The 144,179-nt window shown below is 38.9% G+C and overlaps 5 protein-coding genes across 8 annotated transcripts; 4 read left to right on the forward strand and 1 right to left on the reverse strand.

Annotated features, from left to right (window-relative positions):
- Positions 1-23,553: 23,553 nt before the first annotated feature.
- On the forward strand, positions 23,554-25,750 carry LOC104586628 (zinc transporter 4, chloroplastic-like). The gene is made up of 4 exons (XM_010243916.3): positions 23,554-23,866; positions 23,982-24,039; positions 24,180-24,880; positions 25,053-25,750. Exons 1-4 carry the CDS (start codon positions 23,852-23,854, stop codon positions 25,506-25,508), a joined length of 1,230 nt encoding a protein of 409 aa, XP_010242218.1. The 5' UTR covers positions 23,554-23,851; the 3' UTR covers positions 25,509-25,750.
- A 2,964-nt stretch (positions 25,751-28,714) lies between these two features.
- Positions 28,715-48,848, reverse strand: LOC104586627 (protein ROOT HAIR DEFECTIVE 3). Of its 3 annotated transcripts, none has more exons than XM_088889389.1 (24): positions 48,640-48,712; positions 47,984-48,052; positions 47,560-47,709; positions 46,886-46,952; positions 46,683-46,785; positions 45,601-45,671; positions 45,409-45,472; positions 45,240-45,305; positions 45,089-45,136; positions 44,950-45,012; positions 44,792-44,848; positions 44,287-44,445; positions 44,108-44,176; positions 43,921-44,012; positions 37,960-38,038; positions 37,473-37,638; positions 36,447-36,571; positions 35,820-36,082; positions 35,650-35,746; positions 35,393-35,554; positions 30,429-30,537; positions 29,811-29,901; positions 29,576-29,672; positions 28,715-29,455 (listed from the first exon to the last, which is right to left on the reverse strand). In XM_088889389.1, the coding sequence occupies exons 2-24, from the start codon at positions 48,012-48,014 to the stop codon at positions 29,207-29,209; spliced, it is 2,478 nt and encodes an 825-aa protein (XP_088745515.1). In that variant the 5' UTR covers positions 48,015-48,052; positions 48,640-48,712; the 3' UTR covers positions 28,715-29,206. The 3 variants fall into 3 exon arrangements, with proteins under 3 accessions (XP_088745515.1, XP_088745514.1, XP_010242217.1); XM_088889388.1 differs by having other exon boundaries at positions 29,811-29,905; positions 30,433-30,537; positions 48,640-48,697; XM_010243915.2 differs by lacking the exon at positions 47,984-48,052 and having other exon boundaries at positions 29,811-29,905; positions 30,433-30,537; positions 48,640-48,848.
- Positions 48,849-66,771: 17,923 nt separating this feature from the next.
- On the forward strand, positions 66,772-87,559 carry LOC104586625 (WD-40 repeat-containing protein MSI4-like). The gene is made up of 15 exons (XM_010243914.3): positions 66,772-67,063; positions 67,613-67,676; positions 68,344-68,430; positions 68,621-68,683; positions 69,041-69,106; positions 69,256-69,330; positions 69,475-69,550; positions 70,261-70,477; positions 74,548-74,629; positions 76,675-76,748; positions 76,981-77,092; positions 77,225-77,299; positions 78,213-78,289; positions 86,461-86,560; positions 87,176-87,559. Exons 1-15 carry the CDS (start codon positions 66,936-66,938, stop codon positions 87,275-87,277), a joined length of 1,398 nt encoding a protein of 465 aa, XP_010242216.1. The 5' UTR covers positions 66,772-66,935; the 3' UTR covers positions 87,278-87,559.
- Positions 87,560-88,906: 1,347 nt separating this feature from the next.
- On the forward strand, positions 88,907-98,281 carry LOC104586624 (transmembrane 9 superfamily member 7). Its single transcript, XM_010243913.3, has 7 exons — positions 88,907-89,399; positions 90,507-90,671; positions 90,846-90,955; positions 91,173-91,281; positions 91,362-91,474; positions 96,492-96,642; positions 96,722-98,281. The coding sequence occupies exons 1-7, from the start codon at positions 89,295-89,297 to the stop codon at positions 97,877-97,879; spliced, it is 1,911 nt and encodes a 636-aa protein (XP_010242215.1). The 5' UTR covers positions 88,907-89,294; the 3' UTR covers positions 97,880-98,281.
- A 39,945-nt stretch (positions 98,282-138,226) lies between these two features.
- Positions 138,227-140,170, forward strand: LOC104586622 (putative polyamine oxidase 5). 2 transcript variants are annotated; one of them, XM_088890881.1, is made up of 2 exons: positions 138,227-139,299; positions 139,564-140,170. In XM_088890881.1, the coding sequence occupies exons 1-2, from the start codon at positions 138,324-138,326 to the stop codon at positions 140,031-140,033; spliced, it is 1,446 nt and encodes a 481-aa protein (XP_088747007.1). In that variant the 5' UTR covers positions 138,227-138,323; the 3' UTR covers positions 140,034-140,170. The 2 variants fall into 2 exon arrangements, with proteins under 2 accessions (XP_088747007.1, XP_010242213.1); XM_010243911.3 differs by having other exon boundaries at positions 138,228-140,170.
- The last annotated feature ends 4,009 nt before the right edge of the window (positions 140,171-144,179 follow it).

Here is a 144,179-nt window from a genome sequence, read left to right on the forward strand (position 1 = left end):
GGCTCTCTATGTGCACGGTCCTCATGGTGTTGTTGCTTGTGCTGGCTAACCGGGATAGGGCATCGGCCTCAGTGTTCTCAGACCTTGGAATCTGCCTGATGAATGATGACTGGAAGCTTTGTAGAACTTCCCTGACCTTGCCCAAATAAGCGGCCATGGTGGGGTCGCGGGCTTTGTAATCTCCGGTGACCTGGTTGACCATGAGTTGGGAATCACTGCAGATGACGATGTGTTTTGCTTGTACCTCTTTCGCCAATGTGAGCCTGGCTAGTAGTGCTTCATACTCTGCTTTGTTATTGGATGCCGCGAACTTGAACCGAAGAGCGTACTCCAGTTTCACCCCGCTTGGTCCGTGTAGAACAGCGCCTGCTCCACTTCCTTGTTGATTGGACGAGCCGTCTACATGGAGGATCCAGGGCTCCTAGTCTCAAGTTGGCCTTGCTTTAACCGGGACCGGTGCCGTACTGATTGAAGCCGCTTCTTTGTGTTTGAGCTCCATCAATTCAGGGGCTGCGGTGGTGAAGGTACATTCTGCTACAAAGTCGGCTAAGGCTTGGGCCTTAATCGCCGTTCGAGGCTCATACTGGAGGTCGTATTTGCTGAGCTCGATGGCCCACTTCGTTAGTCTGCCAGATACCTCGGGCTTGAGTAAGACTTGCCTCAAAGGTTTGTTTGTGAGGACTACGACAGTGTGGGCTTGGAAATACGGGCGAAGCTTCCGGGCCGTTGTGACCAGTGTGTACGCCAACTTCTCAATCTCTGGGTACCTAGTTTCTGCATCCAACAAAACTTTACTCACATAGTAGATAGGTCGCTGGACCCGATCTACTTCTTTTATCAGTACCGAGCTGACCACCTCATCACTCGCGGAGAGGTATAGCTTTAAAACATCGCCCTCCTCGGGTCGGGTCAGAACCGGGATACTAACTAGGTACTTCTTTTGCTCGTCAAAGGCGACCTGACACTCTTTAGTCCATTCGAAGTCTTTAATTTTCTTGATTGCCTTAAAAAAGGGCAAGCAGCGATCTGCCGATTTGGACATGAAGCGGCTTAAGGCAGCCAAGCGGCCATTCAGCCTTTGAACCTCTTTCAACTTGCGATGTGGCTTCATTTCTAGGATAGCCTTGATTTTTTCAAGGTTTGCCTCGATTCCACGCCGGTTAACTATGTAACCCAGGATTTACCTGAGATGACACCAAAGACACACTTACTAGGGTTCAACTTCATACTATACTTGCACAGAATTTCAAAAACACATTGCAAGTCACTTATTAAACAGTCTGAAAATTGGGTTTTGACGACCATGTCGTCTACATAGCATTCAACCTTATCGTCGATCAACGGCTCAAAAAGTTTGTTGACAAGTATTTGAAAGGTTGCCCCAGCATTTTTTAGTCCGAAGGGCATAACCTTATAACAGTACAGTCCTAGCTCGGTTATGAATGTTGTTTTTTCTTCATCGGCGGGGTCCATCTTGATCTGGTTATAGCCCGAGTACGCGTCCAGAAAACTTAGCAACTCGTGCCCTGAGGTCGCGTCCACTAGACGGTCGATCTTAGGGAGAGGGAAACAATCCTTCGAGCAAGCTCGATTCAGGTCGGTGTAATCGACGCACATGCGCCATTTACCGTTGGCCTTTTTTACAAAAACGGGGTTAGCCACCCAGCTCGGGTAGTGGACCTCCCTGATGAAATCGGCTGCGAAGAGTTTCCCGACCTCCTCATCGACTATCTTCCAGCGCTCAGGGGCTAGGTTGCGTTTTTTCTGTCTAACTGCCCTGACTAAAGGATCGGTGTTCAACCTGCGAGTTATAACCTTAACATCTATACTGGGCATTTCTGTCGCGGACCAGGCAAACACATCTAAATTCTTGTGTAGAAAGTTTACCAACCGAGAGCGGAGAGGCTCTTCGGTCGCAACTCCGATATGGAGAGTTCTGGTTGGATCTTCCGCTAAGGTCGGGATGTGGATCGTCCCTTCGGTTGGCGTGGCTCGCTCCTCGAAGTACTCCACAGGTCGCCCTAACTCGAGGTCATCTGTCAGCTTGGCCTTCCCTTTGAGAGCGGCAACGTAACACTTCTGGGACTCGAGCTGGTCGCCCCGAGCTACCCCTACCCCGAAGTCCGTGGGGAACTTCATGGCTAGGTAGTTAGTAGATACCACCGCGCGAAGCGCGTGAGTGACAAGCCGTCCCACAATGGCATTGTACGGGGAAGGCGTTTCGACTACTAGGAATGCATGCTCAAACCTTACGATGTTGGGCCACGTACCGACCTCCACGGGTAAAGAGATTCGCCCGAGAGGCCTGACTTCTTCTCCGCTGAAGCCCACTAAGGGAGTACTTACGGGCTGGAGGTCACTTTCCCAAAGTTGTAGCTTGTCGAAGGTGCCTTTAAACAGGATACCGGCCAAACTTCCTGAATCTACCAGGATGCGCCTGACTTCGAAGTCGTTGATCTTCATTCTTATGACCAGCGCATCATCGTGGGGGTATTGAATCCCACGCGTGTCGTCCTTGGTGAAGAATATAGGGTCCTCAGGCCGTTGCCTTTTTGTAGGGTTCTGCTCTTCGCGTTCTAACTCGCGGACTAAAGTCTTTCCTGTTGCTGTGGAACAACCCGCGACAACCGACCCGCCAGTGATCGTATTGATTATCCCACAAACTGGTCTTTCTTCAGGCAGTTGTCTCTGTTCACTCGGCCTGTTGCTGGACTCGGGAGCCTCTTTCTTTTGCTCCCCTCGCTGACCTGTCTGGCCTTTATTATTTTTCTGTACAAAGTTCCCCACAGACGGCGCCATTTGATGTAACTGTTTCCGGTCACGTATCATTTTTTTCGTGATGTGTCAATTTTTTGGCTAAGTACCTCGTCATCTTGTCTACTCCCAAGTGTCCTGTGACTCAGGGGCTGAAGTGGAGCTCCCTGGCGTAGCGCAACCCGGTTGCTCCCTACAGGAGGTGATCTGGCTACCAGCAGCGACGGGAACTGAACCGGCTACTTCCTACTGGTGATGATCTGGTCGTCTTTGTAGGCAGCGGGAGCTGAGGAACCTACGAGAGCTGAGTCAGAGAACCCAGGGGTGTTTACCCGACGAGGTCACTCCGATGGCTAAGTCAGCACTTAGTGGAGAGCTGAGAATGATATTAGAGAATGAAAGAGCTAGAGAGCAGAGGTTACCCATCCTTTTTTTTCTCTGCATTCGCCCCTGGGGAGTGAGGTCTTTATATACTAGAATCCTCGTGGGTCAGGTGGAGCAGTTCCTGGATCCCAGCTATGACGGGACTGGCTTGCGTGTTAGGTGGACGAAATGCCATCAAACGGTAAAACTGTCCCTTCTCGTTAGAACCGGGGAGTGGGTGAGCTAATATAGCCATTACAAGTCACAATCCCGTAAAATGCGGGGTACGGTGGTGAGCTCCTCAAGGTTGTCAGGTTGGTGCCTGTGTCAGGCCGCCAGGTCGGTGCCTAGGCCCGGCCGCCAACTCGTGCCAGGGTCAGGTTGCCAGCTCGTGCCAAGGCCAGGCTGCCAGCTCGTGTCAAGGCCAGGCTGCAACTTGTGCCTGTGCCGTACCCCGCCTGTGCCAGGTCGTGCCTATGGGACACCATCACCTTAGCAAAGGCAAGTTGTTGTCAAAGTGGTCTCGGGTGTCACCTAGTTGTTCTGAGTTGCCAGGCTACATGATGGCGAGCTGCCTGTGAAGTGTCGCATGGTGGCGAGCTGCCTGTGAAGTGTCGCATGGTGGCGAGCTGCCTGTGAAGTGTTGCATGATGGCGAGCTGCCTGTGAGTGTTGCATGATGGCGAGCTGCCTAGTGGCGAGATGCCTGTGAGGGCTGCATGATGGCGAGCTGCCTTCGAGGGATGCACTTAGTTGGCATGAGGTGCTAGGTGTCACAATGTCATTGGAGGGCCAAATCCGCCCTCATCATTTGCCCCCCCCCCCCCACTCTCGAGCCGAAAGTAACTCGGCGAAGGGAGTAGATTTCTCCTTTTGGGCCGTAATTCGATGAGCTCGTAGGCGCTTATTCAGTTTCTTAGGTTCTGAGAGCTGCTTGGAAGCGAGCTGCCCGTGAGGCACCGAGGTTTCTGCCAGTTCGGTACTTTAGCCCTTAGATTCTGGGAGCGACTTGTAGTCCACTTTTCTTGACTTTGCCCATGCCGACGAGGCGGCTGGGTCTTGTGTAGTAGTGTTGCCCATGCCGTAGAGGCGACTGAGTCTTGTGGCCCTTAGGCTTTGGGAGGGACCCGTAGTCCACTCCTGAACTTTGCCCATGCCATAGAGGCGACTTGGTCTTGTGGCCCTTAGGCTTTGGGAGGGACCTGTAGTCCGCTCCTAAATTTTGCCCACGCCGAAGTGGCAACTGGGTCTTCTTGTGGCCCTTAGGCATTGGGAGGGACCCGTAGCCCGCTTCTGAATTCCGCCCACGCCGAAGTTAGAGCACAGTGATAGTAGAGAGCTTAAAGATGATAACATTGAGAGAGCTAGAGAGTGAAGATTACACACACAACAATAATAATAGAACGTACCTCGCCCCTGGGGAGCGGAGTCTTTATATATTGGGGTCCATGCGGGTTGGTGGAACAGTTACCGGATCCCAGCTGTGACCGGACTTGCTTGCGTGTTAGGTGGGCGAAACGTCGTCAAACGATAATACTGCCACACACCGTCAAACGGTAATATTGTCCCTTCCCGTCAGAACCGGGGAGTTGGTGAACTAATGTGACCGTTACGAGGTACGACCCTGTAAGATACAGAGTACTGTGGTGTGCTCCTCGAGGTTGCCATTCGGAGGTCTGAACAGTAGGCAAGTTGCCTGTAGGATATCGAGCGGTTCGATGGCGAGCTCCTTGAGCTTGTGCTCCTTAGGTCTGCCTTGATATGAATGCCGAAGTGCCCTTGGATCGAGGTGATCCATCGGTCCTGGTACGATCTGTAACGAACTTGGTTTCGCTTTGTCGTGATCTGGTGCCGAGACGATCTTAGCTCGAAGTGACTTTAGTTCTTGGTACCAGCTTACCTGAGCTCGCTTCGTAGCGAGCTGATTCATGCTGAGCTGTCACTCGTGTTGAGTCACGTCCACATGTCTCCCTGTCATGAAGTCGGGCCAAATTCTCCTTCATCACTTTGGATTGAAGGCAGCTTGGACGCCTTCCATGCCGGAATTTGGGCCTTGGTAGGCCGTGTTTGGGCAGCCCAATTCCCTTCCCAGTCAGGCCCAGCATGGCCCGTGGCCTAGTTCTCAGCCGTGCTGGGCCATGGCAAGGCCAGGCCTATTTTTTTCTTTTCCAATTTACCTAAATTAAGAAAAAAATAACATATAATAAGCAGAAAATTAATAATAGATAATAAATTGAAAAAAAAATTGTGAAAATTTTAATTCATTTCAAGTTTAATGTGTATAAAAAATAGAAAATACAATAAATTGGATTATTGGAAAATATTACAAAAAATTCTCATATCTAGGCCATTTGACTGGGCCATGCTTTGGGGCCTGGTCCCCTCCGCAGCCTAGTCCCAGCACGGCCCAGATTCTCGTGCCAAGCATGCCCTGCCCCCTGTTGTGCTAGCACACTGCTAGGCCATGCCAGCCTGCCACCGGCCTGACCCACATTACAGTTCTATTTTAAAATCAATGTTGGATAACTTTGTTAGGGCAACAAGTGGATTTATGGCAGTGTTTGTGAATCATTGTTGACCCGAACGACTGGACCCTGCTGAATTGATCAGCTACCCCCGCTGAGTCAAGTAGTTGAACCATTGATCCATTCAACGGGTTTTGATTGTTTTATAATTTAATTATTTTTAATTTTTTAAAATTGGAACAGACGATCCGTTTGAGCAGGTGGCCAAAACGGTTTGAATTTCAGATGGGTTTTTAAAACCTTGACGGGTGTCGGTGGTCATAAAGAATACGTGGAACCAGTTAGTTTAATTAGCAGAGACATACATATCTAGACATTTGTTTCCCAAATGCGGTAAAAAGCCTAACCCAAACGTATTCCGCATAAAATATGTATATGATCATCCCATTTGAGAGGGCTTGTGCTTAGTTAATAATCTCTGTAAATCCATTTCGACTTTCCAGGCTTTTATCAAATACACACAGCTTCATGATGTTTTGGGTCTCTCAGTTCATGTAATTATGTAAACTTAGAAGCCATTTTGTGAAATCCCTCCCCAATTATTAAGCCATTGAATTTTAGATTGATCAATGTAAATTCGTGTGCATGCATTCTTCATTCTTCTTCTTCTGATTGAAATAACATTTATATGTGACGAGGCAGCACATACTTGTCATAAACTTGTATCGATAATACAATTCAAGGCCGTAAGTGATTATGCCAACGATACGAGCACAGCCTTGTCCGGACGAAATCCAAATTCTCGTAATTAAGTAGTAGTGTATACAAATTTTCCTACCTGGTTGGAACACATTGAAACGTGTCACATGACTTTTCACCCCAGCACCTAGGTTGTTAATCATAGTTGTTCACGTGGCTATCATGATGCGTTGATGTCACCGAGGTAAGCCTCGTAAATGAGCCACGTAGCAGGTACGTATTCATTAAATTCACACACATGCGTCTTCATATTGTTATTGGACACGCTTTCGTTTTCAAAACTTTTTTACTTGAATAGAAATTAATTAAACCGTATCACTCATTCGAGGCAGAGGGGTTAGTGTTTTGATTTTTAACTGCAGGACCCCACAACCGGGATTGGTGGTTTCACTTTGCCCAAAACCAAGCAACACCAAACCGCCCTCCCAATCCATAAATCCATAATGGGTTCGAATATGAAATGGAAAAGATATAAGAAAAGCAATCAATATAAATTTGTGAGAAATAAGTGTTGTCATATCATATATGAGTGTCGTTTCAATACAGCTAGATACGATATTTGATATATGACGGATTATTTAAGAAATATTTTATATAGGATTTATCAGAAAAATAATTGGCACATCTTTTTGTTGTTATTTAACACGAGGCCGGATCTGTTCTCCACACATGGCGCCTTATAATGATCTCACAGGCATATTTCATCGTGCATTAGAAGCATCTTTTGTATTCCTCTGTTACTATTTACGGGAAATGTGGGATGTGCCTGTGAGGTCCTTATGAGGCGCCTTGTGTGAGGAGGAGACTCAATTCATTTAACACTAAGACATCATTAGGTGCCACATAAAGTGAGTAATAAATAAAGAAATAAATGCTGAATGCTAGAAAAGCATTAAAATAAAGCTTCTCTGGTTGGGAAAAAAAATAATTTTTATAGATCAACTTAAAATGTTTTCAAAACTTTTCAACCCCAAATGCAACGGCTGTATAAAACACCCCCTAGACAGTTGGTCATCTACTCTTTTTATCAAATAAGCAATCATGTCTTTGTCAGCCAAAAGAGAAAGCCTTCAAGGGCCTTAAAAGCTACTGCATCAATGTTCACAACCCAGGCGCTTGGAAGTTATGAGTCATGAAAGCAGCGAGAGTGACCCACACAGCTTTTGCTGTCCTTTTACTCCTTCAATACCTCATTAAATCATCAATCTCCTTTACTCCTTTTACTCCAACTTTTGCTGTCCTTCCAACTAATCAGAATTAATGGATTCACAGAATCACAGCTGTGCCTCCTACCTTCTATAAATCTCGAGTCTCGATCTGTTACCCACACAGCTTTCGACATGATCTATACCCACATATCTAAAACATCACTGTCACCTCAAATGCAAACAATATGAAACATATATATGTTTGAGATGTGTGACATTATCTGGTCTTGTAAATCCATCTTCATTGACCTGATGTTGGTGGCCCAATCAAATTTTTTTATTCAGACCAACCCTAATCTTTTGAAGGGTTCAACTATGATATCAAAATAACTTGTAACCAATAATCAACCGGTATCACAAAGGTGAAAACCAACCAGGTGATATTTATCAAAATTCACTTGGTGGGTATTGGTCATGTTAGAAAATACTTAAAACCTATTTAGGAACCACCTCAACTAACAGGTTAAGCTTTTAGGTTCAACCGTTGCATGAAGGGAATTTTCAGATCCTCCACCTAATAAATATTTATTTGTTTGCACATTGAGAATAGTACGATATGTGGAAGAATCTAAGAGGAATAAATATTTATTTGTTTGCACATTGAGAATAGTACAATATAAGAGGAATAATTGGCGGGGTTTTAAAAAACAAATAAAAATTTATGAAGTGAGATAAAGTGAAGATTTCTCTGGTATTCAAAACCTGTTTGATCAAGTGGTTTAACCACATTAATTGTTTTTTTTTTTTTGTACTTTATAAAAAATGTGGTGGATTTCTTTTAGAGAGGGCTCCATTCATTGAAGGGTTGTGTAGGATAATGCATTTTCAAGAAATTGATAGGTGGCTTATTCTCCATAACTTTGAGGTTGAAACCCTACTCATCAATGATTTCTTTTTCTTTTTTTTTTTTTTAAGTACACAAGTTGATTGTTGAAATTCCTCCTACAAGAGTTTATATGTCATAGTATATATGAGTGGGTATAGGATGCCAGTGTGTGAGTGCATGTTTCCCCTAATGCTGTAATAAATTTTTTGTTTTCATTAAGAATAGCAATACCATAAGCTGCATCATTCAAATTTCGATGTGAAACCATCTTGTAAATATGAAAATTAAAAGGTCATGCAATAACTCTGATGATGCGGTGTAACACTTGCTACAATTGAAGTAGTTGCTTCTGTTCAAAAACCACAGTGTTCCTTTCTTCCACATATAGCATAGCTAGAGTTGTTGTTAGCCATGCCAATAAATATTCCTTTGTTGCTTTATCTTCCTTCCTTCATCTTGTTCCACCATGTTTGTATGGCATTCATGATTGAGTTTTCATGTATTCAATCTAGGTTTATCCCCAATTAGGATTGTCAATTATATTGGTCCGCATTTGGTCCAATATGAGTCCATTACAGATGCATGGATGAGGTCCAATCCAATCCAATGAATACTTTGAACCGATCCAATCTACTCAAATTGGCTTTAACTCAAATCTAGTTATTGACACCTGTATTCCTATTTTCTATTAATGGACCACATATTAGTTCAATCCGACCTGATTCAATATATATAAATCCATTACGGATGAATTAGATCCAATCCAATCCAAAACTGGTTCATTAAAATAAAAAAGGTTTGTTTTTAAGACTAAACTGTGCATTGCACATGTCTCTTCTGGTTAAAGTTTTAAATTTTTTTAGTCTTCACCAAAAAAAGGAACTAAAGTCCTTTGATATAACAGACACTTTCCACCATATAAATTCACAAGGATTAATATTCCATTGATGTTGATACCTGATACTTGCCCTAGCTACATAAAGATCCTCCTCATCAGTGGAAATTAAACAAAAAAAGAATTTTCAATTGTCATACTCTCTAAGATAAAATATCATGGAAGCAAAACAGATATGAAAATAAAATTGGCATATTTTTATCGAATTATTTAAAATCAATGCGTTTACTAAATTGTTTGGATTGAATAATTAGGCTCTTTTTTTCTGTTCAAAGATGAATTTATTCATGCTGCAGTTCCAATGGCATATGAGCACGCCACCAATGTACATAAAAAGCAATTAATGTGATGCAATAAATATTTGAGTCTGCATCCATCCTAGAAAATCTCGACACAGCCCAATAAAACATGTACAAAAGACTACTAAGGAACAACCAAACCAAAAAGCAGATAACCATGCTGTTTTGTTGAGTGATTACAAGGGTGTTTGGTTCTGTTTACATTTATTATGGTGCCACATAGGCATCATCTCAGTATTTTCTTTCTCTTGTTCTTCTGCATACATCTAAAATATTAAAAGTGAACTTTGGTTTATGTGCATGTCAGTCATTTGTAGAAGTTATTTTTCCAAGCTTCCACAAAACGACCAGGCGTTTATTCATTGTTACACTGAAGTAGCGCTTAATAACACCTAATTATCGTAAACGATTGCAATTATTGCATTTTTCGATTTTACTAATAAATAAAATACAAACATTTATTCAATAAACATAAACGAAACCAAACACATACTACAACATTTTGCTGTTGTGACCATAACCACTACAGTTTAGAGTTCAAATATTTCTAATTTTAACTGAGTGATATGATGATATCTATTTTGGGCCAGGTTTAGCCCTTAAAGATGAAATACTGCAGTACTATCGTCACCAGCAGTTGATGAACCGGTAAACACATGACTAATCAGCTTTTTCTTCTGGGTCTCGGTTTTGTCCCATTTTTATGGGCTGAAAGATATAACCAAGGGTTCAACTGGTAAAATCTGTGACCCAATGAGCTTATATGACTGAAACATTGAAAATTTGCTTCACTAAAGAGTAATAGTATTCCTATTGTTTAGCTTTTGAGACCAACTACAAATAGTTGGTCCGATTGAACAAAAATGAGAAAGATAAAAGAAAGAGTAGACTTTCTCAATAAAACTGACAAAACTAGTTCTGTTTTACACATTTGCCACTTCTTTCTTTCTACTATATATACAACCCCATTGGCTGGAGTCAAATAATGAAATTTGAGGTATTACTTCCTTTCGAACAACAAAAAAGAAAAAAGTGAAACAAATAAATCAAGCATTAACCATTAAAAATGCTAATAAAATAAAAGATGTGATCGTCTAGAATTGTAATAACATTTTTGCGTGGTAAAACAGAACTATAACTATCACTGCATGCTTCAACACAACACAGTGTATTTGTTCCTTTAAAATGCTAAGGCTCGGTTTGGAAGGAGTACAAATATAAATATATAGAGTACAAAACTTTTATTTTATATTATTTTGTATATATTTATACTGTATATTTTAGTATTTGTACTTCTTTCAAATAAAATATAAATACAAATATATACAATATAAATACATATAAAATATAAGATTTTACACTCTACATATTTATATTTGTACTCCTATGTCGCAAATTTGTATTTCGGTTGAGATTTGCATTCGTTTGATTAGATTTTAAAAATGCATCGATTTTCGATGCAAAAATGTTATTACAGATAGAGGAGAAACTGCGAGCTGAAACTGAGTAGATAGAGGAGAAACTGCGAGCGATTCTAAACTGCCTGAGGTAATCCGATCTACCTTCATTTTCCGATTACCTTCAATCTACTTTGTTGTTTGTTTGGTTTTCCTTTGAGAGAATCCTAACCTCTTCGTTTTTATGTCGTGTTCGATCCATTTTTCCATTTGTTGGATTTTTTGTTTTAAGAGAGAGTCTTAACCTCTTCGTTTCTAGGTAATGTTCCATCTATCTTGCTATCTACTTCCATATTTTGGATGCTAGAGTCATTGCTTGTCTGTTGATTTATTTTTGATTGATTGAGTGAATTGGAACTTTTTTATTTCACCGCATGCTAGAGTTATTGCTTCATTTTTCTTCGCTTCTCTCATCCTAACCTTCAACTGTTACTGTTGTCACAGCACTTCAACCCCCAATGAAACATTGGCATGCCAGCAGTGGAAATTAAAAGGAAGTTCACGTGATGCTTTGAATTTATTTCCATTACTGACTTATCTGTATTTTATTGGGGGAATCATCACAAGGGAGGTTGCAGAGCTTAAGGCTCAAAAAACCCCTTTCTATTTAGTTATGGAGTTCGGAAATATCTCTCCTTCTTCTGCGAGTTTGGCTGATTGAATTCCATCTCTCATGGAGGATTTTTTTCCCTTTATTTTTGGCATTTCAGACTCCTAGTCCTCGGTTACCTTCTTGCTGTTTTGCTTTATCTTGTCGACTGCTGCTTCTTGAATTGAATGCTGAGTGTTAATGAAAGATTTTCACATTTTTAAGCTTAAGAAAAGGATGTGCTCTTGATTTATGAGAAGTAACTCATCATATTAAGTTACTCATTAACATAAATAAATTTCCTTTTTTTAAAGCCCATATATCATTAATCAAATTCATCAAATTGAGTATAAAGAATCTTCCTCCAAGGTAGAAATTAGAAAATTAGGAGGATTAAACCAAGTAATTGTTTAAAAGAATATGCCGATAAATAACCCATTGAATTAGAAAAGATGGTGCATATATGGGAAATCTTTTATTTAAATACAAAATCATTTATTAGTGCACTGGGTAGAGATTTGTTTTTTATTTGGGAAGATGAGAAATATAAACCACATCAATCTAGACTCAAAGTGGCCATGGGCTGCCTGAAGGTCCTTGGAATGTTCTTGTATAAACTTATTAGATCTGCATAGATTTTGTTAGAGGATCTTTAGAATGTTTAAAAGCATCTATATTGCCTATGGGGAAAATATCTTGCCAATACTGATAAACAAACTGCATGGAGTCAAATCAGAAAGGATTATATTTTTCAACCTGATAGACAAAAATCATTTGGCTAGTCTTTTCTTAAAAATCATGGAGTCAAACAAGCTGCATGGTTGAGCTATGCAGCCACCTTTTCTTAAAAAAAAAAGACACATCAACCCTGTTATTTGTCCCACCATTAGCTAGTCTAGACCCCATACCCCTCCAACACCATATAGTTCATGCATAATAGATGCTAAAAAAGTTCACCACAATCTAGTATACTTGTTTTAATCATGTATAATCAATATTGTCGTCCAAGGGCTCCAATCATGGGAGAATCTTGGATCTCAGGACAGGGGACCTGTACATGGGTCCAAGGCCCTCATAATTCATACACCATTTGTTGGTAATGTGTGAGTTTCTTTCAGAAAACCAAAGCCCAATAAATGTGTGAGTTTCTCCAGAGGCCCAACACATTGAATCCTTTACAACAAGCCCAAGAAGTTAATTGCTGTCAAGACCCCATGTGATATTCAAAAGGTTCACTTTCAACCAAAGCCTATCAAGATTCTTATAGCCAAATCTTTTCAAGATTTGACTGGACCCTCAAGATTTTCTGAATATTTGAAGGATTTCGCAGATTCATTCTCTAGCAAGCATTTCTTTAGTCTCGTTGCTTAGGAAAATAAATATATTGTAGATCTCAAAAAAGAATTCTCAATATTCCATATAAAACCATGTAAACATTCTTTTGAACAATTAATGAATGAATGAAACTGAAATGTTCCTACAAATCTATGGTTTGGTGCTGACACTCCCGCATTCTGTCCTCCCCTATTGTTTGTCAAATTTAGGAGAAGTGTTAAACTAAGAAGCTGTGGGCTTTGTAGCCTGATTCCAGCTTCCATGGACCCATTTCATCCATTTATTCCCCCATTCCCCTTTCTTGTTGTGAAAATCAAATATTAGTAGAATTGCAATCTTACTCAATGAACCTTACATCAAACTAAGAAGCTATAAGACATAAGTGCATTGAAAATAACTAAGCTAGATTTCTTGATCTTTTATTTTACATGTCTGAAATTCTTGGGTTGATCATTTCTTTCTTTTTTCAGGCTGATGTGGATGGAAATGGAACAATCGATTATATTGAATTTATTACTGCAACCATGCATAGGCACAAGCTAGAAAGAGACGAACATCTATATAAAGCCTTCCAGCATTTTGATAAAGATCAGAGCAGATACATTTGTGACAGGATGCCCGGACTGTTAATTCTATGCCGTTTGGAAGCTCCATAGTTCCTATTCAAAAAGAATAGTCGTCATTGGCTTGAAGAGGAGAGAGAAACTGATTTGCTTGGTAGAAGAGACCTTTGTATTTGCATTGATGGTGGGAATAGCTGGTTGTTTTTATGTTGTTATTTTTTACCAAGATGCCCGGGCAGCTTGTTATTTTTATATTTGTTTAATGGTGGGAGTAGCTGGAACACCATTTGGTAACAAGAAATAGTTGTATTTGCATTGATGGAAATGCCAAACATCCACAAAAATTGTATTCTTATTTGTGTACAAATGCAAACATCCACAAAGTGGGTGTGTAAATCTTGAACCACTTTGCACTCACATGAACCAAAACATTTTTATTTTGCACTCTACAAATTTGCATTCGTACTCTGACCAAATTCAGTTTGAAAAGGGTACAAATGCAAATATATACCGTATAAATACATACAAAATACAAGGTTTTACATTCCACATATTTATATTTGTACTCCTTCCAATTTTTAAGGGACAATTTACTATTTATAAACATAACAGAAACTATCCATGCCTCCCTTATCAATTTTTAAGGGAGAAAATGACCCTCACTGACTGTTAGGTATCGGATTGAAGGTATTGAGTCTCATCTATTAAACTTGAAGCTTCTGATGTTAGGGGAGTAGCCCAATTTTAATTATGTTTATGAGCTTGATGGTCGAAGGTTGAGTATACATAGGGTTCGGTGGGTGGTAGTATGATAGACGTGATCATGGACCGTTCTGGGCCTGGACTGGGTTTATGTTCCTATAACTTTAAAGCAAAACTGGGTTTATGGCCCAAATTTAATTTTCCAGCCATGATTCTATCTATATATACATCCCAGTCTCACCATTTTCTTTCGAGGCTGCATCAATTGACAACTGCTCCTTGGGGAGGGAGGGGGGGAGTCCATTTCACCAAGATTTGATCAATACTACTTGGCCTATATATTAAGACTTAATTGATACACTTCATTTTTTTTTTTCTTTTTAGGGATCCACTTCAATCATTTTCACTAGAATTTTCCATGCTTTATTAAAAACATGGGCTGGGCTGTAGCCCATTTCAATTTTCAAAAGATTTTCTCATTTCTACTTCTCCATAATATCCAAAGGATATGGGTCAAGCGGATTCTCTCTTGTTTCATTCTACTCCACCAAGAAAAAATTCGTGCCGGAATTATTTGGGCCTGGATAGTGGCTGCTGAAGGTGGTCCATATATACCTTGCAATTGGGCAGTTCACGAAAATATGATCTTGATCTGCCTCCTCCCCAGTCCCCACAAGATTGAATTGACCAGTAATATTCAGATTAGTGCTTTCATTGAGCTATTTGGCTTTTAAGTTTTAACAATATCCTTCCTAAGACACTACAGCCTATGGTGTGTAGATCTCCTATTCACAAACCCTACCCACAATATACTACAGCTGCAGCTGCATAGTGGACATCTTCCAATAGTCAAGATGGTCTCATCACACCCTCTGAGATAAGGGATCAAATTTACAGAACTGCAGTCTCTCCGTGTTATGGCTAGTGCCGCCCCTTGTGCATTCTGCTCTATCCCCAACCCCAGTTCATCTGTACCAAAAATGAATAAATAAAAAGTGAGACAAAGTATAAAGAATTTCTCAAAAAATGATCAGATGATGACCCAAACCTTTAATGTCGATATTATGTGTTTCTTTTTACGTGTATGACATCATGTCATCTCTTACCTGCCTCAAGGTTAAATTCCTTGCTCTGACTCAGAGGCTAATAGTTGTATTGATTGACTTTCTCCTGAGCTGTATGAAGATATATATAAAACAATATCTTATCTTCAATTCTATATCACTCTTTCTTTTTTTTTTTTTTGCTTAATAAAATTCACAGCTTTCCTATTAAAAAATATATGTCGTTGATCAACTTGAAAAAGGCTTTTGCTCAACAAACAAACAAACAAACAATAAATAAATAACCTTCAATAAAGAGTTTGATTTCTATCCTTCTTGTTAACCCATAATTTAATGGCGAAACTGGATTCATGTAGCCCATTCTATGCATCTAGTCGGGAATCGGGACAAGGCTTAGATGAAGAGACGGGCAGCATAATTAGCCTGTTATTCACAAATAAATTAATAAATAAAAACATAAACAAAAAAACAAAAAAATATAAAAAAAAAATTGAAAGCATAGCAACCTTCCAAAATATCATTTAATAAGACTATTTATTAAGATCCCAATCTAAGAGAACTGGGTGCATGCGCGTTAGGCTCACTTTGAAAAGAGTACAAATATAAATATGTAGAGTGCAAAAGTATGAGTTAAGGAAAGAATAAAAAATTAGTATTTGTCCTTAGCTCAAAATTTCGTATCACATGTGGAATAGTTTATTCCTATTCCATGCTTATTTTATTTGCAATGGCCAATGGTACTATTCTGTCTTGTTGTTTCTTTTCTGTTTTTCTCTTTGTCCTTTTCTGATCCTCTATCCTGTGATTCCTACAATACTGCAAGCCATATCCTCCTCCCGGAGAGAGCATCAAAGAACAATGTGATGATCGTTCCCATTCGCTTTAAAGTTTAAACATCTTGAATCAACTAAAAAGTTTAGTATTGGATAAACTAGATAAATCCACATCTTTTTCAAGCGTTGAGATTCTGATAATGGCAATCCATAACAGTTATTTAATTAATATGTTATTCCTAAGCATGATGAATGATATGTATATTTAAAGAGGTTCTGAAATTTCCATTCATTATTTTATTAAGTTGAGAACAATAACCCATTCTTACAAAAACAATTTTAAAAGTGCATAATCCCATGCTGACACCCAAAATCGAGAGCGGATTAGCTGAATTTGATGATCTTGTTACGGGTTTTGGGACCAATAATAATGTTCCACGCAAGTCATACAGTGCATACGGCTCATAACCACTCAATCTCTCACTTTGTATCTATTAATAAATGTATATGTGTTTTGTACGTGGTAATTTCAAATGATAACAGTGTATATATATTGGTGATTTATTGCATTTCAACCTAAAAATTGGAATTGTTACTTAACCTGAATTTTAGATTAATTGAACTATTACTTGACCTAGATTTTAGGTTCATTATCCACCAAATTGATTGTCGGTAAAAAACCATTAACTTGACCAACAACATGGTGACCTAACTAATCAAACCATTGAATCATTTGATTTGTTTAGTAGGGTGATGGAATAGACATTAATTTTCTCTTTTCATTATTTTTGTATACCACTTCCATCATTTACCAAAGATGAAAATGGTTTCATTGCTAAGGCATTTTTACATTTTGTATTTCCTTTCTATCATTAATAAAATTTTTTTCTTATTTATCATACTTAAAAACTGGTTTTGTTTCCAAGTTGATATTCAATATACAAGTTTTTTGTACTATTAAAATTGTTATTCGTGAATTTAATTAGTGAAATTTAATGATGTGAAACAAAGATATATTAAACATATGATTTAATGAGAGAGAATGGAAGTCAACCTTAAATATGAGACTTAATGAGAGAGAATGGAATTAAATAAAAATAGTATTCAATTTACAATTTATATCTTGATAAGAGAGAGAGAGAGTATGAATGGAAACGGGGCGGGGATCATATTTCCCGTGCCCGACCCCAATTCGGAAATTAATCTCTATCCCCATCCCTGATTCCCACCAAGGATAAAAGTTATTCTCCATCCCCAGTCCCTAACGGGGACCCATTCCTCAAGGGGACCCAAATCCCTGGAATTTTTTTAGATAATAGTATTTTTTGAAAAATAAATTTACTTAAAATAAATAAAAAAATTAAATATGCATAATGTTTTAAATATGTTTATATATAAATAATATCATATATATATAATAATATATATTTAAATATAAATAATACAATGTTTTTAAAACTGACCCAGAGGCCAAACCATTTTTGCCTCTGGGTTGCAGGTCACCAATTCAATCGGCTGGGTCGAACGGTTCAGACTGTGCCACATCAGTGCATGTATGTATTAAGTATGTATATATTCATATACATATATGTTGTGTATATATATGTATAAATATATATTTTAGCAATAAATAATGTATTAATATGTTTTAGATATGTTATATGTATTATTTTATATTTAATTTATGTTTTTAATTCAGTTTTAAACTTTTTTTATTTATAAAAATATTAAAAATTGCAATTTGAGGCCAAAAGGGGGGGTTTCACGATAATAGCAGGGTACAATGCCTTGGGACGCATAGATCTCAAAAAGTTACCCAAAATTTAAAAATAGCACCCCAATCGGACATTGAAGTGCAAAGTTATGACCTCCAAAAGTTTACATGCATGAGTATGCAAGATGCTATCTGGTCACCGGGTCAAATGGTCGAACCAGCTAGGTCGAAGGATTTTTTACCAAGTCAGCGGTTTTTGACCATCTAACGGGTCTTGGATGAACTAGACCCAGAGTCATGGTTGGGTGACAGTTCAAATGGTTCAACCACTTGGGTCAACAACGGGTTGAAAAAAAAAAAAATATATATATATATATATATATATATATATATATATATATATATATATATATCAAGGTCAAGGTAGGGACCTCAATCCCAATCCCCAACCCGATGTAAAGGAAGTCGTGTCCCCATTGAGGATAGGGAAAATTGCCATCCCAGAGAGAGAGAGAGAGAGAGAGATACCAAATTCAAAGAAAGGGGTATTTTAAGTAAAAAAAATGTCTAAAAGCCTTAGAGATCTATTGCCACTTCTTGTGGATTTCAATAAATTGTAATTCATCTATAAATCAGCTCCAAGTGTCTAGAGTAGTTAAATTTGTCCAACTAAATACTCCATGCAATTACAATTATAATTCATTAAGTTTTGTGATTTATAGATGTTTATTTAGATACATCGTGAGTAGTCAAAAAAAAAATTTAGTAGACGTGTTGTGTAGTTATTTAAGATGCATAAAAGAATTCCATTTATGTCCTCTTATACAATTCAACAAGAAGTTAACAATGAAGGGCTCAATTTGTCCTATTTGATCTCATTTTAAATAATCAACAAGATACTTGATTTTCCCTCATTCAAATATAAAAACATTAGCATAAAATGGGAAAAATACTTCTTATAGATTTTCCAAAAACTCTAAGGGTTCTTAATGATTTTCCCAAAAATAAAAGTCACTAATTTGTAAAGCCTTTTCTAAGTTGTCATACAATTGCTCCCCTGGCTTCTCTTGGGCCTCAAAGAACTTACTTTGAAATAGAGGATTTATTTTTTCTTTTTTGGCTCCATGGAGCTACACAACAGAGGTGGCCCATCCCCTAAACCCATAACCCACCAACCAAGGTGCATGTGGGATTTGATTCCAAGTCTCTTAGCTACAACTACCAAGAGACAATACCAACTAGCCAGTTGACCCCTTGTAAATAGAAGAGTCACATTCAAAACTTATTTGATAAGGATAGCTCTTTCATCTTTAAAATGAGTTTTCAATTTCCAATCCTAACTTTTCTACTTAATTTTAGTTGTGAAGTTATTCGGAGCCTTCTTATCAATAATGCCTTGAATAATTGAAGCACCCAAATATGGGATGCTCATAATCTTAGAAATAAATTTTTAAAGCCTATCTAGCAAACATCTTGAGATTGGGCAGAAACTACCTATAAACCAATGGAAAAGCTAACCCAAAAACCATTGTTTTAAAAACCAGACCGAATTGGATGGTCAGACTGTTCGACTTGGGAATTGGTCATAGTTCCAAGACTGAATTTCGGTTGGACTGCTTTTATGAAAAAAACATTGACTTTGTGAAAAAACCGTTTACCTGGGCAGTCGAACTGCTAAACCGTTTGACTCGAGCAGTAGCTTGTGGGTTTTTGGTCAATTAATGTCTCTCTCTCTCTCTCTCTCTCTCTCTCCCTCCCTATCCTATTATGCTATTCTAACACACTTTCTCTCTCTCACCTCTCACATCTCACCTTTTATCTCTCCTCCTAGCCCCTTATTTCCTAATACAATTAATGTGTTAGCCAAGACTTTTAAGCTTTAAACGTTATTTTAATGGAACAACAAGAATAAAAATTATAAATTAGAATATGAACCTCATACGAGCATTATGGGATAAATATATCTAGCTAAAACTTGCCAAAAATGACAGTCAAAATTGTGGAGCCACACTCAAAATCCACATTTTAAAATCATTAAATTGTGACAATTGAACCTACTTTTAAAGATAATCAAATAATAATAATTTTGTTCAATATTAATTAAAAGAGATAAATATATCTAGCTAAAACTCCGTCAAATTTCAGTTACAACATTAATTAAAAGAGATATAAATATATCCAATAAAATTTCAGTTACAATACATTTTTAAAAAATTCAATTAAAACAATTAACAAAATATCAAATTTATCTTTAAATAAAAATTAATCTAAGAGCTTTAATACAAAGGGGCAAAATTTGTTCAACTAAAATTTAAGATTTGGATTAACCCAACCCAACTTGCAGACCTAGTGTGTTGTCATAATGAAAACCCAACAATAATATTGCTCTCTTGGGATATAATTCCCTACATCTCCCAAAACTTGAGGTGAAAGGGAAAGATAACGGGTAATGGCGTGTGGGCAATGCTAAGGGCAAATTAAAGGAAATGATTATGATGGTAGCGTTGGGGGTACATGAATGACTAATTATTATTTTGGAGGGGGGGTACATGAATGACTGATTTTGATGGTTACACACTTTCTTATATATTGAATAAAGTGTGGTAGTTTATTGTATTAAAAAGTTACTATCATAGGTGGCCCATTTGAATTTTTTTACATTTTCCTATATTGTTGATATGTGAAATAACTAGTAGAAACCTTTAAAACTCGACTGCTCAAACATATCACATCCCAACCATGTATTTTCCCAATGGGGCATTTTTGGGATGCGCACTGTAGGGGCAGATGGCTCAAATACACATGATAGAAAAGTGTTCCAAACCTACAACCATCCTCAAAGTGGGTCTATTAATTAAACAATTTGAATTGCTAAGACATTCCGGTATAGTATGTGACATAATTTATGGGATTTATGGTATAATAGAAAAATGACTTCATTTCAGATTATGAAGGGCAACCAAAAACGAAAGGAATCCTTGATAGTCATTTCAGATTATGAAGTAAAAATGACTTCATTTCATTTTCATTCGGTGGTTTGTTTGGCTATACTTGCCTGGTCACTTTCTTTGCTTTTATATTTTAATACTAGACTAGTTGTCGTCAAGCATTCCACTTCACTCTTTTGATTTTTATCCAAAGTTCAAAATATTGATATGTCACGGTATATTGGGCATTTCGATACTTGTTTTTTTATTTTTTTTAAACTGGTTTAAGGGAACTGGTCTAAGACCCTTCCATCCCCTGAACCGGTTAGACCCCTGATACACCCACTATAGGGACATATCAGAAGGGTCCCAAAATGATACGTATACGTAACGATACTTTAAACCTTACTTTTATCTTCTATGAAGCTTTCCAGCTTGGGAAGCAATTTTTAATACTATGGTCTTCAATCGTGGGGACGAAAACATATTCTAATTGGATCCAAAGAAATATTTCCTCTTAAGCTTCCTAAAGACTTTTATCTATAAAGTAAAACTAATAATTTCCAAAATCATTGTTTTACAGTACTTGATGCATGTAAAATAGTTTATTTTCCAAAGAGTAAAATGGTGTTTGGCATTGTGGTGTTTTAAGTTTCATGTTGGATATTGTAACATTTGAAATTGAAGGCTTAAAAAAAGCATATAGAACCTGAAAATAATGTGTTTTGACACATAATACAAAGACAACACTAGTTCTAAAAGCACTTACAGCTGCCAATGGGCTCGGGCCTGTTTTGACACAGGGTGGACCAGTTCGAAACCAATTATTAATTGGTTCTATAAGATAGTCACAAAATGGATCCAACTATTGATCAGGATAATTAGATTTGACGGGATTAGACCCAATTATACTTCACATTTCTAACTACCTATCATAACAATAACTTTTTTTGTTCGAACTGTATGAAATTTACAACTTCATCAAACTGTTTGTATGTTGGCAAATTTGTGTTTTTAGCCAAAATTTTATTATCTACCATATGAAATTTACCCTTTTTAAACATAAATTATAATAAAAGTTTATTAAAAAACTCTATATATTATTAATTATTTAATCTATTTGGATCTTAATCAATTCAGAACATGAGAATAAATCATGATCCAACTATTAATTAAAGGGTAAACATGTCATCGCTTTAATATCCTGAATTTTGGGGATAGTGTCAAATTAGTACCCGAACTTTTAAACATGTCACCGCAGTATTTAAATTTTCAAAAAGTGTCAAGTTGGTCCCTGTTGTTAACCGGCTGTCAGTTATCTGTTGAAAATGTCAAAACTATCCTTCAAAAGAAGACACTGTTCATTGTCTACTACCTTGAGACTGAGCCGGTTGAGGTGTTTGAGATTCTAAACTAATGAAGTCATTGTCTTCTACCTTTAGATTTGAATCACATTCTTGTCTATTTATTTCTTTGTTTTCGATTATTGTTTCCCACCATCATATTTTATGTTTTTTCTCTCTAAACCATAAAATCTGAACTGATATAATTAAATGTACATGTCAACAATTTGCCATTTAAAATAAAAGTATAAAAGTATTTTTGGTAAAAAAAAATGATTGATGCTGCCCGTGGATCTGGCATCAATCCACGGTCAGATTCATTCCACCCAAAAAATTATCCATACAGAGAAGGAAAGCAATACATAGAGAAAACAAGAGCAAGCAAAAACAAAACAGAAAGCACTAAAGAGCTAGAAACAGGAGTTCTATTTTCTAAGTTAAACAAATGCAGGTCCAAGTAGTGATATCATTGGCCCAGGCTTGGGTCCGGCCCTGAAATTTGCAGGCTGATGCGGGCTGGACCTGAACACAAAACCTAGCCCAAATCCAAAATTTTCCAGCCGGGATGTTCAGGCAATCAGACTTCAAAGTTCAAACTCCAAATAATGAAGGGAAAATTCCTAACAAATATCCTATACTTTTAAGGAGTTGTGTCAAGTCAGTACTCAATTTTTAAAATGTGATATTTTGAACTTTCAAATTGTTTCTAATAGATGTAAATGAATAAGTGAAATAACAGAAATGTCCATTAGGTGTCATCTAATTTTCTTTTCCTACCACTTTCACATAAATCAATTCAAAAGTTGAGTAGCTTGAAATGGTAGCGTTTAAAATGCGGCCGCTATGGTGGAGAATCGTCGCGTCCATTAATGTTGAGCTCCTATAGTCTTCTTTTGCATGCCCAGGTATTACATTCCTATTTCATCCATATTTGACAATGGGAAGCACAAAATTGCACCGATTCTTGAATATCCAATTACAGTTGATTGTTGAACGAGGGAGCTTGAATAGGGAAGTGGGAGGTTAAACAATTGATTGGTGTTCAGTTTTATAACCCTTTTTTTCTTTTCCTTCTTTTAATATTCAGACGAAGTGGGTAAAATAGTTAATAAAATGGTAAATTTTTTATTTTAAAATTATTTAATGCACATTAAAATTTAATGTCATGTGATGGTGTTTAGTGATGATGAACTAGCGATAACACCAATTAGACACAATTTGAAAATTAAAGGTTATGCAGATATACGTTTTAAAGTTGGGGGACTTGCTTGACACAACCCCAAATTTCAAGATACTGTTGAAGAAATTTTCGCTGACCAGAAATGAATAAATAAGATTTTTTTTTTTTGTAATCGAATAATTAAATTTGGGAATTACAATTATATCCTAAAAAAAAAGAAGTACAATTATACAGGGTTTTAATTTTTTTTATCCTATATATAAAAAGACGGTGAATTAAGAAACAAAAAATAATAAAAAATACAAAATAAGAAGCAAAGGAGCTAAGAGAAAAGTGTCGACACTTTCGCGCTCATCCGCCCGCAAAAAGTCGTGACTGAAAGTAGAAATGGCAGTCCAAACCCTTAGATTTGTCAAAAATGTCGTCATTTCGTCAGTTCTTACACCCTCTCCATTCTGTCTTCAACACGAACCCCCATAACACCTGCTCTGCCTGTGCATCAGTGCATCTGCTTCCACCACCACCGCTTCTTCCTCCTCCTCCCGCTGCTTATATACTTGTGTTAATTCGAGATCCGTGTTACCATTACCCACCCAACAACCACAATACGCTACACAATCCCCAATACTCTCTCTGATGTCACTCACCGAGGTTAGGGTTTCGAGAGTAATTCACATTTCACAATATGGCAATCACAACATTGGTTTGGTTTTCTCTGTTTTATGTCAGTTTTTTTTATTTGAATCAAATCTTCCTTCTATTTCAGGAGCTCGACGCATTATTCGACCTAAAAAGTTTCAGAGGAAAATTTCAGATTTTCTCAGGTACATAGTCGTGTAACCAGAGGATGATTCCCCCCACCCCTCCTCCCCCGCTTTCTCTGAAAAAGATTGAATTTTGCTATCTGGTTTTTTTCTGTTTTGGTATTCTCAAAATGTGTATTTGTTGCTTTCGGGGGGAAAAGGTAATATTTTGCAGGTAATATCAGAATCCATGGCCACGACCGGTTGCGTTGTCGAAACTCAAGATGATTGTCGCGACGAATCAGAAGCATGGGTTCTAAAGATGATTGCAATCGCTACAATTCTCACAGCCGGAGTAACAGGCGTGGCAATTCCCCTTGTCGGAAAGAAGCGAAGGTTGTTACGCACAGACGGGAATCTATTCATCGCCACTAAAGCCTTCGCCGCGGGCGTCATTCTGGCAACGGGGTTCGTTCACATGCTTCCAGACGGATCATCCGCGCTGTCCGACCCGTGCTTGCCCGAGAAGCCATGGTCCAAGTTTCCATTCTCCGGGTTCATCGCCATGATGGCTTCACTCTTAACCCTGCTATTCGATTTCGTTGGAACTCAGTTCTACGAGCGAAGACACGAGGGCAAAGCAACGGCGGGTAATGAACCGGGCGGAGACAAGTCGGTGGAGACGGCGTCGAATTCTGTAATTGTTCCGGTGGAGTGTGGAGCAGAGAAGGTGTTCGGGGTGGGGATACACGCGCACGCGGCGCACCATAGCCATAGCCATAGCCATAGGCACACTCATCCGCACGGGCACCAAGCTTCCGATGGTAACGCGGTGGGACTGGGAATTGGACATTCCCACGGATTTGAAGACAGCGAGGAGGAGGAGGAGGCGGGTGGTGTACGCCACGTCGTCGTTTCGCAGGTAAGATTAAGATCATTTCTCAGTTTGATGGATGGATGGATGGGCCAATGGGTCTCCAAGTGATGTGTTGGCCCACTGGCCCACTTCATTATCTGGATTCTGGATTCTGGAGGCCTTTTTACTTTGTTATGAATTGACAGAAGAGGGTGGTGGTGGGTGTGTGGGAATGCAGATATTGGAGCTTGGAATCGTATCGCACTCGGTGATAATAGGGCTATCACTAGGGGTGTCGCAGAGCCCGTGCAGCATACGGCCGCTGATAGCGGCGTTGTCGTTCCATCAATTCTTTGAGGGGTTGGCGCTGGGAGGATGCATATCCCAAGCGAGGTTGAAGTGGGTATCGGCGACGGTGATGGCGTGTTTCTTCGCGATAACGACACCGGCGGGAATAGGGGTGGGGACAGGGGTGGCGTCATTCTACAATCCAAACAGCCCAAGAGCGCTGGCCATAGAAGGAATTCTGGACTCAGTATCGGCGGGGATACTGGTATACATGGCGCTGGTGGACCTGATAGCTGCTGATTTCATGAGCAAGAGAATGAGATGCAACGCCCGTCTCCAGGCCGTCTCTCTCTTGGCCCTCTTCCTTGGTGCTGGCTTGATGTCCTCTCTCGCCATCTGGGCCTAGATTCTTTTTTTTATTTAATATTTATAATTTATTTCCAAGCTACAAATGAAGAGCAGTCACAGGCTCACAGCAGTGTTGTTGTAGTTGCTAGTTGTTTCAGTAAGCCAGTTTTTTTTTTTTTTTTTTAATTTAACAAAACAAAAAATGTATAGAGGAATAGAGGAGGCTTTCACAAATCACATTGGCAAGGAAAATATTGTAGTACGTGTGGGATGATTAATGATAGAAAACCAACTTCTGGAGACCATTGTTTCATGAGATACTATTATGGGCTATACCTAAACAAGAGGCCAGGCCACCAGTAAACAAACCCCTCCTAACTGTGCTTGTGCGCCAGTATTCTATGCCTAGGCTTCAAACAATTCAAAGTCTAAGCAATTATTAGTCATAGCATTCGCTGCGTTGAAAAAAGAAAATCAAAACCTTTAATTTATTGATGTGACCCCACCACCTTGAATTATGTAAGAAATGAACTATATCTTGATGGGGCCACATAATAAATCTTTTGTGTTTTAGGTTTAACCCTGCGCTATGAGTCTACGACACTGTCCAAAAGTGAACGCAAGCCTAAGTCTTACCAGTGGGGTGGGGTGGGGCCTGAATCCACCGAGGCCGAGTGGCCGACCCTTTTTTTCTCATACTTCCACTCGCCGCCCTTTTAAATGGGCCATAACCTCTTTACAAAGGTCCCCTCGGCACACTCTACAAGGAATATTGATACCAAGGTTCAAATTTTTGTCACATATTAGCCCGTATCAGTGCACCAAATTAGTTGGTCATTGACACACAAAATAGGAGTGTCACTGTGTTTTTTATTTATTTCAGGGGTACACAGGCCTAATACCAAATCCAGACATGTTTAAAAAAAAAAAACTAAAAAATTTAGGTGGCAACAATGTTCTAATTATCTAGAGGTGCAAATGGATCTCATCATGGTCCCATCCAAGACTGATTCTATTTGATCGAATTTGAATTACCTCTGTTAGATTTAGATCACCCCTATCCGATCCGATATATGTTATATATTTATTTATATAAATATCTTATTTATAATATATTTTTGTAAATTTGTTATATTATTTTTTATAAAAGAACATGTATATATATGATGAAAATAATTAAAATGTACTTATATTTTTTGTTTTTATTTATTTAAATTGATATATTTTATTTTTTAATAATTTATTAATTTTAAAAAAAAAACAAATTGGATCCAATCAGATCCGAAGATCTAACTTCCCGTTGGATTCGAATTCAGATCCTTGCCTATCATCATCAGATCTTAGGATCGGATCCACTACAAAAAATATCAGGTCGAATTCAAATATGCCCTAATTCAAATCCGATCCAATCCATTTGCATCTCTAAAAGTACCAATACACCCCCTGCACTGGTGTATTGTCAAAAACTCACCATAGTTTTCACCATTTCTCTTAAACTCACCACAACTTTTCAAAACGTCTAAAACTCACCATGTTGGTAAGTTTTTATTTTTCAAAACTCACCTTCCGTTAGTGCACTGTTAATGTTTCTTAACAGAGGTGTCCATGTCGGCATAAATAACAATTTTTATGACCAAATCACCCTTGAATGGCGAGTAAGAGGAAAAGGGTCTTTTTCTTTTTTTTTTTACATTTTTAGTGTTTTGTTATAATTTCTACTATTTTTTTATAATTTCTGTTTTTTTTACATTTTTCTATTTTCTACCATCTATAAAATTTCCTGTATTTTTTAAAATTTATTTGCAATTTCTGTGTTTTTCTATAATCTTTGGTGTTTTTTCTACAAATTTTATTTTCTGATTTTGTTTTTCAATTTCTATAGTTTCTATAATTTGAAATTTGAAAATAGTTTTTTATTTTGTGTGAAATTTCTATAATTTTTTATATTTTTTGTAACCTCTGTGTTTTTATGTATTTTATATTTGAAAATATTTTTTGAACTTTTTCCTTTTTTCCATGTCTAAATATTAAAATATATGTATATATTTTATATTTTTTTATGAAGGTTAAAAAGGTAATATATTAACTGCCATTAGTCTATTTAAAGTCAAGTTAATGACATGGTGAGTTTTAGACATTTTGAAAAGTTGTGGTGAGTTTAAGAGAAATGGTAAGCTTTTGACAATTCCCCTAAAAAAAAACGTATATTATCTAAGCAAGGATTAGCTGAACGTGGTGGCTATTCAACAGGCTGTGGAACCAATAATAATGTTCCACACCAGTAATAAAAATTAGTGGAACCACAACTTTCGCAATGGGCCCATGAATTTATTACTGCGATAGAACATTATCATTGGTTACAGCACAACGCTGCTGAGCACCACAGCGTTCAACTAATCCGAAATTCCGAATTATTGTTCTTTTTATCCCAAACATCAAAACATAGCGGCATCATAGGGTTATCAATCCTAATATAACATAAGATAAAGAACTTGTTACATAAGATCTACGGCTATTTAATGTTCATAGGCTCATCGCTATATTGCAACAACCCCCACTCTCAATAGAAAAAGGACCTACAACTCTGCATAAATTGGTTATTTCAGACTTGCCACTATTTTAGTTCTTGCTAAAGAGCAAAAGACATCCACGGACACGAATTGACTGCAATTCAGTATGGCCCACAGACTTTGCACTGACTGAATCCTTTTCTGATCTGACATATTCGGGTGTATGTGATCCAGCTAATAGGTTGAGGCCTTGAGGAAGCTTTACAAGATCAGTACTTGCTCTATAGAAGTCCAGCACAGCCACTGAGCCACCTGGTGACCGGTAAGGTAGGTTTGAGGGGCACAAACTTGCTTTTTGTTATGGAGATCTCCTTGTTTCATGCAAGCAGGGACAAAGGATTTTGAAATTCGAAGGCTTCCACTCTATTATTGTGATGGAGATACATTGGAACAGCGAAGCATTATTTTCTCCAACCCTGAGAAACAGTTCCGGTGTCCGCAACATTCTCTGTCAAAACTTGCAAAAGATATTGTAATATATCGAGATTGGGTGAGAAGTGATCGGTAATCGTCTTGGACCTTCCGAGTTTGTAGTTATTTGGGCCCATGTTTCGATCCTGTATCTTCTCTCTCACTAGCATGATCAATTGAACATGATTTACCGAGTCTTATTTACCGTCTTTTACTTTCTTGGATATGATCAAACATCATCTATTCCCCCTATTATGGTAAGAATAGAGACTAGAGAGGATCATCAAATAATAATCACATCGCTCGATTACAAATATCAAAGAGAATCAAACTAGGCTACTAGCTACTTCCAAGTTCCACCAAAAAAAACCTTTTTCTACCCAATCTATTCTGATAATACACAAAACAAGAAAACCGCTAAACAGCAAGTCTATAAATGCCTAGATTATAACTAGAGCATTCTAAATTCTACTTTATCTCCGATATGCTTGTACAACAATCTGCAGAGAATAGGAAAAAAGATCCATATATTGAAAACTATAATGGGGGGCCCTTTGATCCCATCAAACCGTGACCCCTGCCTGGTATGAAGCCTTTAAACAAAAAATAAGCTTTCAAACCCTTTTTTCTCTAACACCACCGTTAAAAGAGCATATGCATGTAGTTCCTCCGGCAACCAACCACTGACCATGTGAAACAATAGCATCTTTAATGGAAGAAGGTTGCTCTTTCATGCGACCACAACAATGGTCTCCATGCAGACTGCCGCCCTAGATTATTTCACTTTGTCTTGCTGCAAAGTACTTGAATACTCTGAACCATTCTCTGAAGACGTCATGGTAGATGAAGCACTTGATGCCAAATCGCTCCCGGCATGCATGCTACTCCCCAACCTCTTTGATTCAGAGGTAGGGTTTCTGTGGGCATCCGTAGCTGCTGGCTTTTGGCCTTCCTCGGCTAGCCTTTTGAGAAGGTCCATCACAGTTGGTAGGAACTTTGTAGACAAAGATAGAAGCCCTGGAAGCTGCAGGTAGATCCAAGAAATCAGTGGATCAGCAATACTTCCAAGGAGAAGAAAATAAAAGCACACCCTCTTTTAGTTTCAATAGAAGCAAGACAAATAGTTACAATACTCAATACTTACAATACCATTGCGGAATTCACTGGAGATGTCCAATTGGACCCACAGGGCCTTGACCAGTAAAAAAACAACAAAAATGACACCAAGATATAAAGGATTCCTGTTTAAAAAAAAAAGGGAGAGGGAGAGAGAGAGAGAGAGAGAAGCAACTAAATGAGAATAATTTTGCAACTTTTAAGGGAAGAAAGCTTCTGCAAAAATGTATGCACAGTTCCTCAAGGACATAGTAAATGCACACCTTAAGAGCGTCATAAATTCGTTGAATCCCAGAACAATCATGGCAACAATTGCCCATGGAGGTGGTAACCAATTGTTATTACGTTTATTGGCTTCCTGAGAAGAAGAGGAGAGATACCCCAATCAATTACTATGACAACATAGGTTTTTCCAATCACAAAACCAGATGACTAGGTCCACTATGTTGGTGTGCAACATCCCGACACATTTAACAATAAAAAGAAATGCCACTAGATGATTACCAAGTCATACCATAAGTAGCATCCAATCGTTTACATTTGATTATTATTACTGATTTAGATGAAACCATAGCTATAGGAAATTAACTTGCTAAATGCAATACTCGAGAAAGATCAGTCAAATAGTAGAATAATATGATTTTGACAACTCTTTCACAGCTAAAGAATGTGCCGACTTCCAAGCTAAAACACCGGAAAGTTTGGTTGGTTTATTTTTCAACTTCACAAAATACATGCAGAGTTTCTGCCTTCCCACCCTATGATCATGATACCTATAATAGTCAAATCAACCTAAGAAATGCAACTATGGAAAGAAAACACATCAAAACAAATCAGAACTGATAAAGATTTGTGTTAAAATGATAAATGTATAAAAGAACATGCCTGAGCAGCAATGGCTTGAGTAACACTGTACTCTGTCTCCACCTTGAATTGCCTCCACAAATTTTTACATTGGACGGGAGTAATCAGAGTTCTCGTTGGTGGAACCTGAAAAGTATTAACCACATACTACTTGAGTATATTAAGCTGAAAAGAATGAGCTCTGAACAACAATTTAGAATGGAAAAGGTGAATTTTGTTTAAAAACTATTTTAAAAAAAACGAAAAGAAAAGGAATTTACAAAAATGAAAATAAAGAAAATACAGTATAAACAAATTTGAAATACTTAAATGGCAGTTCTGGTCTTAATATCTTAATACAGGAAGGATGTCCTGGTAATATTTCACCTATTTGGATTATTTAAGAAATAAAGGGTCATAGATAGTTTTCTAATGTCATTACTGAAAAGATAATTTTCTAACTTATTTCCAGGTGATAAATTACCTTTAGTTTTTTTAGATAACTTACCTTTATTTGATGATATGATAAACATGTTTTTGAATCTACGGACCATGGTAGTATTCTTTATGTAAATGCATGAACACCCATGAAACATTAGCAATTGCATTTTCCAAAACAGTGTCATGAGATGGTTTACATCTATAAGATGCTACGACTTCAACTATTCACAGCTTTCTTTAGTTCTCTTTTTACTATATTTCAAAATTATTTATGTAATTTACTATTTATTTATAGCCATATTCTGAGATCTAGAGTTTGCCTTAGGTCCTTTCCTTTTGTAAATTCTCTTAAATCTGCCGCATGGACCATTCCCGACCAATCCTTCCTTGAGGCGATGAAAAACCTTGGTTACATGAACAAAGCTGTCCGTTTGATGCAATACGGGATTCGGACCAACTGAGTAAACATTTACAAAGTTGGTTTTCAAAGACCCATCTTAAGTACATATAGGGAGAGGATGATGCAGCACAAAATGAAGCTAATAAGTTCTATGCAAGTTGGGACCATTCCAAGACACATAAGAAGCAGAAATGACGCCGCCGACCCAACTTAGTAAATATTTACTGATATAGCATCGTCACAGAATTTCTATCTTAGTTCATTTTTACCAAGTTGGCACCATCGCAGAGTTTCTATCTTAGTTCGTAATTACCAAGTTAGCGTTATAGCGAGATTTTGAATTTGTATTCAATTAGGACTTTTTTTTTGAAGAGTTTTAGTAAGATTCTATTATGGAGTGTTTTCTTATATTAGGATTGCTCAACTAATACTTTCTTTTTGAGGAGTTTTAGTAGGATTCTATTATGAAGTGTTTTCATAGATTAGGAAACTTTCTTGTAGGAGCCATAAGGATGTATGCCTATATAAAGAGTAGCTAGGGGACGGCTAAGACAGTTTTTTATATTGAATTTTCTCTTAATTATTCAGTGAAGAATTCTTCTTCCTAGTAGTTCGACTCCTGCTCTTTTCTTTGAAGCTTTTTCTCAATGTGTTCCATTTCCGTACTGTGCCATCGTTACTGTAACCTCTCGTTTTCCGTACGTCCCCTGCCTTTTGGTTCTCTGAATTAGTCTGTCCCGATTCGGTTATGACTCTTCTCCTGTCTAGCTCCATCCCCAGCTTTCCAATCAAAATCGAAGTCCACACTACTTCCTTGTCTGTCCCTTTAGCTTTTTTGTCACTCGTTACCTTCCTTGTTACCTAAACCAACTCCCTACTATTAACTCCACATGAGAACACCATTCTCTTTGATAGATTTCCTTCTATCACAGTTTTCTTCCACTTCAGCTCTTTCCACCACTCCATCACCCTCCTCAATCCCATCTGAAAATTTAAGAATTTCTTTCTCAGAGTTATCGGTTGAACCCTTGGCACTGAATTTTCTTGTGATGCCATCGAGCCTGGTTCTCCAAGGTCACACCCAACCTCAAGGGGCGTCAGATCTATAACCTCGGGATTGGAAGAACCAAGAATCCCTTTGGGATCCATAATTTTCTGAGAAGAATGTCCTACATCGCCATTCACGGGAGGAGTGTGTCCGTCGCAAACCCCTTGAGTTCCACCTACAATCCTCTTCCTACCATTTTTTTCATACCTAGCGACCACCCAGACCCATCTTTCTCTTATAGTGTGGAATTTTACCAAACATGGAAGAAACAGCAGAAATCTCTGTAAGTTATAAGTTGAAGACAAGATACCATAGGAGTTATGTACCTTGAAACTGAGAAACCATTCAACAACCCCATGCATTTGAAGATCAATTGATTGTAGGCAAACAACTAGTTGTGCCATTTATGGAAGATCCTGATTGGTGAGGAAAGGTTTATTACTTGTTTATGGATAACTGAAAAATTTTATTAAAATGATCAAAGAATGGAAAATATACAGCATACACAGCATCCCTTCTACAAGTAGGCCATCCATAATTCCTACCCCATATTAAATCTAGTCATTCTCATATAAAAGACTCCGTAAGTTCCCTATTCACTCCTTGCCTGGTAAGCATCAGCCAAGCTATTTGCAGATCTGTTGGTCCAATCAAAGGTTGCATTTGTCTCCCTTAGATATGTAATCTCCTTCACGATCTGCCTAGAGCATCAGTGCCCTTGTTTTTAGTTTTTTAAACAACCCACCACCATCTTAGCATGTCTATCTATCCACTTGCAGGTTAATATAGTTCAAAGATTTATCCATTCTCAGGTCTTGTAATGCTGGCATGAGTTCTGCCCTTACTAAACTTCTGGACCTTATTGGCCCTGAGTATATTGCTAATATATTCCCAATTTCATTTCTAAAAACTCCCCTAACACCCTAGGATCTAGGGTTGCCCAAGCTCCATCCATCAAAATTTAGCTTAACGTAATTGGGTCTAGGTGGCCTCCAAGACAGTGACATTCTTATTCTAATACAAGATGGCAAAGCCAGCAGATGTCATCCTCTAAGGATATACAACTCAACTGAAAAGGACCAAAAATATCCATGGTTTTGTCCCAATTCACTACTCTCACTGAATAGATTCTATCAAACCTTCTTTTGGAATTCCTTTTTTACCAATTTTTTTTTTCTTTTTCCATTCCTTTCTTCCCAAACAGACCATAATATCGCAGCACTAGTATAACTCCACATTATCCTCCCTCTCTAAAAACGAAGAATTAAACAAGCTTTCCACATCCAGCAGAGGGGGGGCTGGGGGGGATGCTAATCTCAAATGCTAGTGATAAATGGGGGTGCTCAGGGTTCAGTTAACCAAACTGTGGGCATATATGTCAAACTGAACTGGTCCCTTCAGTTTTTGCAATGTTTTGAACCAAAACCGAACCGAATCAATCAGTTAATTAGTTTATCAGTTTGGTCTTTCGATTTTTTATATTTATAATATATTATAAATATATATATATAAATATACAATATGTTATGTCATAAATATAATATATATCAGTCGGTTCAATTAACCGCATCTTTTTTTTTTCTAGGTTAACCAAAAACCAAACTAGTACCTTTGGTTTTTGAAAATATCAAACCAATTAGTTCAGTTAACCAAATTTTCCAGTTCAGTTCAGTTTTTTGGTTTTTTATGAGCACCTTAGTAAGTGATAGGTAGTCTCACCATTTGCCATACAAAGAAGGCAGATATGTGGGGATAGCCACCAAGAAAGTCTTCTCCTTTGGAGAACATTGCAAGTTTTAGTTTTCAAGTGATAAACCTCCCAACCAAAGGTGGACCTTAGAGGGTACCAGCTTGCACCAAATCTCCTTAAAGAGAAAATCCTAAGAAGAGGGAGAGGATGTGAGGATTTTAAAATATGCACACAAGAGCAAGCCTAAGGCTCAACCAATCGTATTCTAGCATCATCAGAAACATGATCCAAAAAAACACATCTTCCAAAGAACTTAATAAAGAGAACCTCCACGAGTTCAAAGCTACCCAAGGAAGAAGGAGAAAAAGGAAGAAACACATTTACTTTTATAAGAGGATAACAAAAAGACAGATGGAAAGAAATCCTTGAGAGTAGAGTCTACCACCCAAAATTCCTCCTAGAAGAGAGCTGAAAAGTGAGGTTTATTACACAAGATTTTAAAATACTGCACATTTTATTATTTATTCAACAGGTATACCGAATCACATGGATAGAAGACCACCAAAAACTCCAGTTAGAAGAAGTGACCTGTTACAAGTTGAACTGGCTAGAAGAGCTAGGGGTATGGATAGAAGACCACCAAAAACTCCAGTTAGAAGAAGTGATCTGTTACAATTCTTTAAATAGAAAGAATTGGTGAAACAGGATTCATGTAGCCAACCCCATATGGTTGGGATATGGCATGGACGATGATGATGATGATGATGATTCAGCAGATATACCAGATAAGCTTATCAAAAAAAAAAACAAACAGATATACCAGATAAGAGAGACAGAAATAAGCAGGCCTTAGGAGGCTTGTCTGCAAGAAAGCCCTTTCTGGTGTAGCACAAGTACTGATAAAAAGGGCAGCCCAGTGCATGAGACTTGCACCAAAGCGGGGTCTGGGGAGGGACAGATGTACTCAGCCTTACCCCTGCAGATGCACAGAGAGACTGTCTCTAAGATTTGAAACCTGATCACCCAGGTCCCAAGTAAAATACCAAGGTACTGAAATAATTCCCATATTCCAAACATAACAGGTACAATACCAAGAATCAAAACTTCTAGAATTTGAATTCCTTGAATCTGAAACCAAAGATCCATGTCCAAGAAAATTGAGCTAAAATGCAAAACAGAAAGTTGGAGCCTACTAACATCTAATTAAAAAATCTTTATTTTCTCTTTCCAACTAGGTATGTTTTTAAGGAGAAATATTTTTCTTTTTATTCTTCTCTTCATCTAATTTTCATTCCCTCTATCATATTTTCTTGTACTTTTAGCATTTATGCAACCAGCCCAATCAGCGATAGCAGGTTTAAACCATACAATCATGGATCTGAGAACACATCAAGAATGAGTTCAGCAGCTAAAACATGGTTACCTCTTCCCATGTGCTTGAAGCCAGTGGATCAAATGATGTGATGCTCTTACTGGTAGAGGCACTATTGTAGCCATCCATCAGAGCAAGAGAGAGAGTATTCTCAATATTATCAACACTTTCATCCAAACGAACCACAGCCATAACAGAGAGCAACTTTAAGGACTGAAAAAGAAGGGGGAGGGGTAAGAGACATCAATATATAGAAATTCTGCTCAAAACTGAAAATTCAACCATTGATATAATAAGTTGTGGCATACTGCAGAGCGAGCAGTTTTTGTGATTGCTCGGATATCTTCCTTCCCAGTCCAAACCCTCGGCATTGAGTCGGAGTCACGGCTAAACAGCGTTGAAAACCTGTAAATTGATTTGTATAGTCACTGTCAATTCAGTTGTGGTTAGTCCACACATGCTACCCAAAAAAAAATACCTGTCCTTCATACGGATCAAGACCCTTCCAGCTTCTTCTCTTGCCTTCGTTTCAACAACACCTTTTGCATAGTCCTCTAGGTTTGTAAGCATTTTATTCACTGTTTCTTTATCAATATCAAAGCCAGAAAGTGCAGCAGACATCCCAGAAACAGCAACCTTAGTCTCCCGTTGAAGAAGTTTCCTTATTGCTGGCCAGGTATCATTGTCAGCTGCATCAAGAAGAGCTTCCACAGGTTCTGCTAACCCCACATTCAATTTTCTCTACAAGCATATAAAAAAAGGTTCTTATCATCCTTTGTCCAGCAGTCATAATAACAAAGTTAATAGACCAAGTAATGAATTGATATAACATACAAGTAATTAATAGGTACAACATTAGTAACAAATAACCTTAAGCATCTAGAACTTAAAAACTTATAACATGAAGACCAGGGGCCATTTATTGAGAATAATTCTTTTTCTTTTATTTTTTGATAGAAAGAAGTTAACTTTCATACAAAAAAGAGGGAAGTTTGCTGCCTTTCTATCTTTTATTCTTTTTAACGCAATCTCCATCTCACAAAAGAAAAGAGAACCTGTGAGTACATGTTTCCTATCTAAGGAGAATCAGCTCCATTTTTCATACCTCATATAGGGCAGTAAGCTCAGCCAGTTTAGCAGCACGGACTTGAGAAACATGTGCATCTATATCTCGCTGCAGCTTATCCCCTACTTTGGATGGATCCCATTTTGCTTGCTTAATCGCTACATCTGTAACATTAACAGGTATTTAGCATACACAACATTTCAATACAATATGAGATCAGCTTTTTCTTCCCTTACACAACATTTCAATACAATATGAGATCAGCTTTTTCTTCCCTTTTATAGGGAGGTTTTGATGGATCTCATTGAACTTCATCCTTGTCCCAAGCAACAGTTTGGCATCATTGAACATATTCTATTCCCATGACCAAATGAAAGTCCTTTTTTTTCATTATCCAAAATTGAGATCAGTTGCATTTTCATGTTCTACAATCCATACAAACCTTGGATCCATCATTGTCCATCACTTTATGTCTTGGGAAAATCCTATAGTAGAGTGGAATACATTGAACAACTTTCTTCAGATGAATCAAATAATAACTATTTTTTTCTTTTTTGCAACTTGTACATTACAATGCATAATAGTTCCACTCCAATGCAAATGTGTAAATGTCTTCCTGAGTCCTTTAACTTATCACATGATTAACAATCAAAAAAAAAAAAAGATTTTTGGTTACTGTATTCATTTCTTGAGCATTTAACAAGTGATATATTAATTTTGACTACAGAAAGAAACAGGAAAGAAAAAAAAAATCTACAACAGTCTACCATACCTCATTAGCAAGATTGCTGATTATGAATGGTCATTTTTTTCTCTTTATTGGATTGGTAATAAGTATGGCCATTTTTCATCACAGAAGTTTTTTCCTAGTGTTAGAGTTTAACCACCACATTGTCTTACACAAATTATGTCTGACATAATAGATTATTAGTTTTTAGTTGAGTAAAAGCAGCTAGTATAGTAGGGAAAGAAAGCATAAAACAAAAATGCAAAGAAACAGGAAATTGAGCATGACTATAAAAGATAGCCTTTAGCAGAATTACAACATGAAATATTTAGTAGTACCTGCACATCCTTCATCAAATTGTGTCATGGAAGACTTGGTGCAATGACGTGCAGCAACAGCAAATTCTTCCCCTCCGCTCAGAGCCTTGTCAAATGCTTCCTTGAAATTTTCTAGAGTTCGTGACCGTATGTGACCCAACATGGATTGGTAAGCGGGTTGAACTAGCTAGAAAAAGCCCAGCATAAAGCAAGAAATGAGAAAAAAACATAGAATGACAATTTTCTTGCCCCAGGAGAATTCACCCATGTGTAAACAGATTCTAGAAATAACAGTTCTGAAAATTCAGTCTATAGCATGTTAGTGGTTGTTTAGACCACATGCTACTAGACAGAAATTGATTTTGTTTTCTCAATGATAAGATTAACTATCATTAATAGAGGCCTTAAATTATTTACAATAAAAAAGAAACAGTTTTCTTCTTTGTCAAGTGAAAAATAGGGTAAAAAAATTCTTGAATTCTAAAAGAGCAGAAAGAATAGGTATTACCTGCAGCACTTTAGCTTCCAACTGATTCCATTTTGCTGTCCTGACAGCTTCATCAAAATAAATAGTTTCTGCCTCATACCTACAGATAGAATAAGAAACTCATCAATGTAAAAGTTGTAGGTGGACATATAATTGTTTGGATTATCAAGATCTGAGTTACAGCAGATCAAATAAAAATTCATATTGCAATATGCATATTTGCCGATCCTGACAAACAAATAATGAAGGTTGTCACTTTTTATATTGACAAGGAGAAGTAAGCCTTCATTGTACCAAGTCATGAAGACAAGTCATGGAGAAGGTCCGATTGATGTGAACTAAACATCAAGGCTAAATCAGAGAAAATGTTGGGCCTAGAGGTGAGATGATTGGTTTTACAACTGAATATTGTAAGTCTGAAGAACTCAACAAAACTTGTTTGCCATAAGATATGAAGTCAACAAGAAAACTCTCAACATATGGCCAACATCCTCATTTATCAATATATATATATATGGCCAACAACCTTAGCTACTTTGTTGTCAAAACCATGTGTTGTCACAAATGGTTTCAATGTGGGGATGGATAGGGTATATATCTCTCAGTTCAATTCATTGACAAAATCCTTTTGTTTCTCAACATGAGAAAAGTCACATGGAATGCAAGGAACGCCACTGGATGCCCTGAAGTGTTTGTGGTTACAGTGCTAAATCCAACCTAGAGGGAAAAAGCAGTCATGTATGCAACTTGGATGAGGAAGTTAGGAAGAAAACTGATTCAGAAACATTTTGGGCTGTGGAATGGAGAACCACTGATTAGGTACCTAGGGAAGCTGTTAGGAGTAATTCTGAAATATCTAGATTGTTGTAATGTGGTGATTGAAAAATGTGAGAAGAGGCTAGAAACTTGCCCTTTCAAACATGCTACTTTACTTTCTCTCAATTTTACACATATCAACCAGGACGAGATTGGATAGAATAGCTTCAATTTTACACATATGATTAGTGTTGGTGTCAACTGTATAGACGTAGTTTGGTCTTTTTATTTATACTTGGTGTGAGGTGTAATGTTTAAGTTAAGTGATGTGTCATTTATCAAAAAAAAAAGTTAAGTGATGTGTCCCATACTTAAGTAGGGGCATAACAGACATTTTGTTTTATTATAGAAAACTATAAATATAACCTGGCCGGTTAGAGAGAACCGACTTTTCTCCCTTGTTCGAATCAGTTTCTTCTTCTCCTCTCTTCTCTTCTCTTCTTCTTCTCTCTTCTATCTCCTCTAACCTTCTTCTACTACTACTATTTCTAACTGAATACTAGTGCAAATCTGAACTTTATCATGGCACCAGAGCCATTATGACAAATTCAGATCTGCCCAGAATTCTTTTCCATCGTCATTCAGCCTAGGGTTTTCTAGATTTCATCACCATCTGTTGGAGATAAGAAAAAGGGCTGAAAAGGAGTGATCGCCCTTCCCTTTAGGAGGTTTACATGCCTCCGGTCTGTGGTTTAGTAGGTGTTTGTGGTGGTTTGTAGGAAACCCTCTAATCGATGGTACAAAGAGGGCTGTTTCAGGTGGTGCAGTGGACAGTCGAGTACAGGTTGGTTTTTTGTTGATCAAATAGGTGGGTTGTATGGGTGTTTCAGTGTGAATCAAGTAGTTGGTGAGTTGCTAGGTTTATGGTGTGTATTTGGGTAGTTTTGTGATGCTGAGAGTGAAGAATATCAGAGACTATTATTGCTGAAAACTGTGACAGTATGTGTCTTCAGCAATAATCTGTCACTAGTGTGCAGAGTGGTGAAAAGTGAATTAGGCATGTGATATACATGTGAGAGAGAAAAAAGGGGAGAAAGAAAGAAAGAAAAAATTCAGATATGGGAGATGGTAGTGAACACAAGTCTAGTGTTATGGTTTCCCCCGATTACTTGAATGTTAAGATGATTTCTATCAAATTGAATGGGGAGGATTATGTGCCTTGGGCGAAATCCGTAGAGGTCTTTTTTAGGGCTAAGAAGAAAGTGAAGCATGTAAGAGAAGAAAAACCTCCCGCTGATTCTCAGGAATATAGTGATTGAGAACAAGAAAATGTACAAATTATGACCTGGTTATGGAATAGTATGGAACCGAAGATCAGTGTGAATTTTATGTTTTTAGATATAGCCAAGGAGATTTGGGACCATGCCAAGAAGTTGTACTCTAGACAAGACAATACTACTAGAGTGTATCAGCTTTAGCAGGAGTACTTTAATCTGCAACATGGTAATCAAAGTTTTGAGGAATACTATGCTAGCATGAGGAATCTTCGTAATGAGTTGAATGTGTACCATCCCCTCACTTCTGATGTTAAGATTCAGCAACAATAGAGAGAGCAACTCGATGTAACCAGATTTTTAGTAGGGCTGAAATCTGAATATGAACCAGTGAGAGCGGTCAGCTCTTCCTTCTCTAAAAGAAGTGTTTGCCCGACTTCGGAGGATTTTTGTTGGACCTACAGGGAACCTAATATCTTTGATCGATCTGCCATTGTAGTTACAAGAGGGGGTCGTGGAATTAGAGGTGGAGCTCGAGGAGTTCAGCCCGCTCATAATGGTGGTGGTGGGCCCATGTATGGTCGTAGTGGTGGTGATGGACCCATGTATAGTCGTGGTGGTGGATGTATTGAAGGTCGAGATTCAGGGGGAGCTCATGGCAGAGGACGTAGTACTAATGGTCCGAGGAGGTGTACACATTGTGATATGGAAGGGCACACCATCAACTTTTGTTATAATTTGCATGGCCCACCTTCAACTTGGGCAAATTATGCAGTGGCCAATGATGGTACTTCAAGATAGGATATTCAACAAGTTGATCAGATGCCTTCTACATCTACAGATGTCTCTGGGAAGGAGATTATGAGTGTCCCACGTGATGAGTATGAGCGGTTTATCTAGGCCACGTCTCAAAGGAATACAGTTACCCTCGCACATTCAGGTATGGCTTGTTTGGCATCCAAACCCTCCCATTGGATTATCGACTCTAGAGCTTCCGATCATATGACTAGGACTCCAAGTGTATTTTCCTCCCTTTCTCAGTGCTCCACATCACACTTTGTTACCCTTGCTAATGGTTCCACATCTTCTATTTGTGGTGTTGGTAACGTTGGCATAGACCTTTTATCCCTATCCTCAGTTTTGTATATTCCCAAATTTCCTTTTAATCTTATGTTTGTTAATAAGATGACTAGGTCTCTTAATTGCTCTATCACCTTTTACCCTTCTTCTTGTGCTTTTCAATATCTCAAGACGGGGATGCAGATTGGTGGAGGACATGAAATTGGTGGACTGTATTATCTTGATGGTGGTGGTAGTTTGTCTACAGCTCTTCAGACATCTCTTTCTCCTCTTCAGTGGCACTATAGACTTGGTTATCCATCGTTTAAAGCACTTAAGTCACTTGTTCCTTAGTTGAGTCATCTTTCTGTTTTGGATTGTGAGTCGTGTTAGTTAGGGAAACATCATCATGTTACCTTTAGTCCTAGGGTTGATAATTGTATGTCAAGTCATTTTTCTTTAATTCATTCAAGTATTTGGGGTCCAAATAAAATAGTGTCATACAATGGTTACAAATACTTTGTTATTTTTGTTGATAATTATTCAAGGATGGCATGGCTTTATCTTATGAAAGAAATAAGTGAATTGTTTTCCATTTTCCAAAAATTTTATATTGAAATCCGCAACCAATCCGGTGTACACATTTAGATTCTTTGTTTTAATAATGGCCGCGAGAATACTTTTATACACCATTTCAGGAGTATTTGAAACAACATGGCATTATCCATCAAACCTCATGTACCTACACCCTACAGCAAAATGGGGTGGCTGAGAGAAAGAATCGCCATCTTTTGGAAATTGTTCGATCCCTTTTGCACTATATGAATGTACCCAAACCTCATGTACCTACACCCTACTGGATGCCCACACCCATCCTTGAAAGTCATTCTCTTTTCATAACTTTGTTTCCTCTTACTCTCAAGGTTTTTGAGTGTGTATGTTTTGTCCATAATCTTGGACCTAGAATGGACAAATTAGATGCACGATCCACGAAGTGTATCTTCCTTAGTTATTCCCGGACCCAGAAAGGTTATAAGTGCTATAACCCCAGTTCTCGACATTCCTCTGTGTGCCATGATCCTGATGTCACTTTTTTTAGTCTGTTCCATTTTTTTTCTAGGTCAGGTGATGTCTCTTCTTCTTCTTCTCCACCTCCTCTTCCAGTTCCCATTGAAGACTCCAATCCACTTGTTCCAATTGTGACTAAGTCTTCACCTGTAATGCAGCTTCCTATTGACAGCACATGGTTTGTTAGATTCAGTGAAGTGATAAAAAAGTTTGGCATGAAACAGTGTCAGGTTGATCACTCAGTATTCAGCTATGATTCACATGTTGGGAAGATTTTACTAGTGATATATGTAGATGACATTATTATTAACGACAATGACAGGTTGGGGATTGATAGGTTGAAGACCTTTCTGCAGGAGCACTTCCAAACAAAAGACCTTGGTAAACTAAAATATTTCTTGGGGATAGAAGTAGCAAAGGTCTAAGCAAGGTATTAACTTGTGTCAAAGGAAGTATGTTCTTGATTTGTTGGAGGAGACAGGATTGTTAGGTGTCAAACCAGCTGAAACACCTATAGAACCAAATACCAAGCTAAGTACTGATGTGGGTAAGGAGTTTAACGACCTTGGAAGGTACAGGAGGTTGGTGGGTAAGCTAAACTACCTAACCATTTGTAGTTAGTGTGGTGAATCAATTTATGCAAAACCCTTAGATAGTCAGATTGCACATTGGGATGTGGTTCTAAGGATTGTACGGCATTTAAAGGGAGCTCCTGGTCGTGGCTTATTATATAAGAGTAGAGGGAATCTTGAAATAGAGGGATACACCAATGCTAATTGGGTCGGTTCAGTATCTGACAGAAGGTCCACTAAAGGTTATTGCACCTTTCTTGGGGGTAATTTGGTGACATGGAAGAATAAGAAGCAGACAATGGTGGCAAGAAGCAGTGCAAAAGCTGAATACAGAGCCATGGCACATACAACTTGTGAACTAGTGTGGCTAAGAAATCTTCTACAAGAGATGGGGCATTCGATTGACACTTCTATAAAGCTTTACTATGACAACCAAGTTGCAGTCCACATCTCTTATAATCCAGTTTTTCATGAGAAAACAAAGCATATAGAAGTTGATTGTCACTTTATGAGAGAGAAGGTGCTTAGTGGAGTGATAGATACTACATATGTTAACATAGAAAATCAATGGACAGACTTGTTCACCAAAGGGTTGAGTCAAGGAAGAGTGGACTACATATGTAACAAGCTGGGACTATATGATATATACTCACCAGTTTGAGGAGTGTTAGTGTCGACTATATAAGGGTAGTTTGGTCTTTTTATTTACGTTTGGTGTGAGGTGTAATGTTTAAGTTAGGTGATATGTCCCATATTTAAGTAGGGGCATAAAAGACATTTTGTTTTATTATAGAAAACTATAAATATAACCTGGCCAACTAGAGAGAATTGACTTTTCTCTCTTGTTCGAACCAGTTTCTTCTTCTCCTCTCTTCTCTTCCCTTCTCTCTTTTATCTCCTCTAACCTTCTTCTACTGCTATTTCTAACTGAATACTAGTGCAGATCAGAACTTTATCAATTAGGAATCATTTCTTTTTGTGATAAGTTGCATGCAAGCCAAGGAAGGATAGAAAACCAATTCTTTTTCTGAATTGAGCATGTGGTTACAATTATAGTTCTGTATACCTTTGTACATACCTTTTCCTTAATTTGACATGAAAATTTATCAACAAATTAAGCATATACAATGTATAAAACCTTTACATGTATTTTTGCATGTTTCTGTGGCCAAACATTCTAAATGTTTGGCATGCATCATGACAACCAAGCAAATAACCTATTTCTGAAATTACAAAACAAGAAAAGTACTCACTCCGATAGACATTTGTCCACAATTAGACTGAGCTTCTTCCCAAAACCTGGAACTGGACCAGATTGCACAGCCATCTCCAGCTGACACCATTCCTGTATTAATTCCAAAGAAAATACTAAATCATGTAACAAATAGTTTATTATGAAATGCACTCAAACTTAAACCTTAGATAGTGGTGAACAGTAACCTCATTCGCAGTTAAGCAGGCAAATTTTTCATTGGCAATTTCCTCACAACGTACAGTGGCAACCATAACCTAAAAGACAAACAAAAATGGAAAAAAAATACAAGTCAATACAATATGTCCCTTTTATTGGTAACTTCCTCAAAGCAAGATTTGCTTATCAAAATAAATGCGTAGCTTACCTTGTGCGCAGGAAGGTCAAGGTCCTTGTTCTCCTTAATAACTTTCCAGATCTGTTGTGCACTGAAAGAAAAACCTGAAGCAGGAACTACACCCCGTCGATCTCCAGCAAGTCCACCAGGAGCTATGGAATGGAAGAATCGCTGCCTTAAACTGGCAACCTTTATTAACAACAAAAGAGAAAAATCGAGTAAATGCAAATTTCCATTCCAAGATGACATCTAGCGAGCAAGCAATACCTGTGGCTTACATTCTAACAATTCACCAAACATAATTTTGATATAATTTAAAAAAAAAAAAAAGGTAAAGTAGGTAGCATATTAATTGTCAAAAAGAAGTATACAGTATACCCTATATACAATGAGGTTATGTACAGAAAAAAAAAAGGAAAAAAAAATAAGTTTAGTAAACTACAAGCCACAAAACTAGCCAAAATCAAGTAATTCATTCCTATGGACATCCCAGAATAATTCTGACATAATTTTCCCTATGCCATATTTAATATACCTGTTCTTTAAATTGTTCTTCTTTTTCTTCATAACTAGAGAGAGCCACAACTTCAACCTGATAGTAACACAAAGCACAATACCAAAATCAATAAGCATTTCTGAGGAAGACATAAAAATACAGATAATCTTATATTTAACAAGATCAAGAAATCTTACATTAAAAAATTCACTAAGTGGTGTTTCTTTGTGGCCTTCTGGTTTAGGAACAGCATCCCATATCTGCACACAAAGTATTACTTGAATAACCAAATCTATTAAGATAGATAAATACAGAAGCAAAAACTAGATTATGTACCTTTTTTATGTCTTCCCTCAGAATTGGTTCCAAATTTTCCAGGGGTGTCTGCATTAGGAAGAGAGAGTGGGCATGATGAATTAACTAGCAACAAATAGCAAAAAAAAATGAAAACGACTCTCTAAAACATATGCAAGCTGGGAAAACAAACCTTGGTCTTGTCGCGGATGACAAATAACAAAGTTGTTTTGCGGGGACTAAATAACCTCATCATAACCTGTTATTGACACACCATAATAAAGTTTATAACAATTAACCATCAACCAAAAATCTACATATCTATGATAATTGCTTGGACAAGCTATCAACATAGAGAATACCTGGAATACAGTCTTCAGAAGAGGCTTATTGGCAGCATGTTCACGGCCAATATCATGACACCACCTAACATGTAAAATGTTTCAGGCAATGGGAATTCAAGAAACACACGATGCTCAAGAACAACAAAGCAACAAACTGGATATCAGAGGCTGACAAAAATTGTCTGACTTGTGCTAAATGAATGAGCATACATATTTATGAGAACAATATCTGAAACCGCAAGAGCAAAAAGGGCACTCTGCTTTTCAAATGCAGTATCATCCTGGAAACAAAAACACCAAAAAATGAAGAAAAGAACATTACAGAAGTTCGGGAAGTATTGATACATTTAGTCAGATTTTCATAAAAAAAGAAGTAATAGCTACTATAAACTACAGGAATTTTATTTTACTTTTAGATGATATCAAGTTGATTACTAAATCCTAAATAGATAACATGCTAAACCTGGCTCATGGCACCAGTTTTAGAATTTCAAAGAAACGATTAAACAATAGATTAAATATCACCATGTTCCAATATGGCTCATGCATGAATTAAAGGTAGTCTCATAGTAAAATAGATTCTGTGAGGGGAAAAGAAAAAGGTGCCATAGAGTTTCAAAAAGTATACGAGGCTTATGCCTTGAAGATCACCTTGAAGCAAGGTTCAAAGAACACTTCAAGGCTCATTCCTACATGTACAAATTACATTCTACACACCTTGTGATCGCTTCTTTTCCTCCCTATAAACCATTTTGAGGCATTATTTAACATTCATAACTTCTTTCCAGTTATTAAATGATTTATATGAACGTGACAGCTTTCCTCAAAGCTCCTAATGTTCTCAATTCCTTTGTTTATGTGATCATTTATTCATTTATGTGTTTTTTCTACATAATATACTCCTTTTACGCCTGTTTTGTACATTTTCTCATATTAGTTTGATGTTTTTTTGCGGGAAAAAAAAAATAGCAACACATAAGGCTTAAGCTTCATATACCAAAAAATTCTGGCACCTTGGCTCATGCACCCCATTTTTAAACATTGTTTCATCAGTGATGCATGCATGCTGTCACAATTTTTTTGCAATATAATACAATTTATATTTTTCAAAAAGGAAAACAATTTTTTAGATCAAGTATTAAATGTTAAAGGATTCTAAATATCTAAAAAAATAAGAGATGATGCCTTGAGCAACGTATGTACAAATAAGAAGTAATAATAAAAACATAAGCAACTAATGCATAAGGAAATCTAAAGATGGACAAAGATAAGACATAAAGAAGTTTTGATACCTCGCCTCTTTCTCTTCCATCAGTACCCTCCAAATCCATGACAACTGTACAAGGTTCAATATCAGTACATTTTGCCAACCAAATTCCTTTAGTAGTTTGACACCTGGAAATGAAAAATATTGTTTGTCATTTTCCAAATATCAATATATTAACCACATAGAGAAAGAAATTTAAAAACTCAGAAATAAGATATCAAAACCGACCTTCCCCTATATGCATCCATCTCTCTAAAGTTGGTACCAAATAGATGGTTCAGAAGTGTGCTCTTCCCTGATCAATCATAAAAGAAAAGATGAAACTCCTCCATGATGAACCTCATTTTGGATGATGGATATAAGAGTGAATATGTTATTGTAAGTTAACAAAGAATAATGTGGGAACATGTACAGAACAGAATTTAACAGAACACTAGAACTGTATATGAGCTCTAAGGCTGCTTCTCAATGTGATAACCATGACTGCAGATTGATTCAATGGTTAGCAGGTGGCTATGTTTTTTTGAACCCAGGCAATATCAGCATAGGCATCAACAATCACAAGAGTTTACCAACTTAACAAGTTGGCATCTTCAAAATATGCTGAGAAAGAAAGATATTGTCGTCTCAGAGGATTAATTTTAGCATGGATGGCTCCCATACTTTCCATCAATAGCACTACTCTGGCAAGAGTCTGGAGTCAACTGACACCTACTAAACATAAACCTTTTTTGTCTAGATTAGGCTGCTGAGACATTATTCAGGCAGGCTGGAGTTGACATTCACAACCAGATAATTAAGTTGGGCCATGGGCCAAGACATTGAGCAAACAAGTGAACCAAATCCAAATGATGTATATGATGCATCAGGATTATCAAACACTAATAAATGTCGATGCATACCACTACTTTGTGGACCCATGATGGATACTACAGCATAGGAGAGTCCACATTCACGCAAATTCGCCTCCTTCGTGAAACTCTCAAGCCCAGACACATTAAAAGTACCATCTCCATCGATTAGTTGGGTTGAACAACATTCATCAGCTTTTCCTGGAAAAAAAAAAAAGAAACAACCTAAAAGTGAGGAAAAATTCATAGCTCAGTTTTCTCGATATATGAGTTGATGATAGATCAGCACCTTTGCAACAAGGTGTTGTTTCTATGGAGAGAGAGAGAGAGAGAGAGAAAGAGAGATTTAAAGATCTTATCCTCATAAGTGCTTCACGCAATAGAAGGCTTTGTCTGTAGGAGCCAATTCATCTCAAAGGGTGTAAAATTCCTTGATGAAAAAGAACCATTCTTTAAAACATTTCTAAATCCTTACCATGATGCTCTCCACTAACGAGCAATGGCATTCCTCATCATTCATTTTTGAACCAGATAAGAGAATTATCTAGATGATTCAAACCAATCCATTAGTAATACAGAAATCCACTTCGTTCTGCCCTCTTCGCACTACAGGCTAAAGCTAATCGACATTCAATGTTCATCAAGCCCTCACATTTACGTATACAGTAACTAGTTCAAAACCCCGACCTTATCACCACATACCACAGAGAGTGACCAACAAGCTACTACCTTAACCCGCTTTACTAGCCAATTGCAACGATCAAATGGGGAAATGGATCACGCATAATGCCTTACTCTAATCTTCCATGGAAATTTCCTCATTTGAGGCTTGTATGTACAAATTAATGCCAAGACCAGTTCAAAGACTCATGATACACTAAAAATTCAGAACCTTTATTGCCACATCCAAACAAAATAGAATAACGGAAGGCAAAACGAAATTAAAGACACCCTGAAACGGTTAAAACAATAAATCCAGATCAAGAATCACCTAAAACACATAAGCCAACAAAAGTTTATAAAGTTTGAGCACGAATAATCATCAAAAAAATCAGAGAATTTTTCATGGCAACGAAAACGAAGCAAGAAAAAAAGGTACACAGGGGAGGATCGAAAAGGTTGGGGACCTACCCATCGATTTAGATTGATCGATGTGTAAATAAGCTGAAAGAGACGAAGAATAGAAGAGACTGAAAGCTCAGGTAGACCTCCGAAATCTGCGAATGCCAAAGGATCGACTAGCAACAGAGAACAACTAAACGAGGAAGATCCAACATACTCTAGCCACCGCCCCTCCGACGTTTAGTTTTTAAAAGTAGAGCTCGACTCCACTGTAAAATACGAAAATGATAATCGTCGTTTGGTGTTTGAAATACCAAATACGAATACTCCGTATTGTACCCGTATACTATACGATTTTTTTTATGATGAGCTTGGGAACTGGGAAGATGTGTGCTTACTGCTTCCCACTTGAGTGGGACCCGCTAACCGTCCATCTGACCGTCTGTCTTCTTAAACTCATTTTATATTTTTTGTCCGTATCTGATAACTATGTTATTCCTTTTATTTCCTTGCTGTTCAGTTCACATCTCCGCTGTAGCCGGCTCACAACGTCATCATCGGGAGATGTTTCGAATATACGGCGGGGATGTGCTGTGGGGCGTTGTGAGGCGGAGATGTGAACTCCTTGTCCTGTTGGTCAGACGCCATTGGGAGGGTGAACAATTAGCGTAAGATGGGCCCATGATAGGATATGTCCAATTTTACATCAAGGCTCTTGCAAATCACAATGTCACCAGGGCGAGGAATCTTACAGTTGTAAATTTTTTTGTTTTGTAATAAGTGTTTATTTGGAAATGTTTGTATATAATTTGAAACAAAAATAAAAAATATATACGATAAATTACAAATAGGTATCTTATAATTTGGGGATTAAGATAGATAGGTATCCCGAAATTTCAATTTCAACGAGTTAAACATTGCATAATGTAAAAAATACCCTTTGTGTGTATTACTGAGATCATTGTACAATGTAAAACCATCGCAATTGAATGATATCGTTTGAAAATTTGAATATGTTATTTGTTGTCCATATGACAACAGATTATTGAGAAGTTCAATTACATGTAGAATGGTCTCAAAAATACATGAGATGGGTTTTTTTTTGGCATTATGTAATGTTTTACTTACATGATACTAATGAATGGATCCAATTGTATATTTTTAAAAGTTTAGGGTGCTAAGGTGTTGCAATTGAAAGTTTAGGGTACCTATTTGTCACCATCCCCAAAAGTACAAGGTACCTATATGTAATTTACCCTAAAAAATATAATAAAATTCTGATGAAGGGAAATTTGGCCCGACCTCGCCACTACTCGACGCGTGGCAAAAGCGAACAGCTCGAGGCAACAGAGCGCCCAAAACACAAGCACCAAAAGAAAAAGGAGCACGAGCTCCCTACTAGGAGCCCGATCTCCCTACTAAGAACCCGAGCTCCCTGCTAGGAGCCCGAGCTCCCTGCAAGGAGCCCGAACTCTCTCCTGGGCCTTAAACCTCACAAGGCCGTGACCCGAGCCGGCCCATGGTAGCTCGGAGCACTCCCCAAACCGAACTCAAGATTTTGTCCCCCCGTTACTCCGGCACTTCACCTCCGAAACGCCAGACTAACCAAGCGTACCATACCTGACACCAAGGATGTCCATTTCCAAGGGCGGCGCACCTGACTGATTTGGGATCTGACACTTGACAGCCGCATTTCAAACGGCCTCATGCCACCGTCGTCACCAGCCGTAGAAACGGCTCCGACAAAAGGAGTAGTGGCGGTTCTGCCCGGCCAGAAGGGATGACATCCAAACTGGCAGGAGCTCAGAGATAGTCAGGCCTGACCTGACAAAAGCCTGAAAGTGAGTGCACGAGGTGGTTATAAAAGGCTCCCTACCCCCCAATAACAAAGTATGCAAACTTTGCGCTATCTGGTTTATCTTGCCTTTGAAGGATTCTAACTTGAGCTTCGGAGCCTCTACACCAGGTTCTCCCCGGAGCTTCTTCATCTCCCCCGTTTCAGGTCCCCAGTTACTCAATTCAGAGGCAAGGTCGTTGACAGCTAAGACCGGCCGGATCGCGCATCATCAAATTCCAATCAAAATTAATACGACAAAAGATTTGTCAACGTGCATTTTTTCTCTTAAATTTTGTTTTTTATTCCCAAATGCCACAAAATGCCAGTTCGGATGTGTTAACAGAAAACACACTATTGACCATATATTTATACATTCATCCAGCCGCACATCAAGAACATCAATTGCAACTTACATTGCTGATATTTACAATGATATGTTTGGTATGACTTATGTTTATTAAATAAATGTTTGTACTTGATTTGTCTTCAAAGCCAATAAAAGGTGGTTGATAAACGTTTTTATGGTATTTGTTGACAGCTAGACACCACTAGGCGCCACATAAGTGGAACAGTACAATTGGGATATAGCCCATGCCCCAACTAAATGTTGACAACACAACATTGCAATAAATCAAATCCTTTGCAAAGGAAACAATGTTGCAGAGGATTTCTGCAGGTTATGTCGGCAAGCCCCATATAGCATTATGCATGCTTTATTCCAATGTGAGTATGCTAGAGCTACCCGATTCGGCAACAATATCAGTTTAACAGTTGAAAAGTTAACACTTTTAGCTATGCTGGTGATTGGTGGGCCCGATGGTTATCCCAAGAGCCATAAAATGCATTTTCATATGGATTTGTGATAGAGCTATCTATGGGTGTCAACAATATTTGAAAATCCGATTTCGAATTCGAGATTCGACATAATTTAATCAAATTTGGATAATTAAAATATCTAACTGGTTGAATTCGGATATGACCTGATTCGATTCAATAAATATCCGAAATCGACCAATTATTTAATTCTTATATATAATATATAATTTTTTAAATGTTTTATATAATTCATATATAATAATTAAATTATATAAATAATTTATATATTTATATAAATGAAATATCTATTTTATACATTTATTAATTACCTAAAATAATTAATTAATCGAATTCAAATCGAATACTTTAATATTTAATCGGATTCGAATCCGAATATTAATCTTTGATATCCGTCGAATATCAAAATCAAAATTGGATATTGCCTGATCCGATTTGAATTCGATCCATTTACGCCCCTAAAGTTGTCTATTGTTATTTTGTGGTTCATTTGGAAAGCTATAAATGGCTTTGTTTTTAAGAGTTCATGCCAAATCCTCACATCTCCTTACTTCATGTGCGCATGTCGATGCTGAAAATGAATAAAGTTTTCCCTCCAAAATTAACCGACTGTTACAAAACTAATCAACCGAAGGGATATGACTTATTGAATAGTTGGCCTAGTTATTATGGGTTTAAAGCTTTATCTATTGGTAGTTTTTGCCCTTCTGGGACTAGTGGTTTTGGGTTTTGGATAGCAAATGCATATGGAGATTTTTTGTTTGCTAAATGTGGTGGTTGTAAAGTGGTCTATGCTTTTTTTGCTGAAGTTGCAACAGTGTTATAATGCTGTATTGCTGCTAAAAGGTTTGGAATCCATGAGATTTGCCTTTTTCTGAAGCTTGGCACCTCCTGCATTATTTGTATGCTATGTTTGATTTGAAATTCGTGCTTTTGTGTGTTGATCGTGTTTCAATTAGGTCTGTTCATAAGCTAGCCATTAAAGGAAAGTTTATTCTTGAAGAGTGTTGGGATTCTCCTCCCATCTAGATGCTTTCCTTGTTAGCCTCTCACTCTGCTGGAGTGGAGTGTGGAAAAGATGATTAGACCCCCCGTGATGTTTTATTTTGTAGTAGTTCTAGTTTGTTTTTCTCTTTTTCTTGGTTAGTTTTGTTTAATTTCTCTGTTGTTTTATGCTCTATTCTATTACCTTTTCTCTGTTATGTATTTTTTTGCCATAAATAAATAAATGGGGTACTAATGAATCATGTTATATTTAGTGCTATATATTTTCAATTTATTAAACTACATTTCCTTTAGTTTTCCCTTGGCTCTTCTAGTTTCTTAAATCCGTAATAAATCACTTTCTTTTGGGGACCTCTTTGCACATTATTAAACCATTTTTAATTCACTTTACCACATTTGTGTCACCTTTGTTTTTAGTTCTATATGGCCATGAAATGGGTATTCCATTCCCCAAACCCATAACCTTAGGCTCCGTTTGGTTTGTGGAAAGATTTAGGTGGTATAGGAAAATATGGGATGGGATGGGAAAGTGTCAAAATTTACCTTTCCATTGTTTGGTTTTATATATGGGGAAATAACAGGAAAACACTGGTACAAGAAAGAAGAGAGAAGAAGAAGATGGAGGGAGAGACAGAGAACTCCATGATTGAAGGTCCGAAGAGGTCCTCTGGCACCGACAGTCCCCCCTCCTCCGTCGGTGCTTAATTGACCACTGCATGGTGGCCTCCCCTTCTTCACACTTTCTCTGTAACAAATGATGAACTTGGGATCTGAAGTAAAGCAAGTAGGGTTGAGAAAGCAAAGGTGATCAGAGAGAGAGAGAGAGAGAGGGAAAATGAGGGAATGAGAGAGAGATGTGAGTGGGAAGACGAGAAGAATAGGAAGAAGAAGGTGAGGGAGACGAGAGATCACTGAGAAAGGGAGAAAGGGAGAAAGGGAGGAAGACGGAGTCGCATTGTTTCTCTCCCTCCTCTATTCGTTGTTGCTGGTTTGTTTTTCTTGACCCATCCCTCCTCTATTCGTCGTCGATGGTAAGTGGTAACAATGGTTTCTCTAGTTTTTCCACCGGGGTCACACTGTTTTGGTGCGACCCCGAATCCATGATTTTGAAATTTGGCATCCCACATTTTTCTCATCCCATCCCTCTATTTCCCTCAAAACAAATAAGAGAAAATGGAATATTTTTTAAATATTCCCGTTTTCTCATCCCCATCCCACAGACCAAACGGAGCCTTAGAGATCACATCAGCACCCCACATGCACATTGTAACATTCACTGTGAACACCTCCCTTACTTGCCATTTGGGAGATGTTCCCTATACATGGTTGGGAACTTGGGATGTGACGTGGGGCACCGATGTGAACTCTATCACCTAACAATGTTACAATATCAGTTCATTCAAATAAGTTCATTTTATCCCATTTCAGACAAATGGGCGAGGATGCAACTATTGATTGAATCAATTTCTCATGCTCGCTTTTTTTCAACTTCCTCTACCCCCTTTTTATTTTGTAAAGATCTGTCATCCTTTTTATCACTGTTGAGACATGAGAGGGAAATTGGCTTTATTTGGCTTGATAAAAAACAAGAGAGAAATGGAAAATCGAGTGAAATCTCAACGACCCGTCCAAGTTTTGTTCTATCGCTGTCTCTGCATTAAAGTTTTGATGCACATAGCTAGGATTTGGGTAAATAAAGTTAGATACCCTACCAAAAGCCTTTTCTGAAGTTATTGTCATTGGACAAGGGGTAATTTAAATGGCCTTTAGAATAGCATCTCTGTATGCATATAGGGTGCAAGATTGTATATATCTGCTCCTTCCCAAACCCCACATTGGTAGGAGTCTTGCACTAGGCTGCCCTTTTTATCAGGTTAAATTCTTAATGAGACCAATAATACAGGTCTAGTCTTCATTCATAAAAAAGCAAGGGGTCATCATAAAATCCTTAGCAATATAAGCCAATATATCATTGTAATGTTTAAGTACAAAATAATAACGCATTATTTAATTCATAGAACCACTACTTCATGATTTAACCTCACCCTTGCATATTGGCTAATCTACGAGGAAACCAAATAGTTGACTATACAGCTTTAATTTGGTAGGTTTGAGAGAGAGAAAGATGAATATGATGAGGTACAATTAAATTAGACACAATGAAAGCTGACGGCAAAGTGGGGTAGAGGTTCATTACTACAACTATTTTCAAAATGGGGTTCTCATGGCAATGGTGTAACTAAATTTTATTTATCAAACTATATCCTCCCTAAGACTCTTTTTCTTTTTCTTTTTTTTTTTATGGAGTGGCAAATAGTAATTATAGAATGAGACCGTGGGGCCCTTTATCCTGCTACTTCTTTTGTTATTAACATGCAAATTTTATTATCCATAGTAAAGAAAAATAAATGAAGACAATAGTATGAGTGAAGTAGCCCAGAGCATTAGCTATCTCACACTTCATGTTTATAGATATGTTATTTATTTACCAAAAAAAAACTATTTTATATATTGAACTCACAAATAAACCCATCCATTAATTTAGATTGGTTTCAACCCAAACCTGATCCATTTACACCTATATTCTTATCTTATATCAATGGACTAGATATTAGCTAAATCCAATCCAATCCAATATAAATTTATTACAGACGAACCACGTCCAATCCAATCTAATAAATATTTTTAACTATATTCCAATATGTCTTATTGGTTCGTCCAATCTGTCCAAAATTGGTCCATTGACACCCTTAAACCCATGCAATGCATGGGGTTAAATGGAAAATTGGTTAATTTAGGTGGGAATTTTGGGTGTTGACATTAATTAGTTTGGATCCAAGATAGGATTGTCCCTTAAACTAGCTCAATTCATTTAATTTACAACCCCACTTTATTAATTAACAATATCCAGCATGGGTTAGAGATTTAAACTAAAATGTGGGGTTTAGTAGATGGGAAATGTTATAGACACGGAGAGATAGAGAGAGAGAGAGAGAGTATATATGTTTTTATATATATATATATTGGTTTCTTATATTTCAATAATCTAATTTAAGATTAAATAACCATATGTGTGAATAATGATACAAGGAGGTTTATGTAAGCACTTATGGTGAGAGGACCCCTCTTTTCTCTTAATATAAGATATATAAATGAAGTTTTTGATATTTATTCTATCACACCAAGGCAAGAACTAAATCTTTGTAAACTTGGAATCCTTTTTAATTAAAACCATGGTTTTCAAAACCAAACCGGACCGGACAGTCATAATGGAAAAAATGGGAACTGGTCAGGTGACCGGTTATGTTTTACCCAACAACTATTATTTTGCAAAAAAAAAAAACATTGATTCGGTCAGCATGCAAGTTGCTGACCCAGGCGGTCGAACCATTCGAACCGTCCAACAGTTTGGCGTTTTTTTTTATTTTTTTACAAATTTAATTTTTTTGTTAGAATGGGTCGTCCATTACGTGTACACATGCTCTTATGGCATTGTTAGTGCTAGAGTAGTGCTTGGATTTCAATCACCTACTACTTTATTATAGCTCATTATCACCGTGTACTTTGGGAGTAGTAAAAAATAGCACCTCTAAGTTTCATCTGCTATAAAGACCCCCTGAACTTTCAACATTCATATTCCAACAATCTGCCCTCATTGTGCCATTTTTCTCATTTGATATTCATGGAGGTTGGGCACCTCATACAAAGCTACCCTCGAATGTATTGGTCAATGACATGTGGTAAATTGTACATAGTGAGTCTTAAAAGTTGATGTATAATTTTTATCCAAAAGAGTCTTGTTAATCTAGTTCATGTTTGTTGTATTAATATCTTAATCTATCAAGTGTGCTCATTATAAGATCATATTTAATGCAAGCCTATATCATTTGATTTGGTAAAGACAAATTCAATTACTTTTAGTGTTTTTGTATGTATTGCATTGATGATATTCTTTATGGTTCAACATGAAATAGTATAAGGGCATTTTAATTATATGCTTTAGAAGTATGGAATGCATGTATTTTCCCATATTTTTGTACATGTATACATGGTTCAAAGTATAATATTATATGATTGGTATCGTATTTTTCTACATGTATGGGGTGTATTGTATTATTTAAAGGCTCGCCGAAATGACTGTTTTAGGCTTTGGAATATTGATGTTTTTTTATTGTTGAATAAAGTAGTATAAAGCCCCTGTAAAAAAAAAATAGTGTATCTACCACCCAAAATGCCTTATACACATGTTACATAAGGTTATAAATACTTTGAACTAGGCTTATATTTTTACTTAACCACCAAGTTACTCCATAACTAAGAGGTTGTGGCATCCAAAGAGCTTACAACTAGGGCTGTACGTACATTGAAAAACCTTGTATATTATATTTATTATAAACATTCTATTTGCATTGCACTTATTTGTATTTGTACTCATTCCAGTATAAATATAAATATGTGCAGTGCAAAAGTTTAAATATTATATTATTTTGTATGTATATGTGTTGTACATAATGTTATATAATGTATGCACTTAACTCAAATCAAATTGATGTATACAAACATTACTAGTAAATGAATAAAGTACATTATTATTTTTTAGTCTTATTGGTGTGTTTTTGTGAATTACTCATTAAAATTAACACTTACAAAACTTGTGTTAGTTTAGAATGTTCTCATCCACTTGATAAACTTGGGGAGTTTATGCTATGGACTTTAGAGGCAGATGGACAAAACTGAAAAGTTGCATTTAACCGCATACTCAATTATGATACTGTACTAGGTTTTGGACCAAGTTGTCTTTAATATGGTAACAAATGATACCCATCAATGGTCAAATACCTAGGCATGTTGGGGCAGTTTGGAAGATTACATAAGTGGGTGGTCATAGTGTTAGGTTCAATCCATTTGTCAAACAAAGTAAATATCAGGATTTACACTATTTCTGATAGAAAACATAATTGTCAATAGTAGATTTCAATTATATTTTAAATATAATATGCAAAATGTGTTAATATGATATATTACTATTTTATTAAAAACGTTTTAATCTCTCAATCCATATGAGCAAAAAGTGTGACACTGCATTTTATAATTAGGGAATATGTCATTCATTGTGGGCAGTGTTTTGATAATTATGGGACAAAATATTATATGTAAAAGACTATTACATGGCTAATTACCTAATAGGCTTTATCATGCATGCATAAATTTATTATCCTCGGGTCTTCATAAGGTGGTTGAATCCAATGATCATTTACGTATAAATGTTGGGCCCAAATTGAACCCAGGTTCATTGGGTCAACAGCTCATTGTCGTTGAGCAATAAATTCGGCATAATCACATCCAAATGTGGGATAGAATCCTTATGAATTTGTGTAATGCCTTTGTGGATCTCATGCCATACACTATTTTGGCCCAAAATGGCCATGCAATATATTTGAGATGTGAACCATTAAAGAAAATGGGCATAAAGCTCATTACTACTATGATTAGTTAATATATCACATGACAACTTAATTTGTCATGTGATTTGGGTTGAAAATGAACATGGATCTCGGTGTAGAGCATCCATTTTCATAAAAAGATATTGCTTGTCAATTTTATCTTAATCCAAATTGGATTTTGATAAGCTCCTAATTAGATGGGGAGAGTGATTTATATAAGCGATTAAGAGGATAAGGGCTAATTCACTAGTTATCTCTAATTTATTGTTGTCTTCTATTCTTCCTTACCTCCCAAAAATTTGACCAAACCATGATAGGAACTGATTTCCATAAGTTGTCTACTATGTTTTTGCAAGAAAAATATCAGATGATATCATGTTCACATACTCACATTTATCAAATCAAGTTGTGAGCATGAACTATCACTTTTGAAGCTACACATTGTAGTTTTCATATCAAGTATGGTAGTTCTAATTTGGATTTCAAATTCATCGGCGAATCGGTTCCCATATTAGGTTAACAAAAATTTAAATATTCAACCAACCACTAAACTTGATTCAGCCATGTGAAACCTGATTTCTAATGCTTCAAATATATAATTGTATTTGTACTCTTTTAGACTAAGCATTATAAACCTTTTTTCCTCAACTTTCTTGTTTATGTCCTATCTTCTTTCAAATGAAATATAGCCTTAAGTGAACCACTTACTATCTGGCGGTCATGAATAACTTAACCATTGCTATAAACCAAATGGCAACATAATCACATGTGGATACATTAACATTTCATAACCGTGTATATTTATTTACACCAAAGCCAAGTTATCCAAATATCACCATAATCTGATTTATATATCAATCCGTGGAAGGCAAAATACAAAAGCGAATTCATGACTCAAATTAAGCATGTCTACGATCATTAATTTATCTAAATGTCATTCATAACATTTGATTTCTACATGGCTCATGCGTGATTGAAATTAAAGATTGTGTAATGTTTCCATGATCTTTAATCTTCGTTAATACGTTTGTGTATGGCTTCCAAATTGAAGTCTTCAAACGATTTTCCATGATTGCAACAATGATGATAAATTATACTTAAAAAAAATCAATGTTCATAGGAAATAATGATTAAATTTATTGTCGAATCGCATTAGAATATCGACAGTGTCATGACTTCATTCTAAAGTCCGAACCTACTGTTAGGTAGCGTTTATTTTGGTTACTAATTACTAAACAATACACAATTCCTACATTCCATGAATTCCCCATTTATATGATATATGGAGGCTCGTGGCATGAATCATAACTCCATAACATACAAGCATTTGAATAGAAACCAAGTGTCCCTTCCTGTTGTTATTCCATGTTTGTTTTTTCTTAAATATTAAGTGATGTGGTCATTCAAGTATGTCTGTTTTATTGTATGGATGCAGTAGATCTGTTTTATTTAAGTTTTGAAAAGTTAGTGCAGTAAGTTTAAATTCCAGTACTTGTGCGTTTTATTTACGAGATTGCAATTTAATTTGGCCATTCAAATCAGGAATCCAATTATATTTATATATGCTCCCACACTTTTAACTGGTTTACTCTTGCCAAACATCCAATGAAAGTCTCAACCATATGCTCCCACTCCCACACTCTAAATATATGCTCCCACACATATGCCATGAATTCTTTCTCAACCATATAGAATGAAATAGTGTTACTTGATGTCCTCTTAGTACATACATTGCAAATCTCCAATGAAAGTCTAATTCATAGGGACCCACCATCCTAGCTCTTGAATTTGTACAATTATAAATCTTATAAAGAAATTTGCAATGAACCATTAAAAATTAAAAGAGTTGTTAATTCCCTAGCAATTAGTTTAATTTGATACGGAAATTTTCTAATATGTTATTTGTAGCTTATACTTGGGGATCGAAGGGTGGGGACAGAACATGGTGCACGTAAGGTCCACTGACCTTACCACATAAAGCTTGCAACTACACAAGTTTGGTCTCACACCTCCCTAACCAGAGTGATGCCAAGCGACTACCCTAGCTACAGTACAAATTAGTCTAGTCCTTGTTTTGAATTACAAATTTTATAAAAATAAAACTGACCCATTCACAACATGAATATATGATAATATCATTCTCTAAAGTGCAGAGGAATTAAGCATTGGAAGAGTGATTATATATGTAAGGAAAGTTTAGATCTCCTGCGACCGTGGTAGAAACACTCCCTTGCAATCCTCTAATGAAACATAAACATGCCAACAACAACAAAAATTAAAAAAAAAAGAAACTCAAGACTTCAAATGGTGTTTTGAGGGTAAACAAAGTGTTGCCTCCATTGTCCCAACAGACATGTTCTCACGTATGAGGTATTCGTCAGGTTGATAAAGTTTTAGTATTGCATTGAGTCATTGTGGAATGGTATAAGCATATGATGGAGAAAGAGAGGGGGGGCAAATATGTTTATTGTTCGATGATCATGTTGTATGCGATGCATGGATTGGTGTCAAAATGCCCTAGCCCATTCAACTTTGAAAAATGATATTGAATTGATTGAATTTAAGTAGTCTCAATGTGATAATTGAAACAAATAGTAGGGACCATATAAAAGTTTCATCCAACAAATTATGAGTATATGTAGATATTATAAAGCCAATCTAGTTATTTTTCCCTGCTTCAGGAGCCATTTATTTACTTAAGGCTTAGTTTGGTTGAACTGTTTACCCCATTAGTCATTTTTACTTGAATCTTAGCTTAGGAAGCGATGCAAATACAAGGTTTAAAATACCGTATACAGAGGTGGAGCTAGGAGATGGAAGAAGGGAGTCATGGCCTCCCCTATGCTTTTAAAATCACACACAATCCCTCTCATACCCTACTTCTATTTTGTCCCCATTCATGTTTATTAACTTTTGCCCCCATGAAAAATTTATAGATCTGCCTTGACCACAAGCAAAGCTTTACAATGAACATATTTGTATTTGCTCGCTTCCCAAATTGAGCCTGAATTGCTATAATAAAAAAAAAAAACAAAAAAACTAAGGTTGTGTGGGATAAGTTTTAGGATTTGTGCTTTTAAATCATAAAAGCACAAAGCCTCGATTTTAGGCATCATGCCCACAAGCTTAAGGTTGTGTTTGGTTTGAAATAACAAGGTAGAGAAAGGAAAGGGAAAGTTAGGGAAACTTGTACAAACTTGCTATAGGTTGTTGTGATAGGAAAATAAACTCTTACCAAATACTCAAAAAACCCCTGCTTGTCTTATTTTTATATCTCATAGCCCAATGCTCAAAACCAATAAAAACTTATATATCCAAACAAAGCCTAAAGCAATTGTTTTGTCCATTAAATTGAAGCACTTACTAGCATTTGCCTTTATGTAAATTTTATTTAGGGAAATTATCTAAAACTCACAATGACTTTTCAACATTTCATTTAAAGCTCTTCAAAACATGGGACCCCATGTTAGTAGCTTGACATTAAAGAGATTAATAGGTGTTAGTAGATTACCATTTTACCCTTTGTTATACTTTACCCATTTTCCAATATTGCATAAGTACCCTCTTATTATTTGACCCGAAACCCATTTTTTCAGCTTCCCTGTAATACTTTAAATAAGCAGAATGAGACCAAAATGTCTCTTAACCAGTAGAAATCTTATAAATAAGGCAGTTGGACACTTGAGGGTATTTTTATCATAAAAATATGTTTAATAAGACTAACTATATGGGTGATCATTATTGGCCTAGCCTACAAGTTTCCGAGCTTAGGCCCTGATTTTTGTATACAGCCTGACCCAGGCCTAGGCCCACATTAAGCCCAAAAAATTCATCATCAGGCTCTGGCCTATTACTTCAAGCCCAGGCCCGACCTGCAATATACATATATATTTATTATTTTATATTAAATATAAGGGTTTAACAAATAAGTTTTATTTTAACATAAATAAATAATTGTGAATTGAAACATGTCAACATATGTGTCAACACTATAGTTAATTAAAGTGTGGAATTGTCCTCCTAAACAAGGCCTTATATAGGTGAAGGCAAAGCCTCCATTCTCATTCCCTAATCATGTATGAGTTGGAAAAAATAATCAATGGCTGCACTAAGTATTTAGTGTTGTTCCTTTCATGTTCTACATTGCTTAAGAATGGGAATTAAGGCATTGCCTTCATCTATAAAAGGATAGGTAACCCAAGCCAAATCAAGTTTAACAATTAAATGAGGCTCATGCCTTGTTTTTTGTGCCATGGGCCTAGAGCCTAGCCAAACCCAATTTAACTTTAGCTTGTGTAATTATTTTGTGTTACATTTATATATTATTTAATTTAAAAATTTTAAATAAAATAAAATTGATTATTTGATGTCATGGGCCCTTACTCGTTAGGTTTAGAAAGCTTGTAAGCATGACCTAGGCCCATGTAGGGTCGGGCTTGGGCTTATAATCTAGGCATGGGGTGCGGGTCAGGTCGGGCCAAAGCCTAGCTTAAAGCCCTTATCATTAGTGCTATGCCTAGTCCGGGCCTGACCCATGGTCACCCCTAGATAACTTGTCATTCAAGGGCAATTTGGTCATAAAATTTGCATTTATACTGATATGGACAACTTTTGCCAATGAAAACTAATGGTGCTCTAATAGATGGCGAGTTTTTGGAAAAATAATAACTTATTTTCCATGGACGTTTTGAAAAGTTGTGGCGAGTTCAAGTGTAATGCTGAAAAGTGATGAGTTTTAGACAATTTATCATTTATTTATTTTTATTATTTTATTTCAATACAAAAAACATGCCCTAATAAATAGGGTTATTTCAAAGAAGCGTATAGTCCGACTTATATCAGGGCAGGGTGCATACGCGCACTGTTCGTGTAGCATGAGGATGCACCACAATGTTACGGGGGTAGATTCGCAGCGGAAGAAACCCGTGCGGCTTCCAGGCCAAGACAAGCCTTTTGTGTGCCTGGGGCTAGGAGTTACCCAATGTGATGGTTCCACCAAGTTCAGTAGCACTGGATCATGACCTCTGTTTGCATGGCCGGGGCACTTTGCTGGCTCTGGCCGGTCCATGGGAGGCGCCTCTCACGTGCTAAAGGGAGACGACCATGATGAGAGCCGACTGAGCACCGATGAGAGGGACTCCTGTATGCCGATGACGATAGGCAACCACAATGCTGGAACACACCCATGTGCTATGGGCAACGGGATAACTCATTCAGGTTAGGCAAGGGGCTAACGTGGTGAAGGGTCATGCTTAGGCTAGGCCCGCATGCCAAGCCTCCATTGAGTGTCGTTGGCATAGTGTCGGTCCATGCACTGTCCCCATGAGCATATGTGCGCCCATGAGGAACCTTGGTAGCCATTAACCAGGGCCGCCCCGCAAGCGATGTTGGTCTAGGAGTGCCAAGGTTAGGCACTCAAGGAGGTCAACTACCCCTTCCTCAAAGAGTACGTTAAGCTTTTGGAGGTCTGCTTGAAGATAACATCAATTCTCCCAAAAATCTTACAGGCGAAAATGATGGTGATGTCCCTTAACGTAAGCCTACCAAGCATAGGCAAGGCTAAGCTTGTGTCAAACCGTGACAAGCTCCCCCACTCAAACCATTATCGTCCTCGACAATGGCTACTTTGTGAGCGGACGTCTGTGTCTTGCACCATCCACCTGTGTGCCAGTTCCTGGGCTCGCCTGGCCAACCCAAGTCTCGCCTATGTTTGTGTTCATTGATGGGGACATAACCATTTTACCATGCCGACCTGCCTAGACTTCACCCCCAGTGTTGAGGTTACTCAAACCGCGCGATGGTTATGCCGTTGAATGTGTGAAAGAAGGGACCTTGAAGAAATTTGAATGTGTGTGCTTCGTGGAGGTCCGCCCCATGTATCTCTTTACCTTAAGGCTCGACCGTCTCCGTGGTTGCTTTTCAATGGTGCTATCGAACACGATGTGATAAGTCTACTCCTATTGTTGGCGATGTGTGTTGGGTACCCTTTCACCATGATGGCCTGCGAACTTCACCTCGTCGTGTGCGGGTTACTCAAACCTAGTCATGGCTTATGCTCTGTTGTCCTTCAAAACTACACTTCACCTCACCGGTTCGGGCTACCTCCTCAAGGAGATCTGACCGCAATGTGCGCGAGTGTGGCAACTTTTACCCATGATGTTGTCGAACATGCACTTGCCTTGTGATGTATTGTTGCTGCCAAAAGTGTTCTGCCTTGTGTTGAGCTGAGCATGTCCTTCGATGCTTTGCCGGTGTAGGGCCGCCATGCTCCAACGGCTAGTGTACCCACATTCCTATCATTCCAATATTGTGGCTTCAACCGACCGATGACCCTTTTTTGATGCACAACTACCACTTCAGTGATATTCATTGACCAACCGTCGACACAAACCAATTTCGGACTGCTGTCCCTGCCTTAGTAGTGCCTCAGACAAGCTACGAAACAATGGCCCATCTGTCATGAAACTGAGATGTAGGCGCACCGCCCACACCTCACCAAAATGAATAGCAACTGATGTCCGTGATAAAGCATGGCACTCCCCCACTCAAATCGCCACAATATGCCTTCCACGAGATGGCCAATGTGTCTGCCCCCGCATGAGCGCTGCTTCGGGGTCATTGGAATGGGGACACGATGAATGGCCTCTTGTCAGGCTTGATGTGAATGCTTGCTTGAACTCGGGTGGAAGTGCCTAGGGACCGCACCCCACAAAATGCTACTTGTTGAGGTGACCGCTTCAACTGGCTTTAATACCAACTGTCGTAGCAGTTGGCTAGCTCGCTTTAATACCAACTGTCGTAGCAGTTGGCTAGCTCGCTTTAATACCAACTGTCGTAGCAGTTGGCTAGCTCGCTTTAATACCAACTGTCACGGGGGTAGATCTGCAACGGAAGAAACCTGTGCGGCGTCTAGGCCAAAGCAGGCCAGGACAAGCCTTTTGTGTGCTTGGGGCTAGGAGTTGCCCGATGTGATGGCTCCACCAAGTTTAGTAGCACTGGATCATGACCTCCGTTCGCATGGCTGGGGCACTCTGTTGGCTCTGGCCGGTCCATGGGAGGCGCCTCTTACGTGTTAAAGGGGGGCAACCATGATGAGAGGCGATTGGGCACCGATGAGAGGGACTCCTGTATGTCGATGATGTAGGCACCTGATGTGCCGATGATGATAGGCAACCGTAGGGCCGGAACACACCCGTGCGCTATGGGCAACGGGATAGCTCATTCAGCTTAGGCAAGGGGCTAGCCGGTCCATGCATTTTCCCCATGAGCATGTGTGCACCCATGAGGAACCCTGGTAGCCATGCTAGCCATTAACCAAGGCTGCCCCGCAAGGGATGTTGGTATAGGAGTGTAAGGTTAGGCACCCAAGGAGGTCAACCACTCCTCCTAAAATAGTACGTTAAGCTTTTGGAGGTCTGCCTGAAGATAACATCAATTCTCCCAAAAATCTTACAGGCAAAAATGATGGTGATGTCCCTTAACGTAAGCCCTCCAAGCGTGGACAAGGCTAATCCTGTGTTAGACCGTGACAACACGTCATGTGACTTGTGCACGTGCTTCAAGCGTGCAAGTGGAGTAAATGTTGTTAGGGGCTCTGTTCTCACCAGATTCTTCTCACTCTCTTGCTAATACCGAACTAAACCCTGCTCGCACCCACTCTTTCACCCTCCAATTGACGACGACTAACAACCATCATTTGCAACCAAAGAAAAACCCAATGCATTCCTCTCTTTTCATTTTTTCTTCTCCAAACATTGCATCTTTGCCATGACCCTAACCAATTTGGATGCATTCATATGCACTGCATCATCCGTGACCGTTTCATTGAATACTGGCAACAATCAGAGGAGCACATCATTAGAGTTGAGTTTCTGGTTGTAAGCACAACAACCCAAAAGCTGATAGTTGACACAGAGGAGAACATCACACTCCTTGAAGAACAAAAATCCTTGGGAGAAGAGCAAGCCCATCTATTGCACAGATGAATTGGAGACTTGTTGTGAGGAGTTGGTAAGGATACAATAGGTGTTAAAGATGCAGAGCATGGTGTATTTGGGGAAGAACAAAAATGAAAATAGAGGAATGCCTGTTTTTTTTGTTCCCAGTCACCGGTGATGGCTATTAGTTGTCGCCGGTTGGAGAGGGAGAGAGTGGGAGAGTGAGCGTAAACAGGGTTTGGTTCGGTGTGGCAAGAGAGTGAGAGAAACATGACTCCTAATAGTGTTCACATTAAATGTCAAACTGACCAAACTGGTCCTACCCGACTTGAGTTGATTGTTTTTTTAAACCATTGGTTGGTTTTGGTTTGTATGAAAAAACAAGTCGACAACTCAGTTCAATTTCGATTTTAATACATACATGGAAACTGAAACCAAACTGAATTGAACTGATCCTATATGTTTAAATGTTTAAGTAATTATTAATTAGTCCCTGCCCTATATGTTAAAGGTTGATATATTTTATTTGTGTTTGTTTGGACTTTGAAAAAAAAATTGGTTATTTATGATAAAAACTAAAAAACATAAAACCAATACAGATATAATACAAGGGTACAATATTTAATTCAGTTTTGTATAACTTTAAATATATATTGACAAAAAATCAGTCTTGCATAAAAAACTAATTGATTTAAATATATATTTTGATTTTGCATAAAACCAAAAAAAAACTTAAATATAAATAGATATTTTAGTTTAATATATATATAAACCGACTAAACCGTTAAACTGATCATTCATATTTGGGTTGGTTTTGCTCCAAGATCGATCGATTTCGGTTTAATCAATAAGTAAACTGATTAGGTCGGATCGATTGAAAAAAATTGACTCAAACTGATCCAATCGACCCGTGAACACACCCCTGCATTTACTACAGTCGCACGTTTGAAGAGCGCGCACGAGGCGCAGGACGCGTGAAGCGTCCTCATGCAGCGCGAACGGTGCGCCGTGCGCGTATGCACCCTTCCCTGACAGAAGTCGGACTCAGAAGCGCAGATTGAACCAGAGTTCGGACCGGAACCGGACGAATCAGGTATTGCCCGGACAGTCTACTGCTCCGCTCTTGCCGTCTTGCGTCATTTTTTGCTTGACACCATTTACCACTCTCCCTTTCCCTTCTTAACACTTTAATACAAACAAACCCCCCACAATTTTTGGTCAGGCTGTGGACCGAAGAGAGAGAAGAAGGAGCGGGAAAAACAAACGAGGAGAGAGAGGAGGGAAGAGCGTAGGAAATCAGTGACGAAAATGAGGGAGAGGGGAAAATCGGGGCAGCCATCGGTGGACGAGAGGTACACCCAATGGAAGTCTCTGGTTCCCGTCCTCTACGACTGGCTCGCCAACCACAACCTCGTCTGGCCTTCTCTCTCATGCCGGTTTGTATTTCTCTCGCCCCATCACTCCGACTCCCTATTTCTAGGGTTTTTCATGTTTCACTTCCAGCTTGTTTAACCATTCTAGGGTTTTTAATGCCAATACAATGCTTATTTTTTGGCCGCTTTACTAGCGTGGTATAGAAGCTAATAATCTTTCTCGAGCTTCCAAAATGCATTTTTCTTGTGTTACTATTTTTAGGGGGTTGGGATTTGCACTGTTTCTCTTTTCCTCCTTTTCTCTGGCTGAAGGGAGTTGCTGAATCCATATTCGTTGCTTAACATCCCACTGATGAGAAGTAGGTTTCGGCTGATGCATCTCTCTGAGGGTTTTTTTCAGAATTGCAACCTCGGCTGGGCTTCATGTATTGTGCCATAAGTCCAAGGCTTTTGATATTTACTATTTGAAAAGTTTGAAACCTAGGCATCTCATAAGTCTAGATTTTTTTTTTTAACGTGGACCTAAGCACTACCACTCCTGTACTCAGCAGGATCACTTTGACATTTATCTTTGGTGTAACAAACAGTTATCTTTTGTTTTTCATCTAATAGGTGGGGTCCACAACTAGAGCAGGCAACTTACAAGAATCGCCAACGTCTCTATCTGTCTGAACAGGCAAGTCATACTGTCATGATCACTGCTTTTGTCTTAATTGCATACAGTTCATTCTTCTTGACTCCGCTGTGTTCTTGCAGCGTTGGATCTGCTTTGGCATGTGTATTATAGAATCACATGGTAGATTATTGGAAACAAAACTATGTTTCATAGTTCTTTAAGCTCGTAGTTTTAAGAAAACGTTATGACAATGCTATTTTACTTATATTCCATGGCAAGTTGTTGAAAACAAAGTTGTAGATGGAATATTCAATAGGAGGAATGCTAGCAAATAACAACATGGCAATGTGCCAGGGTGCATCTCCCGATTTTTGGCATAGCTGAAAGATACACCAGAAGATAAAGTTTCCCAACTAGTGTGCTGAAGTTGGATGCTTTATCCTGGCATTGATTGCTAAAACCCTTGTTCAAATACAATACCTCCTTCATCTTTAACTGTTGTGCAGGTTATTTTGTTATACTTATTCGGTTGATCCCTCTGAGTGTTAATTTGATATGATCAAGACTTTCTTTGGTGTTGTTATAAAATGGGTCCACAAGCTTTCTACACCCCTTCCTGTAAAAAGAAAAAGCACAATAAGTTGTAATTTAATGCATGCCTTTTTTTGTCATGCTGGTATTGGATGCTTCTTTTGATCTATATGCTTTTGGATTAAAAAAATTTCAGACTGATGGTAGTGTTCCAAACACTCTTGTATTGGCAAATTGTGAAGTTGTAAAACCAAGGGTTGCTGCAGCAGAGCACATATCGCAGGTGATGCTTCCATTATGTGGTTTTGATTCTTCTGCCTTAACAGCAAGCTCCACCCACCTACACACAAAAGATCTTTTCTTCTAGACCCTCTCTCCTTTTTCCTTCATTGTCAAAGTTTAGCAGGTGTTTTTTTATTCTTTATAACATCACATAATTATTCTCTTTCTGTCAACCTAATTGCTATTTACAGTTCAATGAGGAGGCACGCTCTCCTTTTGTAAAGAAGTTTAAAACCATTATACATCCTGGAGAGGTATGAATCTCTGTTACATTTTCCTGTTTTCTGTTCCATTTATTAGGTGTCAACATTATCTACTATTCCACTTCTTAGGGTGCATTCCTTTATGTTGTCCATCCAAGTAAAAACAAAAAGAAAGTTCCTTTCATTTTTCTTTTAGGTCAGACCTGGATTAAAGGATACAGTATACACATATAGTCTTGTAGGGACTAGGGGATAAGGCTAACTCCTCTTCAATCTACTTTTCTGTGCAAAGGGAGGATATGTTCTTCCATTGCATCTGAAATTTTCATTACAATCTATTGCAAAGTGCCTAGTTTTCTATATCCTTTACTTTAATGGATCTGTTCTTTCTATTTTACAACTCTGCAGGTCAACAGAATCAGGGAGCTGCCACAGAACAGTAAAATTGTGGCCACACATACTGACAGTCCTGATGTAAGCACCCCATAATCTTGGCCTCTTGGGTTACATGGATTTCTAAGATTATAGAAAGTGGTCCTTGAATGAACAGATTATCTTGGTACCAACTATTTCCAATTTTACCAAATTAGTGATGCCTAATGTGGGTTGGGTTTGTAAAACAGGTTCTCATTTGGGATGTCGAGGCTCAGCCTAATCGTCATGCTGTACTTGGAGCTGCTGACTCTCGTCCAGATTTGGTCTGTCTGTGCTAAACTCAATATTTAGTTTCTTTGCCTTCCATTTTTTATTTTTATTTCCCACTTTGAGCCTATGCCATCAAGAGGTAGGTCATAGAGTGTCATGCATGCCATTCTACTGAATGACAACCCATTATCTTGCAGATATTAACTGGGCATCAAGATAATGCAGAATTTGCGCTTGCCATGTGTCCAACAGAACCTTTTGTTCTATCTGGAGGTTGGAAATTTTGCCTAATGGTAGTCTTTCTCAATGTGCATCTGTAACTTCTAGCTGGAGAGATTTGTGCTTTTGCTTATATAAATTATGAAATCGGTATATACTTTTTGACATTGCCTTTGCATGACATGCAAATGAAATATTCATGATTATTGTTGTTGTTGTTGTTGTTATTATTATTATATAATGCCTTCTCTTTTCCTTTTTTTTTGTTATAGTATTTGAATACTGCATAGATAGGTAAAAGGAAGCTTCAGTTAATTGGTGATATTCATAATGAAATTGAATTGTTTATTGCTTATAGTATTTTATGTGACTGGAATCTGTTACTGTTAGTTACTAGCTTACCCATTATCTTGAGTAGTTTTTTTTTTTTGTTGTTATTCTTGTTCTTATTTACTTTCTGATGGAATTTTGTAATGTATATGCATTGTGACACCTTTTTTTTTGATTTGCTTGTATGACTTTTTCTTAAAATACATACTTGAAGTTCCATTTATTTCCTTGTCCTCTATGCTGCACTGCATTAATTGATTATTTCCCTTAGTGCTGTTAGAAATGCATCATTTTTTTTTCCTTTGATATATTTCCAACCAGGATTATTGTTATGGCAGGGTCATTGTAGTCTAACGAAAACGTTATCATTTACTGATGTACATACCATTCTTTTATTTTTGACATTAACAATAAAAATATAATTGATATGGCAGGAAAAGATAAATCAGTTGTTTTATGGAGTATTCATGATCATATAACTGCTTCAGCGGCAGACACAAAATCACCAGGTTCTGGGAGCTCAAGCATTAAAAGTGCGTCAAAGGCTAGTGCTGCTACTGACAAAGCTACAGACAGTCCTTCTATTGGACCACGTGGTATCTATCAAGGGCATGAGGATACTGTTGAAGATGTGCAGTTCTGTCCTTCAAGGTAGTTGCTATGAACCTTGTCAAATGCATTTGTATGGGTGACGGAATAGTGCTTACTATTATACCCAGCCCAGGTCAAGTCAGCAAACCTTCTCTGAACTAGATGGGTCAGATGATAGGTGTTCATTATGTAACAAAATGACAGGACAAGATTTGTATAGCTGGCCCCATGCTGCATTGAGTTGAATTTCTCCTATTTCTCATGATATGGCACTTTACAAGTTCAGTTATCATATCCTTTTTCTTTGTGAAGTAGTATCCTGTTCGATTTCAGGGAATATTGCTTGAAATTCAGGGTTACATGGAAACCCCACCTTTAAAGGGGAACTCACAAGTTGATATATGTTTGTGAGTCAGCTTGTGTTCAACTCTCCAAAATATCTGTCAGACTTAGCTATGATGTGGATCAGGTTGATTTACCATAAATTCTGCTATGTTAACTCTCCAAAATTATGAATCTCTTACTTTAAATGCCTCTATCTAACAGTGGGTCAACTATTTGAACTATCCATAGGGCACTATAGTAATTGAATTTTTCCAATTCATGCATAACTTATAATCCATTGTTTATTGGACTTTTGAAATTAGGAAAACAATGAAAAACAACTAGTGTAGCCATGTATCAAATAGGCAAAGGCTTTGAATTTAACTTTAAATTTTTTTGATTAGTAAAAAATGGTGGTGAAGTGACTTCTCAACTGTAGAAATAATTTTACTATGTAAGTTATTATGCTTATATATTTCTATGAATTTTAAAAATAATGCTGCAAATTATAATTCACGTGACACATGTCCATGAATCCTACTTTGTTTTTGGGTTCACCAAGTCAGACTCTCAGACATGTGTCAGATCCCAACTCCCATGTCTAAGTCCACACAGCACTATTGAAATTATTATTGCATGTGGTATTAACAGCTCTTACCATAGACGGAGATAACTGTATGATGGAACCTTGCAACTTCTCTCATCTTTTCCCTTGTCTGACAAACAATTTTTTATAGTAAAAATAAAATTTTATTAAAAGAAAAAAGTTACAGACTGATTAGGTGTTGAGGCTACACCTAGATACAATGTAGCACCATGAAAAAAAAAAAGAAATGACGTATCATGACCAGTCTTCCAAATAACAAGCTTACTCCTAACACTTACTTACCAAAATCTGTCCCCAAGATCTTTCCTGACTTGTACAAATTCAGGCAACACCAAAACCCAGTCTGAAACTGATTTACCAACACCCGCCACCAATCTATCCATATTGCTGGATGGCTCTTCTTCTTTCTCTCAGACCCTTGACATTCCAAGATAACAATCTCATTTCCAGCTTCTGCTTCACCCACTTCTCCCCTCTCTATTCTTTTTTTGAGAACAGGTAAAGTATAATTGTATTGATCAACTGGTCCTTTGTACAACGAGAAACTGTACAAAAACTGCAACAAAAGGACCTAAAGAAAAGGCCACCCTCAAAAAAGTACAATCTGTTATATCCTCTTTAAAACCTGTGTGTATAGACAACCGACTCCTAAGAAGCTCTATAGCCCTGTTAATGACCTCAGCTTCCGAGGAGGCTTTCTGATCAAAAGTCCTGCTGTTCCTTTCAGCCCAAACTGCCCATAAAATAGCCAAAAGAATTGAGGACCAGCATAATTTCCCCTTCTTTGTCATTCCAGATATATGCCAAGCCTCCAAGCATGTTCTAACTGAGGCCGGCATACTCAAGCTTACCTTTAAGTTCTTTAGAAAATAGTTCCAAATCATTGTTACAAACTTGCAATGTAGAAACAAATGATTAACTGATTCCATTCCACAGTGCACAGGCTGCATCTCAAGTCATTGCACATAAAACCTTTCTTCAGCAGCATCTCTTTTGTGAGGCATTTCTCTAAAGCTGCCACCCAAACAAAAAAATTGACTTTAGAGGGTGCCACTTCTCCCCAAATGGCCCGACTAGGAAAAGGAACTTGATTTTCTCTGACTAAAAACTGTAGAAGGATTTAACTGAGAACTCTCCTGATTTGTTCCACGTCCACACTCTTGAATCCTGACTTTGCAAATTCAGAGTCTGCTCTTGGAGCAGAGCTAGGAGATTTCCTACTTGCTGAATCTCCCAATCATTAAAGTCCCTTCTGAAAGAGGGGGTCCAGCAACTGTTGTCTCCCCTCTGCACATAAGAATCAGCTACCAGCACCTCTTTGTCAACTGCTTCACTTCTCCCCTCTCTATTCTTGTGTCGACACCCTTCACTCTTCCTCTATGAAACCCTCTTCGCTCCCTTCTCCTTCCTCCCTCACCTCGCCCTCCTTCCCTACAGCTTTATTCCTGTTTTGTTCTTCTCTCTTGCTCCTTTCTAAATGCTCAATTGCCCTTCTAACTACTCTCTCTCCACAAGGAAAAAATAAGCCAAGAGATTTTCCCACCTCTATCTGTCGCCACAATTTTTTTTTTCAGATTGCTTCTCCTTCCTTCCTCTTCCTCACCTCTAGCTCTCCTCTCCTCTCCTTATTGACAACTTCCCGCACAATTGAAGGAGCAAAGGTAGTTGATTCACCTTGTTGTTCAAGTAAGCAACTATCTCAAGGGTTCTCAAACCAGAGAGTAGCCTATCCATGCTCTCCCTTGTTTCTACAGGGCCCTGATTAGATCTACCTTGATCTCCATCTGATCTGTTCTCTGTCTACAGAGCCCTGATCATCTGATTCTCAGACATTGGGTTTCTCTTGTTCGAAGTGGCGTCTTCCCATTGGGTTACTGCTTCCTCTTTACAGTTTACACTCTGTAGCTCCTTCCAGCTGCTGGCCTTCTTTATGCAGGGTCACCTTCCCCAAATCCTTGGCTTCTCCACCTTCTACTGTTACAATCTTCCTTCTGTCTTCAAATTCTGCCACACCCCAAACCTATTCGTCTTTCGAAATGCACACCCCTCTTTTCTTCTATCTTTCTGGGTTCTCAAATCTCAATCCCTTCGATCCCGACCTCAAAATTTCCAGAATACCTCTTGTAACCTGAAACTTTTTAAACCGGTTCCTTCCTTTAAACCCCCTTCAGTTTCTTAAAGAAGTCCCCACCCCTATTATGCTTATTTTATTTACCTACTATTGCTTGTTTCTTATCTCCCCTTGCCTTTTCATCCGACTTTTGGGCTTCTCCTGCGTTGCAGAACTCTCCTGCCACATGCTCTTCTCTTACGCATCCACCTAAACTTATACCCTCCATGTTACCTTCTTTCATTTTCGAAGCTGCCACCTCACCCTCTTCTCCCTCCTTATGACTCTTTGACTCCCTGTCTTCCTCCGCCCTCTCCTCTGGCCTGAAGCCAATGGCCTCTGCCAGCTCGAGCTCCTACTCCTCCTCCTCCCCCAACACCTTGCCTTCTACCTCCTCTCCCCTCGATCCCTCTTCCCCTGCCCTTAGGAATGTTGAGTCCTCTCCTTCAATTATAACTCTCAAATTGTAACTTTCTCCTGCAAATTTGAATTTCAGTTTGTTTGGGATCACAGAAACATCTGCTACCTCGATCAAGATTCTTGCCATATCCAGCTTCTCCTAGGATCTATTCTTATCATCGTACTTTAGAAATCTGCCACATCGGTTACCAATTTCTTCAAAGGTTAAGATACTCTACGCATGTAGTGGGATGCCAACCACCCCAACCTACATTGGCCCTTCTTCTACCTTTGGAAACCTCTCCTGCTGCTGGGAACTACCAGCCTCTCTTATATATATATTCTTTAATCTCTCAGATTCTAATATCCACTCTGCCCCTGCCTACTGTGGAACATGACAAGCAACAAACCTCTATTCAGCTTTGTCACCCCCATTATCCCATTCTAGTATTGCCCATGCTTCAACTTTCTTTATCTCCATTTCACCTCATACAACTCTGCTGACTAGTTTTGCATTCAATACCCTCATTGTTTCCTCCATTTTGCCAACCCCACTGACATCGGGGAATACCTCCATTTCTCTCCCTACCCATTACAAACAATTGCTAGCTTGCTATACTGTGTAATTTTATTCATACTTTTCCTTGTATGATATACAGCCTCTAACTTTATTTTCTTAATTATATGAAGTGCACAAGAATTTTGTAGCGTAGGTGATGATTCTTGTCTTATACTATGGGATGCACGAACTGGTACGAGTCCAGCTGTCAAGGTTAGACTTCTTCTATTTGCTTATTTAAAATCATCTTTGGTCTTTTCTGTTGGAGAATGAGATTTACCATGTCTATTATGTCATATTGGATAAGAGGTTGTTACCTAAGCAATAATGTCTTTATTGTCCGAAGGATTGAATATCATTTATCTTGTACAAGGAAATTTAAGCTGTACAAGTGCTGATAAGAAAAAAGCTATTTAAGATGCTGGAGCTTAAGAACAATATTCTGCTACTGAGTTGTCTTGCTCACTTTTAGAGCTTTATATTTCCTACCTCGAGTTTTTTTGGAATCTAGAAGACTATATTTTGTTATCCTGTATTTAGGGATTTATAATTTACTATATAGAACATTTTTTATGCATTGCCCTTTAGTAATTGTTTATCATACATCAATGGTTCTTTATCTGTTGCCCAAACATTTTTGATCAGTAACTGTTAAGATTTTATTAATTGGTAAGAAAATAAGTGTAATTACCAGTAAAGTATAGAGGTAGCTATCCTCAGCTAACTACCTAAGAGATCATCAGGTATAATTCCCCCCTTAGGGTACTAGACCCCAAAATATCTGCTCTCTTTCTGCTCCCTGTTTTGCTAATCCATCTGCTGGGCTGTTTTCAGATCTGTAAACCCATTCAACCTTTGATTCCAATTCCTACATCAGAGCTCTGATTTCCTGTAGCTTATGCCTGTACTTCCACAGTTCCACTATCCCTCTTGATTGTTTTGCAGCCATCCTGTTACAACTTACAACCCTCTAATCCCCTTCTATGATTGCATTCCTGCAGTTTAGCAGTTTTGATTTTTTGTTTGTTTTAAATTTATTAATTACTTTTTAACCCATGCCACACTGTACACAGCTTGGCCCTTGTTGAATCCCCAAAAAACATAGCCTGTATGGTTTGTTATTCCTGATAACTCCTCCCGCACCAGAAACTCCTGGACTGCCTATTTTGCATCCATCAAAATTGAGTTTGAGGTTTGGTGGAGGCGGATTCCATTCAGCACTTACAGTAGGTCTGCTCAGAGATGGTTCTGCCATTGTTTTCTAGTTTCTTGTGATGCCATTATTTGTAAATGGTGCAAAGAGGTCCTTGTATTCACTCAATGTGCCACACTCGCAGAAAAATATTTATCACATGCTCAATCCCCTTGCCTTATCTTCTAAAAATCTTACATTCCTTTCTTCCCAATCACACCATAGTTCTGTATCTCTTTTTCATCTGCACAATATTTTTCTTCTCTTTTTTGTCCATTATTAATTATTTATTCTTGGCTTACTAGTCTTTTCCTATCTTTTATCGTAACTTGCCTTGCCCCACTTTGTGCCCTAACATCACCCTGGTCAGATCAATTCATGAGGTGAGTAAGAGTTGGGTGAAGCCAAATCTAGCTTGATTTGGCCAGCCTAAGCTCAACCCTTGTTGAACTTGAGCTTTCTCTCACTCTCTCTCTCTAGTGTTCTTAAAGTTACTTAAGAGGTTCAATTGAAAAATATTCCAATTGACATTTCTGCATTTCTTATGCTGTCAATGTAACATCTGGTTGAGAACTTTGAATCATGAATGTTTCATTTTAAGTGTCACAGTAGTTGAGAAACATTTCAATGGAAATAATTTGGTTTCAGTTTTTTTTTGATCAATATAATTTGGTTTCAGTTTAATATTCCCTTTTTTTGATAACTGAACAGGTTTTATGTGTTTCATAGATTATTTCCTTGTATTCTACTATACGTTCAACCTACTGTAAATGGTGTTTGTGTTACATACTTCAAATTAGTGCCTAGTTAATTGTTGATAAGAAAACACTATTCCACAGGTTGTCTGGATTTCTTCTGTATAACTGCAGTAAGAATGCAAACAATTTGTTTAACAGTAATATTGGTATCACTATGGTGCTGGTTGTCTATTTATTTATTTGTTTTTGAATGGGATCAACCCATTTATACATCTGTTCTGTTAGCTACATTCATGCTTTCCTTCTTATTTTCCCCTTAGGCAGGGTTTTATATTAATGTTCTGTTGGTTGTTTATCTTGGTGGTCAGGTTGAGAAAGCTCATAATGCTGATTTGCACTGTGTTGATTGGAATCCTCATGATGAAAACCTTATTCTAACTGGGTATGCACACAATCTGGGTTTTCTACTGGTTATCCTGTTGATGCCAATCAGATTTTGTCAATTGTTATTTTTGATTGATCTGTATTCATATGCTTGTTGTTCAATTTGATGTCCTGTTGTTGATCATGTTTCACATTATGTGTCATCTTGGACTTTAAAAATTACCATAGATATGGAGATTCTGAAGCTCTTTTTTGTAACTTTTTTCCTATTGCTGCTCTAATCTTTTCAGGTCGGCTGATAATTCCGTTCGCATGTTTGACCGGCGAAACCTGACTTCTGGTGGTGTTGGATCGCCTATCTATAAATTTGAAGGTCACAAAGCTGCTGTTCTTTGTGTGCAGGTATGGGACAATACTTTTGGTTAAGCCTTTTATTCTGACATTTCCTTGTTGCTTTTGATTTTAAGGTTATCATATTTGTAGGGCTAGTTGGAGTTTTCTGTTTCCTGAACATGCTTTTCATTCATGCCCCAGTGGTCTCCGGACAAGTCATCTGTCTTTGGCAGCTCTGCAGAGGATGGTTTCTTAAACATTTGGGATTATGAGAAGGTATGATTATTCCATTTGTTTCTGTTCCCTTAATAAATATATACATATATATATATTTATTAAGTATATATATACATACATGTGTATATATGTATATATAAGTACAAATGCATATTTTATCAATAAATAATGTATAATTATGTTTTAGATATTATATATGTATTACTTTATATTTAATATATGCTTTTTAATTCAGTTTTTAATTTTTTTATTTATAAAAATATTAAAAATTGCAAATTGAGGCCAAAAAAGTTTGTTTTTTTTTTTTTTTTTTTTTTTTTTTTTTTTTTTTTATGAAAATAGCGGGGCAAGGTGCCTATGGCTCCTTGGGATGCATAGGTCTCGATAAGTTACCCAAAATAAAAAAATCACCTCAATCAGACCTCGGAGTGCAAAGTTATGGTCTCTCGAAGTTTGCATACATAGTATGCAATCTGCGACCCGGTCACCGGGTCGACTGGGTCAACAGTCCAATCGTCTCGGTTGGACTTTTTTTTGACAAAGTCAACGGTTTTTGGCATTTCTCTGGGTTTTACTCAAACTGGACCTGCAATCTTGACCAGGTGGTGGTTCAAGTGGTTCAACCGGCCGGGTCAACGGTAGGTTGAAAACACTGGTTTTTGGAATTTCTTCTGGTTTTTCAGTCTCTCGTATTTTCTTTTGTTTTGCTTTAGAGTTTAGAGAATTAGAGCAACCATGGAGTCAAGGAGCTTATGTATTCCAAGTCAATAGATTGATACTATTGACATTGATTGGTAAAATCCTCAACTTGTCCTTGCTGATCTAGAAGGGAAAATCTTTGTGCTTGGTTGGGATCTGTGTCATATCTGACTGATATTTTACTTTTTTCATATGTTTCCTCATAGTGTAATTACAATTGTGTTTTAAAGGTCTTTTGAATGCCACGTTTCAGGTTGGTAAGAAGGACCGTGTTGGAGCAAGAATGCCAAATTCTCCACCAGGCTTATTTTTCCAACACGCAGGACACAGGTTTGAACTTTGAAAACCTACTTTTGATACATCTGCTTGTGGTTTATTAACAAGGGTTGGTGTTTAACTAATACATGATTAGAAGTTATTTATTTATTTTTTTCTGTCTGTATGAGATAGTTTTGAGCCCTGACATCATGAACAGTTGGCCTGTTTAGTGTATTTGAGCTTGAAATTATCTGGATTAGTGACTGAAAAAACATCTGAGTTGGTGTTCTCTAGTTGAAATATTCGAGGTTTTCTATATTTCTTTCTTGTTTTCCTTAAAAAAGAAAATGTTTGCATGATTTTGTTGACCAATCCTGAACTCATGTTTGAAATAATTGGGTTAATGAAAAAAAAAATCAAACACAAATGCACAATGGTGAAGAATAGCTGATCATGCTGATTTTTTATTCAGCACCTTATGCTTGATGCCTTTTTTTTCTTTCTAATTTTGTCTGATTTTTTCATGTTTTTGATGAGTAACAGCAAATGTTTTTTAATTAGAAAAAAGGTATAAGTACGCCAAGAAGGGATAACTCAAAAAAGGAGGCTAGTCTTGGCTAACCACAAAAAAAAAAGCTTAACCAAAATGGCCCCAATACAAATGATCCCTTGAAACCCCTTGTTTTGCTAATTCATCAGCAAGTCCATTGGCTGCCCTTGGAATCCAAATTACTAATGCTTGCAGGTTCTCTATCAAAATTTTCAGCTATCTGAAATATATCTATAGCTCCAAGCCACTTTTTGATCACCTTTCAACCATGCTATGACTGTTCTTGAGTTTCTTCCACTTCCACCTTCAAATTCGAGGCTTTTAGCCTCCTTAGACTTGTGAATGCTGCCCAAGTCTCTGCCTGGATTGAATTTCTTACTCTCAAAGGACCTGAGAAGAGTTCTAAGATATTGCCATCTTTATCCCTGATTGTTCCACCTATGCCTGACGGGCCAGAATTGCCTGGGCTACACCCATCAAAGTTTTAGGTATCCTGTAGGTGGAGGAGCCCAACTTGCCACAGGTTTTACTGTCCAAGTTGCAGAGCTAGCAACATGCTTTTAGTTTCTAAGGATATCGTTTGTTCTGAAATCTGAGAAGATATCCAAAGGCTTAACCCAGTGCACTACTTTAATAGAGATGTTGTCATTCAGTTCTTCAATAGATCCTTTTTTCCTCCTTGAAAAGGCAATTATTCCTTTCTTCCCACACACCCCACAAGATTGCTGCCCTTATACACCTTGACGATAGCTTTCTCCTTTTCTTTGGTGGGGAGAAAAATGAGTTGAGGAATAAACTTTTCAGATCCGAAGGTGGGTCCTACCTGTTCCCAAATAAGGAGAGAAAGAAATTCCAGATTGAAAACACAAAACTGCATGTGATTAGTAGATGATAAGAGGTTTCACCAATTTCTTTACACAGAAGACAAACATAAGGCAAGAGCATCCACCAAGGTTTCCCTTTTTTTGTAAATTCTCTATTGCATTAATTTTATCACGGTATACCTCCCAACAAAAAGATCTAATTTTGGGCGGAGTTGGGTCTTTCCAAATGGCATTTACAGCGTGAATTATAGAGGAAAGGGGTCGCTAGAAGGCTCATGGAGGAAGGAGTTGCAAGGAAAGGATCTGGATATCATTAGAGTCCAAAGCCCCTCATCAGGTTTGCTTGGATCTAGGTGGATTTCTTCTAGGATGTTAAATAAAATAATGGCATCTGACGTTTCACAATCCGTTAATCCCTTCTGAAACCCATGTCCCAATGCAGCCCATTTGTTGGAAACAGAAACACAATGGGATACCAAGCAATCTTTGTTGGAGACAGTATTATATAATGAGGGAAATAAGATCATGAAGGATGCTCCCCCTATCAAAGGTCTTTCCAGAAAGAAGTTTTACACCTTGAATGTACATCATACCTGAAAAATGACAAAAAAGGAAAGAGATAGCTGGAATTGCTTTCCAAGGTGAAGACAGAGAAGCTCTAGCATGAAACCCAACATCCCATCCATTAGAAAGTTGTCTGTGAATACTTTTGATAACCTGGTGCCATAGCTTGGCTAAATCAATGGGGAATCTCTAAAGCCATTTTTTTTTATCAGCAGTTTCCAAAGCAATTTACCCTGAAAGGCAGTGTTCCTTGAAGTTGCTTGTCCTATTCCTAAACCCCGTTCCTCCTTACAGTTGCACACTGTTTTTCAATTAATCAAATGATCCTATTTTCCTTCTCCTGGTTCCTAAGTTTCCACTTGGGAAGAGTTCAAATACAAACATGCTGGTTGATGCAAATCAAAGTTGGTTTAATTTTGCATTGATAAATTTTACTTTCTTGCCAAATGATTTTTAGTTGTGATGGGTGCAAACACATTCCCAAGACTGAAATCTACCTTTTTTTTTACATTAACCAACTTTTAAGTGTAAAGTCTGCATCCATCTGGATGCAAACATTTGTTTTTGGGCATAGTTTGGAAAGAGTACAAATGCAAATATGCACAATGCAAATGCATACAAAATATAAGGTTTTGTACTCTACATATTTGCATTTGTATTCCTTCCAAACTGAGCCTTGATAGTATCTTTTGGATGCAAACTTTGCTCTCACTTTGAATAGAAACATGCCTTGAAATTTGTCAAGCTGTCATTTTCAGTACATAAATACACTCTTACCAAATACATGTGAAACTGAACCAGATGAAATATATGCACTGAAATGACATTTGCAATCTTGTGAAGCAGAGCCCAAAGAAAGTCTCATTATTTTCTCAATTCTTTTCACTATTGCAACAGGAGTTTTAAACAGTTAAAGATAGTGAACTGGGAGATTGCTAAAAGTGGATTTTATGGGTATAATCTGACCACCAAGGGAAATGTAGTTCTTCTTCCATGCCACTAGCCTTTTGGTAAACCTGTCAATGACTAGATTCCAAAAGCTAAAGCACTTAGGATATCCCTCTAGTGGAAGTCCTGGATATTTCAGAGGCCACTGAGGAATTGCACACCCTAAAATTTCTGCATATCTCCTTGAAATGCTCTCATCTAAGTTTAAACCCACCAAACAATTTTTCTCCCAATTTATTTTCAAATTAGCCATCCTTTCAAAACACTTCACAAAAAGTTCAAAGTTTCTTGCATCCTCTTCTCCCTATCCTGGCAAAAAAATAGGTCATCATCGACAATAGTAAGTGTGAGGCCACCGGGTTTTCCGTACCCATCCGCCAGCCTTTCAACAACTCTAACCAATCTTCTTTCTGGATTAAGTGGCTAATGACAAACTAAAATGGTAAACAGGAATAGAAATAAAAGGTCTCCTTGCCTTGGACCTCTCCTAGCTGGGAAAAAGTCCTTGGCTACCTTGTTGACCAAGATGGAATAGTGACAAAATTGGGTACAACCCCTTCCTCCACTTGTCACCAAATTCATAATTCATCGAGGCCAAGTCCAGGAAAGGCCAAACAGCGTAATCATAGGCTTTTTCTAGGTCAAGTTTGCAAACCCAAAACTTACACCCTCTTCTCATTTCCTCCACATTTTGATTGGCTATCAGGATTTGATTGGTCCATGATTTGCCTACTTAAGATGAAGGTCCCTTGGTTTTGAGAGATTAGGAGTGGTTACATTTTATTCAGTCTCAAGGAAAGAACTTTGGTGATGATTTTGTGAAGGCTTCCTAGTGATTTAAAAGCGAAAGGCACACAAAAAGCGACAGGTTCCAAATGTGCCTGAGGCGCAAGGTGCAAGGCGAGATGCACGCCTTTTTAAAAAAAGGTGCAAAAGATTAAAAAAAAATTATAGAATATGCAATCAACAATGATTCAATTGGTTAATTAGGAAATTATGCAATAAGTACAGAATTAAGAAATCAACATTAAATAATTAAAGGAGGCTAGACTACAAAAAAATAACAAAACAGTATAACACATTCAAATTCAATGATTCAATAAAAAAATATAAAATATAAATATAAAAGAATTAAAGAATATGACATATGAGCACAACCTATACAACATTAAATAATAAGCATTAATGAAGTTAACACTTAAAAGACATTTACCTCTTGGTATCGGTATCCTCTCCATGGCTCACACTATCACACTCACACGTAACAAAATCAATACAAAAATTAACCATTTATTGTAATAACCAAGTAATTAGATTTGAAAAATATTTCAAAAAACAAGCTATATATTAAGTATTTAAATATGCAATATAAATTTTCTAATATAAACAAAGGTTCTTTCATCAATCATCATTCACAAAGCACAACCTATACAAAAAGCAAGTTTACTGCCTATACAAAATCTAAAAATCATATATTCTCATATGGCCATTGACTCCATTCATCCATTCTTGATTCTTCTTTCCTCAAGATTCCAGCATTCAATCTTCCTCATCATTTTCCACTTCATTTGGAAATTCCATATCATCTTCATACTCATCAGATTTGTAATCATTGATATTCTCTTCTTCTGTTTTTTCTTCTATGTCAAATTCATTTTCGTCTTCCAAATGAAGTTAGGAATTTGATGTGCTAGGTCTTCTGGAATTGGTTGCCTTGGGCCACTTGGCTCGTAACTATGAAGTTGAGCTTGAGCCTCTAGATCTTGTATATCTTAGTGGTTCTTCAACTTTAGAAGCACGAGCAACATCTCTCCATGTCAATGAATCACCATCATCAAACACCAAATCATCTTTAGCCCCATCCATCTCTCCCAATAACCACTCATTACTCTCATCATTATGTTTTAGAGAGATGGGATCGGTGTAACTGCGTGAATTAGAACTCTCTTTCAGCATCTGGTTGAACTTAATAAACATCAAATCATTTAATCGCTTTTGATCCAAGCGATCCTCTTTTTAGTATGAATCTGTGAATTCATAAAATGGCATTGAATTACTAAAAAACTTTGAAATTTAAATGTAAAATATAAATATAAGATAAATTATTACACAAGTAAATTTATTAAAGGCATACATGCTCAAACACACTCCAGTTCTGCTCGCAACCAGATGCACTGTATGTTAAACTAAGAATTTTGATAGCATTTTTTTGTAGATTTGGAGCTGAAGCACCAAATGCTGTCCACCAATCAGCTGAAAAATATAAATATTAACTAAATTAGCAAATTGATTAAATAAAAATAGCAATTATTAAAATAACTAAACACAAAAAAATTCTGAGATCTTTTCCCTTTTACCATCAAATGCCTTCTGAATTGCTTTCTTTCTTCTATCAACAGCCTCGTAGATGTAACCCATAGCCGGCTTGTTTTCATGATCTACCAAGCATAAGACACGATCAAGAGGGCTGCACACCTTAAGATTATATACAATGTTATTCCAAAATGAAGGCATCATTGTTGTCTCTGCAACCTTTACACCCTGGGCTTCCTTTGCCCACTTGCTATCACTCTACTCAATAGAATTGAACATCTCCCTCATGTTCCTCTTTTGCTTAAAAGTGCTTTGTAATGTAAGATAGGAAGTAGCAAAGCGGGTTTTGGTCGGCCTAATCAATTCCCTTTGACTTGTAAACTTTCTCATTAAGTTCAATAGGCCTGGATGGTTGTATATGTGTCCTGTTAGTGCTATAGCCTTCTCAATAGTCCTCTTGACAATAAGTAACTTGCCAATGTCTTCTAGAATAAGATCCATACAATGGGCAACACATGGTTTCCAAGACAATAAAAACTAAGTAAAAGTTGTAAAGAAAACAAACAAGTTAGAAAATTTACCTACCAAAACATAGTTTGAAGCATTATCGGTAATCACTTGAATGGCATTCTTTTCACCAATCCTCTCACTCATCTTCTCAAGTAAATTAAACAATATCTCAGCAGTTTTTATTATCATCCAATGCATCGATGCTTTCTATGAACATCGTCCCAGCACGGCTATGGACCAAAATATTGATTAGGGTTCTATCATTTCTTTGGTCAATCCATTAAACATTAGAGAACGCTCCCACCTTTCCCATGCCTTCTTATGATGCTGCAATAATGTCTTCGTGTAATCAACCTACTTTTTAAAGAAAGAAACCCTCGTTTCATAATAGCTTGGCATCTTTAGTCCAGGCCCAAATTGCCCAATTGCTTCCACCATAGCTTCAAAGCTTTTCAAGCGAATGGTATTTAAGGGAGTACTTGCTTGATATAACTATTTAACAATATGTATACAAACTTGATCATTCTTTATTATATGTTTCACTGATGGTGGTTTGTTTCATTATTTTTTGTTCCCTACTCGTCTCTACAATTTGTTTCGGACTAGGTGTTGTAAAAAACTTATGCATAGACACTTTTTGTCTTTTAATGGGTGGCTTGGAACTTGATCCGGTGGATGTAAAAGGCCTAGGACATGAATTAGAACTACCACCAACACCACAAACTTATACATCATCTTCTTCAATTTCAATCATATTCTCATGCTCATCAAATTCAAGGATCCTATCCATTTTTTCCATTATCATGTTCTCTTTTACCGTTCTTTTCTTTTGCATATATGCCAAAATTTCTTCCCAGACTTTTTTAGGCACTTGGTACATCCTTTTGTCCTATAGATTCTTCCATTAGTCACTTTTTCACAGAACTTGCAAGTGACTGAGTTTGTCTTATTAGGGTCTTGTAGAGAGCAATACTTCCATGCTGGATCTCTCATACTAATTTCATGAGAAGTATTGCCCTCATCCATATCTAGTTGTACAAGAAAAGAGGAAAACTAAATTGATATTTAATAATCAATCAAAATAAAAGTATAGAATGAAACAAAAACAAATCAACTAACATAGCTAACCAAGGAAATAAAAATCAGCAATCCCTAATGCTTAATTTCTTTCTTTCATTTTTATTGAAGGTTCACTACTTCAATCTGTATTCTGTAACTAGAAGTTCAGAAAATATGCAACAAAAGTGCAAAACTGAACTGAACTGAAACAGAAGTTCAGACATATTTGAAAGTCCATTTGAAGGTACTCCATAGTCCATTCACTTCTGGGACAGATTTGGGAGCCCTGTTTTCGTGTAAAAAATGAATGGAAAAAAAGAGAAGAAGAAGAAAGTAGGGGAAGAAAGAAATAAAGAAAAAAACTGAAAAAAAAAAGAATGGGGTGGAGCCCTGTTTTACTGTTTTTATATGAAGACATTGTGCGACAGTGGGGCGGAGCGCCTGTTCCTGTTTTAGTGTAAAACAGTTCCAGCGTAAGAAGGGGGCGAAGTCCATGTTTTAGTGTAAAAAAGTGCAAGGGGGCGGAGCCCCTGTTTTAGTGTAAAGCAGTTCCAACGTAAGAAGAAGGGGGCGGGCGGAACCCCTGTTTTCAGTGCAAAAAGTGAAGAAATATTTGGAAAAAAAAGATTGGGCAGAGCCCTTGTTTTTTTGTGAAGAAGAAGAAGAAGAAGAAATATTTGGAAAAAAAAGATTGGGCGGAGCCCCTGTTTTTCTGTGCCAAACTGGTGAAGGCCTGAAGACTCTGTAGTTGTCGTTCGACTGAGACGACTGAGACTGAGAGATGACCTCCTGATGATCGAACTTCGAAGGTGGCCTGAACTTTGATGATCCAAGAAGAATCTGGGGCTGAGGGGCTCTGAACTTGCCATTCTAGACTTCGACTGAGATTGGGAGAGTGAGAATCTGAGACGATTTGGGTGAAAGCATTACATGGCAAGCTTGCTCTCTCGATATGGGTTGTGTATTCTCTCTTTCAAATTTGCCTACCATATCCCAATATTTTGGTACATAAAAAAGAAAATAAATAATTTATATACAATTATAATAATGTATAAAATTAAGTAAAAAACAATGGACAACCTAAATAGGTGCTTGCCTGGACTGCCTGGCGCTTGGCTTGAGGTGCATGCCTTAGGTGTAGAGGCGAGCGCTTTCTAAAGTCTGTCTGCCTTGACCCATGCGAGTCGCCTACTCTGGAATGCGCCTCGCCTTGTGCCTCAGGCACGCATTTTAAATCATTGAGGCTTCCTATAAGGCTGATGGGCCTAAAGTTCGGAGTTCTAGACTTTATATGACCATTGAAAAGCTTCACATGTCATGGTCCTTTGTGACTACTTTTTCTTTACTAGTGCTGATTTTCTGTTCATGTTATGTTGGAGATCTTGGCTTCTTCTGTTGCTCTCTCTCTCTCTCTATCTCACTCTCCAATAATCTATCATGTAATAACTAATTGCTTCCTTTATGTGTATATGCAGGGATAAAGTTGTTGATTTTCATTGGAATGCATCTGATCCGTGGACAATAGTTAGTGTATCTGATGATTGTGAAAGTACTGGTGGAGGTGGGACACTACAGGTAAGAGATGTATTCTTTTTTCCATAATTTGTCGTTTTCCATATGGAAATGGTCTGTCCCAAATTTGCAACCTTTAAGCATGGATGCAAGTATTTCTGGTCAATGTATTGTTTTGGACTTGTTTTGTGATGAGTTAGAGAAGTGAATTCAAATAGGTTCAAAGTGCAGATTATAATTTAGTATATTAAATGCTTTACTCATTTATTCATGAATGGAATTGGGAAAGTACATGCCTTAATTAGAAACACACAGGAAGTAAACTTCGCAATTTTTCTACTCTTCTGTCATCCCTCGTCTAAAATGGCTGTTACCCAATGTTGTGGCCGCTTTCAGGCTCAAACCTACATTCTCACGCTTGCCTGCCCAAGCTTTTACAATTGCACCAATTAGTGGCCCTTGTTATCATGATATCATCTGACTTCTCAAAATAGGTAGTTCTGACATTTTGTTCATGGCCTTGCCAAAAGTACTCATCCCGACTTCCTGTTTGACAGTTGGACCCAAAATTTGATATCAAATTTTAAAGCTTTCTGATTTATGTTCTGTTTTAAATTGCTATTGCTTAAGTTTGTTCTTTCCAGTCTTTCCTTGCTGATTTAAAGATGTTTAATGCAGATATGGCGGATGAGTGATCTGATTTACAGGCCAGAAGAAGAGGTCTTGGCTGAGCTCGAGAAGTTCAAATCACACATACTCAGTTGTTCATCAAAATCTTGAGATGGTTGCTAAAAAACCTTGGGGCTGCAACGCATTAACATTGTTGGTCAATGGGGAAGGCACCATCTTTATGGGAAACTCCTTGATTTTCCTTCCTAATAGAGATGATGGAAATGCTCTAGTACTTTAGGTGTATTTTGGTAACTGTTGTCTCTTAGGTACAACGAGTTTGGTTATCGATCAGTATTTCGATTTGGTTTACCATCTATAATTATTACATGATCTTTGTTCTATTCTAAGATTGCATTATACTCCCTTTAGAGTTTATAGTTTAGACTAGTACATGGATTTGCAGTCTGGCTCTCGGTTTCTGATAAATGCTCTACAGTTGTCCGTAGGACATGCTTGTAAGTTGTAGTTTTTGTTTGGATTGCATTCTTGATTGCAGATTAAGGGAGAAGTTTACCTGATGACATGTCATTGTCCAACTCGACTAAACTCAAGAAAGCCTTATCCCAACTATAGGTATACTCTGGATATGTGAATTTTGGGTATACTCTGGATAGGTAAACTCAAGAAAGCCTTACCAGATGAAATGTCATTGTCCAACTCGCCATTCCTCTTTGTCATAACTTAGGTATACTCTGGATATGTGAATTTTGGGTATGGACAGTAAGAAAACTTTGAATCTTGATTTCAAGATTTCCATCTCAATGACCCTCCCATTTTTTGGATAATTTAATTTTCATTCCTTTTTACTATTAGATATATTTTATAATATTTTTAATCCTATTTTGTATCAAGATTTCCTGATTTTAAAGCAGTTATCCATATATTTAATTTTGTATTCAAGGTTTTATTTGGTAGAGAGCAAAAAGTGAATGCAATGTTTTTTCTTCAAATAAATGATTCAAACCTGGTTCGGTTTTGCACTTATACATTTAGTGTCTTGTTTGGTTGTGATGGCTGCAAAGGCAAATCTCAGGGTTGGAGCTTGGAACCGGACTACTTTACATTGATTTACTAACTTTGAGTGCAAAAAACAGTTAAAAAATAAATTTATTTTCATTCAGTATTAAAATTTATTCTTACCAAATTCATTTAGTATAAAAATTTATTTTCATTAGTATCGGCGCCAATTCATTGCACTTGAAATATATTTCAAAATGCGAAAATTGTATCAATGATTTGTACTCGATCCAATGGACCTCAATCTGAAAGGTTGTGATCCAATGAACTCGAAGTCTGATGAATATAGCGAAGCAATCGGTGTGGAAGATTGACTGATTGTAATTTGCAAATAGATGAGTGGCTTTGGCTTTTTAGGGAGATTCACAGATTGCCTTTGTAAGCTCTTTCTCCCTCTAAGTGGGCCATGGTTGGACCGACGTACTTAGGTCTACACCTACCCAGAGCTCACAGGATAACCCATCTCGCTAACCCATAAGGAGTTAAGCCCCCCCAACTCAAAAGGATAATGGGAGATTGTAGATCGGAAATCTTACGACTGGGCCAGCTCACATCTTTCAATGGGCCCAACATTAAGTTTTTGTTAAATTCGAAGTGAGAAGAAACACGCAAAGCTACTCACTCCACCCATTTTCTTCATTTGAATGCAAATGAGCACGTGCGTCTTTTTGGGCTCGATGGGCTTTCTTTCTTTGTGTTAAAACTTAAAAGTAGCAATTGACAATGGATTCCGCAATTAGATGGGCTCTTCTTTCTTCCCTGTTCCCTTCGAAATCAAGCATCACCCAAAAAATGGTGACTGGTTGGAAATCCATAATCGTCGTCTGATCTAGGAAAAATGAACGGTAACGATGTAATGTCTAAGACATGTCCCACCGGTCGAAATGATTCAGATGGGGGAGGGGGGTACTGCTCGCCAAACTCTCTATCATAATCCTTGCTTAGAATTAATTCCACCAAATTTACTTGATAAAAATACCATCTCTCTCTCTCTCTCTAAGTCTCGTAGTCTTGAAGAAGCAAAAGAAGAAAGCTGTATTTTTCGTGAGTTCTCATCTGTTGCTCTTCTCCTGGTTTTCTGTTGCTGTTTCTTCCTTCGAGACAGAAGATGGGTAGATCCGTGTGGATCACCACCTTCTTCCTCGCCCTTCTCCTCATTTCTTCTGCGCATTCGTTTTATCTCCCAGGTGTTGCTCCTCGCGATTTCTCAAGGGTATGTTCTTTAATCACCTTTTGTTTATCGTCCAGTGAATTTTAACTGGTTTCCTTTAATGTTGGCCAGATCTTAGTTCGCCTAAGTCTTGGTTACTTGTTTGTTGTTTTTGGTCGCTTCTTTCAACTTTCTGTTGATTGGGGATGTTTGTCTTTGTCTGACATGGTTCTGGATCTAGGGTTTTGGGTTTTAATACGTTGGTTGGTCTGTCTTAGTTTTCTGGATCTGGAGTTTTATAGTTGTATGTTTCATTGAACATTCTAACCGGATGATATGATGTAGTAGAAACCTTAGATCTTTGATTGGATTCCAGTGCGTGGATGTGGCGGCAGATTTGAACATTAGAGGCTTCAGTCTGTAGTTTTGCGTGATTATTGCATCCTTTCTTTGAACCTCTCTCTTGAAAATTGATGGATTAACTTCAATTCAGTCGTTTGGATCTTGGTTGTTGTTTTGGGATCATTCAGTTGTATACTCTATCTGTATTTGACCTCTACCGAGCTTCCTTCTCAATAATCATGTCATTAAAGTTTGCATATTTAATTGCAAACCTTTTTATTTCTTAACAATAAGACAAGAAAGTTTAGAGGCTAGTTCCTGGTATTGAAGTGTTTATACAACGTCTTCATGCACCACCTAAAGCAAGAGATTCTGCTAGACTGTTGCAAGTCTGAAATTGTTAATAACTAGATGAACATTAAACTTAGTATTGTTTTGTTTTGACAATATATTTGAAACAAATCTAGCCATATATTTTCATGGTCATATGGTCGTCTACATCACTGACTAGGAGGAACAATGTAATGGACCAAGTATATGACTACTCCTTGGGGATGATGGTGGTTGTGCTGGTATGTCTGTGGACGGGCATGGCTAGCATTGCTCATATATTTGATTGACATTTTTGACTGACCTGATTTATACTCCATATTTGTCTGTCTGGGGAGGGCTTGCTGTATGAACTTAATTGTTTACATATATATATATATATTGATAAATTTTTGTTTACATTATATATGTTCAAGCATTTGATAGTTTGTTTGCTCTTTAAGCTAATTTCTGTTCAATTTGTGATATTGGTTTCATGGTTGTCCTGCCTTCACACAGGGTGATCCCCTTTATGTCAAAGTGAACAAGCTCTCATCCACAAAGACACAACTTCCTTATGATTACTATTTCCTGAAGTACTGTAAGCCTAAAAAGATTATGAACAGCGCAGAAAATTTGGGAGAGGTTCTTCGAGGTGACCGCATAGAGAATTCTGTCTATACGGTGAGGCTTTTGCTTTGTTTTTTTCTGTTGCTTCCATTCTAAAAAGAGTTGGTCTTTCACTTTGTAGTGTATAATGGGAAACTTATCTCTATCCTAATGCTTTACTTTTTAACTTTCACATGCTATTTTTTTTTTTTGTTTTTTGTTGATAAAAAAGTATCACATGTGCTCCAGTTCAAAATGAGAGAGGAAGAGTCCTGTAAAGTAGCCTGTCGAGTAAAACTTGATGCTGGAGCTGCAAAGAACTTTAAGGAGAAAATAAATGATGAATATCGAGTAAACATGTAAGTTCACCAGTTTGTGATGGTCTTTTACCTATTAGTTGTCATCCGTTTTGTTTGTATGATTGTTTGTATTTTGGTTCCTCTGCAGAACTTTTACCACAATATAGTTCTATTGGTCCTTTCTTTTTTGGTAAAATGACCATGAGGTTTAGCTGAATGATATATTTTTGTTAATATCCAAGTATACTTAGTGGACATCTACTTGATGTTTGAACAGGATTTTGGACAACCTTCCTGTTGCAGTTCTTCGACAAAGGAGGGATGGAACACCAGCTACAAGTTATGAACATGGGTACCGTGTTGGGTTCAAGGGAAACTATGCTGGTGTAAGTTGCACATGTTCTTTTCACAACTTCTAATTCTTGTACCTTTTTTTTTTGGTTTACATTTTAATATGCCTTTGCAGAGTAAAGATGAGAAACATTTTATCAATAACCACCTCAGCTTCAGGGTCATATATCATGAGGATCCTGAGACCAATTCAGCTCGTATTGTTGGATTTGAGGTCACACCTAATAGGTGTTGTGCCTTTCTCACTTCTTTTCTGTTATCAATTTTGCAATTTTATGGCATTTTTATACTTTTATGATGACCATAGTTCCCAGCTGATAATTCTTGATACAGTAGCTGTTTCTGGAAAATATGCAGCCTGTTTAGAACAAACTATTGTTTTGACTTTGTTAACCCATTAATCTTAGGGAGAATGACGGTTCAGCCCAGCAGCAGAATTCATCGGCCCAACGTACAGTTAGGGTAGGTGCCAGATTGGAATTGATGCCAATTCACGGGCAAGGCATTGGTGTATAGGGTGGGGGTAATTAGCATTTTGAAATGTCGTAGGTCTGCAGTGGTAATCAGAATTCTGCAGTGGGCCTGTCCGTACTTTTCTGTTAATCTTAAGTTACTATCTGTTCACAAGGATCCATGTACATGTAGCTTACCTCATATAGTTGGGATAAGGCTTAGATGATAATGATGATGGTGATACCATTCAGTTATATTATAATATATAAAACTCTTCAACAATTAAAGATAGGAATATAGAGGAGTCTTGCTAGGGTATACATGGTTGGTAAAGAAGCTCTGATAAGGTACTAAAAAGTGGAACAGATTTGGGTGGGGACTGTACCTTTAAAAGATCAGTTTCCTTCTTTGTATTCTCTTTCGGACCTTAAGTCAATTCTGGGCCTGGGTGGAACCTGGGTTTGAGAAGGGCTGTGAGGGACTTAGACCTCGACAGTATCTCGAGCCTCCTTGATCTCCTTGATAATGTCTTCTTAGACCCCTCAAACATGGACTCTAGAATTTGGACCCCTACCCCAACTGGCTCTTTTTCTTGTGCTTCATTCTTTAAAGTTTTAAGCCAGTCCACTGATCTTGTTACCCCCCCTTTCACGGTTAAGGAGGTTTGGTGCAGACCAATCCCTCCCAGGGTTGGTAGTTTTTGTTGGGAAGCCTATCTAGAAAGAATTAACACTGGTGATTTGCTCTAAAAAAAGAGACCCAATGCTTACTTGTCTCCTCATTGGTGTGTTCTTTGCAAAGTGGAGGGGGAAACTGGCTTCCACTTACTGGTATCTTGCCAATATGCAAAGTTTGTTTGGGAGTGGGCCTTTTCTCTCTTTGGGTGTGGCTGGAATCCCCCATCAAACATTCCGAGTCTATTCTCCCCTTCTTTTTTTCAGGTGGAGAGTGAAAAGAGGAAAGATTATGTGAAGGGGACTGAGGGCTGTAGTATGTTGGTCACTATGGGAAGAAAGAAACTCCAGGATCTTTTCAGAAGTCGAGAGGGGGGCTAATGAACTGAGGGCCACAATTCATATTAGGGCCGTACAGTGGCTGAAATCCTTAATGCTATTTTACAGATTACACAGTGGATGACATGCTGAGGAAGTGGAGAGAAATTGCAAACTGTTCACAGAGCAAATCAGCAATGAGTGTGCCTTGGACCCCCTCACCTGCTGGATTCTTAAAACTGAATTTTGATGGCAGTAGTAGAGGGAACCCTGGACAGTTAGGGATTGAAGGTGTTTTCAGAGATGAGAATGGGGTCATTTCTGCATTATACTCAGGCCCAATTGGAGTGGGGGACTCCCTTAGAGCTAAGATTTATGCAGTTATGGAAGAGATCCAGAAAGCCAAGGAGATGAATATCAGCAAAATCATAATTGAAGGGGACTCGGAGGTGGTAATAGGGTGGCTGAATAAAGATAACAGTAGCCTATGGAATTACAATAATGAGAGGAAAAAGTTTAAGTGGCTGGTGAGGGAGATGGAAGTAAAGATGAGGTGGGTTCAAAGATCGGCTAATTCCTTGGCTGATGGAATAACTAAACAAAGGTGTCAAGACTGTTGGAACAGACCAACATAAGGCAATTAGTTAGTTTTACAAGAGGAGGCCACATCAGCTCAACTAACCAGCCACTTGTAATAACTGCCATCCACTTGTAACAATTGCCACCCAATTGAACTGTCAAGATTGTTGGAACAAACCAACAGAAGGCAATTAGTCAGTTACAAGAAGAGGCCACATCAGCAGCCACTTGTCACAACTGCCATCCACTTGTAACAGCTGTAACAGTCAAGATTGTAACACTATAAGTAGTAGAGCCAAAAAGGAATAAAGGAGGACTCTTTCAGAATTAAACTCTTTCAGCATTAAACTCTCTCTCTCTCTCTCCTTCCAAGAATTCAGGAGGTTGGCCCCTCGAAGAGCCCTGAGTTAGGCAGGTTCCTAACAATTTGGTATCAGAGCCAGCATGACCAACACAAGAAACACATCAGTAGACACCCAAGTGGATCAGATGGAAGTTGAGATCCATCGAATGTCTTCAGATCTCAAAGAAATGAAGGAAAGCTTCATTGCTCTCCTCCATCGACAGGAGCAGGGGGCAACAAACATTGACAGTGGAAGCCCCGAAGAGCGCAACAATGAAAACAGTCGCAGAAACAGGGGCGACAACACGAATAGCCAAAACCGACTTCCCCATATTCTCAGGCGGCGACCCAACCCCCTGGATTCTCAGAGCAGAAAGGTATTTTGATTACCGTGAAACACCGGGACAGGATAGGGTAGCTCTAGCTTCTGCGCATCTTGAAGGGGAAGCTATCCTCTGGTTTCAATGGTACTGAAGGGGGCACCCCCGTCAAACTTGGGAAGACTTCACGGACGCCATGACTGTCCGTTTTGGATCATCGGGGTTCGATGATCTTGATGAAAACTTGGCAAAACTGCGGCAGGTGGGATCAGTAAAAGAATACCAGATGGAGTTCGAAAGGCTGGCCGTGAGAGTCCAAGGATGGACCGAGAAGGCGCTGGTGGGAAGCTTCGTTGGTGGCCTAAAGGAAGAATTGCGACTGGAAGTGAAGGCGGTGCAGCCCACTTCCGTCATCAATGCGGCAACACTAGCAGGATTGTATGAGGACGAGTTCAGTCTAGCAAGAAAGGTGCAGCGACCATGGGGTCTAGAAGCAAGAAGGGAGCAAGAAAAGACAACAGCACCAGACAAGGAGGAAGGAGTACTGGGCCCAAGCCCACTGGTTCTTTTCAAACGGCTGACTTAGGCAGAGATGCAAGCCCGTAGAGACAAAGGTCTCTGTTACAACTGCAAAGAGAAATTTGGGCCGGGCCATCACTGCAAGAAACAGCAAGCGTTTCTCCTCCAAATAGATGCCAAAGAGGAAGACGACATCCCCGGTTGCGGAGAATCTAACCCAGGTTGGGAAATACAATCCAATGGCACGCCTGAAATATCCTTACAAGCCCTTATGGGACTTGCGTCCCCTCAAACAATGAGAGTTGCAGGGCTGATTCTAGGGCGCCAAGTGTCAATCCTCATAGACAGTGACAGCTCCCTTAACTTCATAACCCAAGTCTTGGTAGATAAAATGGGACTTCCGGTTCTGCCAACAACAGCCTTTACGGTTCATATGGCCAACGGTAACAGCCTCTCTTGCATTAGCATTTGCATGAGCCTACCACTAAAGATTCAGGGTCATCAGTTTGCGGTGGACCTATATCCTCTCCATCTCAGTGGAGCGGATGTGGTACTAGGCATTCAATGGTTAAGAGAGCTAGGACCCGTGGTCTGTGACTGGGCCCGTCTCACCATGGACTTCACATCAGGAAACTCTACAGTCCATCTACAAGGGCAGACATGCAAGGGCCCAAGGCCCATCGGTCTTGCAACACTGACAAAGCAAAGAGGAGACCCAGATCAGCCCATATTCATGCACATGGACTCAAATTTTCCTACTTAGATCTGCAATCAAATTTCCTGCATTAGACCTTGAGGGCAAGGTCGCTCTAAAGGAAGGGGGGATTGTCAAGACTGTTGGAACAGACCAACAGAAGGCAGTTAGTTTTACAAGAGGAGGCCACATCAGCTCAACTAACCAGCCACTTGTAATAACCGCCATCCACTTGTAACAACTGCCACCCAATTGGACTGTCAAGACTGTTGGAACAGATCAACAGAAGGCAGTTAGTCAGTTACAAGAAGAGGCCACATCAGCAGCCACTTGTCACAACTGCCATCCACTTGTAACAGCTGCAACAGTCAAGATTGTAACACTGTAAGTAGTAGAGCCAAAAAGGAATAAAGGAGGACTCTTTCAGAATTAAACTCTTTCAGCATTAAACTCTCTCTCTCTCTCTCTCTCTCTCCCTCTCCCTCTCTCTCTCTCTCTCTCTCTCCTTCCAAGAATTCAGGAGGTTGGCCCCTCGAAGAGCCCTGAGTTAGGCAGGTTCCTAACAAAAGGGTAGAAAGGGACTCAATGTTTTGGGCCAATTTGTAAACTACTGTTTCCATTTCCTTTTCTTTTCTTAAGTGCTTAAGCTGTATGTGGAAGACAAGAGTGTTTGTCTTCTTCTTTGTAATCATCTTTTTCCTGATTTAATGAAGTTGCTAATGAATGCGTTATTGATAAAAAAAACTGATGTCTTCCCATAAATCTCTTCAAACTTGTTAGATTTACAAGATTCTAGTCTTGTTGCGTATATAGCTGAATAGCATATCTAATAATGCCAAAATCACACAATTTAGACCAGTTTGACACTTGACAAAAAGGCTGAAAGATAATTGACAAAATTCCAACTTCAGCTTTTCAATATTCCAATAACTCCATAATACTGGCTTACAAGAGGTTGTGTCCGATGCAAGTCTTGGCAGGTGTCTTAAGTCATGGCTTGGTTAATACCATTAGTTTCAGAGGTGTCCTAGTATACTGGCTAGTGGCTACATTTTACTGAGATGCATGTTATTATATGTGGGATGCAATTTCAGTTTTCCCAAGTTTTGACATGACTAGCTCATCAGTTTTTAGTTGTCTTAATGCACTGTTGACCATTAGTTCAGACTTCAGAGGTGTCCTAATGTGCTGGCTATGTATTACTAGTATGCATGTTGCTTTTACATCATGTGCAGATTCATTTCTTCCATTTTTACATTCCCAAAGTATTTCAGCTTAATGTAAACCAGTTATCATATTGGATTCTATACATGTTATTTCCTGTTCTCACTTGGTTCTTTAACAGTATTAATCATGAGTATAAGGAGTGGGATGAGAAGAACCCTCAGTTGGTAACGTGCAACCCAAACACTAAAAACATGATTCAAGGTGGCACTGTTCCACAGGAGGTTGATGCAGATAAGGAGATTGTATTCACCTATGAGGTCTCTTTTAAGGTACCTACTTGCTGCTCCTATGTTGATTTGTTCCGTCTCCTTTCCATAACCCTGAGGACTGAGTTTAGTCTTTCTGCAGCCTAGCGAAGTTAAGTGGGCTTCTCGTTGGGACACCTACCTTCTCATGAATGATGATCAGATACACTGGTTCTCCATAATCAACTCTTTGATGATTGTCCTCTTTCTTTCTGGAATGGTGGCCATGATTATGATGAGAACTCTTTACAGAGATATTGCCAATTACAATCAGTTAGAGACCCAGGATGAAGCACAAGAAGAAACAGGATGGAAACTTGTTCATGGAGATGTTTTCAGGTCACCAATCAATTCTGGGCTACTCTGTGTTTATGCTGGGACGGGAGTCCAGATCTTTGGAATGACACTTGTTACTATGATATTTGCATTGTTGGGTTTCCTATCACCTTCAAACCGAGGGGGTCTGATGACGGCTATGGTTCTCTTGTGGGTTTTCATGGGCTTATTTGGAGGCTACTCCTCAGCTCGCTTGTATAAAATGTTCAAAGGCTCGGAGTGGAAGAAGAATACCTTGAAAACTGCCTTTATGTTCCCTGCAATACTTTTCTCCATCTTCTTTGTTCTGAATGCTCTAATTTGGGGGGAGCAATCTTCAGGGGCAGTGCCCTTTGGGACTATGTTCGCTCTTGTGTTTTTATGGTTTGGCATATCAGTGCCATTGGTTTTTGTGGGTAGTTATTTGGGATTCAAAAAGCCAGCAATCGAGGATCCAGTGAAGACAAACAAGATTCCCAGGCAGATACCAGAGCAGGCATGGTACATGAAGCCTGCCTTTTCTATACTAATCGGAGGCATACTACCCTTCGGTGCTGTCTTTATTGAACTCTTCTTCATCTTGACATCCATATGGCTGAATCAGTTCTACTACATCTTTGGGTTCCTCTTCATCGTCTTTGTTATCCTTCTCATCACCTGTGCTGAGATAACAATCGTGCTTTGCTACTTCCAGCTGTGCAGTGAAGATTATAATTGGTGGTGGAGGGCTTATCTGACATCCGGATCCTCTGCCCTCTACCTATTCCTCTACTCGATATTCTACTTCTTCACAAAATTGGAAATCACCAAGTTGGTTTCAGGCATCCTGTATTTTGGATATATGTCGATCATTTCGTATGCATTTTTTGTTTTGACCGGGACAATTGGCTTCTATGCATGCTTCTGGTTTGTCCGGAAAATCTATTCGTCTGTGAAGATTGATTGATATGAAGGTGTTGAGAGGACTGGAGCATGAATAAGCTCTAAATACAAGGACTACATGAAGTTTGGCGCTTAAGAGGACTAGGGGGATTCTCAGTATATGCTGTATAACATACATACCACCCTTTGAGGCCAGAATTTTCTTCCGATGTCTCTCCAAACGGTCATTTTGCAGGTAGTGTCTAGGGCCTTCTTTGTATTTTTGTTTTTATTTTTTTTTAATTTTAATTTTTTTTGTTACTTCTTTTTGTTAAGAACTGTATTATCTAGCTTCTGAACAAGAAGCTTACACAACTATTCTCCCGGGACTTGTTGTTGAAGGTGGTTCTTGTTTGGATGAATGTACAACGAACAATGTGGATCTCCTCTCTTTATCCTTTATTTTAGCCATTCTTTTCCCTCTTAAGTTCTCGTATTTTTGGTGCTGTTATTCCCTTGGTGCCTGCTGATACCTCAGTTGTCCGTGTCAGGCACATGATAGTTTTATCAGTATCGTATCAACTAATGTTTGAGCTCCCAAGTTACTAAAAAGTTAAATTAAATTTGGTCAATTAATGATGATAAAGCAATAGAATTTACCTTTTAGTTTGAGTTTGATGCATATCCCTTTATTGAAGAAGAGATGTCAGTGGGTTGGGCTAAGTGGTAAACCTGCATTATTACTTTAGTAGGATTCAGGGCCGTTTTAAGTTTGAGGTAGACCTTGCCAAAACATTGATTGCAGCATTGGATTGGAAGATTAATAAATAGGGTAAGTTTCTTAAATTATCTTTTATGGTGTAGTTTAATTGACTGATTCTATTCTTACTGTTTAACTGTTTTTGACAATTGATATTATCGTTTAAGTGCTAATGGAAAAATCAAATTTTCAAATTTGTCTTTCACTATTCCTTAAATTTTTAAAATAAAACCCAATGGATGAAAAATTTCAGAAAGATAGGAAGTAGATTGCTGCTCCATCTTCGTCTCTGTTCCTGTCTTCGTTTTTGCCTGTCCCTGTTTTCTGTTTCTGCCTTCGTTTTCTGTTTCTGTGTCTCCATTTCTGTTTTTCGTCTCCATTACAGCAATGTACGATGCTCAAAATAGCATTATAGATCTATCGCACTCATGCTCTCTCGTCTGAATTACATCCCGATTTTCTGATTATTTAGTCAAGGGCTTTGATTCCGAGTTAGTATTGGTCTGTCTTATTTGACTCAGATTGGAGTGGTTTTGAAGATGACCTATAACTGCAGCAGCTTGAGAGGAACCCAAAGCCAATGATGATAGCAAAAAGAAGAGAGGGGTCCTTTCTTCTTCTAGAGATGCAATTCTTCCTCAAAATCACGCCTTGGGACTGAGTAGGGATTGCAATTTTTCCCGTAAAACCAGGGCCCTGCCTTGAACAGGGCAGGTTTTCTCCGACCCTAAAGGGGGATGGGGTGGGGACGAGGAAAATATTTTATCCCCGAATTGGAGATGGGGTGGGGACGAGTTTGTATATAATTCCTTGAACCTGCCTTGAACCCGAAGGTAAAATTAATAAAATATCTCTAGGTTTGATATTGATATTTAAAATATCTCTAAGTTTTCCCCAATGTTCAGTTTGGAAAAAGTACAAATGCAAATATGTACAGCGTAAATACATACAAAATATAAGGTTTTGCACTCTACATATTTGCATTTGTATTCCTTCCAAACTCAGCCTAAATTCTTAAAATCCTAGAATCCTATAATTCCATTTTTGAAGTACCCCTAAATTATTATAATTCAATTCCTAAAATATCCCCAAATTCCTATATTAAATGTGTAAATTGTTCATAAAATAAATAATTTTTAAGAAATTACTTTGGAGCGAGAAAAATTTGGGGATTACTCATCCCCAAATGGGAGTGGAGGTCCCACCCCGCCACTGGGGACGGGGCAAAGTATCTTGACTTTGGGGCGGGGATGGGGAGGGGGTGCCCCGCCCCATTGCCATTTCTAGACTGAGGTGCATCACAATCAAATATGAGATATGAAAATGTTAAAAATCTTAAAAATTGCAAAACATGAACTAAAAGGGACTAGCTTTATCTGGTCACTGGCAAAAATAAACCAAGCGTGGTTCCAAGAAGGAATTACTAGCGATTTCTTAGCAATTTCATCACATTGATAAATAAGAAAAAGATGAGAGGGAAAGTGAGGGAGAGCTTGATGAAGCTTAACGAGGGATCTTAATTCGATGACTAAGTTCACAGAAGCCGATTGTGAATAGGGAGAGAAACCTCGACCTGCAGCTCTATTTGGAGAAAACTGATAGGGAAAGCAGCAGTGTTAGTAACAGCAACAACCACAACAAGATTTTATTACTCCTATTGTCATAGCATTTGTCAGCCATTTTCCTAGAAATTGGAGCGGTGCTGACGATGGTGATCCTCCATGTTTCCCATAAATCGGTCCGGCAAAATTTGTTGTGCCAACAACGATCCATATAGCATTTTATGGCAGAATCGTCTTGCCCAAACTGAAAAGGGCATTTTCTATTATAAAAGGGTAAGTTAGGGATTTTCAAAAATATAACAGTCATGTGATGTCACATATGAATGGTCAATGGTTTATGACGGAACATTAATGGTAAGGAAAGTTTTAGACAATTGTCAGAAATAGTAGGAGTAGTGAAAGACAATAGTTAAATAAACAGTAAGGATAGAGTTAGTCAATTAACTAAAACATAAGGGTAGTTTAAGAAAAATTTCCTTATAAATATTGACTAAAACATAAGGGTAGTTTAAGAAAAATTTCCTTATAAATATTAGCATCAGTTGAGTATAGAACTATAGATAGACTTCATATTCCATATTCATTTTACATTTTAGACCGGTGGGGTTCGGTTTGAGCCAAACTCATGTCAAATCTGACATCCCTGTTCCCTTGTTGTATCAGCACTTAGGTGGAATTAAGAATGAAATTGCGTTTGGCAAGGCCTAGTTATCACCCATCAGGGCATCACCCATGGGATTTCAGCCAGAATGATTCGCCAATCACCATTTGGAATGTTTCTTTGAATCACTATTTTGATGTGGTGTATTTAAAAAATTTAAAAAACGAAAGAATACTATATATTTTTTTGATGAATGAAAGAACACTATATATTACATTTTTTAATAATAACAACATGGCAATTTAAATACCCAATTATATATATATATAGAGAGAGAGAGAGAGAGAGAGAACAAATGCTTATTCCAAGGACTTTAATTGCTAACATTCAATGTACCAATGTAACACCATTACAATTATGACAATCGTCTAGGGTGCTCATGAAACGAAGTTTACTGATATGTGTCAATCTTGGGTGTTCATAAACTGAAGAGAAACTTTGAGGGTGTTTGGTTTTATTTACATTTATTCAGTAAATGTTTATTGAGGGTGCCAAATAAGTGCCACTTCAGTATTTTCTCTCTCTTATTCTTCTGCATGCATCGAAAATAAAAAAAAAGTCAACTTTGGTTTATATGTACACCAGCCGTTAATGGAAATTATTTTTAAAAACTTCCATAAACGGCGAGACGTTTTTTCACTGTTACATTGATGTGGAGCCTGGTGGCGCTTACTTGTTATAAACGGTTGCAATTATTGCATTTCTTGATTTTACCGGCAAATAAAGTACAAACATTTATTCAATAAACATAAACGAAACCAAACACATACTTTATAAACCTTTGTGCTTTCTAACATATCTATAACCTAGAAAAGTTTTATTTAAGTTATTATTTTATTGAAAAATTCTATTTCTAAAGAAAGTATTACAGTGATAGTTCTAACAAATCCGGATTAACTGATTAAATAATAAATTGTGAGAGATTGGTTGAGATTGAAATGAAAAGCAGTCTTATGAATTTCAATATCAGAGGCACATAGCATAAACAATCTTGCAAAACTGTCCATGATGTGCAAGATATTTATGGTTCTACGTCCTACCCTTCACTCTAATATATTCTTCCGAGTCCTGAAGTAAAATTGAATTATTATTTATTTGGTGCATAAACTAGCTATATTATTTCAATTGATAGAAAAAAAAAACACAAGTTTCCATAAACCAGTTAGGTGACCAAGTAAAAACAACATCAGCATCTAGAAGCTTAGGATACCGGCCATCTCATTTGCTGCAGTATTAAACTTCCTATTTACATGACAAGAACCTATTCTGTTCAACCATGTCTGGTGAGAAAAAGAGACAACTTAGAATCATCCCAAGTAGAATCTCATCCATGAGATCCTTAATCTAGCTACACATTTAGGAAAAATTTTGGGGGACCCCAAGGAACAGAGAAACATATCAGTCTGAAACCATGGTAACCTTGCTCCAGATCATTCGCTTCACCAAATAACCTAATTGATCATTACAAAAATTGACCAACAAATTTGCAACAGATTCCCAAAGAACAGACCCATTAGACACTACTCTCCAAGGAAACTTATCCTTGTTCAGATATTTAGCCATCCAAAGTCTAGTCCAAAGTGAAGATTCAGTAGGTTCAGTTTGGAAAGAATACAACTAAAAAAAAGGTTTTACGCTCTACATATTTGTATTTATACCGTCTTAGGCTCAGTTTGGAAGAAGTAGAAATACAAATTTGTAGTGCGTAAAACCTTGAATTTTGTATTATTTTGTATGTATTTATATTGTATATATTTGTATTTATACTCTTTCCAAACTTTAGTGACAAATCAATGCCTGATTAAACACAGCAGTTTTATGAAATGATAAGCCACCTTCAGATTTAGTAAGGCGTAATCGATCCCAAGAGCACGAATGGGCCTTTTGCTTCCTAGATTGACCAGAGGACCACCAAAATTGATGTTGAATCTTGTCAATACTTTGTAGAAAATTGAATGATTAAATTTATGATACAATATATTGAATGGTAATAGGGGTTGGAATGGAAACGTGATCTATTGATCTGGTCCTGGCCAAAAACCGTTGAATCGGTCAATGACTCATTGATCCGAACAGTCGAATCATCGACCTATTGACCTATTCAATGGTTTTTGGCCGTTATTTTATTTTTTAATCGGAAACCATCTAGGCAATTGGTTCCGTTTTATCTGAACAGTCAAACCGTTGACCCGAAAACCAGTGGCCAGAACAGTTCCATTTTCAGGTCGTATGAGTCACACGCTCGAATAACACATATGGTATTGCTTAATGGACCTCATACACTAAATTTTCTACTTGTAATTTTTGTTGTCAGAATGGGTCGTCCTTTTTTTCTTTTTTAATTGGAAACCGTTCAGGCAATCAGTTCTGTTTTACCCCAATCCCGGTCCTTGGCCAAAAACCGTTGAATCGGTCACGACCCATTGACCCGAGTGGTTGAACTGTCAACCCGTTGATCAATTCAATGGTTTTTGACTTTTTTTTTTTATTTTTTAATTTTTGTTGTCAGAAGGGGCCATCCATTCGAACCGGATGGTCGAATCGTCAACCCAAAAATCGGTGGCCATAACGGTTTCATTTTCGGGTTGTATGAGTCACACACTCAAATGACATAACATGCATGATACCGCTCAATGGACCTTACACACTCAATTTTTTGCTTGTAATTTTTGTTGTCAGAATGGGTCGTCCGTTTGAACCGGATGATCGAACTATCGACCCGAAAAGCGGTGGTCAGAATGGTTCCATAATTTTTTGTTGTAAGAACGGGGGGGCGTTCATTCGAACCGAGTGGTCGAACCATCGATCCAAAAACCAGTGGCTAGAATGGTTCCGTTTTCGGGTTGTATGAGTCACATGCACGAATGACATAACACGTATGATACTACTTAATGGACCTCACAAACTCAATTTTTTGCCTATAATTTTTATTGTTAAAGCGGACTGTCTGTTCAAACCGGATGATCAAAATGTCAACCCGAAAACCGGTGGCCAGAATGGTTCCATAATTTTTTGTTTATAATTTTTGTTGTCAGAACATGCCATCCTTTCGAGCTGGATGGTTGAACCGTCGGTTGTCAGAATGTTATTAACAACATTTATCTATAATAGTAAGTAATTATACTATTTAATTAAATAATCATTAATGATAGTTTTAATAATATTATTTAGTTATTTTTAATACAACCATAATTATTAAATTTATGAATAGGATTTATTAACAATATTCATTAAATTAATAATTAACAAAATTAAAGTAAATTAACAGTATTTATCAGTAATAGTTAGTAATTACAATATTTTATTAAATAATCAATAACAATACTTTTAATAACATTTTTAATATAACAATAATTACTACATTTATTAACAGTATTTATAATTTTAGTTTAAAGTAAAATTAAGGTAAATATCTATTTATTAACAATATTTATAATAACAGTAATTATTAATTATAATCACTGATTATATATTTACTAAATTACTGTAATAATCAGTAATTATTAAAACCGGGTTACTAAATTTATTAACAGTATTTTTTAATAACAATATTTATAATTTTAATTTAAAGTAAAATTAAAGCAAATATCTAGTTATTAACAATATTTATAATAACAGTAATTATTAATTATAATCACTAATTATATATTTATTAAATTACTGTAATAATCAGTAATTATTAAATTACAGTAATTAATAGAGAATGTGTTACTATAATCAGTAATAATTAAATTACAGTATTTACAGTAATAATAACTAATTACAGTAATAATCAATATTTATAACTGTACAGTAATTAATTAAATTACTGTAATAATCAATATTTATAACCAGGTTACTAGAATCAGTAATTACTGTTATCTTAATAGGTTGGGTTACTATATTTATAACCGGGTTACTGTAATCAATATTAGTAGGAAATGGGTGCTCGCACGTAGGATCTATTCGCACGAATAGATTCCATTTCTTGGATGCAGAGAGCACCCATTTGCTATTGATAGATATATTTTGATAATAAATTGTAATTATTAAAATTAATAATTTCCATTTATTACCATCAAAATTAAGTTTTATTAATTAAAGAAAAAGATCAAACTGCCTTGTTCAGTTGTTCCTTTGACGTATTCTTTTGCCCATTGATTTTATTTGGTATGAATGATGTTATGATTTTATGGATAACTCATATAAAAGATTTGACTTTTGACCCAAAAATGATTTGGACACACCTCACCAACGGTGATTTAATTTGATATGGGCACAACATCTGTGATTTAATTTGATAGTCGCACTATATTTTGCATTCTGTCATGTGTATGACGTATTGATGGAAACATGAAGAGATTTGTGTAATCCAATGGTGGTTAAGTGGATAAATTTTTTGGTTAGTTGTAGTAGAGACTTGGGATCGAAATCTATTACCCCGAAGTTAGGGGTTGTTATATGAGTAGAGGGATGAGTATTGAGTAGGGGTGCAATTTGGGTTGATCCGAATTAACATTTTACACTGCTTGGGATTCAGAATTTTGGACTGGGCCCATTCAAAAAATTTGACAAAAGGTCCAAATTGACCCCTAATGATGGGCTACCTTTTTCTTGTGTAACCCATTAGCAACCATCATAAATGGCTGGTGCCTGATACTTCACTTTCCACCAACAATATAAAGTTGTTGTGTTTGGTACCATTACCTAAATGTTTAGGCATCAATCCCTTGACGTTTCAAACTATCAACTATAGAAATTAATGAATGACCAGTGCCATAACTTGCATTTTTAAAATAAAAAAAAAGAAAAAGAAAAAAACATGCATTTTTAAGGTATGCCTGCTTCAATTATAAATAACATCAAATAATTCTTTCTATTGATCAACCCAAAATATTTTAGGTAAAAGTACCAAATACAATCAAAGTAACATGCTACCATGGCATAATGGAAACCGGATCTGCTCACAACTCGGCAGAATGAGGTGAGAACCTGTTTTGAGACCGGTTTGGTCAAGTCCAATTAAATGTAAGTGGGTGAAGCTAAGTTCATATTGGCTCGACCACCCAACCCCATTCGATCATGACAGATACAAAAATATACAAAGTTTATCTGTATTTATGGTGCTCACAGCCAATACAACTGTCCAGTGGAAGAGTTCTCTCTGACCAGGTTTCTTTTTTTATCTCTTCTTTTTCTCTCACTTTTTTTTTTTTTTTATTTGCACTGGTACAAATGCTTTGATAGTGCAAATAAGAAGAATGCAAGTTCTAGTTTACGTTTGTTTCATCTCTTTTACTTTAGCTTGTTCGGGGCTATGTTTTCACTCTATCTTTAATTACCACAAACAATCAAATCATTTGCACCGCTTCAAATAAAATTGCATTATATTACAAATAAGCCAGCCTATAGGGCAGAAATTTGGATAACTTTATTTCATAATTTTAGAAGAGTGAATTTTGGCTCCATTCTGATATACCCTATTTATATGTATATAGCAAGAAAAAAAAAGGGGGGAAATCGGCAATACATAAATTGGAATTGCTATACATAATTACATATAAGTAGGGTGTATCAGAAAGTTCCGTTAACCCATGCCAAGATTCATAACCAGAGGGCCCCGATCCATAGAAATCCAAGGTTGGTGTAAGCTATGGAATTTCACAAGTAGAATTGTGCTAGTTGGAGTAGTTATTTCAGTCATCCGAAGCTACATATGCAATGAACGCAGCTAAATTCCCCAAAATGGTAACGGAACATTTGGAGAAAAACAGAGGGTTTGAGAAAATCGTATGGAAAATACAGAACCCATAAGGTGGATTGGCTAACTATCCATCAACCTAAGGCTGTGTTCGGTTTGAAGGAAAAAGTAGGGAAAGGAAAGAAAACCTTTATAAACCTTGTATAGATTTGCTTATATTTCTCTTCTTTTCCCTATCTTGTAAAGGAATGGAATAGCGGTGTTGGTCTTAAGCAGATCATACTTCACAATGTTGCATATTTGACCAACTAGCACGAAGAATTTTAGTCTGTTTAGGCTACTGGTTAATAAAATCTTCAAGGCAAGCAGCAGCATATTATAAAAATGGATAAATTTTAATCCAACAAAGATGAGGAATTTTTTTCGGGCTGCATTTGATAATTTGCACTGTTTTAAATGTATAAAATGCAAAATGGCCGAGTATAAATTCTTGTTTATACTTTTATCTCTTTTGCCTTAGATTTGACTGTCTTATCTGTTTATGAGAATTAAAATTAAGTGATCTCATCTTTAAATGAAAGAATGGAGGTAGGCTATCTGTATAGGAGTAAGGTAGATGATTTTGTCCCCACTTTATATGAGAGAATTGAGGTGAGAACTAGGAAGAAGGTGATGCAAATTTTGCATGAGGGTTTGAGATGCAAAATTTGTGCTGCCAATGAATACAAAAGAGATAAAAAGTATAAATTTTATATCAAATAAAAGTATAAATGATAATTACAAACAAATAAAAGCAAAATTAAAGCACGTACAAATTTTACACCCGATCAATATTTGCACTACAACCAAATGAATTTGGAATCAGTATTAGCTGTGAGTAGGATTGTAGGAGAAAAACCATCGATGCATTGTAATAGTATCACCCTTACAAGGCACATAACAAGTCGAGGGTAAATGATATTAGGCTGCATTTGGCATGAAAGTACTTTTAGAGTATTAATTTTGATGAAATTTGTGATTCCAAGAGTCATTTTGAAGTTTGAATGTGTGAAAATTACTGGAAATAAAATCTTTCTTGCATGGGAACAAAACTTATTCCAAGATTTTTATTTTTCGAGTTAAATAATGAAGCATAAAAAATCTTTGCAAGTTCATTCTTTAAATGATAATCCTTGGGCCCAAACATCACACACTGAATTAAAAATGATTAAGGAATATCAATAAATATCACTTTCCTAATGTCAAATCAATTAAATGATGTTTTTTGTTATTGCCCTTAATCATAATCAACAATACAAATAATGCAACTTTTGCCAAAAAGCATGTTTGATGGAGAGATGCATTGTGCGGTAGTACATTTAAAAGTAACTTGGAAGATAGATTTCTCATTTCCTCTCCACAAAATCGGTACTCAAACCGGGGTCACGGTTCTTGATACCTTGCATTGCAAGTTTTTATTTAAAAGGAATTTATGAATTTTTTCCTCAGTCATTTTTATTGATTTTCCGAACGTACTTATATTTGGTATGGTGTCCTGTGATGAATTCCTCTATTCTTTATTTCATAAAAAATTTTTTATGACATAAAGAATATAAAAATATTTCTAATGCACGGCGGTAAGATGGGTGTAAAAACAAATTTTGTGAAGATTTTATCATCAGAATATCTATCTTCACAGCCCTTGCAGCAGCGTGCTTGAATTTTTTATATGTGATGTCTTCCCCTTTGCAGCCCAAGCCCTTCAAATGGAGATTGCAGTCTACAATCTACATCTACCTTCAAGGCATCAACACATTCCCCTACATGACCCATATTGGGTCCCAGATCCCAATTCCATATGGCTGACTGACAATTGATCTTGGCTCTCTAAAAGTTTTTCATCAAACACAACTTATAAGACTCTGTGTAGGCCTGCCTCACTTATAAAAAGCCAGAAGCTAGCTGCCTAACTTTTAAGTTTTAACACACGATCTCAACTTTTGAGATGAGAGCCATGACTCGTGAGACCGCAGAGCGCAGTTACGTGGACCAGCTACAGCTTGAGCTTCTGACAGCTCCTGTCACACTCACACTACAACCGGCCGGCCATAAATAAACCACCCTTACACCCTTTTCAAAACTTGCACCCTTCCCTAATTTTACTTCTGTCGGCAGCTTCTGCTCCTATTCCTACAACTGCCTAACCCTATCTCGCCTCCTCTCTTCTCTCTCTCTCTCTCTCTGCTAGAATTAGAGGATAAGCCAGCCAGTCAGCCACAGCCACCGATGAAATGATATCCATTATCGTTCATCACCTTGTTTTGATTTGACTTTTTCACTAGACCGTACTCCTTTTGTTCTCTCGCATCCAGTAACTTCAAACTTATGGTCTTGTCATCCATTCAATAGATCAGATACCGTTGATTTGACACTATACACTACAGTCACTCACCATCCTCACCAGCTGATCAGATTGAGATGAGGTCATTTCCAAAATCTGGACGGACCAAGATCACCCAATCATACCCTTCTCTACTCCCCCCACCCCCCATCGATTCATCAGGTGTTTAATGCAGCTCATGTAGAATAATATGATACATCGTGTATTGATAAAACATAAAACTCAAGTTTCCTCTGTTCTGAGTTCTGACTCTCACTCGCTCAGTATCTTATATTCTTATCCATCTGATCTCCGGTTCGGTCCAGTCTCCAGTGGGCTCGACAACTTATATCTACACGTGTTCAACTGAGTTGCCGTACGTAGAAAACGGAACCCACCTTCGGACCGACTGTGATTTGTAACTCCCATGTGACCGCCAGGAACCGATCAGCTTCAGTCCCTTCCTTCCTCGTCTCTCGTCTCCATCAATTTGTCGCCGCCAAATTTTTCTTTTTATTTGTGAGGACCAACATCCGGATTCCAAGGTCCAAAAACCCAAACTCTCGAAGCGGGATCTCTCACTCATCTCTGGCCTACTTAGTACGGAGGATATCGTCTCGTTTACACCCACGTCCTCATGCCACGTAAACACTCGTCACCGGTGATGGAGATGTGAGAAAAGACAAAGACAGTACTGAAAATCGTTTTGCTTCTCTGTTAATCCGGGTTTGTCAATTGACCAGTTTCTCCCTACCTCCGTGATGTAATTATCTGTGGAAGGCTGCAAAGGCAGACAGCCATTGATTTCAAAGATACCTGGAGATACAAACAAAACACTGCATACCATACCATCTGGACCCCGGACCGTCTCCGTCTACAAGATACAAAGGGAGTGGTCCCATACGGTATGATACCCGAATAACTTGTCAGCGTTTTAGGCATCATGACTTTGACTTTTTTTTTTTTTTTTTTCTCAATAGTGAAAGTTTATGCTAGGGGAAATATATGGTACGGAAAAAAAGAATTTTGATCAATCAAAATCTCAAAATTTCCGGAAATTATGTCTTTTCCGTTCATTTTACCAGTAAATGGGCGGGAAAATTGGTCTAGGGAAAAGTTATCAAATTTTTTATGTTTTATTTTATCAATAATTGTAAGACCACAGATACTCCGGGTTTGGGAGGGGAAAGCTATCAAAATTAATAACACAAAAATGTTTATTGAACAAACTTTTGAAAACCAAAAAGTTCAAGGATAAATATGATATAGATGTTCAGATTTTTATATTTCTAATATAAAATTCCTTGCGAAAAATGTTTAATTTATTCTGATCGAGCAACCAGCACTTGGCAAATCTAGTCTTTTTTTTTTTCTTTGTGAATAAAAGTGAAAAGAGAAATACTAGAACTCCTTTTAAGCCTAAAAAACGAAAGATTTATATGGGCCAAACAAAGAAACTTTTAAACAAGTTGACTAGCAAATTTATTCCCTGATAATTACCATAATAACACTTATGAAAAAAAAAAAAACAATAATAACAAGCACATGTAACAATAGTAAGAGTAGCAGCAGCTACCAACAAAGAAATATCAATAATGAGCACTAAGCTTGCTTTGTATTACAATTTAAGGCAAATTGAAACATTTCTCTCTAGATGCAACACTTAGAACTAATTGGTTGTTTTCAAACACTATTTTTGGGTCTGTTTAAAATATATCATATATATAATTTACTTAATATATTTAGTCAAGGCATAAAAAAAAAAGGCTTTATGGGTTGTAATGGAAAAAAGCGTTTATATAGCCCAACTCAGATGGTTCCAATAAGATTTACTTGACCTAAGTTTTTTTGGCTAAGGCTTTGCCTATTTACTTTTTATGTTATTTATAAGAAGACCAGAATATAATGCCATGTAACCTTCCTAGTGGCAGTTTTTGGAACCGTGTGTTTTTGTTTTGACTACATGCATTAAGCGTCAAGAAAATGTTTCATTTTCTTGCGTTTCTAAAACATTTCCACTTTAGTTGACTTATGTGATGCACCATAAAATAGATTTTCGATATATTATATTAATATAAGCACATGTATCATGCATGTGTGCAAGTAAGAATAAAAGTGTAAAAACCTAATGGTTCATTTGGCTCACAGTCAGAATTATAATCAAATCAAAATTAAAATTGAAATCCTTCAAAATCAGAACCAAAATGGTCTTCCCATAATCTGTTTGGTTCAGACAGGAATCAGGTTGATAATTATATTAAGTTGAAATGAGATTTTATTCTTAAGGGAGACGAAGGGAATGATCATTCCCTAAAATGGGGAATTCCATTCTACCAAAAATGTGAATAGAAGTCTAATTCTGCCCAACCAAAAAACTTGTATCGGAATGGTCCACTCAATTCCAACCCCAAGACAATAATTGGCATTATATGCTAGATTGATATAAATAATGCTAAATTAAGAAGGTTGAATTTGGTATCAAACTTTTTGATTGATTAATATAAATTGACATATAACCGTTTATTTGAGACTATTTATAATTGAAACAGCCATTACTTAAAAAATGTAGGTGTGGAAGGTTGATAGTAGACACACATACACATACACACGTGTGTGTATATATATATATATATATATATGTTGAATTTTAACTAAATTGGTTCTCATATGTGATGTGACATTATTTCTCACCAATTTATATCGATTTAATAAAAAAAAATATATAATTTTAATTATTTTAGGGATAAGTAGATTTCAATCCATCTCAGAAATTTGAAATTACAGTCACCTTTTAGTCTACTAGTAACCCTCTTATAAATCACATTCTACCCGTGAATTTGGTATCAATCCATAGTCAGGATTCTTCCCACTTGTACAGTGGGAACTATAAAATCCTCATTTTTTATGTAAAAACACAACATAAGAAGAGTGGTTCAAGCCCATAGGATTGAAGAGGTTTTTACCTATCCAAATACAAGTCTTCTTAATTTATGGTAATTTTCCACGAAAGGTAAATGGATATGTCAAACATATTGCAATTCTACTGTTACATAGGACAGTCATATGGCTGCTTTTGGTTGCAATTCAAATTTATTTATACTAATGTAAAGTCATGGTAGTGCAAATGATTTTAATGCAAATTATGATTTAATTTTATTTCAAAATTTAACTTATTTTATTTAATTATATTGTAATATAAATAAAATAAAATAAAACCTGAAACAAAATAAAATAAAATTAAATCATATTTTGCATTATTTTCATTTACACTTTCAACATTTATACTAATATAAATAAAATTGCATTCCAACCAAACACAGCCTAGTGATATTCATGTAACCGTTGCTATTAATGTTCATTTGTCTTTTATTAAGTTTTAAGCTGAGGATAATATCTAGATACGGGCAATTCTGTACCTGAAGGAGCTACAGGCCATGTGGCTTGTTAAAAGTCTTTCACAATTAATTTATATCGTCAGTACTAGACTATTGTATTTAAATAATTACTTGTGATTAGACTGTTTATGGGTCGGGTTTCGGGCGCAACTTTAAGTTTCAGGTCAAATCTATTAGAATTTTGACAAAAGTCAAATTCGAGTCCGGTCATGAATAGGTCTACTTGTGACCCTATATTGATTGCTTATTCTTCTTATGGAATGGTTTTGTTGTTTAGAAAGGCCTTTTAGGGCAAATTCATTTATCAACAAAACCCGGTTTACACCTTTTGTACAATTATTGAAAAGGAAATCGGGTATTTAAGATCAAATTGTTACTCTTGGACAATAAGTAGTATGTTTGGCTATTTTGTGGCTGCCCATGTTTGCATTTCTAGAAATATGATAAACCAAGAAATTTGAGAAGCGACGTAACACCGGCTTGCACTCAGTGACCAAAATGTTGATAGATCATGTGGTTCAACGAATCCACCAATAAACATCTAATTAAAATGAATCTCTCAACCAGGATATTGGAAATTCCCACCTTAAAAGCCAATTTCAAACCCTCCGGTAGTGCCAACATCTCAGTGATCAGAGGAATTTCTTTCTGATGATTGGGAAAGAGGAATCCACTAGCACTGTTTTGAAACACCATACATGATTATTCTAACAGCACCATCCACATTGAGTTTTACCACTCTCCATGGTGGTTTTGACCTTCTAACTGGGCTGGGATCTAGTGAGGATTGTAGTGTGTTGTGGGCTGTGGCATCAAAGTGTATAGGGAGTGCAAATAGGTTGAGTGTAAATTTTGATTTATCTTTTTTTTTTTTTAAAATTTTATTTTGACTTTGTAATAAGAAATTATTTAAGTACTAATAATTTAACAGTTAATATTGAATTAAAAAGAAGGGAGTGACGAAATTGAATTCATGTAGCTGATCCATACATTTAGAATAACTTGGATGATGATAATGATTTGACTTTGTCTTAGTAGTCCATATCAATTTCTATATTAGAAAGAGCAAGGAAGGGAGGTGAGGGGTACTTTCACCACAAAGCTCATATGGATTTTTTTTTTTTCATTTCTCCCAAATGTGATTAATTATTTTTAAATTAAAATTTAAAAAATAAAACATATCAAAATAAAAACACAAGATTTGCATCCTGTGTAGGGCAAATAAAATTGCATTGCAAACTAATGTAATTAGAGGAAAACTAAAAAAAGTTCTATTTGTTTACACTGCAATTTTATCTGCATCACTCCTTGAAAAGAGTGCAAACTCCTTGAAAACCATTACGAAAGTAGAATCTAAAATAAAAGCAAACCAGAATTTTCACCGAACTAATTTGCACCTTCACATCAGTGCAGAACTGCATATGCAAACAAACGGCGCCTATGCTCTATGGGGCATCCAAAGAGTATTATAGTAATAAAGTAGTGTTTAAGGGGTAATATAGTAATTCTAATACAAAAAAAAGTCGTTTCTCGAGGCGGGGTTTACTTCCCCTCGAAAATGCCTACCGACATTTCGTCTGTACTCTATCTTGTTGGACTGCAGTTACTATGCAATACCCACCTTTTCTGCCATAGTGACAGAAGAAATCTGCCACGTCATCCATCTACACTCTTTGTCCTACGTGGCGATATCCACCTGCCACGCTGTGTGTCCTCTTCCTCTTCCTATAAATGCCCCGCTCTTGTTCTACTTTCTCTGCGTCCATCAACCATCAGTTTTCTTTTATATATTTACCTCTTTCTCTCTCTCTCTCTCTCTCTCTCTCACACACACACATCATGAAAGAGAGTCGAAAGCGGCCGGAGCCTGATGATGCTCCCAGTCATCAGGTTGCCGAAAAACGATCAATATCTCCGGAGATGTCTGACGACGAGGAGGACTTGTTGGATGGTGCTGCCATTGAAGAGGAGATGGTAGCAGAGGTGATGAAGTCGTTGGAGGAGGTCATAAGATGTCCTACTGGTTTCAACCCTCCAACCTCAACCTACATGACGATCAATGGTAATAAGGATATCTGCGGAGCCTCATTTTCGGACTCGGCTTCAACTAGAATGGCGAGTGTTGATATTGGGGGCACCGGCATTCCGCGGGTCACGGAACCTGCCGAGGAGTTGTCCGGTTGGTCGATGAGCTTTTCGGGAATGGAGAGTGGGCAGTGGGCTCTGGACGAAGAGAACGAGTGTCGTTTTGCGGAAGTTGTGGAGGTTTGCAGTGACGGAGGCAACGGCTGTGATGGCGGGGAGAGTGATGATGAGTGGTTGGCTCGGATTCTCAGCTGCCCCCCTCTTGGGTTCGAGGAATAGAGAGAAGTCATGGGGTCTTTTGTAATTTGTAGGGTTCTGGATATTTGGTGAGAAGCTTGTTATTACTGTCCCTTCTTAGATGGAGAACTCAGAGAAGGTAGATAATTGGTAGAGCTAGGTGTTTGTCTTTTATGGGGCCGTATAGTTTCTATTTAGTGAAAGTAAATATAAATGATACAGTGCCAATACAGTGATTTTATTTCTTTCTCCTAGGTTCTCTTCCGGCCTCTGAAGCTTTTCTGTTTTCGCCCATCTTTGTTTTTCCTACTTTCTGTTAAAGAGAGACCTCTAGTCTTTATGTTCATAATGCCTGTTTTTTTGTTATAATAATACTCTTAAACTTTAATTAGCAGAGGAGAGAGAGAGAGAGAGAGGATTGTGTTTTGTGCAAAGCAAAATGCTGTGACAAATGGAGGGAAATAAATAAATGGTGCTGGTCATGGTAGGTAAGCATCGCCTCGCTTGGGAAATCATTAATGGCGTGGCAGACTGGTTATATTTATATTTCACCAAAGAAAATATACCCTTCTTAATCCGTAAGTTTCTCGCCAAGCAGAATTAGAATTAGTTTTTCCTGTGTATTTGACTTCTGTCATCTTCACCAAAGGCCTGCAAGCTTTTTGCTTAATAGAGAAGCATGACCTCATTACACAGTTGTGTGAGTGAGTCATGCATTGCATCAAGAACTCTACTGTGTCATTGGAAGGTGGAAACTTAAGGATCGGTAAATAACACCCCCTTAGGCCTCAAGAATCGGTAAATAATAAATGTTAGGGTAAATTATGATTTATTAACACAATATAGGGACGTTTTTAATGCGATTTTGATTCTAATTGAATAAGATAAACACTTGATACGTAAGTGATATAAATGGTAAATAAATGCATCTACTCGGGTAAATAATTTATCAAATAGCAAACGGGTGTCAGTGGCAAATAACCCCTGAACTTTCACTTGCCACAAATACCCCATTCACTTTGTGACAAATACCCCTGATTGGATTTATTTTTATCTTTAAACTACTCTTTTTTATACTAGTACAAGTTTCTTTCATAGTAGAAAGATGCACGGATTAGCTGAACACGATGGATGGGCTGTTCACCAGGCTGCAGGCTGTGGAATCAATGATAGTGTTTCACGCGCTGTCCTGAGGGTAAATTTGTACTCTAGTTCATTTTTGTTTGTATTTGACAATATTATATTTATGTATTAATAAATAATAGATTAATAATGTATATTTACATTGATAATAAGATGTAAAAATACATTAATAAAAAGGAAGTAAATTTATATTCAAATAGGCTTTTAATACAAAAAAAAACATATATTTTGTTGGAATTCATGTTTTCATCTATTATACATAAAAGTCTGTTTGATAAGAAGGTAAGTTTGTCGGTGCAAAACTAATTCGACTTTATAATTTATATGAACCATTTTACACTTTACATATTTACATTCACATTTATTTACATCATTTCCAAACGCATCCTAAATATCATTGTGCTCTTCATTTTGGAGTAACATTTGTATTGATTCTATTTCACCATGGATCATGTTCTTAGGAGGCAGCTCCTTTCCTTTGGCAGCAGTATTCGTAATAGGTCTCACACCAACAATGCTTTTGACAGCTTTCTCTCTATTTGGGTATACCTCATTCTTCAGAGGGTTTTAACTCAAAGATGATCTTTCTATCACTGGAACCCAGGGAATGATGGTGGGATCAACATTTGGGAGGACAAATCCCTTGACTAGAACTATAACTATCGCTCTGAGAACGCAACTTTTTTTCTTATCAAAACAGGGGTGCATGTATAACGTATTTACATCCCCACAAGCATTTGCTGCAGTAAATATTTCCATAACGACATTCTCTGAACAAGAAGCACTTCAAATCCTCTCCTCTGGTCCTTTATAAGTTGTTTGATTGGACCTTGACCAATACCACATCAACTTAAGGCTCAGTTTGGATAGAGTAGGAGTGTAAAACCTTAAATGTTTAGTATTATTTTGTATATATTTGTACAGTATGCTCTTTCCAAACTGAGCCTAAAATGAGTTAATTGGCACGATATCGATCAGTGGAGGATTAGGAACTGGGGTGTGTTGGGTTTGGGGGGGATCTAATTGAGCAAACAACTACGTGCCATTTGCCATATACCTCCCTTAAATTTGGAAGGAATTTGCTAAATTGCCTACTTGTGAGTTGTGATGTCAGACCCATTAAATAAGTGGTTGAGGTTTGGCCTTACGGTGAAGGAAATTGACTTCATCATGATAGTGTAGAACTATGTCAAATGTTATATATGACTCATGAAAAGCAACTAATACGATTAATGACTAATGACACATATCATGACTCGTTAGAATTTAGAAACCATTTAACCTTTAAAAAAAAAACTTTTTAAGTTGTGTTTGGTTTGAAAGAAAAATAGGGAAACTTTTACATTATAAGGTTTGTAAAGCTACCTTTTCCTTCAAACCAAACATAGCCTTAGTGACGATGGAAGTGTCATCACACTACAATTCCATCACGATGTTCTCTCAATTTAAATCTCTCACTTTAGCAATAACTAATCCTTTTTGGCAGTACATTCTATGAATAAATAATCTCGAGGAAATAACTTGCTTCTACATTTTATAATTGATATTTTTTACTATCTATTAATTAATAGATTTTAAAGAATTTCCTTTATATATATATATATTACATATATAAAATGCCATGTTAGCATTTATATTTGTAGAAATTGATATTATAGAATAATAAAAGAAATTCAATAAATAATTCATTTATTTTAGTTTAAATCGCTGAAAACTCCCCTAAAGCTTAGTAATTGTAATCATCTCCCATAGATATTTTATCACATTTGGAAGTATAGCCCCTTTTGTTAGAATTCTCTAAAAAGAGGCATGAAAATGTGTAAAATATCCATATAGTTACTTTTGAACATGATGGGATGGATTTGAGATGGGCCAGTGGGGCACTCCCTCCCTGTCCCTGAGACTTTGCCCTATCCCCACCGCATCCCCAGTGGCGGGGCAGGTTTGGGGAGGAGCATCTATTTTCTGCAGGAGATGGGGAATCCCTAAATTTTCCCTACCTTGAGGTAGTCACCTAAAATTAATCTAATTTTTGGATATTTAAAAAATAAATTATGAAAATTTAAGGTATTTTAGAAATTGAATTATGACAATTTGGGAATACTTTATAAATGGAATTATGGGATACTAGGATTTTAAGAATTTGGAGAAAACTTAGAAAGATTTTAAAAATCAATATTAAACTTAGGAATATTTTACTATTTTACCATCGAGTTTGAGAATTTGTATATAAATCTTGATGAAGGAAGATTTGGCCAGACCTCGCAATCACTCCACGTGGCAAAAGCAAATAGCTCGGCACTTAAAACAGCGCACCCAGGGCGCAAGCACCAAAGGGAAGAAACCAGCAGTCCGAACTCCCTTCGAGGAGCCTGAACTCCCTACGAGGAGCCCGACCTCCCTACGAGGAGCCTGAATTCTCCCTTAGGCCCCGAGCCACACAAGGCAGTGACCCGAACTGGCCCACCTCATGGCAGTTCGGGACACTCCCCTATCCGAACTCAAGACTTCACCTCGTTCGCCACTCCAGCACTTCACCTCCGAGACGCTGAACTGAACAAATGTACCATACCTGACACCGAGGAGGTCCGTATCCAAGGGCGGCGCATCTGACTGACTTGGGATCTGACGCTTGATAGCCGCACTTCAACGGTCACCTACCACCGCCACCTGCCGCCGTCATCGCCAGTCGCAGAAACGGCTCCGACAAAGGGGAGCAGTGGCGGTTCTGACTAGCAGAGGGGATGACACCCAAACTGGTAGGAGACCAGAGGTAATCGTACCCGACCTGACAGAAGCTTAGGAGTGAGTGCACGAGGTGGCTATAAAAGGCTCCCTACCCCCAAGAACAAGGTATGCAAAACTTTGCGCTATCTGGTTTTATCTTGCTTTCGAAAGAATTCTAACTTGAGCTTCGGAGCATTCATATCGGGTTCCCCCCGGAGTTTCCTCATCTTCTCTGTTTCAGGCTCCCTGTAGCTCCGTTCAGAGGCAAGGTCGTTGACAGCTAAGACCGGCCGGATTGCGCACCATCAATTGGCGCCGTCTGTGGGAAACGCCTCAAAAAGCCTCCCTCCAAACTCTCATAACCTCTTTTCTTCACAAAACCAAACACTCATGGCTTCTTCCAGCAACACCGGACGTGGCACGGAGACAAATACCACCGGGGAACAACTTCATGTCCCCGTGGTGTGCGTTGGACAGTTCACCATCCCCCTTTCGGTGGATGGGATCCCCAGCTTGAATGCGCCACAAGCAGTGGCGCCCGTAAACCTTCCTACCATGAGCATCCCCTTTCCTCCCCCTATCGAGACAACCTTTACTGAACCAACTATCGTCCCCCTGGCAACCAGCCAAAACCGGTTGGACGACCTGATAAAGTGCATGCGGGCAATGCAACCCCAAATGCAACAGTTCCAGCAGCACTAGCTTCAGTAGCACCAAGTACTGCACAACATCTCCTAGTATCACTATCAATAGCAGTTCCCCCAACTGCCGCTGAACCAACCACTACTTCCAACTCGGCACCCTGCTCCGAGGCCGGTTAAGGCCTCCCCACAGGATGGACGCCCCCACCAGGGAAAAGCCTCCCGGCCCCAGAACCCCCCTAACAGCCAGGCCTCGTCCCCAGGCCAAAGAGAGAGAAAAATCCCCCTGCCTCGCAGCTCGCAGGCAGGTCAGGAACCTCGCCCGCAAGGTCGGCACCTCGGCGCTCCAGACCCGAGTTCCTGCTCACGGAAAACCGATTCGGCGCCCTGGCAGTAGGCTATGAGCATTCCGGGCCCATCGAGCTCGGCAACACAGAGGCCAGCAGCGCCAGTACCAGGCCCACTCAACAACGAAGGCGCCGACGAAGTCGCCGAACTGCTACCCGTGTCTTGCCAGAGCTCAGAGGCAAGGAAGAGATGAGCTCGGACAAGGTAGGAGCTGCCCCGATTCTCTCAATTCCTTCCCCCCTCGCATCAGAACTCCTGACGGTCCCCTTGCCCAGAGATTTCAAGTTCCCACCTTTGGACAAGTATGATGGGTCCTTCGACCCCAACGACCACGTTGACGCTTTTCAGTCCCAAATGCACCTCGCCAGGGCCAGTGAATCGTGCATGTGCGTGGCCTTCACCACCACCTTTAGGGGGTAGCCCGCACTTGGTACAGGAACCTGGCCCCCGGGTCGATAAGATGCTGGGCCCAGTTCGTGCAGGTCTTCACCGCATACTTTGTCACCAGCAAGCGGTGCCCCAGAACAGAGGAAAGCATCTTCGGAGTAGTCCAGAGGGAAGGAGAATCCATCCTGGGCCACATCAAGCGGTTCAATGAAGCATGCTGACAGATACCGCAGTTAGACCCTGCAGTGCAGCTCGCGGCGGCCAAGAGAGGAGTAATGCACAAAGAGTTCAAATGGCACATGGTAGCTAACCAACCCGCAACCGTGGCCGAATTCCTCAAGCTCGCGGATAAGTTCATGAGAACAGAGGAAGAAATCAACCAACGAACCGAAAGCGGGAACGAGAAAAGAAAGAGGGAAGGCGAGCCCTCCAACCCAGTCGACAGAAAAAACCCAACTCGGGAGCCGAAGCCGAACCGGTCGTTCTGAGCTCCCCTAGCAGTTCGGATGGATTACACGCCGTTAGACACGAGGCGGACCGAGATCTTAATGACGATCAAGGATGCCCCATACGTAAAGTGGCCACCTCACCTAAAGGGAAATCCGAACGAGAGAAATAAGATTTTGTACTGTAGTTTCCATAGATAACACGGTCATATTACCGAACAGTGTAATAATCTCCGGGACGAGATAGAGGGACTCATCCGTCGCGGATACTTAAAGGAATTTTGTACAGCATGACAATAATAACAACAATAAGGCAGGTCGGCAAGGGGAGCACGGAAAGGATGCCCCCAAATCTAGCAGCAGACCAGCCGAACCGTTGCAGTGACAGTCTCCGGAAGAGAGGCCAGTTCGGGGAACCATCCATGTAATTGTGGGAGGTTCGATGGTAGCAGGGTGTACTTCGGCAGCGGTCCAGACGTTAGTTCGCGAAGCTACCCTCGAGGAACAGAACCCCCCAAAAATACCAAAGACTGAAGAGCCGATCTTCTTCACGGAAGACGATGCGCGAGGGGTCCACTACCCCCACGATGACGCGCTTGTCATTAAACTAAGGATCAGCGACTTCGAGGTCAGGCGCGTATTCGTAGATTCGGGAAGCTCAGCGGACATCCTCTTCATGTCAGCATTTGACCAGCTACAGTTATAGAGGAGCGAGCTGAAGCCCGCGAACACTCCTCTGGTGGGTTTCAGCGGAGAGGAAGTCAGGCCCCTCGGAAAAATAACAGTACCTGTGGAAGTCGGCACATTGCCCTGTGCGGTCAAACTCAACCATGATTTCCTGGTGGTCGCGACCCCCTCCCCATACAATGCCATAATAGGGCGGCCAATTACGCATATCCTGCGGGCAGTGGTCTCCACATACTATTTGGCAATGAAGTTCCCTACAGACTTCGGTGTGGGGGTTGCGCGGGGCGACCAGCTCGAGTTCCGCAAGTGTTATGTTGCCGCCCTGAAGGGAAAAACTATGGTGGCCGACGACCTTGAATTGGAGCGGCCTTTGGAGCAAGACGAGGAGCGAGCTTCGCCCACAGAGGAAACGGCCGCAGTCCCAACTCGCACACTACAGATCGGTGCTTCCGTCGAGGAACCACTATGAACTGAACTGGTGAGTTTTTTACTTCAAAATTTAGATATTTTTGCCTGGTCCCCGGCCGACATGCCCGGTATTAACCCCGGCCTGATAACTCACAAACTTAATACTGACCTTGTAGTTAGACCCCTTAGACAGAAGAAACGCAACTTAGCCCCAAAGCGTTGGAGGGCGTTCGACGAGGAGGTCGAAAAGCTCATCGCAGCAGATTTTATAAGGAAAGTCCATTACTCGAGCTGGGTAACCAACCCAGTGCTGGTGAAAAAGGCAAACGGTAAGTGGCGCATGTGCGTCGACTACACCGACCTGAACCGAGCTTGCCCGAAAGATTGCTTCCCCCTCCCCAGAATTAACTGTCTAGTGGACGCGACCTCGGGACATAAGTTGCTAAGCTTCCTGGACGCTTATTCGGGCTACAACCAAATCAGGATGGACCAGTCCGATGAGGAAAAAACCAGCTTCATAACCGAGTTCGGCCTGTACTGCTACAAGGTCATGCCCATCGGATTAAAAAATGCCGGGGCAACCTTCCAAAGACTTGTAAATAGGCTGTTTCAGCCCTTGATTGGCACGGAGATAGAATGTTATATAGACGACATGGTCGTCAAGACACAGTTTTCACAAGAATTAATACAAGACTTAGATTTTGTCTTCCAAATCCTGCGTCAATTTAGCATGAAACTGAACCCTAATAAATGTCTCTTCGGTGTCACCTCGGGTAAGTTCCTAGGGTACATTGTTAACCGGTGCGGTATTGAGGCCAACCCGGACAAGATAAAAGCCATCATAGATATGAGACCACCCCAGAAAGTAAAAGAAGTTCAGAGGCTAAACGGCCGCATAGCCGCTCTAAGCCACTTCATGTCCAAATCAGCAGACCGCTGCCTGCCCTTCTTCAAAGCAGTCAAAGGCAAAGCGTTCGAATGGACCCAAGGCTGCCAGCTTGCGTTCGACGAGCTAAAAAGCTACCTCGCTAGTGTGCCAACCTTAGCCCGGCCCGAGGAGGGTGAGGTCTTAGAACTGTACCTCTCGGCAAGGGACGAGGTGGTCAGTTCGGTACTAATAAAAGAAGCAGACCGGGTCCAACGACCCATTTATTATGTTAGTAAAATTTTGCGGGGAGCAGAGACAAGGTACCCGCAGATAGAAAAGCTAGCATACGCACTGGTGATAGCAACTCGGAAACTTCACCCATACTTCCAGGCTCACACCGTCATCGTCCTGACTGACAAACCTCTGAGGCAAGTTTTACTCAAGCCCGAGGTTTCCGGTTGACTGACGAAATGGGCCATCGAACTCAATGAGTACGACCTCCAGTACAAGCCAAGAACTGCTATTAAGGCCCAAGCCTTGGCAGATTTTATCGCCGAGTGCACGTTTAGCCTTGAAGCCCCTGAGCCGGTCAAGCCCGAGATCCCCAGTTCGGGCGAGCTCGGAGCTCCCAAGCCAATAGAGTCTGAACCCCGTGAAGTAGCAGCCAGTGTAGCATCTCTTCTGGTTAGGCCAAACGCGAACTAGGATGAGGAGCCCTGGATCCTTCACATAGATGGCTCCTTGAACCAGTAGGGCAGCGGGGCTGGAATAGTGCTACGCGGCCCGAGCGGAACGAAATTGGAATACGCACTACGCTTTGAGTTCGCGGCATCCAACAACGAGGCGGAGTACGAGGCACTGATAGTCGGGCTGAACCTAGCGCACATGGTCGGAGCAAAGCACGTAGTTATTTGAAGTGATTCCCAGCTCGTGGTCACCAGGTTACTGGTGAGTACGAAGCACGCGAGCTCACTATGATTGCATACTTGGCAAAAGTAAAGGAGGCTCTGCTCAACTTTCAGTCACCCTTCATTAGGCAAATCCCGAGGTCAGAGAACACTAAGGCCGACGCCCTGTCTCGGTTGGCCAGCACGAGTCACAACGCCATGAGCATCGTGTACATAGGGGACTTACCTCGGCCCAGCATTCTCGATGGGGCAGAAGAGGTCACTCCCGTTCTTGAAGCAGAGCCGAGCTGGATCGACCCACTCGCGAGCTTCCTGTTAGATGGAACCCTCCCTACGGACCGCAATGCAGCCAAGAGGCTGCAGCGCCAGGCAGCCAAATACGTCATAATAGACGAACGGTTGTACCGACGATCCTACACGCTCCCCTACCTGCGTTGCTTGCGACCTGCCGAAGCCGAGCTCGTACTCCGCGACACTCATGTAAGTCTGTGCGGCGGACACCTATGGGGCAGAGCCCTCGCTCAAAAGGCACTTCGACAAGGATACTACTGGCCAACGATGAAGGCAGAAGCTATCGAGCTCGTCAGAAAATGCGACAAGTGTTAGAAGCATGCCAATATCCACCATCAGCCTGTTGCCGACCTCAAGTACCTCACCAGTCCACGGCCCTTTCCACAATGGGGCATCGACCTTCTGGGGCCATTCCCGCCAGCAACAGGTGGGAGAAAGTTCCTAGTGGTGGCAGTAGATTACTTCACAAAGTGGATAGAAGCTGAACATCTGGCAACAATTACAACCTGAAACATACATAACTTCTTTTGGAAGAACCTAGTATGTCGCTTCGGGCTACCTCGGGTACTGATCTCCGACCACGGCAAACAGTTCGAGGATATCAAGTTCCAAGAATGATGCCAAAATATGGGAATTCGTCAGAACTTCACGTTGGTCGCACACCCGCAGGCAAACGGTCAGATAGAAGTAATGAACAGAGCCATCCTCCGCGGACTGAAAGCACGACTAGACCGAGCTAAAGGGTTGTCGACGGACGGGCTACCAAGTGTCTTGTGGGCTCACCGAACCACGGAAAAAACCGCCATGGGAGAGACTCCCTTTAACCTCACCTACGGCACCGAAGCGGTAATCTCGGCGGAAATCGAAATACCTACACTGCGACTAGAAGCATACGACGACCAGACAAATGGAGACGAGTTACGCACCAACCTCGACCTACTGGATGAGGTAAGAGACCTCGCGCACATCCGAACAGCGGCCTACCGGCAAAAAGTAGCTCGGTACTATAACGCTAGAGTAAAGAAGAGGAGCTTCCGCGTCGGCGACCTGGTTCTCCGTAAGATCATGGTACCCGAACCCGGCGTGGGCAAACTCGGACCAAAATGGGAAGGACCCTACAGAGTAAAGAAAGCACTCGGGGGGGCATACGAGCTCGAAACTTTAGAGGGTAAGCAAGTACCCTGAGCATGGAACATCGTCAACCTAAGGCGATACTACTTATAGACCACCAAGCAAAGTGGATAAAATCACCACCAAAATAGGCCGCGCGAGTGCGCTAACCCGGGTAGGAAACAGATCGGACGTATGGTCAGTTCGGAAAATACGCTCAGTTCGGAAGAAAGAACAACCAACACTTAACCAAAAGAAAGTTATTCCATTTCAAAGTAAGGTAGTACATTTCAAAAAAAAAAATTACAAGCCCGGAGCTACTTCTTCATTATCAGAAGGCACTTCAACGATACCCGAAGGCCCCGCCTCGCCTTCGGAGTCTGGCTCACCATCAGTAGCATTGGCCATCTCCTGAGTTATGCGCGAAGTGGAAATGGCGCTAATATCGAGCTCGGGGTACGTATTCCGGATCATCCACCGGCTTAGTTTAAAACCCCTCCTGTATGAATCCACCATCAGATCATCAAAGCCCGGCGAAGCAATGTACTCATCGACAGCCTTATTCTTGGCATCTTCAATACCTTGAGAAAAGATCTGCGTCCGCTCCCTAATGTCCTCCTGAAGGTACTCAACCTGATGCTGCAGATCCAGCCTCAAGTTCGCCATGTGCTTCACCACCACTCCCATAGCCTCGGCATCTCTCTTTGACCTCGCCTACCTGATCCGTGCAAAACGAGTAGCCTCCTCGACAGCACGAGCAGTAGCCTCGGCAGTACGAGCAGCCCCTTCAGCAGCTCGCGAAGTCGTCTCAGCAGCGCGAAGAGCCTCTTTGGCAGCTCGCGCCTGCCTCGAGCTCCTCTCCACCTGGGCCGCCAAGGCGTGAATAGAAGAGTTCACCTACCAAAATGAACCGAGTGACCAAAAGAACCAACAAAACGAAAGCCAAAGAGCTCTAAAAAAGGGAGATCACTTACCACCATGGCATGGGTAACGGCACGACAGACCACTTGATGCAGAGGGAGATCAGTCCACGCCGCGACCTCCTCGGGGAAAATGGCCTCCTTACTCTTTTGAAGAGCATGGGTCGGCGACAGCACACTCCTGAAATCCCCCGGGGCCCCCGAGCCTGAGGGCCCAACTCGCGTATGAGCAGACCCGAAGTTAGCAGGAGCACCGGAGTATGTAGGAGCCCCTGTGTAAGTAGTCTCAACATAAGGAACCCATGCCGGCTCCTGCATTGGAGGAACCATCTCGGGCTCCCTGGGCAGATCTTCTGACAGATAGTCCGGCACCTCAGGCCCCGCATCCCGGGGCAGCTCGGCGCGAGTTCGCTTGGCAACCCGCTTCCTCCTCTTCATGCCTTGGAACAAGTGCCCACCACGTGTCCCTCGAGAGTCCATCTCCCCTGCGGAAAGAAGTTCGCCATCAAAAAAAAGCAAGAAAGACAGCAAGACAGAATCTCTAAGTGAAGAACCTACCAGAGGTCAGGCCGGCCGCAATGAGCTTGGCCTCTGTCAGATACTGTGACACTTCAGCCCAAGCCATGCCCATTGCCGGAGGCCCTTCGCCGTCTCTTTGTCAAGCGTGACCCCGGAGTCAGGTGCGGCCATCCCCCACCCGTTCTGAAACGGCCACCCCAACACACTTCGCACCCCGAAATAGTCCTGCTTCCACGCCGGGACCTTGTTGGGGAGTTCATGTAAAAGCTTAAAGCCCGGGCGAGGAGACAGGTAATATGCCCGCCTACGCCCGGGGAGGGGACCCACTTGCTTCTTAAGCATTAAGATTGAAGAGAAAATCTCTAAGTCCAAAGGAAAGCTCTCTTCGCAAAATAAGGAGATTGTCCCCACCAAATTTTGAATGGAGTTTGGGTGAAGCTGGCCGACCGTCACGCCGAAGTGGTTCAAGACTTCGACAAGGAGGGGATGGAAAGGCAATCGCAGCCCCGCGGCGAGCTGCTCCCAGAATATCACAATCTCATAAGGACCGTGTTCCCAAGGAAAGCTACCCGAAGGTATGAAATAAGCGTACTCCCCGGGCAAGTTATAGTAGGTAATAAGGGATTGGAGCCCCTCAGGCGTCATGGTCGAAGGGCCAAACTTGTCTAACATCCGACCCCGACGAGAGGTGGACGCCAAACTACCCGAGGCGCCTCGGCCTACGAGTTCGAACTCTTCCTCGAGCTCTACCTCCGGCTCGCTAGAGCTATCAGGGGATGCAACTCGGTTCGTAGAACCTGCATCAGACCCACTTGAAGGACTATCTGAGCTATCCAAGCTAGACATTGGGGAGTAAGATGAATTCCAGGAAAGTACTCACCCGGAAAAAGCCTGGACGCAAACTGAAAAAGCTTGGATGCGAACTGAAAAAGCTTGGATGTGAGCTGAAACTCGGACGCGAGCTCGAGAGAAATACAGAAGTGACAGTGACTGGGGTCCCCCCCGCTATTTATACTCACAGTGATCGAAAAGCAACGGTTTAGATCAAAGCCAATCCGACGGCCCACAGTCGCACTGACCGCACGTCCCTTGAGACCAAGACGTGATTGGCGCACGTCTTTCTGAAATTGACAGAGCACCGACGCACGTCTTTCTGAAACTGACAGAGCACCGGCGCACGTCTTTTCGAAACTAACGGAACGCCAGCGCACGTCTCCTCACAATAAAAGCGGCAGCGGCACGTTTTCAAATTTGAAAAGACGCCTGCTGTCGCGTCTCCCAAGCGGCGCGCTTTTTGAAATTTCAAAATAAATCGCGCATCGTCGCGTCTATCAACGTTCAGGTAGGTCGGCACGTTTCCCGCCTTTTGGACGCTCGAAGAAACCCAAGGAACCTTGACAACGCACCTCGCGCCATCAGAATCAAGATTCAAAGTACAGGGCAAATCCACCTGACACCTTGCAAACTCCCCGCGCCAGGGCAAGACCCTTAGCGCGAGGAGTGGGGGGCAATTGATGAAGGAAGATTTGGCCCGATCTCGCAATCACTCCACGTGGGAAAAGCAAATAGCTCGGCACTTAAAACTGCGCATCCAGGACGCAAGCACCAAAGGGAAGAAACCAGCGGTCCGAACTCCCTTCGAGGAGCATGAACTCCCTACGAGGAGCTCGACCTCCCTACGAGGAGCCCGAACTCTCCCTTAGGCCCCGAGCCATACAAGGCCGTGACCGAAACTGGCCCGCCTCATGGCAGTTCGGGACACTCCTCTATCTGAACTCAAGACTTCACCTCGTTCGCCACTTCAGCACTTCGCCTCCGAGATGCCAAACTGAACAAACGTACCATACCTGACCCCGAGGAGCTCCTATCCAAGGGCGGCGCATCTGAATGATTTGGGATCTGACGCTTGACAGCCGCAATTCAACGGTCACCTACCACCGCCACCTGCCACCGTGATCGCCAGTCGCAGAGATGGCTCCGACAAAAGGGAGCAGAGGCGGTTCTGACCAGCAGAGGGGATGACACCCGAACTGGCAGGAGACCAGAGGTAATCGTACCCGACCTGACAGAAGCTAAAGCGTGAGTGCACGAGGTGGCTATAAAAGGCTCCCTACCCCCAAGAACAAGGTATGCAAAACTTTGCGCTATATGGTTTTATCTTGCCTTTGAAAGAATTCTAACTTGAGCTTCGGAGCATTCATACCGAGTTCCCCCCAGAGCTTCCTCATCTTCTCTGTTTCAGGCTCCCTGTAGCTCCGTTCAGAGGCAAGGTCGTTGACAGCTAAGACCGGCCGGATTGCGCACCATCAAATCTCATCCCTAATTCAGGACAAAAACATTCTCCATCCCCACCCTGTAACCCGCCCTTTTTGAGGGTGGGGCTCCAATTTTAGGAGGAAAATTGCAATCCCATTTGATGAAGGACAATCTCCCCTTTAACTACATCTTGACACATGGCCATATCAACGCTTTATGACACCTCATCACATGTGGTAGATCCTTGCTTAGGCAACAGTTTGGATCGTCATTAACAACTCAACCCATAAGGTCCAATAACCGCCAACCTTCAACCTAGAAAGAATCTAAGTATGCGCTTCTAACCTGGTCATTTCAACTTGGACTACCTCCGACATGAGAGATACTTCCAACCTCAATGAACCTCCAACTTACAGGACGAGCTCCCCTTTATCTCCGTCACCAGAGAAGGGCCGACCTGTAAGGCTGTAACATACGCAAACACGGGGCCACCTGGCGGTACTAGAACCCCACTTCCCTTCTTGAATAGGACATGCCCATGGATTGTGGATGTATCGCCCGAACCTTCTAGCTGCCATCAGCCGTGTAGACGTGCCCACTATGACCGACCGCCTAGTTCGCCCTCCATGGCACGTTTTGCTCGAGCCACAAGCCTTATATAAAGGTAAGTTGTACCATCTGAGACCATTTGTCACCAACGGTCTGATTCCTGCACTTCCACTGATTTAAGCGTTGGAATTAGACCTAGCAAAAAGTTGATCCAACCCGCGAATCCGACCCGACCCAATCTGAAAAAATAGGGTTAGGGTCTTATATTTAGCAACCCGAATGTGAAAATGACCTGATCCAACCCAAAAATGAGTCGTGTCGGGTTTGACAATGGGTCAAACCGCCGACCCGATTGTCAAGTCTAATTGGGATTATTTATGCATTGCTAGAAGTTTTTACTCTTTAATTTTTTCTATTTAGTCTTTACTTTTTATTGTTTACTCTTTAAATTGTTAAATGTTCAAGTTTTTATTTTATATTTGGAATTTTAAGTTTAATTCTTTTAATTTTGACATTTTCATGTAATTTTTTTATTTTTTTAAATTTCAATTATTTTTTGGGATGACCCGAATTGACCCATGGGTCAACCCTAACCCGAACATTTAGCGGGTTAGGATCTAGTATTTTGGCAACCCGTCCCGAAATACATTGGCCCAACCCGAACCCAACCCACCAAACCCAACTGCCAGGTCTAGTTGGAATCCATAGCCTAGGACATCCACTCAGGCCCTTTGGCTTCTTGTTTTGCAGTTTTTACTACTAGAGCCTACACCTGAGTTCAAGGTCACCCGCTCTAGCAAGGATCAAAACTTTTGATCTTCGTCACCAAGTTTTGACCAAAATGTTTATTTTTTAAATTGTCTCCTCATATAAATGTCTATCTCAAATCCTTCTAATCTCTTTTATAAAATAGATTATTTTTCAAATTTTCCCCTCTTATCAATCACTCAAAAGTAAAGGCATAAAGCTGTAACTTTAGATTCTCTCTCTCTCTCTTTTATATATAAAGCTTGTGTTGTTTTTTCTTCTATAGAAACCAATCTTAATAGTAATTGTATGAATATTTTAGACATTTTAATGCCTTTTATTAGAGAATTCTAACAGAAGAGATCTACTTACAACTATAACAAAAAATTGAGGACAGGTAATTGCAATTACCAAATTTCAGAGGAAGTTTCATTAATTTATCCTATATGCAAGATATAAGGGTATTAAAAGGTTAGAAATGTGAAAAGAAAAGGCATTTTGGATAGATTTTGTGTTTTGTACTTTTGAAAGTGTTAAAGTATAAAATATATATTATATTTTTATTTTGTCATTTTTACTTTAAAATATGTTTGGACAAAAATTTTTCAAAAGTATACTTACCATTAAAAACTCTAATAACGTTTAAGATTCATTTGTCATGTGTTGCTTTACCATTGGTTTAAGTTTCTTTTTTTCTTATGGTTATGATTGATTTTGTCTTTATTTGATTGTATTTTCCACATTATTGAAATTGACTGTAGTATTTCGGAAGGTAAAAAAGGATTGGCTTTATTTTAATTATAAATGGGGTCTCCAAAAGCAAATTTATCTTTTAAAAATTGGGAAAATAACAGTTCAGCCCAGGGTCAGAATTTGTAGGCCCAAAATACTGTTGGGGTAGGTGTCAGCTTGGAATTGATGCCACGGGTAGGCATTGGTGCATAGAGTGTGGGTTGTTAACATTTTGAATGTTTATAGCTCTATAGTGGAAATCAGAAATATGCATTGAGCTTCTGTACTTTTCCATTAAAAATTTCCTACATTTTACCAACAAATGAAACTTGTAAAAAAAAAAAAGGCAAACGAATAAAAAGGACTTATAGTTGATAAGTGAAATTTTTGGGCCCTAATATCAATAAAAATAATTTTTTTAATATAATTTCTAAAATGGGTTAATTTTTTTTAAAATATATCAAAAATGACAAAAACACTGTTCTTCTTCCTTTTCAAAATTACTGAATGAATCTCTCTCAAGCATAAATCTCTAATTTTTTATTCGCCCTTGTAAAAAGAAATACTGAATATTTATAATTCAGATGGGCTTTGCAAGCAAAACCCTGTTCTGCCGATGCACCAATAGCCTACTAATGGAGGTAGATTTGACCCAACCCCTTGGCTGTGCGACATGTGGAAGAAACCGGGATGACCCTGGCAGGAATGTCAGCTCGGCACGGCGACATAGCACGACCATCCCAAGAAGAGGCCCGAGCTCCCCAAAAGGAACCCACACTTCCTAGGAGGTGAAACCCGAGCTCTCCCTAAGAAACCCGAGGTTAACAGAGAAGCCCGCAAGGGGCAAAGCCCGGACTAACCCACCTTGGGTCGGTCCGGACTATATGTCGGCACCTCGGGACAATAGGACCCATTCGAACTCAAGACTTCACCTCGCGCACCACTCCGGCACCTCGGCTCCAGGTCGCGCAACTGTAAAACCATACCTGACAGGTCCGTACTCCGAGGCAGCACGCCTGACTGGTCTAATCTGACAGATGGCAATCACGCCGTAACGGCCACCTGCTACCGCCATCTCAGTTGTGGCAGAGACGGCTCTGACAGAGAGGACAATGGCGGTTATGTCTGCCCCCCCCCCCCCCCCACAGAGGCGGTTATACCTAACTTGGCAGAAGCTTGGGAGTGAGTGCACCAGGTGGTTATAAAAGACCTCTTCCCCAGAGAAAGAGGTATGTGATATTTTGTGCTTTCTGGTCTTGAAATCTATTATTTTCCCTTGCCTTCTCAAGAGTATTAACTTGAGCTTCGGAGTATTCCTACCGGGTTTCTCCTCCGAAATCTCCAATTTCTTCCTTGTTTCAGGCATCTTCGACTCCGTCAGAGGCAAGGTTACCGGCAGCTAAGACCGACCGGATTGTGCTCCATCACCTACCAAAATAAATCTTTATAACCGTCGAATTGAGTACTCACTGTATTCGAGGCAGGGGTCATTAGGGAGGTTCTGTTTATGTTTTAGAAATGGCGGCCACTGTAGTGCCGATAGCCTACCAAAATAAAACATCGTCACGCCGGACTGGCTAAACAAAGGAGACAACGCATGGCAGATGGTATCGGCAACGCTGGTCAGGATGCAGAGCGTGCCAGGTCTCGTCATCCTCAATGGAAGTATAGTGAAAAAGAAATGGGAAGTCAATTCAGCTTTCATGGCGCTCTATGCCTTCGCTGCCGTCTTACAAGATGTCTTTTGGTTATCGCCTCCTCCCATTCTCGGGCAAGGCCGGCCCTACTTTGGGCTAGAAGTTTCTGATCAGATAAACAAGGTTGCCAGAGACGACGCAGTTATACGATAATGGAACCGAGGAGACGGCTATGATTGCACCGTTTTATGCTATGATGTCCATGGATTACTTTCAGTTCGTGTTTGCTGCGATCATAGTGATTTTGCTTGCTGGGTCACTCCTGGGTAGAATGATCATCACAATGATTTTACAAGGGTGAATAAAAAAAGTAGAGATTTATTCTTGAGAAAGATTTACAGAACATGTACGTCGTGGTTTCGCAAGCACTCACCCAGGAAGATAATCCTACGGGATGACGTAGAAGCAGCCATATGAGAAGTTACTACGGAATGACCATCCGCGTAGGCGGAAAGGTTAGGCCGCACATCGGCCAAATAATATTAAGGAGAGTGGATTACGGAGTCGCTCTCAGAACCTAAGGGCTAAGGTGTCGAGTTGATAAAAGACCTCGGCACAACATGAGACCCAGTCGCATCTTCGGCATGGGCAAAATCAATGATAAGAAGAGTGGGCCGCGAGTCACTCCTAGAGCCTAAGGGCTAGGGTGCCGAACTGATAAAAGACCTCAGCACCACATAAGACCTAGTTGCCTCTTTTGCATGGGCGAAATAAAAAGAAGTTTACATTCAGCTCGAGAAAGAGAACAAAGGAAAGACTAGTTTGCTCTCAGCACCATGACGGATGCAAATTTGGTTGATCTCTTCACTTTGGTTTCAGGCTATGCGTTGAAATCATTGGCTATTCTTTTGAGAACCAGTTCAAGTGACATTACGTCGAAGTCTACCTAGGTGGAGCGACCTAATAAAGCAACCACACAGTTATAATCCCTTCTTGAGGACAACATGATGAGCTTCGCTCTTGAGGTACTTAGCCGAATTGCAGAACCGCTTGATGGTCACATCCCTAATAAGGTAGATGTCCTCGGGGTACCTGCTCCACCTCTTCTCGAGCAAATGAATTCGTTCTTATGCCCCGAAAATCAAGACGGCGAGGTCCTGCATAAGGATGCAAACACTCGAACTCTTCCGACTTGAGAAGCAAATTAGACCGACCCTTATGACTACGAGCTCATCAAACATTCATTCAGGGCCAAAAGGAACAAACGATCTACTCCCTTCGCCAAGTTGCCCTCAGCTCGGGAGTGGGGGGCAATTGATGAGGGCGGATTTTTCCCTCCAGTCACATCATGACACATGGCATCTTAGAACAACTGGATGACACATGGACTCCACCTAAGTGATGATTTGGAGCCCTAGATCGCGGTTTGTCTTCACTCCGATCTAGCGATTTCGACTAGAACTTAGGTCGGCTAAGAGCACCTCGTCTAGGGCCGACCTTTAGCACCTCGTCACTGGCCGAAGTGACCTCGATGCAAGGAGCGACCTCCCTCGAGGGTGTGCCAGCCTGACTGAGGTCCAAGTGGCGACATGCGAGATGTTCTCGCCAACAAATTCGGCATGCATATCCTGACACTCCCACGTTTCTCGGAAGTTGGACCATGTACCAAACATTCCGGAGGGTGGTCAACGTTCATAGTGGTTACCTCCAGGGATCTCAGACCAGTTAGGCGACCTCCTGGAAATCTCGGATGCGGTGCGTGAAGACCACACCAAACAATGCCTATATAACGGCACCAACCCCAATGACACGAGGAGGATACAGGATTAAGTACATTTTACCTCTCATACTTTCTGATTTTAGCTCGCAATCTACTACAAGAGTACTAACTTAAGCATCGGAGCGACCTCGCCGAGTTAACCACCCTGGGTCCTCTGACACTATTTCCTTAAAGGTCTCTTCGAAGAGCTACCTAGCTTGGCACCCGAGCAACCTCCTAAATCAATCTTGTCAACTCAACATTCAAGCCTTTATCTAGCAGAAATACTCCATCTCGACCCCTAAGTCATCAGACACCAGGAAGTAGTCAAAACAACAGGGTGCTGCCAAAAAACCCTTCATTATATATATTGCTATTTATATTTCATAAATATTATTATATTATTTATATTATATATACCAAAACATATTTAAAATATTATTTATAATTTAATAACTATATTAAGTGGGAAGAAATTTTTAGAGGACAAATTTTTTCCCCAATAGGAATTGAAGACGGGGATGAGGTATTAATTTCAGAATCGGAATTAGTAACGGAAGATATGATCCCTTCCCCGAACCCACCTATTCCCATTCCTAGTGACGGGTGAGGTTCAATCCTCTCGATTAACTAGGTATTTATTTTGGAAGAACTATGTTAAGTGGGAAGAAAGAAGTAGAACTACCTTATTGCCAACAAAAATAAATAAATAAATAAATAAAAGTTTTATACATTCACTCCTTAGCATGGTTTAAAGTATTGATTCTCTCACTATGTATGAACATGCAAATCAGGTAGTTTATGTGCAAAGGGAATCAGGTTTTAGGCTAGATAAGCCCCTAAACAACCCAAAACCCCTTAATTTGAATATTTCTGTATCGGATATATCGTATTGATAGTTTAACGTTATTAATAGTTGCAAATTAAGATTTTTATTGAAGTGCAGTTGAAAATCAATATTATTGTATCAATGAAATCAATGTTTAAATAATTGAACTATCCAATAGTTTCGTTTTTTTCTGGCTGTGATACATGATTTGTAGTTGAATAACCAATTAAAGGTCTGTTTGAAAAGAGTATAAATACAAATATGCAATTCATGAAAAAGGATAACATTTATATTTACACTGAATATTATTTGTATTTGCACTCTTTCTCAAAGGAGACAAAATAAGAAAAAAACAACAACAGCAACAATAAATATCCCCATGTCTCTAAACAAATAAACCAACATCATAACATCTAAAACAAGATGAAAATAAAAGCAAAACTATAGGGTTCGATCGACATTTAAAATAACATTACCCAATATTGGCCCTAGCTATTTAAGGTCATGGGAGGGGCATACTGGGTACGATCATAACCTTTTAACCAGGTAAAACAAAAAAAAAAAAAAAAAAGTGAAAAAACCTTACCAAAATATCTCCATGTACAAACCATTTTTGCTATAACAATGTGGCAGTGCAAGGCTAAAACAACCAAATCAAAACCTGTGATGTATGACTATGGTGTATGGCCCACCTTATTTGAACTGTATGAGCCTTGGCAGGGTCACAGCAATACATCAAGGCCATGAATTTGAGTTTTAACCCCTCTTAGTCTTGCCGTAGCAAAAGTGAACTTGTCTGTGCCTTATAGTCAGAAAACATAAAGAAATAGATGTAGACATCTCGGATTCGGTGTAGGTTTGTCTCAACCTGAATCCAACAAAAGGTTGCCCCAAACTTTACCCTTTAACCCAACCCATTTCGTCCAATTTGCAAGACAAGTTGGTTTTGATTACCTTTTATCCTACACTACACTAGAATACTAGATGGATATGCAATCAAACGATGGCAAAAGCTTTATGAAGCTCCATTTCATGTATAGTATCAACCGCACTGGAGGAGAAGTGGGGATTATTGATACAAGCCAGTCTTGGCTATAGAATGGTTTTGATTTAAATCGTAGCTGCCATTCCAGCAGTGTCCCCGCAGTTGATCAGGACAGACCAAACCAGACCAGACCAGGTGTCACGGTAGGGGAACCGGGCTGTGCTTGGCACTTGGCAGATAAAGTTATGAGTTGGGATCTCCTGTGCTCCATGATCTCGTACCGCACATCATCACACCATGAGACTGGGGTCATGTTGTTAAGAGTGTTGGAACGTCATTTGTTGGTAGGAGATCCGCACTCATAAGTTATACTTTTGACAGAGATGAGTCGGATGACAGACTATTTCCGAATCCAACACTATAGGATACAGGGACTGTTCTGCGCCATTCAGTATTTCTCACGTCAGCATGATGCGTGGGATCCACGTGCATTATACAGAATTTACGTGAATTCAGATTTAATTTGCTCTTCATAGAGCGTGCCTCTGCCTCTCACCAACCTTGCAGTGGCTGTAAATCTGTAATCGGAATGGATGTGGATTTGAATCCTAATGGATTTGGATTTAATCCATGCTATAAATTTTTTAAAATATCAGAAATATTGAAAATTTATTTATTTATTTACTTTTATATATAATAAATTAATATAAATATAATACACTAAATTTATTATATACATAAATTCACATATAATATAATATATAGAATTTATTTTTATATTATAATCGGATTCAGATTTTAATCAGATTGATTATATATATATATATTCTAAATCCGAGATAAACGGGTTGGGTCTCAATTTTTTGGATACCATTGACAGCCCTAATTGAAAATAAGGATGAATGGACCGGTAAAATCAATTTGGACTGATTAGACGGTCTAGTCCAAAATCAAATTGGACTGATTAGGCGGACAAACAAGACATATCGGATTGGACCAATCTAGTCCAAAATATTTATTAGATTGAATTGGACCTTGTCCGTTTGTAAGAAATTGATATTGGATTGGACCAATCCAGTCCAAAATATTTATTAGATTGGATTGGACCTGGTCTGGTCCATTGATATAAGATAAGAATATAGGTGTCAATGGATTGGGTTTGGGTCGAAATCAATCTAGATTAGAACGAACTTGAATAAATTGGACGGTCCAAATATTGAAGTGGACTGATCCAAAATGGTCCAAAATATTTATTGGATTGTATTGGACCTGATCCATTTGTAATGGACTTACATTGGACTAGATCGGATTAGACCAAACCTAATCCAATTGGCATCCCTAATTAGAAGCATTTTTCATGAATGTTAAAATCCAATATGGGAGATATTCTCAATGCATAATTGAAAGTGCTGTGAGGTGGTGTCTCTATCATGGTTGTATTACAAATAGAACTGCAGTGATACTTTTTGTAGCTAGAAATTCAATTCAATTTCATAGTAAAACTTGATACGATTATAAGTTTAGAACACCTTACAATTCAAGAAAAGGTTTGACCATATATCGAAAATATATGATATCTTAAAAGCTCTTACCAATCAACTAGAATTATAAATGTAATAGTCAATTAGGTGTTATTTATCAAAATTCATGGGTGAGTTTTGATTGATCAAAATTTACCGTATCATAGATTTTTCCTAAAAAAAGAATAAGAAAATTAGGGATCGTATTTGGTTTGTGTTTCATTTGATTTACGGACAGAATCAGCAATCAGGATGATCATGAATCGAAATGGGTCGAGCGGGGCCTGGCTTTGGGCCCATGATATTAAATGGGGCAACCCTCGAGATGTGTCTTTGCTCCCTAGAGTCAAAAGCTATTATCGAGGGAGACTCAAGTGTTGTCATCAATGGCCTCCGAGGAAGATAAGACCCCAAGAAACAACAAAAATTCAAAACTTTTATTCAGGGATGCTATGAGAGCTTCATAAGAGGGATGCTGATATGCTGACAGTGTCATATGATCATATCTTCAAAGAAGCAAACTTTGTTGCTGATCGTCTTGCAAACCTTGTGCATTTTATTAGTGTTTTTGAAGGTTAGCTTTTATTAGTGTTGATAGGTTAATTTTTTTCTTTCTGTTAGTGTTGATAGGTTAGTTTTTATTTGTTTCTTTCATGCGTGATCATTCTACTCCATGTCATTCGTGTTTTTGAAGGACAACCCAATACTACGGTTGTCTATTCTTATATAAATGATGTAAAGCCTTTGGATTCGGGTTGAGCTTTTGTTAAAATTTGAATGGGTTTTGTCTGAAGCCCAATCCTGAAAGAGTGTAAAGTTAAATCCAATGGGCTCCTCATGTATCCATGGTTTCAAAACATGATTCACACCGATGTAAGCATGACATGGCAGTTATATGGTGTGTCTCACGGAGGAAGATTAGCTGAACTTAGACAGTTGAGTTATGGGCTGTGGGACCAATAATAACACCCCACGCCAAAAAAATATAAATTGCCCACAGCCATTCAATCTCTTACTTCTCATTATTGGTGGTGTGGGGCAAATTATTATTGACCCCACAGCCAATAATATATCCATCACCACTCTCCTATCTCATGGGTCAAGCGGATCCAATTATAATGTGTTTGTCAAATGATGTGTCCAAAATAGGTAATGAAAATACATGTATAGATGAATCATACAATTAAGGCTCACATATTGTACATGGTTCAAAAATAAATCATGAGCAAAAATTGTCATTAAAATAGAAAGATATAATATAGTTGTGGAATCATATATGCCATTCATTTTCTTATAAACATGAATCGAACACCAGCAGCAAACCTGACACATATCTGCCTTATCTCTCCCTTCTGCTCGAGAAACCAGCAGCAATGGTCGCAAGGAAACCAAGAATTGTGATCATTGGAGCTGGAATGGCCGGGCTTACAGCGGCTAACAAGCTCTACAAGGCCACAAGATTGGAAGAGCTCTTCGAGCTTTGCGTGGTCGAAGGTGGGACTAGAATAGGCGGAAGAATTGGCACCTCAGATTTTGGTGGTGACCGTATTGAAATGGGTGCAACATGGATTCATGGGATCGGTGGGAGTCCAATTCACCAAATTGCCCAAGAAATCCATGCCTTGGACTCCGAGCAGCCATGGGAATGCATGGATGGATTCCCTGATGAAGACCCAGTAACCATCGCCGAAGGCGGGTTGAGGATCGACTCACCTGTTGTCGAGCCCATTTCGAAGCTTTACAGGAAGATGATGGATTTCGCTCAAGGAAAGTTGACTGAAGCTAGTAAGAGCTATGATGAAGTTGATTATTACAGAATCGCAACTAAAGCCCTCGAAAATTGTAAGCGCCGTGGCTATTTCGGAGATCTCGGAGTGGGTTTTTTTCTACGCCAGGCACTTGATGTTTATTGGGCTCAGGCAGATGAACGAGAAGACGACAATTCGTCCGGTAACTGGAGCACAAAGTTGCTTCAGGAAGCCATCTGTGCGATGAACGAGAACACCGAAAGGACTTACACTTCGGCCGGTGATCTGTTGAAACTCGACTTCAATGCAGAGAGTGAGTACCGTCAATTCCCGGGTGAAGAGGTAACCATTCCTAAAGGGTACCTGAGCATTATCGAATCGTTAGCTTCCGTCCTACCAGCTGGTGCCATCCAACTGGGTAGGAAAGTAAGGAAGATCGAATGGAAGCCACAAGGGCTTCGATCTTCAGAAGTGGAGAATGGTTGTGACAGTAGTAGGCCCGTGAAGCTCCACTTCGAAGATGGTTTGACCATGTTTGCTGATCATGTCATAGTTACAGTGTCCTTGGGGGTGCTGAAAACCGGAATCCAGGAAGGCTCAGGTTTGTTTGATCCTCCGCTTCCCTCTTTCAAGACTGAAGCAATTTCTAGGCTCGGATTCGGTGTAGTCAACAAGTTGTTTCTTGAATTGGATCCAATCCATGATCAAGAAAGTGAGACTTGTGAAAAACTTCCCTTCTTGCAAATGGTCTTCCACCGGTCTGATTCCGAGTTAAGGAACCGGAAGATCCCATGGTGGATGAGGAGGACAGCTTCTCTCTATCCAATTTACAGAAACTCCAGTGTCCTACTTTCATGGTTTGCAGGGGAAGAAGCTCTGGAGCTTGAGTCTCTCAGAGATGATGAGATTATCAACGGGGTTACGAGGACAATCTCTAGCTTCTTATCCGATTCTCAGTCCGGAGGGCTAGTAAACCATCAGGGATGCAGCAATGGGAATGTGAATCCTGTCGAGAGCTCCCGAGCTCTTGGGAAAAAATCAAAACTCAGAAATGTTCTCAGGAGCCGATGGGGAACCGACCCTTTGTTCATGGGTTCTTATAGTTATGTAGCAGTCGGCTCGAGCGGCAATGATTTCGATTCCATGGCAGAGCCATTGCCGAAAAGCAGCGGCGGTTGCGTATACGTTGCTTCTCCTCCACTTCAAATTCTATTTGCGGGTGAAGCAACACATAAAACCCATTATTCCACTACTCATGGAGCTTATTTGAGTGGCGTAAGGGAAGCCAATAGGCTTCTTCAACATTATCATTCTGGTGGGTTTTCAGAGGTTTAGCACCATTAATCATTCTGGGTTGAACACTTGAATGAAAGAAACTTCTTTTCCACTTGCTATTCTTTCACCTTATTTGCAAGTTGTTTTCTGTTTGATCTTTTGATCTTCAAAACAAACCTGTTTGATATTAATGCTCATCGAAAGACAAAAAGAGAAATGAATAAGCTCATCAGCTTTGTATCAGTCTCTATTTAGTTGGGAATTGAGACATGTCAAAACGGAGAACTTGGACACATGGACTTGGCAATAGTTGGACACCACCTTAAAGTTTATTAGCTTAAGCCATTATGTTGTGATGGACTTGCACACAAGTTACACAACACACCAAACTTTACAATTCAATGACCCCCATCATTGGATTTTTTTTAAAGTGTGATAATCAATGTAAATAATACATATTTATCGATGTATTGTTTATATTGATTATCGGTGTAAAACTCAACTGATGGGGAAATTTACGTCGAAACACTGAAAACAAATGCAAGAAAATATGGACCAGGATTAGAATTTTACACCAGTCCATATTTACATTGAAAATAAATGTGAATCAGCGGTGAATTTTTACATTGATTTATATTTACACCGCAAACAAACACAGCCTAGAGGTTGTTAAATTATTCCTACCACGACTCATTCTACACCGAAAACAAATGTGAACCAGTGGTGAATTTTTACATTGATATGCATTTACACCACAAACAAACACAGCCTAGAGGTTGCTGAATTATTCCTACCACCATTCGTTCTATTATCTATGAGGGTGCAACTTGGATGGGCCCAACCCAAGTCAGGACAGACTTAGCCTGCAATTCTATGCGGATTAAGCTTGGATTTTTAGTCACTGGATCGGGTTTGGGTTCAAAAGTTCAGGTTTTTAATATTTTGGGCTGGGCTCAGTTATTGTCCTTAGATAATTCAAACCCGGCCTGGCCTTATTCTAATCCAAGCCCAGCCCAATTGTATGCATATGTATATGTATATATAGACACATATTTGAATTTGGGTTGTACTTGCGTTGGATAGTTTGGATTTGGCCAAACTCATAGTCTCAACTCTCAATCTTAGGATTGGGCCTGGGTTGAGCTAAAACCCGGCCCACCGACTTGCACCCCCTATTTATCTTATACTATATAAAACCAACGTCATAGAAGTTGAATCACATATGTATAATTTATTAAAACAAAATTTTCCGATTTTCCTTTCATTTAATGCATGGTTTTCAAAACCGGACGATTAGACTGGAAAAATCAGAAAACTTGATCGGTTTTGTTTTTCTCTAAAATCGTGTTCTTTCTTTAAAACCATTGATTTTGATGAACAAACCGCTGAAGTAGTCAATTAATCGTTTAAACAGTTTTGACCGTTTTTTCAATTTTTTTTGTTAAAACAGGCTGACCGTTCGAATTAAACGGTCAGACCATTTGAACTGGCAACCGAACCCTGACCGGTTTGGTTTTAAAAACCATGATTTAATGTGTATGGTTTAATGGACAGGATCCATTAAACGCGGCAGTTTCCATCACGACGGGTCTTCCTAGCTCCTAGCATATCCGATTGTGTTTGTTATTCCAACATCCAAGTATTGGAGTAGTGACGGGAGAGTAATGACAAACAAGACAGGGAGGACAGTCTATGGACCCACCTGCCATATCCGATCGGATTGTATGGGATCTTTCACATTTTACTTTTATGTGTTAAAAGAAAGAGGCATAACAGTTAACAGAAAGAGTGTAATTTGGTTGTTTCGATCTATTTTCTATAGACTTTCTTGGGAATGCTTGGGCAGGATCCATAGAATGAAATATGTCCCATTCCCTTCGATGCAAAAGACATAAATTGCTACGCTGTTACCTGTTAGTAAGCAGAGAGAAAGAGTGGACTGTCCATGCACGCAAATTTAAGGAGATCCGTCCGGATCTGCTACACACTCATGTGGTATGTACACCATTCTACATCTGCTTCTTAATTATCAACTACATCCAACGCTATATTCCAGTTAATTATGCCATCTGTCCCGACTCTCTCGTGCGAATCTTAAAAATCCATCTAGATGATTGGACCGTTCGGCCCTGGAATCATCCAGGCAGCCACTTTCATTTTATCTTAAACTTAGTCTTTGACCAAAAATTGTTTTAACTGGTTAATGATCCATTAATCCAGGCAGTTGAACTGTAGATTCATTCAACGGTTTTGACTTTTTTCTTTTAATTACTTTTATTTTATTTTTTATTTTTCAAGTTGAAACATGCATCCATTAAAACAGATACTTGCCCTATTTCTGTGCAAATCATAAAAGTTAAATATATATCACATAATATCTAATTGTCACATGTGATATTGTAGTACCCATGGTTCAAAGTATCGCCGTATCGGGCATATCATATCATATCTTTTGAAAAAGATATGCTTCCGGGTGTTTCGGACCCCTATTTTTTTTAATAATAAAAGACGTCTTATAAGCTTCCCAAAAAACCAAATTTTGGAGAAAAAAAAAGTGTGTATCAGCTATTTCTAAGTACCAATATGATACGGCCTAAATGCGTATCGTAACGATACTTTAAACCTTGGTAGTACCCGATCTTACACTAACAAGGTAAAAAAAGCCATTACCTAATGTCAACCGGTCCTAGTCATCTGGGATCTTGAGAAGGGTAGACAGAATATGGTCCTAATCTGGTGTTTTTTCTTTTTTTTTTTTTCTTTTTCACCAAGTGACTGCTTTAACCCACATTATCATAGGACTAAAATATCTCCAACCTGGTGCATAAATCTATACAAGATACAAGTAGCATTATGGGCTAAAGGAGATTTTTGATGTCTTACCTAATGAGTTCTGCAAACAATGTGAAGACTCTAGTTGTACTATCACTTTCAGAAGCTCTCTGCTAAACTTTGCGTTCTCATGAAGAAAGATTAGAAAACTTCTAATGCTTCTCATTTTTCTGCAATCTTCTTTTATTCAGTTAATGGAAACTACAGATAAGTTTATGCGTTTGAATTTCCTTCTCATTGTCTTTTGCCTTAGAGATTTTAATGAATGGGACAAATGGGGCTCCCATGCAAGCCAAGGGTAGGCTTACTTGCTCTACAGTTCTTCCATGGTTTGCATTTCTTCATGATCTCCATTAATGTCAACTATGAACTAATTTCCTAGTATTGATGACTTTGGGAGGATGTTTTCCTTGACATAAATTCCATTGAAATGCCTTATTCCAGCCTTCCAGGTGGCATGGTAATATAATACTCGAGGCTGTGTTTGGTTTGAAGGAAAAAGTAGGAAAAGGAAATGAAAGATAAGGAAACTTTTACAAAATTTGTATAAGTTTTCCTACTTTTTCCCTTCCTTTTCCTACCTTTTCCTTCAAATCAAACATAGCCTCATAGGTAAATCGTCTGCAATACATGAAGAGGAACATTAGTGATACTTCACTGTACTTTGTTTTATTCCCATGTACCAGATACAAATACACCACACATCTCTAGCATTGTGTCAGCCAGTCTAAGTGGCAAGTGGGTTCCAGAAGCATGTTGTAAGATGCACGTGTCCCAAGGAAAAAAAAGAAAGAACAAAAACAGATGCGTCTCTTATTGCCTCTTCAATAATAGTAGTAGTAGCCTAGTCGGAATGCAGGATGGATGAACTTTTGGGAAGTTATTTTGTTGTATACTTGTACTTGTTTTTGGATAAGATCAAGTGAAATGGAGTATGGAGTATGGAGTCCTAAGATCAAGTGAACCATTTTTGATTCACCACCGCTTTTTAACAACTTAATCAACTAGAGAGTCCCCCCTCAAAACACACACATACACTTTTCCCCATCTTTTACTGGCCAGTTAGATTTAATCCCCATCCCCATCCCCAATCATTACTTCCCACATATGAAAAATGGGTGGTTAGTTATCACATTACACCCAAGTGCTCTTCTAATAATTAAGAATTATAACTTGCTAAAGGTCCATTATCATCAAATCTCATAATTTCATTTCATCATCATTTAAACCATGTCCCAACTATACAGTATTGGTTACATGAATCATGATCCCCATTCCATTCTATCAAGTGTCATACCCTAAATCATTTTTCACTGCCTCAACCCATATCCTTGTTAGTCATCACTCATCAGAAAATATGAGAGCATAAGAAAT

Source organism: Nelumbo nucifera, chromosome 6, assembly GCF_055504915.1.
Source record: "Nelumbo nucifera cultivar China Antique chromosome 6, China Antique-T2T, whole genome shotgun sequence".
In the NCBI taxonomy this organism is placed as follows: domain Eukaryota; kingdom Viridiplantae; phylum Streptophyta; class Magnoliopsida; order Proteales; family Nelumbonaceae; genus Nelumbo; species Nelumbo nucifera.

What these genes read in the sequence shown, in the direction of transcription:
- LOC104586628 (XM_010243916.3), top strand. An exon ending in AAAATTTCAGATTTTCTCAG is followed by an intron (nt 24,040 to 24,179) that starts GTACATAGTCGT and finishes CGGGGGGAAAAG; the next exon opens with GTAATATTTTGCAGGTAATA. An exon ending in GCCACGTCGTCGTTTCGCAG is followed by an intron (nt 24,881 to 25,052) that starts GTAAGATTAAGA and finishes GTGGGAATGCAG; the next exon opens with ATATTGGAGCTTGGAATCGT.
- LOC104586627 (XM_088889389.1), bottom strand. Translation starts at nt 48,014, where the DNA reads ATGCCATTGCTCGTTAGTGGAGAGCATCATG. An exon ending in CCTGCTTAACTGCGAATGAG is followed by an intron (nt 44,013 to 44,107) that starts GTTACTGTTCAC and finishes GAATTAATACAG; the next exon opens with GAATGGTGTCAGCTGGAGAT. An exon ending in CAAAAACTGCTCGCTCTGCA is followed by an intron (nt 35,555 to 35,649) that starts GTATGCCACAAC and finishes CTTCTTTTTCAG; the next exon opens with TCCTTAAAGTTGCTCTCTGT.
- LOC104586625 (XM_010243914.3), top strand. Translation starts at nt 66,936, where the DNA reads ATGAGGGAGAGGGGAAAATCGGGGCAGCCATCGGTGGACGAGAGGTAC. An exon ending in CCATTATACATCCTGGAGAG is followed by an intron (nt 68,684 to 69,040) that starts GTATGAATCTCT and finishes ACAACTCTGCAG; the next exon opens with GTCAACAGAATCAGGGAGCT. An exon ending in ACCTTTTGTTCTATCTGGAG is followed by an intron (nt 69,551 to 70,260) that starts GTTGGAAATTTT and finishes TTGATATGGCAG; the next exon opens with GAAAAGATAAATCAGTTGTT.
- LOC104586624 (XM_010243913.3), top strand. Translation starts at nt 89,295, where the DNA reads ATGGGTAGATCCGTGTGGATCACCACCTTCTTCCTCGCCCTTCTCCTC. An exon ending in GATGAATATCGAGTAAACAT is followed by an intron (nt 90,956 to 91,172) that starts GTAAGTTCACCA and finishes ATGTTTGAACAG; the next exon opens with GATTTTGGACAACCTTCCTG. An exon ending in TCAAGGGAAACTATGCTGGT is followed by an intron (nt 91,282 to 91,361) that starts GTAAGTTGCACA and finishes ATGCCTTTGCAG; the next exon opens with AGTAAAGATGAGAAACATTT.
- LOC104586622 (XM_010243911.3), top strand. Translation starts at nt 138,324, where the DNA reads ATGGTCGCAAGGAAACCAAGAATTGTGATCATTGGAGCTGGAATGGCC.